Raw genomic sequence first — 144,179 nt, forward strand, 5'->3', positions numbered from 1 at the left:
GGAATTATAAGAATTGTTTGGTGGAAGAGACTTTTATTGGACTTTTTATTTTCACTTATGTTGATTAATCACCTATTTATGTATATTTATATTTATTTTCGCTACTGAATCAATTTAGGATCCTTTTGAATTGGTTTCATTGATTTTGTTTGAAGTGGCAGCATTGTTTTTTCGCAACTTGTATTTAATTTATTTTTATTGTTTGATTTTTATTGGGTATCACGCATCTAGCGCAAAAGTTTTTGTTTTCATATATGGTTGTCAATGTCATAGTGCACATCAGTGCTTGCAGTTCCAGTGCGTTCTGGTTGCAGAAAAAAAAGTAGAACAGGCTGCACATAACTGTACTGAAACATGGTAACATGCATAAAAAATGCACTGGAACGCACCAAAAATGTACTGGAACATACATGTCCCTATTTAAATTTAAGAAAAAGAGAGGGGAAAAAATGCACCAGAACGCACTGGAACGCACCAAAAATGCACTGGAACTCACATGTCCCTATTTAAATTAAGAAACAGAGAGAGGGGAAAAAATGCACCAAGACCGCACTGGAACGCACCAAAAATGCACTGGAACTCACATGTCCCTATTTAAATTAAGAAAAAGAGAGGGGAAACATGCACCGGAAAGCATCAAAAACGTACTGGAACGCGTCACAAATGCACCGAAACGCACATGCAGAATCGCATCTGGAACGCATCTGGACTGCGCTTCTATAGTGTGAACCGGCCCAAAACATTCACAGCATGGGACCCTTTAGATTAAAGTATCAAAGCAAGATTTAAAAACATTGACTCTCATTATGAGTATACGTTTAGAATTATGTGTTTTCAGAGATAAATGGATCATATATCAGGATTATCGCCTTGTCACATGAGCTAGTATGGAAATGGAGGAAGGAAAACCTTTAAGTAAAATGCATAAAAAATGCACTGGAATGCACCAAAAATGCGCTGGAACGCACATGTCCCTATTTAAATTTAAGAAAAAGAGAAGGGAAAAAATGCACTGGAACGCACCAAAAATGCACGAGAACTCACATGTCCCTATTTAAATTGAAAAAAAGAGAGTGGAAAAAATGAACTCTAATGCATAAAAAAAGGCACTGGAATGCATCAAAAACATACCGGAACACGCCAAAAACGCACTAGCAGAAACGCATCCAGAACGCATCTGGACCAGGGGCGGACTGACAACTCATGGGGCCCCCAGGCAATAGGGGATCATGAGGCCCCTGTCTCCTCTCCCAAACTCAAAAAAGCCTATGAAAAAGGTACCAGGGGCATCTCATGGGGCCCCCTACTAACACCGGGCCCCCGGGCAGTGCCAAGTTTCCAAATGGTCAGTCCGCCCCTGATCTGGACTGTGTTTCTATAGTGTGAACCAGCCCTAAAACATTTTGTACCATTCAGTAGCATGACTCAAGGAGGACGCAGCGACGGGAGGAAACAGCTTGGCCTAGACCTAGAAAAGGTCAGCAATTACAGTCATAATTAGTAATCCAAGTGGTTCCTCAATTATATAAACCTTTTTTATTAGTAGATCAAAAATTTTTCTTTAGATATCCAGCGATTCTGACAATCTGCCATAAATCATTAAGCTGAAAGGATGCCAAGTTGTGGTTTGTTACATTTAATAATTATAGAGGTTACTGGGAAGTTTCATTCAACTCTTGCGGTTGTGAAAGAGAATAGGATGGGATAGGGTGACCTAAGCATTGCACAGAGGAGTGGGTGCCGGTGAATGCCATGCTTGGACATAGTTGAGGTATGTTGTGTCCACAAACTGGCATCAGATACAATAGCTGGATAACGGCCAGATCAATGAATCAGGGAGATTATGTCATGTGTATCCGCTCACTTCAGTATTAAATTATTATGCAAGAACCCAAGTATTGAGCAAGATACAGAACATTACCAGATATGAAGGGTAAAGTCAATAAAGGCACTGTACATTTTTTTGGCAGGCATTTAGGCAAAACAAGAAGAATAAGGAAGTTTTAACAGAAAGTGATTAATCTGATAGAAAGTTAAACAGAAGGAATAGACCCATATTAAAATTCAACCCCCATCCTGAGCAATCGCTGCATATAAGGCTCCATACACAACGGGCGTTTTAATAACGATGGTAGTATTGGCTGTGTAAAGTCACGTTCACAGGGGCGGACTGACAACTCATGGGGCCCCCGGGCAATAGGGGATCATGGGGCCCCTGTGTCCTTGCCCAAACTCAAAAAAGCCTATGAAAAAGGTACCAGGGGCATCTCATGGGGCCCCCTACTGATCCTGGGCCCTCGGGCAGTGCCCGAGTTTTCAAATGGTCAGTCTGCCCCTGGTCACGTTAAAAACACAAGTTTTTATTCTTTTTGCATTAGCGTTTAGCCATGTTTTTCCACGTTTGCATTTTTTTAACTTTTTTTTTACCAAAAAAATATATTTTTCACCAAAAAAAGTCCAAAAAGGATAGTTTGCCACGTTTTACCCCACTTTGTTGAATTTTTCAGTTAGAGCATTTTTAGTCCTCATGCACACTTGACGTTTTTACAGCGGCTGTTTTTGGCTTTTGATATTTCTTTCTACAGCCAGTAAACCCCCCAGCATGTTATCCTATGTGTCCATACACACATAGACTGGAATCAACGTTTTTTGGCTGGGACGTTTTTTGACTGGAAAAAAAACCCAGGACTAGTGGGATTCTAGAGGAGTTTTTTAGCTGTAAAAAAGCTCTAATGCTGAAAAACGCAGCAAAACGAGGTAAAACAAAGATAACTGGCGTTTTTGGATTTTTTTGACCAAAAACACATTTTTGTTTTCTTAAAAAAATGCTAAAAAATACAAATGCGGCAAAAACCCCTAAATGCGGCAAAACGCTGCTAAACGCTAATGCAAAAATGCTAAAAAAAAAGCTGAAAAACTCACATTTTTAACATGACTTTGCACAGCTAACGTTACCAGTGTTATCAAACCGTCCCATGTGCATGAGGACTAACATCTAAAAAACTCCTCCAGAAACCCACTAGTTCTGGGTGGGTTTTTGCAGCCAAAAAATGATTACAGATCAGGGGTGGACTGATCATTCGAGCACTCGGGCACTGCCCGAGGGCCCAGGGTCAGTAGGGGGCCCCATGAAATGCTCCTGGTACATTTTTTATAGGCTTTTTTGAGTGTGGACAAGGACACAGGGGCCCCATGATCCCCTATTGCCCGGGGGCCCCATGGGTTGTCAGTCCGCCCCTGTTACAGTCTATGTGTGCAGGGACACATAGGATAACATGCTGGGGAGTTTACTGGCTGTAGAAAAAAATACCAAAAGCCAGAAACAGCCGCTGTGAAAACGTGGGCCCCTTAATGCACTAGTCCTCATGCACACGGGATGTTTTTACAGCGGCTGTTTTTGGTTTTTGGCGTTTTTTTTCTACAGCCAGTAAACTCCCCAGCATGTTATCCTATGTGTCCATGCACATCCAGGCTTTAATCAGCAGTTTTTGGCTGGAAAAAAACCCAGAATTAGTGGCTTTCTAGAGGAGTTTTTTAGCTATAAAAATGCTCTAATGCTGGTAAATGTGGGAAAACCCGGCAAACTGGCGTTTTTGGCTGTGCTATGTATACACTGTTTGTGTAAGTTTCTATTCCAGTCTTTGTGAGCCAATTGTTACTGAAGATAACCCAGTAATTGACCAACTTGTTGGTAATGGGTGATTCATAGTATACTCTGTACCAGCTACTGAAGAACATGCCAAATTCTCCATGTTGGGCCAGGGAGGACAATAGAACTAAAATGATGACTGATCAAGATGCTATTACAACATTTGATTTATTAAATAGGCAGAGGAAGTTTTGGATTAGTAAATGTGACACTTCAAAGGCTGTTGAGCAAAGTAGTGACATTGTTTTAATGCCTGAACAGTGTTGCAGGTTAATTATTCAGTGCAAGTGACTCACTTTGAATTCATAAAAGTGACTTTTCATTAAAAGAGACCTCCAGTTATACTGTGTTGGTAAATTTACATTTACAATATAAAGTGGTGTGCACATGGGGTTTTCTATTACTGACTATGAGCTACAGTATTCCTGCAGAATGAATATAGAACCAGCAACAGGTTCATTTTCCAAATAATGATAAATGGATCAGTGCACCTGGATGTAGATTCACACTGCCCATCAATAATGTGTCCAGAAGGTGAACTGACCCACACGCTTGAACTAGGACCTCTTTTTTTGTTCCTCTGCATATTAGGACACCGACATGCAGCTGAGCTGAGCTGCTAATCAGCTCTTCACTAGCCATCAGGGTCTAGCTACCCCTAGCTAAACTAGGAGGATGCTACACTAGTTTTACTCCAGTCCCAAGAAGTTCCCAGTTCTGCTTCAGCTCCAACATGATCCAATACTAAGCTTGAGGTCTGTTCCAACTCCAACACCAAGTCCTAGATTTGCTTCAGATCCAACCCTAAGCTCCAGTTCCAACATTAAGCTCTATATCTGCTCCAGCTCCAAAACAAAGTTCCAGCACTGCTTCAGCTCTAACACTTACACTTAGCTCCACTTAGCTCCAGTTATGCTAAAGTTCCAGCACTAAGTTCCATTTCTGCTCCAGCTCTAACACTAAGATCCAGCTATGCTGAAGTTTCCACTCCACCAGGACACCCTGTGAGAATTATCATACAAATGCACTAATTTGGACTGGTGTAAATTTAAAAGGGCATATTACATTCCAATTACACCATAATGCATAAGCAAAGTATGCTGTGAGATTGTTACAGTACTCGGGTCATCTAGGATTCCTAGGACATCCAGTAATCCAAGGATCCCTTTCAGGTCCTCCAAGGTTTCCAGGGTTCCTTCAGTACACACAGAATCTCTGCTGGATCTTTCAGGGTTTACCGGATTTTTATACCGTCCTGTGCACAAAGGAATTTTGGTTATTTGCGGATTTCCAGAATACCTAGGACCTCTGTTATCTCCAGAGTTCCCAGAAGTGATGCTGGGCATGACCTCTAACCAGAATGATATTTAGGCATCAACCTTTGATATGGATGAATAGTACACACTCTCGTTGCTCCAAGGAGGGTCGGCTGGAAATTGAATCATGTGAGATTCCAGCCCAGTCGTAGCTTAAAGCTTCAGCAGAGCTGGAACTAATTGTGAGAGCTAGAGCTGAGTTAGCGGAGCTATCTGTTAGAGGTAGCACACAGTTGGAGTTTAATGTGGGAGCTGATCTTGAGCTTAGTGTTGAAGCTGGAGCAGATCTTGAGCTAAGTGATGGAGCAGAAGCCCATCTGGAGATTTGTGTTGGAGCTGGTGCAGATCTGGTGATTAGTGTTGGAGCTGAAGTAGTTCTGGAGCTTATTGTTGGAGATGGAGCAGATCCAGAGCTTTGTATTGGAGCTGGAGTGGAGGTGGAGCTGAGTGTTGGAGATGGAGCAGAACTTAAGCTATGTGTTGAAACTTCAGCATAGTTGGAGCCAGGGGTGGACTGACAACTCATGGGGCCCCCAGGCAATAGGGGATCATGGGGCCCCCATGTCTTTGCCCAAACTCAAAAAAGCCTATGAAAAAGGTATCAGGGGCATCTCATGGGGCCCCCTACTGACCCCGGGCCCTCAGGCAGTGCCCGAGTTTCCAAATGGTCAGTCTACCCCTGGTTGGAGCTTAGTGTCAGAGCTGGAGCAGAAATGGAACTTTGTGCTGGAACTTTAGCATAGCTGGAGCTAAGTGGAGCTAAGTGTAAGTGTTGGGCTGAAGCAGTACTGGACCTTTATGTTTGAGTTGGAGCAGATATAGAGCTTAATGTTGGAACTGGAGCAGATGGGGAGCTTAGGGTTGTATTTGAAGCAAATCTAGGACTTGGTGTTGGAGCTGGAACAGACCTCAAGCTTAGTATTGAATCATGTTGGACCTGCAGCAGAATTGGGAACTTATTGGGACTGGAGCAAAGCTAGTATAGCATCCTCCTAGTTTAGCTAGGGGGAGCTAGACCCTGATGGCTAGTGAGGAGCTGTTTAGCAGCTCAGCTGAGATAGTCAGAGGGGTCAAATTCTGGTAACGACTAAGAGACTCTGCAGGCCAGCCCCTCTGGAATTTCCCCATACTCTGATGCTTGCGAAGGAGGGCTTTGGAGGCAGTGGGTGGATCTGAGGAGTGGTTGGCTGCACTTTTGTGGGACCTCAGCCAATCCCCAACAGGAGGCTTGGCAAGAGACTGGACTCCCTAAAAATGTGTCAGAGCCTGTTCAGTAGCAGGAGTGTGGTGGTGGGAGAGGAGTGAGAAGCAGGAAGATGTGAGGCTGGAGGAGGAAGGCTGTTAGTGGACTGGGGCCTGCCTGCAAGTCTGGAGCTGGAAAGGAGGAAAACTCAGGACTCACTGGCCCCCTGAGAGAGGACCACCTGTATGGCAGGGAAGGAGCAGCCCATCTGATAAGCCTGGTAGCAGCAGCCATTCCACAAGCCGTATAGGAGAGGATCTCAGTGAGTACTCCTACACCTCCTGAGCAGATAGGGGAAGGAGCACTCTGGTGGGAAACCAGTTTAGCTCCCTGCTAGTGACTGTGTACCTTACTTAAACAGACAGGACCCAGACCACTTGCTCAGGAAGAAAATCTTCAGATTCCTGGGTGGAGAGGAGTTCATCTAGGGTCTGAGGTAGTACAACTGGAGCTGCTAGCTAGCTCTCCAACAGAGATTGTGACAGAGGAGAGAAGCTATGAATAGTTCAGGAATCTGTCCTCAGATTTTGGTTCCTTTACCCCCCCCCCCCCCCACACCCTATCCAAGCTTAATCCCCTCAATAAAATAACAAAACCAACGCTCAAGGCCTGCTTTCTGTCCATGGTTGAGAGATTGTGTGGAAAATGCTGAAGGACTGGTTGTGCATGACTATAGGGGGATCCACATTCATCAGCAATCCCTAAGAGGGTAGTGCTACATGAGAGAAGATTTGAAACTGGAGCTAAATGAAAATATACCTGAGCTTAGAAACTTGGCATTGAAACCAACATTCTACAGCTGTATCTCTCAGGGCTATTTTACATGTCTCTTTGATACTCCTCTCTTTCAAAAACCTGAATGATCTGCAAAATCAGAATATCTGTAAATATAAAAAAAAATGTATGTAACACATCTGCTTTAAAAAATCATAATAATAAAAATGGAAGTAAAATAGTTTATAGCTTCAATTTAAAAACGTCACTTAGCTGTTGCAAGTAGCATTTTTGGAAGCTGATGTCCCTCTGTTCACTTCATGCTAAAGGAGGAAACGCCAAGCAGGAGAGCATGCTAACATTTTCTGTTAAAAGAAAACTGTGTAATGTCAAGTGGTTTTATTCAAAGAAAAGTTTAAGCAAAGACCACTTTGTAACCCACTAGCGATCATGTGCCAAAGAGGCTTAAAAACCAAAAGAAAAAATTCTGCATGTATAATATAGTCTGTGCATAGTCAAAGAAACAAATGCTAAGAGAAATCCATGATCCAAGCTACAGATATTTGTTCCAAACATGGCCCAGTATGGACCATGATCTGGGTGAAGTGAGAAATTCGAATATTACAAAGTCATCAGCACATCAAAGAAGTCTGATTAAAAAGCCACATTTATTTCAACTGGGATAAAAGCACCAGCACTGCCTATGCGTTTCAAGCCAGCAGGCATGTAATCATAGTAATGATTAAGAGGCCACTGGCTTGAAATGCGTTAGTGGTGGTGCTTTTATCCCAGTTGACAAAAAAGTTGGCCTTTCATCTGCGTTCTACGATATCCTGATCCTTTCTGATAACTGGACTGTGGGTTTCTAGAGAACGACAATCAATAAAGAGTAACTCCAGACTTTCATTAAAAAAATAATAAAGCATGTACAATTGCTACACAAGCCATTTTGTATTACAGTGTTAATAATAATTATCTTTACATTAAAAACTGCAGCTGTTGTAATTTTTTTAAAACTGTAAAAAAATAAATGTAATATGCAACCTGGAGAAATTCTGTGCACTGTTGATGTAATGAAAGACCTCAGAAAAGAGATGACCGTAGCGAAAAGAAGGAAAAGAAAATAGCGCAGAGCACACATGACGAGGCCAAGAGTGGTTAAAGAAAGACAAGAAAGGGTTAAAGATAGTACGAGGTGGGGTTGTAAGGGTGATGTATATTACCTGATTGGTAGCTGGGGGGTGTAGGTTGGGTCTTCTACACCTTGGGGTGGGGATGGGAGGGTCGTCATTCATTGAGGCTGGAGAAGTGAGAGAGAGAGAGAGCTTCCCTCCCGCCCTCCCTTGTTTTTCGTGTGGGTATTGTGTCACTCCCGGGGGGGTTATTCAGGTTCCTGTGCAGTTGTTGGTCTTTGGAGGCGGTACTTATTTTGGAAGGTAAAAATAATGGTTTGGGATCTATCGGTGGTATGGTGTGCCCAGGGGTATTCCAGTTAACCAAGGTTTAACTGGAAGGTGGTGCTTCTGCACTGCGGATGGTATGGTTGTCTCCGAGCCGATGTGTTGCGGCTGGAGGCCTGGTGTAATATGATTTCCTCAGGTTCGGTTTTGGTGCCTTCGAATACTAACAACTCTGACTGTGTTTCTGTTTTAAGGAATGTTTTTGTGTATTTGAAGTTGAAGTGTTAATAAAAGGCCGTGTTGGCCATTTTACTCCAATCGGTGTTATGTGTTCTTTAATGGTAGTTTATAAGGGGTGGTATGTGAAGAGTGAAATGGTGGTGTAGTGGGTCTTGATTAGCCTATCTCTTGTGCACTAGTCATGTAATTTCCTGTGTTTTGGCTGTTTTGTTATTGACTTACTGATTTTCTTAGACGTCTGCACAGAGAAACAAGTCAAATTTTTGTTATCCCTTGCAAAGGGAATCTCATTTTCTAATTTCCTTCAAAAGCCATGTTTCATCTAGCTCTGCTATTTCAGTGGTCTTCAAACTGTGGCCTGGGGATTGGATGCAGCCCTTTGCTTGTCCTTTATACAACACATTGTTCCTCCTACCTATACCAGAAATGGGGCATAATTCCTGCCACTGGCACCAACGATTGGGCACTGTTCCTCCTACTGTCACTAATCGACGCTAATGATAGAACACGCTTCCTCTCGTTAACACCAATAATGGGGCACTATTGCTTTCACTGATACCAATGATGGAGTACTATTCCTCCGAATGACACCAACAATTGTGTACTATTCCTCCCACTGACAATAAGAATGGGGTTCTATTCCTGCCACTGACACCAATGATTGGGCACTATTCCTCTCACTGACATTAATGATAGAACGCTATTCCTCCTGCTGACACCAACAGTGGAGCACTATTGATTTCACAGATACCAATGATGGAATACTATTCCTCCCATTGACACCAACGATGGGGTATAATTGCTCCCACTGACACCAACAATGGGTTACTATTCCTCCAACTGACATCAACAATTGGGTACTATTCCTCCCACTGACACCAACAATAGGGTACTATTCCTCCCACTGACACCAACAATGGGGTACTATGCCTCCCACTGACACCAATGATGGGGTACTGTTCCTCCCATTATCAATGATGGTACACTATTCCTCTCACTGACACTAACAATGCGGCACTATTCTTACCACTACCAATGATAGGGTACTATTTCTCCCACTGACACCAACAATGGGGTACTATTCCTCCCACTGACAACAACAATGGGGTACTATGCCTCCCACTGACACCAATGATTTGGCACTATTCCTCCCACTGACACCAATGATTTAGCACTATTCTTCCCACTGACACCAATGATGGGGTACTATTCCTCCCATTATCAACGATGGTACACTATTCCTCTCACTGACACCAACAATGGGGCACTATTCTTCCCACTACCAATGATAAAGTACTAGTTCTCCCACTGACACCAACAATGGGGCACTCTTCATCCTATTGATACCAACATTGGGGCACTATTCCTACCACTGACACCAATGTCCGGCCCTTCTAAAATCTGAATGACAGTTAACTTACACCAACAATGGAGTAACCTTCTTCCCACTAACACCAACAATGGGGTACTATGCTTCCCACTGACACCAATGAATGGGCACTATTCCTTCCACTGAAACCAATGATGGTGTCCTAATACTCCCACTACCAATGATGGTATACTATTCTTTCCACTGACACCAACAATGGGGCACTATTCTTGCCATTACCAATGATGACGTACTGTTCCTGCCAGTGACACCAACAATGGGACACTATTCCTACCACTGACACCAACGTCTGGCCCCTCTAACATCTGAAGGACAGTAATTTGGCCCTTTGTTTAGAAAGCTTGGAGACTCCTGTGCTATTTGAATGAAATCTGAGACCTATTAAATAGGTTTCACTACAATGCTGTACTGTATGTACTATTTTTCGAGAACAAAAATCACATTCACAGTTCCTTCAAATTTTCTGGTCACTGCAGGCAAAAGCAAATGTTGATTTGACCCCACTAAGCATTAGAAAATCAGAGGAAGGTTCTGAAAATGAACATCTTCAAACAAAATTCTTAAGCCAAAGAAATTCCACCACACTTGATTGCTAGTGCTGGTCTCCAGACATGATGGTTTACATGACCTACACAAATTTAACTATCGACAAGCCACTTTTTTATTTTATTTACAATGATTTCTGGTCATTGATTGTCCTCTCTTGACTGGCTTCCTATCACATGCATCCACAGTTCATTATTGAGAAAATATCGTGTCTGTGTTAGAACACTTAGGCCTTATGTACACGGGACACTTCTGAACGATGGAAACGGACTGCTGGAAAACGCAGGTTAAAAAACGTCTGTTTAGCCGCGTTTGCATACCGCGTTTATGCGCGTTTGCGTTTAGAAGCGTTTTTTAAAGATAACCTCAGGAGACCTTCCAAAATGCCCAGAATACACTGAAAAGTGGTAAACTGTTAACTATTTCAGACTGTTTCAGAGAAATACAGAGAGTAGAAGCAGAGACAGCAGTATGTGTTGAGTTAATTAGGTGTGAGTTGCTCATTAACATTTCTTTTGTTTCCTAGGGTGGGAAAGATGTCTGGTGGAGTGAGTCATTAAGGTCACCTGGCAGGGGGTCTGCATGAGGAATTTGAGGTGTGAATGGTCATTAACATGTCTTTTGTTTCCATGGGTGGGAGAGGTCTGTGGTGTGAATTGGTCATTACAATGTGTGACAAGCTTGGTAGGAACATCCTGTGTTCAGTGTTTTGTCCAATCTGAGTACCTTGAAAACTATTTGCATGCATTTTTCATGATGAAAAAAAGGCTCTGGACAGCATTTGGAACTGGAAGAGTAAAAAAAAATGTGCAAACGCTTATAAACGCAATTTGTTGCGTTTACAAGGGTTTTGTGTTTGAAACGCTGATAAAATCTGCGCTCATAAAATTGACTGTAAACTCAAATGCCTGTAAATGACTGTAAACGAAGATGTATACATGGACACATAGGAAAACATTTGGGAGTTCAGGGGCTGCTGAAAAAAAGGCTGAACAGCTTCTAAACGTGTGTTTATCATCTGCAGTGTACATGAGCCCTTATATCACGCAAAGTATGGGCACCTTATGGCAGCATGTTAACAACCAAAAACCTTAACGTACTCAAAAGTATGAGCTTGTTTATAAAGCAAAAAAAAGTGACTCACTTTGTAGTAAAAAAGATTACAGGTAATGTCACACAGTGTACATCTGTCCTCTCTAGAAATGGCAGTTGACTCAGAAGCTTTGAACTATGATATATTCATAATTCAAGAACCATCTTCTCGGTGTGTTGATTTTTCTCATGGCTTTCAGCCTCACATGCTTAAACATACAATGCTTGCCTTTAGATCCCAGTGACCTTTAAAAGGAAACTATAATGCATTGAATCAATATTGTTTTTTATTAGCTTTTAACCGCTTTCCTGCTGCCCTATAACAGATATACTGCTACACGGTGGCAGGGGTTCGCACAATCACGTATATATATGTGACTTTGCATTTCCAGGTGGGGGGCACGTGCGCCGCTATTCGCAGCCTCGGCTTTCAATCACCAGGTCTCGGTCGGTGATTACTCGCCGGCACCCGGGAATTACCGACAGGGGAGAGACCTGTGTATAAACAATACAGTTCTCTCCCCTGTCAGCTCCTGCACACTGCTTTGTATGGTTCTGCATATCAGTGCCATACAAAGCAGTGTGTTTACAGTTGAAAACACACACACAGCTTACTGTGAAACAGCGCACAGTTACTCCTGGTTCAAATATATGCGGCCGTGCGGGCCGCATTTTGCGCGGGCACGACAGCCCATTCATTGGAATGGACTCCCGTGCCCCGTGACAAGCAGGGAAGAAGTCCCTGCACTTCTGAAAACGCAGCCCGCACTGGAGCCTTGGTTCCCAGTTCGGTTGCATTTTCCAGTGCAGGCGGCCGCATTCCTCTGTGCGGTTGGTGCGGCTGCACGGATTTTCATGCGGATACGCAGCCGCACCACCCGCACATATGTGAACCTAGCATTAATTGTCACTGGGGATGTCAGTGACACCATGTCAGTTCCCCCCAGTGTCAGAATGCCCGCTGCAGTCCCACTATAAGCCTCTGATCGCTGTCATTACTAGTAAAAAAAAGAAAAAATTCCAGTATATATATCACCATTTGTAGACGCTATAACTTTCATGTACATCAATTAATTAACACGCATTGTGATTTTTTTTTTTTTTTTAGGAAAGACATGGAGCAGAATACATTTTGCCCAAAATTTATGACGAAATTAGATTTTTTACATTTTTTTACTGGACATGTTTAATAGCAAAAAGTCAAAAATATTGTTTTTTTTCTCAATTTTTTTTTATAGCGCAAAAAATAAAGAACGGACAGGCAATCAAATATCACCAAAAGAAAGCTCCATTCGTGGGGAAAAAAGGACGTAAATTTCATTTGGGTGCAGCATTTCATGACCGCGCAATTGTCAGTTAAAATAACTCAGCGCAAAAAATGGCCTGGTCAGGAGAGGGGGGGGGGGGGGGTAAATCCTCTGGAGGGCAGGTGGTTAAACTGGTCTTTAAACTACTTGCCAACTGCAGATAGCCGAATGACGGCAGCTTGGTGTGGCAGCAGTATAGCGCACACAGAGGGGGATTGAGGTAAGCTGAATATTTTGAAACATTCCAACATGGTACAACTAGGCCCGGCGGGTGCACACAGCCATCCAGAGTCATTTAAAAGACTCACAGCAACAATCCTGTGGCTTGAGCAGGGCTTTTTTTCTCAAAAAATAGGTACAGGAATTCCCCCCTTCTGAGTCAGTTCTTTTCTCCACCTCCTTCCCACCTCCAAGCACCGTCCCTTTGTTCCACCCCCTACCCACCTCCAAGCACTTTCACTTTGTTCCACCCCCTACCCACCTCCAAGCACTTTCACTTTGTTCCACCCCCTACCCACCTCCCTGTACCATTCCTTTTAGAAAAATAATTTTGTGGAGCTAAATAATTTGTATGGAAAAAGCAGAAAAATTGATCCCCCGCAGCCAGCAGCATTAGACCCCCACAGCAACAATAGATTCATCCAGCAACAATGGACCCACAAAACAAAATACCGCCCTAGCAACAATAGACCCCCAGCAGCTACTACAGATCTCCCAGCATGCAGCATCAATAGATTCTACAGCAGCCAGCAACAATAGACAATAGAACCCTCCCTCAATAGTAGATCCCTTCCAGCAACAATCGACCCACATCAACAATAGATCCTCCACCAGCAACAAAGGACCTCCTCAGCAACAATAGACCACCATACAAAAATATAGCCCCCTCAGTGACAATAGTTCCTCCAGCAGCCAGCAACAGCAAATTGTCCAGCACACCCCAGCACCCCTTGCCATTACATCATTTCAGTGCTAGAGATGCCGGAACTTCCCCTGCATCCCCCCTGAATAAAAACACCTTGGGCTTGAGTGATGCTGACAGCATCTGCAGAGAGGAGTGGAAGTGCAGCCTGGCTGGTCCAACCCAAGGGAGCTACTCCAAGAGGAAGACATAGTCCCTGCACTTTCCCTACTCCTCTGGAACCTTTCCCTAGCACTAAACACTCTCCCAGACAAACAGAGAACCTGTCCCCAGGGGCGGACTGACAACTCATGGGGCCCCCGGGCAATAGGGGATCATGGGGCCCCTGTGTCCTTGCCCACACTCAAAAAAGCCTATAAAAAAGGTACCAGGGGCCCCCTACTGACCCGTGCAGTGCTCGAGTGCTCGAATGGCCAGTCCGCCTGCCCCTACACTAGTTACTTTGCATATGAGTGCCAAATCAGGGGGGGCTGGAGGCTAAATAAGCTCTATTCTCCCCCATGATAGAGGGGGTCATAAGGGGGCCAACGTCCAATCAGAAAGCTGCTTGCAGGTGACCATACGAAATCATAGACGAATCGAGTTCTTTAAAGTGGAGTTTCACTGACCTGTCAAAAAATAAAAGTCAGCAGCTACAAAAACTGTAGCTGCTGATTTTTAAAAAACAGCCACTTACCTGCCCCTTGATCCCGCGGTGTATCCCCCGCAGCCCGTTTCACTGGCCGTCCTGTATTCCAGGAGGCCGGCATCTTCAGTGTGGGCACCCGGCTGTGATAGCTTGCGGCTTCACAGCCGGGCACCCACTGCACATGCCTGAGTAGCGCTGCGCTTCATGAATGGTCCTGTAGTCGTCTGGGACCTGTCACGTGTCCCCAAAGACCACAGGAAGGGAGGGAGGACACCTTCCGCTTCCGTTCGCCTAGGCGATCGGAGCGGAAGTGGGAGCGGGTACCTGTCAAATTCGGGTACCCGCTCCCCCCTGCCCCCCAAAGGCGCCAATCCTTAATAGGGAGCGGGGGAGCAGTCCTTAAAGCGGAATTTCCCCTTTTGGGTGGAGCTCCGCTTTAAGACTTCCTTACCCTTCTGTATTGCTGCTTTGGTCAAGTGCCACCTACAGTGGGGAGTATAGACTGCATCTGTCTACAAGCTGTTGGTGGGTTTTCACTGTCCAGTCACAGGCTGGGGGAGGAGCAAGACCTAACTGACCTGCAGAAAACAAAAATCAGGTCTGCTCCCATCAGATGGGTCTTCTGTATGGCATATCTGTGTAAATATCAGAACTGTATGCATAGAAGTACAAATCGTTTGGCAGATAAAACATCCATCATATACTGTCTATTGGTTGAAGCTCCTACTGCATCATGGGAGTTTACCATTTCTTTCAATTCAGGCCATCTCACCTATGACAAGCTGAGGAGGGAGGTGGTTTAATCAGAATTTTCTACATTTTTCCTGTAAAGGTTAAATTAAAAAATAACGCTTTGGGTTATGTTACATGGTCAGATTAGATTTGATTAGCTCAATGCTTTTAATAGAAAAAAGTATTTTAATAAACGTGCAGCACTCTGATAACCCCTTGGATCCTGAGTGACTTCTTGCTGCGAGCTCTCTAAATTCCTTGCATCAAATGAAGTGGATATACAATAAACCTTTCTGCTAATTCTTCACATTGCTTAGGCATCCATACAATACAAGGAAGGTTTCATGGTCAAAAAAAGGTCACAATGACATAGTGAGTTTATATACCGTATTCAGCATTCTATGTGCCATTTATAAGCAAAGAATAGATATCTGTGCCTGATCTTGAGGAAGAGTTGACTTTGTATGTAGTCCTTTTCAGCCTAAGCCTTCATTCACAGTAATAATGAGGTATGTGGTGCAATGAGAGTCACGTGAAGCTGAGAAAGAGGCTTGGGCGGCATTAAAATGCACAGCACTGCCTCTTTGATGTGTCGATGATATAACTTCTGGTCTGCTCAGTACCCCAAAAAAGCCCTCTGCAATTTTTTTGGTTTTCATTTCCCCATTAAGCTGTCACCCAGGACTTTCCAGGCTGCATGTTTTTGGAAGAGGTTCCCTATCCCGGATGCATGAGCCAACGGCTCATGGGTTACATCCACAAAGTGCCATTTCTTCTTTTAAAGTGAGTTGCCAATTTACTAGTGTTTCTCAGTACATTTAATGCTGCGCTTAGCTTGGGGCCCTCTGGTGTGTTCCCTTGGATAGGTGTATCTATCCATCGACCTAGTGTTCCTATCCTTGCCTGAGGTTCCCTGTTGTGAGACTGTCCACTGGAAGCCCTTACTATGTGATGAGCATGATTTTAAATGCCGTAATGTGAGTTGCCATGTCTCTTTTCATCACAATAAATATGTTAATATACTACACTCAGATTGCTCCCTGCTTCACACTTGAGCATTTCCCAAAGCGAGACAACACTCAACATGACGTTTCCTGTTATAGTCAATAGTGCCCATTCACTCCAAAGCTTGTTGCATGAAAAGGTACATGCAGTGTTTTATTGGGGCAGAATAATATTTGGCCCCATAGATTTCAATTGGAGCACTTGAAAACATGTGACGCAAAGATTTTAGCTCATTATGTGCACATAATAACTGGTCTCCTCCGCCTTGCAACATCAGAACTGTGAACAAGATAGAGAATTCAGGAGTGTCCATGCTGCAAGTGGAGACTTTCCTCTGCCTGGTGAGGCCCACATGAACCTCTTTGACCCCAGTGGTAGCCATTACATGAACCATCAAGCAGCAGACAGCTTGGGAAGACATTGGCATAGTGGGTATGGTTCAAGAGCTCCGATACCACAACAGCAAGAACAGTGACGACATATGATGGCAACCACTGGAGGCCACCATCAGTATAGCTTTCCTAGAGAACACACGAGGCCGCTGCATGCATAAGAAGTGCGAAGAGATCGTATTTGGGAGAAAGGCTGTGTGGCTCTGAATGGGGTGACGCAGCACTTCTTAGGGCGGGGGGAATGTTTTAACATTTCTTGTTCTTGCTCACCCCCTAGCGCCCAAGTGCACAAGCATTGTACTGTCTATTGGATGGTGCAGCTCACAAACAGAAGGTACAGAACCAGTGAAATTGGTGTGACCAGTGCATACAATGGTAGCCATTATTCACTTTCATCTTACACACCAATCAAAAGAAAGACTCTTGATCACAGCCAGCACCCAATGTAAACTATTACCAGTGTCATCCAGTACTGAAACAGTGTCATTCACCCATCTTCAGTATATAACAGCTCCATCCTGTCTCTGATCTGACCCTTCACCTCTCTTATCCTATACATCATCTCCATCCTCTCACTGTATGTGACTGGTACAATAACCCCTTCACCTCATTCTTCCTGTGTATGACCTGTACATTTCATCAATCTGATGCACTACTACCAAGCTCCATGTTTTAACTCCTCCAATGCCAGCCTGTTTTTTCATTTACAAAACAATTGTGGCAAAAATTAGATTACCTTGGGGTATCTACTTTCCAAAAAAGGGTCATTTGGGGGTTTTTTTTGTACGGTCACAACATATTTGCAGTCTTAAGAAAAAATGTTTTTTTAACTTTTTGTTATTTTTTTTAATATATAGTTACATAGTTAATCTGGCTAAAAAACCACAAAAGTCCATCCAGTACAACCAAAAAAAAAAGTTATAATTCTACACCCACAGTTGATCCAGAGGAAGGCAAAAAAACCCAGCAAAGTATGATCCAATTTGCTCCTGCAGGGCAAGAAATTCCTTCCTGATCCCCAGGCAGTCTGATCCCCCGAGAGGCAATCAGATATTCCCTGGATCAACTTTACTTATACATGTTAGTATCCAGTTATATTCTGTGTATCCAAGAAAGAATCCAGGACTTTTTAAAGCAATCCACTGAGCTGGCCAGAACCAACTCTTGAGGAAGTCTCTATATATAGTAATACATAAAAATTGTGGTTAAACCAAAGAAATCTCTATGTGTCTCTAAGGGCACATGTACACGGGACACTTCTGAATGATGGAAACTGACTGCTGGAAAACATAGGTTAAAAAACATCTGTTTAGCCACATTTGCATAACGCGTTTATGCGCGTTTGCATTTAGAAGCGTTTTTTAAAGATAAGCACAGGAGAACCTCCCAAATGCCCAGAATTCACTGAAAAGTGGTAAATTATTAACTATTTCAGACTGTTTCAGAGAGATACAGAGAGTAGAAGCAGAGAGAGTAGTATGTGTTGAGATAATTAGGTGTGAGTTGCTCATTAACATTTCTTTTGTTTCCAAGGGTGGGAAAGGTGTCTGCTGGAGTGAGTGATTAAGGTCAGCTGGCAGGGGATCCTCATGAGGAATTTAAGGTGTGAATGGTCATTAACATATCTTTTGTTTCCAAGGGTGGGGGAGGTCTCAGGTGTGAATTGGTCATTACAATGTGTGACAAGCTTGGTAGGCACATCCGGTGTTCAGTGTTTTGTCAATTTGAGTACCTTGAAAACACTTTGCATGCATTTTTCATGATGAAAAAAAGCTCTGGACAGCATCGGGAACTGGAAAAGTAAAAAAAAATTCAAACTTTACAAACGTGATTTGCAGCATTTAGCCACGTTTACAAGCGGTTTGCGTTTGAAACGCTGATTACATCGACTGCTGAACAGTATACTATTCCACTGACACCAACAATGGGGCACTATTCTTCCCATTACCAATGATGACGTACTGTTCCTCCCAGTGACACCAACAATGGGACACTATTCCTACCACTGACACCAACGTCTGGCCCCTCTAATGTCTGAAGGACAGTAATTTGGCCCTTTGTTTAGAAAGCTTGGAGACCCCTGTGCTATTTGAATGAAATCTGAGACCTATTAAATAGGTTTCACTACAATGCTGTACTGTATGTACTATTTTTCGAGAACAAAAATCACATTCACAGTTCCTTCAAATTTTCTGGTCACTGCAGGCAAAAGCGAATGTTGATTTGACCCCACTATGCATTAGAAAATCAAAGGAAGGTTCTGAAAATGAGCATCTTCAAACAAAAATTCTTAAGCCAAAGAAATTCCACCACACTTGATTGCTAGTGCTGGTCTCCAGACATGATGGTTTACATGACCTACACAAATTTAACTATCGACAAGCCACTTTTGTTTTTTATTTACAATGATTTCTGGTCATGTTTGATTGTCCTCTCTTGGCTTCCTATCACATGCATCCACAGTTCATTATTGAGAAAATATCTGTGTTAGAACACTTAGGCCTTATGTACACGGGACACTTCTGAAAGATGGAAATGGACTGCTGGAAAACGTACGTTAAAAAACATCTGTTTAGCCACATTTGCATAACGCGTTTATGCGCGTTTGCGTTTAGAAGCGTTTTTTAAAGATAACCTCAGGAGACCTTCCAAAATGCCCAAAATGCACTGAAAAGTGGTAAATTATTAACTATATCAGACTGTTTCAGAGAAATACAGAGAGTAGACACAGAGAGCAGTATGTGTTGAGATTAGCTTAGGTGTAAGTTGCTCATTAACATTTCTTTTGTTTCCAAGGGTGGGAAAGGTGTCTGGTGGAGGGAGTCATTAGGTCACCTGGCAGGGGATCATCATGAGGAATTTGATTTGTGAATGGTCATTAACATATCTTTTGTTTCCAAGGGTGGGAGAGGTCTGAGGTGTGAATTGGTCATTCCAATGTGTGACAAGCTTGGTAGGAACATCCTGTGTTCAGTGTTTTGTCCATCTGAGTACCTTGAAAACTATTTGCATGCATTTTTCATGATAAAAAAAGGCTCTGGACAGCATTGGGAACTGGAAGAGTTAAAAAAAAAAATTCAAACGCAAACACTTATAAATGCAATTTGCCGCATATACAAGCGTTTTGAGTTTGAAACGCTGATAAAATCGCCTGCGAATGCAAGTTTTCTGCGTTCAAAAAAACTACTGTAAACTCAACTGCCTGTAAACAACTGTAAATGAAGATGTGTACATGGACACATAGGAAAACATTAGGGTGAGTTCAGGGGCTGCTGAAAAAAAGGCTGAACAACTCCTAGATGTGCGTTTTTCATCTGCAGTGTACATGAGCCCTAAAACTCTCATTCATTTGGGTACAGTATTGCATTTCTGAGCAACGGTTATTTAAACTTTCACAACACTAAAGACTTTAAAATGGCCTGGACAGGAAGTGGGTGTAACATGCCAGTCCTCATATCCTGTGATTAGTTTTAGCTGGCCATAGATGGATCGAATCTTGGCCAGTTCAACATGGACTGGCAGAAATTCAATGTATCTATAGGCAGGCTGATTATACTCAAGTTCATCCATGGATTGACTTGGACACAACCAGCTTGTTGGATTTCTAGCATGCGATTACTGCCAGCGGTGATAGCTGCTAGCAGTAATCATTGTGTTCTGCAAGTGGAGAAGGCTTCCCACCAGCAGACCACAATAGCACTGCGGGAGGCATTTTTCCATCAACACTGACTGTGGTGGAAGGAAAGAAAATCAATTCTTAGTAAGTACCACAACTAGAATGCGCTCTTGGAGGCAATATAATGGGGTTTATTTACTAAAGGCAAATATACTTTGCACCGCAAGTGCAGTTGCTCCAGAGATTAGCAAATGAGGTGAAGCTTCACTTTGCAAAGAATACCCAATCACAGGCAAGAAAAAAAAAAAAACAGAATTTTTGCTTGTACATGATTAGATGATAGAAATCAGCAGAGCTCCCCCTCATTTCAGAGCTTCCCTTCGGATCTAGAACAACTGCAGTGCACAGGCTATTTGCATTTATTAAATCGACCCATTTGTTTACTTTAACCACTTTCTGACCGCAGATAGCCGAATGACGGCTACACTGCGGCCGGCCAGTTCTGGGTGGACGTCATATTACGTCCTCCCTGAACACGCTCTCCTGAGCACCCCCGGCGATCTCCGTAATCGCTGTGTCCTATGGTCAGTTGTCAGAGGAGGGATCGGCACCGATCATCAGTGCCCAGCAGTGCCACCCACCAGTGCCGCCCACAAGTGCCCAGAAGTACCACCCACCTATGCCCAGCAGTGCCCACCAGTGTCACCCACCAGTGCCCATCAGTGCAGCCCAGCAGTGCCATCCATCAGTGCTGCCCAGCAGTGCCACCCACCAGTGCTGCCCACAAGTGCCCAGAAGTACCACCCACCTATGCCCAGCAGTGCCCACCAGTGTCACCCACCAGTGCCCATCAGTGCAGCCCAGCAGTGCCATCCATCAGTGCTGCCCAGCAGTGCCACCCACCAGTGCTGCCCACAAGTGCCCAGAAGTACCACCCACCTATGCCCAGCAGTGCCCACCAGTGTCACCCACCAGTGCCCATCAGTGCAGCCCAGCAGTGCCATCCATCAGTGCTGCCCAGCAGTGCCACCAGTCAGTGCCCAGCAGTGCCACCAGTCAGTGCCCAACAGTGCCACCAGTCAGTCCCATCAGTCAGTAGTTAAAAGCAGAACTACTTTTCACAGAGCACCAAACTAGAGAAAATAGGGTTACTTTTCTGTTTACTAAACTACAGAGAACCTCCTGACTACACTTACTGCTCTGAGCGACCTTTAAACAATATATTTCTAATGATATATTTGTCCACAAATGTCCAGCATTGAGCAAGAGAGGCGAAAAAATATGGAAATGGGTATACCAATGTACACAGCCATGGTGCTGCTCTAGGCACTTGCCCACAAGTGCCCCTATAGAAGATACAGTCCTTTTTGATGTCTATATGAAAAGTAGAGGGATTGTTTGTTAACATGACAGGAAAGCACAGACGTCAATAAAAACATTCACAATCAAATGTTGTAATTGTTCTCCACACCACTAACAATGTGTTTGTGTCCCTATTGGAAATTTCTCCAGTTCCTTGTTTAGCCCTTTAATGTTCCATTAAAAAAAAAATGAAAAGCTTTGGCTGGAGTTATACTTTCATCCTTAATGAAAGTGGAGTTTTCCTCTAAGATTGAGATGGGTGGGCTTAACATTTCTTTAAGCTTGTGGGTTCTATTATTATTCCCGTCTCTATTTGACACATGTTAGTGTTAGGCTGTTATGCCTTCGGGGCCTCAGCTTACCATCTACTTTGCATGTTTGCCAGAAATATTTGTTGGAACTGGTCTGCTTGAGACCGTTGCTTATTTATGGAAATTCTAGATATGAGACATGATTAAATGTTTTCTCAAGAAAACACTGGAGCATTTCACAGTAACAGATATGTTAGCAGGTCACTTCCTTATAAAGATTATGTAATAAAAAGGAGAATATGGGCTATATCTAAGGCTAAATGTAAAATTATGAATTTAGGGCAAACAAATCCTCTCAGAATATAATATCGGGGGGTACATTGTTAGCAAGAACTTCTAAAAAAAACAAATGGGGGTCCTAATTTCAAGTGATCACACAATGTGGCTAGACAGCAGGGAAAGTAAACCGAATTCTGTTCCTAGAGGGATCACAAGCAGCAGGAAGGAGGTCCTGATTTGTCTCTATAGATCTTTCATTATCACTAGAGGGACAGGAGGAAGGAGGTCTGTTAGTTATCACTAGAGGGATCACCAGCAGTAGGATAAAGGTCCTGATTCCTCCATGTAGTTCTTTAGTTATTACAAAGGGATCACCTTCAGGAGGAAGGAGGTTCTGGTTCCTCTGTAGAGATCTTTAGTTATTCCTAGCGAAATCACCAGTAGAATGAAAGAGGTTCTAAGTCCCCTAAATATAGATCTTTAGTTATCACTAGAGGGATCCACTGCAGGAGGAAGGAGGTCCTGATTCCCCTATATAGATCTTTAGTTATCACAAGAGGGATAACCACTAGGACCAAGGATGTCCTGGTTACTTTATTGAGATATTTAGTTATTCCTAGCAAGATCATTAGCTTAAGGTAGGAGGTCCTTGTTTTCTATATATAGATCTTTATTTATCACCAGAGAGATCACCAAAAGGAGGAAGGAGATCTTGGTTCCCCTATATAGATCTTTAGTTATCACTAGAAGGATCACCAGCAGTGGAATAAAGGTATTGATTTCTCTATGTAGATCTTTAGGTATCACAAAGGGATCACCATCAGGAGGAAGGAGATCCTGGTTCCTTTATAGAGATCTATAGTTATTCCTAGCAAGATCACCAGTAGAAGTACATAGGTCCTAATTCCCCTAAATACAGATCTTTAGTTATCACTAGAGAGATCACTAGCTGGAAGAAGAAGGTCCAGATTCTCCTATATAGATCTTTAGTTATCACTAGAGGGATCACAAGCAGGAGGAAGAAAATCAACAACAAGAGAAAGGATGTCCTGATTTCCCTAAATAGATTTTTAGTTATCACTAGAGGGATAAGCAGCAGGAGGATGGAGGTCCTAATCCCTCTATATAGATCTTATATAGATCTTAAATAATCACTAGAAGAATTACTGGTAGATGCAAGGAGGTCCTGGTTCCTTTATAGAGATATTTAACCATTCCTAGTGAGATCATCAGCAGAAGGAAGGAGGTCCTAGTTCCCCTAAATATAGATCTTTAGTTATCACCAGAGAGATCACCAAAAGGAGGAAGGAGGCCATAGTTCCTCTATATAGATCCTTGATTATCACTAGAGGGATCATCAGCAAGAGGAAGGAGGTCCTGATCCCCCTCTTTAGCTCTTTAGTTAGACCTCACTTAGAATAACGTGTCAAGTTCTAGACATCTCACTAACAAAATGATATGGGTAAGATGAAACAAGTCCAGAGATGGACAACAAACATCATGCAAAGTCTGTGGGATAAAGCATATATGAAGAGACTGGAGGAACTTAAAATGTACATAATATGTACAGTGTTGAGGAAAGAAGGGAAAGGAGGTACATGACTGAATCCTTTAAATACACTACAGATATCCTGTCAGGTTAACAAAATGCATGTGGTTCCATTTTCTGTCTCCTACATCACTGGTGTGTCCCGTAGTGACATCCCGGAGGAACCCTCTGCACACTGCAAATTCTAGTGTTAACATGTGGCCACATCCCTTTAGCACCTGATAGATAAATGCATGTACTGTATAAGCTATTGGAAATTGAGCACAGGTATATCTTGTTTCTGTAGTGACAAAGGGGTTGAAGGATTGGAACCACAGTAGGATGGGGGACAAAGACCTACAACACTTCCAGATGTGTCGAACACTGAAAAGTGTTATTGAGGTTGAAGTGCTGGAGCAGAAGGAAGGTGGGAGACATAAGCCATCAGAGAGTAAAAAAAAGCTCTTCATATCTCCCCACTGCTCCTTCTTCAGTGACTGCTGCTGCAAAATACCTGGTGCTTTCTGTTAGGGGGAAGCATGTGACCTCGTCTTATGATCCCGTACTCGAACACTGAGGCCAGTCATCAACCCTAAGCATCGTCATGGTGGAGAGGGAGCAATCACTGTTCCCCGTAAGCTCTGATACATAATCAGGTCAGAAAAACTTCAACCAATAGAAAAAATTAAAGATCTGCAGCAACAAAATGCTAAATCCACAGCTGATTAAAACAAGACATCCACCTGGATGATGAGAGAAGTGACAAAGGAAGGAGAGGCAGGGGAACAAATAAGGTAGTCAAAGGCAGTTGGAGGCAGGGTGTGTAGTAGAGATGAGCAGACAGAGTTTGGTGAAATTTATTTTGCCTTAAAATTACAGATTTTACCATTGGCAACTTTTCAAATGGCAACTCTCTATTTTGCTCATTGGGCTACCTTTGCTGAAATTTGCGTGTAGAAAAACTCCTTTTTAGAGCACATGCTTTTTTAAGGCTAGTTTACTTTATTTCACTTTATGCTTTTTTGTATGGTTTTTTTTAAATTTATTTGTGTACTGTCTCTCTATTGTAAATGTTTTACTTTGCTTTTTTTGTTAATGTCTGTGCTTTTTTGTGAAAGTATAAAATAATCAGGATAATCATGAGCCATTTTGTGGCTAAAGAACAGTTCCAAGATGATTTAAAAGAGATATGTTTATCAGGAGCCATTTAAAGCTCAAAACACCTTAATTCACAATAACTTTCCCCATTAACTCCAGGGCATTTAGTAAATTAGAAAAAATTTGATCAAAATCTTCCATTTTAGAAAACATTAAAAAAACACCAAAAAACAAATGAATTCACAGTAGCTTTCCCACTGACTCCAAGGCGTTTAATTGAAATATCAAAATTTCACAAAATCTCTCAATTTTGGCTAAAATTTCAGACAAATTTTCATTTTCAAAAACTGATATAAAATGTGAGCTTAGAAACGTACAAAAAAAAACACTAACCCAAAACTATCATAGCTTCCTATTAAAGAAATATTGAAATATTATATGTAATTTATGTGTATTTAGCTGTTTGTCCAGAGTTTGGTTTTATGTGTATACATCTCTATTTTGAAATCAAGATTTTGAAAATTAAAAAAAAAAAAATCAATACCAATTATTTAAAATATTCATATCTGTGTAAAAAAGGTTGTGCTGATCATACTGTATTTATAAATTGCCATTGTGTTCTATTGAGCAGGACTCTGAACCCTTCTCTTTCCTGATCAGTGGGATCATTTGCTCCTCTAATTTGTCATGTTTTTATACGCTACATTGAGAAGTGTGAGATCTGTTTCCGTTTAAACCTGCTTGTTCCCACTTCATTCCAAGCTCATTCATAAGAAACACATGCCAGCCCCGGTGAAACATTACAGAACACGCAACTGTCAAATACCTGGGAAGAATGAGTTCAAATTGTAGGAAATGTTTTCATTTTTTCCTCCTACACACAGTTATCACATTCACTTGTTCCTTAGTCATACTCCACTTAAAAGCCATTTTCTGACCAGTCATCTCCCTGGAATTTATACATACTTTGCTCATCTTTCAAAATTCTAAATTTCCAGTTGTGCCACGGCTCCTGTACATAAAGAATGGAGACCTACATACCTCCTGATCTTCAGAGATGGGAAAGATAACAGAATAATTAGGCAGTAGACACAACCTTACCATCTACCCATCATATAGAGTGTAATGAATTTAGGTGAAAACAAAATAAGAATTTAAACCCAGTGGAGCTCTTTTCATTGCTGTTTTTCCTTTATATTAGCTTTATAAATTACTGATGTAATAAACAGCATTTTGAAGGGTATGGAAAGGGACTGATATTACGACTGTTCTAGGTATTTATGCTAGGTCCAATCTGAACATAGTATATATATATACAGTATATACATTACATTGCCAAAAGTACTGGGATGTCTGTCTTTACACGCACATGAACTTTAATGGTATCCCAGTCCGTAGGGTTCAATATTGAGTTGGCCTACTCTTTGCAGCCATAACAGCTTCAGCTCTTCTGGGAAGGCTGTCCACAAGGTTTAGGAGTGTGTCTATGGGAATGTTTGACCATTCTTCCAGAAGCACATTTTTTTTAAATTACATTTTTATTAATTTTATATTATAAATACAACAATTTTCCAAACATTAGAATCACACTATTTCCATAACAAATTTTACATAATCCCTTCCCCTTCCTCCTCCCACCCCCTCCCCCACCCCCAACTGGTCACCTCCAATATTTCCTCTTTCTTCATGTTCCTCTATTTTACTGCTAACATCTTTCTACATCACTCCACTCTCCATACCTACCAAAAACTAAAAGAACCATCATTCCTATCTTGTCTATACCCTTCCTTTACACTCTGATCAGTTCTAAATATCTCTTGGATGTTTTAAAGTCCATCCATCTATCCCAAATTTTCAAATTTTTAAATTTTATCCTCCATCCTGTATATACTGTAAACTCCACTTATTTTCTGGGTTTCCCGAATCTGCCAGAATTTAGGGATCAATCCTTTCACCACTTTTATTAAGTAAAATATCATCATGTTCTTATATTGTTTCACTGTGAAATTGGAATTATGAAATAAACAGACCCAAGGATCCTTGAATATACTAATCACCGTTATCTCCTGTATTTGTTGTATTATTCCCTGCCAAAATTTCTGTATTTTGGGAGAATCCCACCATATTTGTGCCATTGTTCCTTTCATTCCACACCTCCTCCAACAAAAAGGTGCACTCTGGTTGTTGATTGTGTGCCAAACTAGGTGTAATATACCATCTTACTAAACATTTATCATTCATTTCTACTGTATTCATATCCACCGCACCATGTGTTAAATTAAATATTTTCTTTTTTACTTGTTCATTTACTTTTGCTTCAAGCTCCTTTTCACACTTTTCAAAAATGGTGGAGAGGCAGATCCAGGTATGCCAGTAAGGATCTTATATATGCGGGAGGTAACATGTTTTCACATTGTATCCAGACTAAAAAGTTGTTCAAATGGATACATGTCTTTTCCGTCCTTAGTGGCTGTGAGAGCGCTGCAGCAAAATGTCTTAATTGATAATAACGCCACTCATCTAACATAAAAAATTTTTCCTTTTTATTTTTTAAATCTAAGAAAGTGCACAATTCCCCTTTATCAGTGATATCTTTTAAACGTGCATTTCTATCTTTTATCCATTTACCTGCAATATTCTCTTTCCACGGAGGGAAGAATTCTGTTCCTCCCAGCGGTATTAACAGTGAGTTGTACTCCCACCCCCTTTGTTTATGAATTCTATCCCATACCCTGAAAACATTTTGTGTTAAAGTGCTTATATTTTAGTTCTAAACTGTTGTGGAAGCCGGATAATCTTATCTAATTGTGACTCACTCAGCGTGCTTTCCATCATTACCCAACTTTTCCCCCCCTGAATTATATATCCAGTCTGCTATTCGTGAAATCAACACCACACAATAATATCTCTTAAAAGATAAACCCCCATTTAAACCCCCAACAATTCTATCTTTACACAATACCTTGTAGTTAACTCTTGGTTTTTTATTTACCCATATGTATTTAAGTATCTTTTTTATAGACTCAAAGAATGACCCCGGTAGATATATTGGGAGAATATGACATTTACAGTATATAGGATCTTTGGGACTATCACCATCTTTAACATATTTATACGGCCAATCGAAGGCAATGATCCTATTGATATTTTCCTCAATTCATCCTTTAACTCATTTATTAATGGAATGTATTTATTCAATATATATTCTTTAGGGAAGGGGTTAACTTTACACCTAAGTAACTCAATTCCTTTTCCTTCCATACAAAGGGAAAAGCTTTCTGTAATATCTGTTTATCTGTCTTCAGAACATTAATATTTAACATCTCTGACATCGAGGGGTTATTTTTCAAATTTGATAACTCTCCATAATATTTCTACATTTTCTTTAGGTTGGGTAAGGTTACTCTGGGGTTTACGATATAAAATAACATGTCATCTGCATATGCTGCTACCTTATGTTCCATGTCTCCTGTCGAAGTTCCCTTTACATCTATATTCCTTCGTACAGTTGCTAATAGCAATTCCAGGGATAAAACAAAACTGTGACAATGAGCCATTAACCTTGATTGCTGCTGATGGAAAACTATATAAGCTTTTTATCCATTGTACCATTTTAGGTCCAATTCCTAATGCTTCCAATGTATCATTCATAAATCCCCAATCTACTCTATGAAAGACCCCTTCGGCATCGTTCGACTGAACTAACACTGAGTGATTCTCTTTCTTACTTTTCTGCAGAAGAAGCAATGATCTTAATCCATTATCCCTTCCCTCCCTCCCTAGGATAAAACCCACCTGATCTAAATGTATCAACTCTTTCAATCTATTTGCTAAAACCTTTGCATATAATTTTGTATCTATATTTAATAGCGATATGGGTCTATAACTGGCACACTGGGACAGGTCTTTCCCCTCTTTCAGTATGATTGTAACATATGCCTGCAGTGACTCCTCTCTCATTTCCATTCCCTCTCCTAATGCATTCATGTATATACACATCTTAAGCACAAGTTGTTCTTTAAATTTCCTATAATATCTCAGCGTGTATCCATCTGGCCCAGGGCTCCTTCCTGCAGCTGTACTTTTTAATGCTGCATAAATTTCCTCCTGCGATACAGATTTATCTAAGGCTACTAGTCTAGATTGTCTGGCATCCTTTAAATATACTGCTGTTTTTCCCTTCTTTCTCCCTCTGATTCTTTCGGGTTCTTAGATTTTATTTCATATCATTTACTAAAGTATTTTTTAAATGTTTTAGCAATATCAGTGGTCGAATATACCATTTCTCCATTCTCACCTTTAATTTTCTCTATATAATTTCTCGATTTCCTTTCCCTTAACTTTCTCATTAAATATTTTCCTGGTCTGTTCCCGCACTGATATCTCTCTTTTGCTACCATTTTAAAGACTCTTCTGGTTTCCTTTTCCATTAAATCTTTTAACTCTTGTCTTTTTTGAGTTACCTTCTGTTGTATCTCTATTTCTATTTACTCCTTATGAAGTTGTTCTAGGTCATATAGTTCCTCAGTTAATAGTCTTATTTTCTTTCCCCATACTTTCTTTTTTTCAACCCCTATTGAAATCAGGATTCCCCTAATATATGTCTTATGCGGTTCCCAGATTGTAGCAACAGATACCTCTTCTCTTTGAGTATAAAATATTGCTTACCTAAATTACTAAAATCCCCTTGGCCTATATATTGCCTGGAATCTGACATGGGATTCCCCCACTGATGATTCCTAAATTGTGGTAAAACTCTGAACATGTCACACTGTCACGTGGACGCTCTCAGCGTCCACCGCTCAATACACCAACCGCTGCCCCCACTCGACCAAGAGAGCCAGACACCTCCACGGCACCACACATATGGCCCAGACTGGAGGGAAGGTAAGGGGGGTTTCAGTGGACTCTAGCTCTTACAATATGACAAGCATCAGGAGGTCCTAACCTTAGCGTCCTGCCGGAGCAATGTTCTGGCCTATCACCCTCGCACCAGGAGAGAGTATTACACATTCCAGAAGCGCATTTGTGAGGTCAGGCATTGATGTCAGACAAGAAAGCCTGGCTTGCAGTCGCCGCTCTAATTCATCCCAAAGGTGTTCTATCGGGTTGAGGTCAGGACTCTGTGCAGGCCAGTCAAGTTCCTCCACCCCAAACTCCCTCATCTATGTCTTTACGGACCTTGCTTTGTGCACTGGTACGCAGTCATGTTGGAACAGAATGGGGCCATCCCCAAACTGTTCCTGCAACGTTGGGCAGGAAATTGTCCAAAAGGTCTTGGTATGCTGACACCTTAAGAGTTCCCTTCACAAGGGGGACAAGCCCAACCCCTGAAAAACAACTCCACACCATAATCACCCCCCCTCCACCAAACTTTACACTTGGCACAATGCAGTCAGGCAAGTACCATTCTCCAGGCAACCACCAAACCCAGACACGTCCATTGGATTGCCAGAGAAGCATGATTAGTCACTCTATAGAACACTTCTCCACTGCTCTAGAGTCCAGTGGCGGCGTGTTTTATACCCTGCATCCGATGCTTTGCATTGAACTTGATATAAGGCTTGGATGCAGTTGCTTGGCCATGGAAACCCATTCCATGAAGCACGCTATGCATTTTTTTTTTTCCAACAAACCATTTAAGCTGTCTTTTAACACACAGACAATTAGAGTAAAGTTCAATACATGGTATGTGAGACTGTACATGTTAGCTATATAAAAAACAAATATTTGGTGGCACAGATGTCTGCATCTTATACTTTAAAACCAAGTAATATAGTGTAAACAAACCATATTTTCAGACATTCAGACAGGATAAGTGTGTAGGTCCGGCAGTGTTGTGTCTGGGTTCCTTTAACATCCATCAACAGTCCATCCATCTTATAAGCACCCGTGTTGATGTTAAAACACTTTGCCACGCCTGTACATTTCCTTTATCTGTTTCTCATATTTTCCTGTAACTAAAAGTCCATCATCTTCATTCATCTGAAATAACATTCACTTATTTTCGCTGCTGTCTCTTTTCTGAACAACATCGCTTTCCTTCCTTCCTCCTCCACTTCAGTTGTTTTGTATGATGGACACAACATAATCACTTGATTAGTGATTTTTAGGAAACAAAGCTTCATACTAAATCAGGAATTTTTAGCCTAATTACAATGACAGACATCCAATGGATTGCCCAATATATCTTCCATACTCCTTTCACCAGACTTTCACCATTGAAATCATTATCATCACCAGTACTATTAGGTACCATTAGGCTGTACCGTTTAGCTATAAGGTACTATTTTAGTACATTTGCCTCAAAGCAAACCTGTGTTATTGCCTAGTAGACAGAATATTTGCAGGCACCTTTAGGGGGCCAAAATTTACAAGATGTCCTTCAGAACACTCTGGGAGCCTTAAAACCTTTAGACCTCTATTATGCAAAATGGTGACTTCATTGTACCCTGCATTCCTAGAATCATTATTGGCCACTGGCCTGCAACTATGATGGGCTGGCAAGTGACAAATAGTGAGTTGTGGTAGGCATTGGGGTGGTTGCTGTAGCTGGGGACTTTGCTTTCATAGTAGACCACTCCTGGTTTCAAAGATCCCGGAGTGCCCATGAAGACAACCAAAAATATGTGCACAGTTTACAGCTCTTATAAATGCCCCCTAAGAGCCAAAAAATCCCTCATACTTCCAGGTACCGGGGAACATGTGACTCCCATCACTGGTGATTGGCCAATCAGTTTTCAGCCCTATGTAAGCTCCAAGTCATAAGTTGGAGCTTTCATATGGCTTCCTTCCTTTGTTGTCCTAGCAGAATGGAGACAGCATGAAACTTAGACAGGTCTACTTGTCTTCACTTCTGGTGGAGCAGCAGGTAAGTGAAAGTAAGGTAAGTATTAGAAATATTTGGAGCTACTGTTAAAGAAACCTTTGCATTTGGTAATAGGCTGATCAAGCACCAAGTGAGGTCTCACTGAGGGGAGGGGGGGAGGTTGTTGCAACTTAAAGCATCTGTAAAGGTTCAGATTTTTTAAAAATACAAAATAAACATGTCATACTTACCTGCCCTGTGCAATGGTTTACACAGAGCAGCCCCGGTTCTTGTGTACCTCGCTGGTGCTTCTGGCCCCTCCCCTCTGCTGAGTGCCCCAAGAACAAGATGCTTACTCTGGAGGCACTTATGCATGCTCACTCCCGAGCCACCCCTGTGTGCTCTGTGTGTCACACAGAACGTGGCTAAGCCTCAACCCCGCTCCCTTCTCACTGGCTGTGATTGACAGCAGCTGGAGCCAATGGCTCCCACTGCTGTGTCTCAGCCAGTTAGGAGGGAGCGACCTGTGAGAGCTTCGGCTCTCATGTATATTGCTGCACCAGGATCAGGCTCAGATGAGAATTAGAGGGAGCTGAGGGTGGAGCTTCACGCTGAAGGTTTTCCATCTTCATGCATACAATGCATGAAGGTAGAAAACCTTCAGCCTTTAGAACCACTTTAACGCCCACAACGGTGATCACGAGGCTTTTGAATTTCTGTGGGGATTAGCAAGGTGTCCTACATCATTTCCTATTGGCGTACACATTCTCCCCAGACCTAAATCTCCCAAGAGCCCTTTCCCTACACACAGTGTGTCAGCAGGCTCTTGGGAGTCAATGAAAGAAATGAAAGCATGTGGAGGAGGACAGAGAGCTTAGGGGTTGGGCTGAGTTCTGTAGTCCAGCAGCCAGAGCTGAATACACTGCTTGGCATTTTAGTGCCACAGAGGCACCAAGCGAGGTCTTGTCCAGCAACAAGAATCTAGGAATTCAGCAGATAATTTCAGGTTCACCCAACATTTTTCAATTGTTTTTAAAGGGATAAAACATGATGGAAATGTACATGTACTGCAGAGATGTACTGCATATGTTTTTATTTTTATTTTTCATAGACATAAACTTTACAGTGATTTTTTTTCCATGCATGGGAAAGGCAGAAGTTTACGTTACATTCAATTTCTCAGACTCATTTTGCTTTCTTTTTTTCTTTTAATGTGCCCCACGTTCAGATTGAATGATAACAAAAGACACACACTGACACTGCAAAGCTTATATTATCATTGACTGATAAAGCAACATCTCCACATCCTCCTCCATTAATACAAGCATCCATACAGCTATCTAAGAATGTTCTGCTGGGTACCCCCATGCTCTCATATTGTACTGAGAAATCTAAAATCAATAAACAAGGCATTCCATTTTGATGTACAAAACGCTATGTGACTCGGGGATTAAATTGATTCGTCAGCCTATAATGCTCTGCATGGACAGACAGATGTGAATGTGCACAGAATATTAAATCACTGACATTGTGAAAACATCATATATTATTAAAAAACACAGCATGACTTGTCGGGTCAGGTCTATCAATTATTCACTGTTTCTCTTGTCTAATTGCACATAAATCTTCCTAACCTTACTCATCAAATTCACTCAAAGCAGGAAAAATGAAAGTAGAAAAAAAGATGGTTCCTGTATAATATTGAGGAAACATTAGTAGTTTACTGGGTACTTTTTTTCTTTTTTCCATAATGTAAATTATGTTATTATGCAGTGTGAATGTGGCTAAATGGTTGATAGGAATTGCAGCAACAGGGTCATGTATTCAATAACCACCAAATTTCCATGATTTGATTCTGTAGGCACACAAGATTTGGCACCCAAAGCAAACTCCATTTGGGTTCATATTTTTTACACATAACTGCTTTATTTGTAACTAGAGTGGGTGGCTGGAGAGCCCATAAATAGTCCGAGGCTTGGAGCATAGTGTGTGAGTCTAGGGTCCAGTCCTGCATGCGGAGTCCCCTGCCTAAGGGTGGCCACACACTATACAATTTTCTTGAGATTTTTGGTTTAGATTTACCAAAACCCATATAAAACCCATATAATATGAGGTCAAACCTAAACAACATTTTTAATTGTATCCAATTAGGCAGGCTCTTGCACTACAATTTTTTTACAAATTTCTGTCCAATTTCTGCTCAATCTCCTTTAGATTTACCTTCAACTATGTGGTGCAAAGGCCTGCCCAATTGGATACAACTGACAGTGTTGTTTAGGTTTGACCTCATATTATGTGGTTTTTGGTAAATCTAAAGCAAAATTCTCAAGAAAATTGTATAGTGTATGGCTAGCCTAAGGCTGGCCATACATTATACAATTTTCTTGAGATTTTTGGTTTAGATTTACCAAAAACCATATAATATGAGGTCAAACCTAAACAAAATTTTTAATTGTATCCAATTAGGCAGGCTCTTGTACTACATAGTTGAAGGTAAATCTAAAGGAAATTGGCCAGAAATTGAACAGAAAATGTTATAATGTATGGCCACATAACTACTTTACTTGTCGTAACTAGAGTGGGTGGCTGGAGAGCCCATAAATAGTCCGAGGCTTGGAGCATAGTGTGTGAGTCTAGGGTCCAGTTCTGCATGCGGAGTCCCCTGCCTAAGGGTGGCCACACACTATACAATTTTCTTACAAATTTCTGTCCAATTTCTGCTCAATCTCCTTTAGATTTACCTTCAACTATGTAGTGCAAGGGCCTGCCCAATTGGATACAACTGACAGTGTTGTTTAGGTTTGACCTCATATTATATGGTTTTCGGTAAATCTAAAGCAAAATTCTCAAGAATATTGTATAGTGTATGGCTAGCTTAAGGCTGGCCATACATTATACAATTTTCTTGAGATTTTTGGTTTAGATTTACCAAAAACCATATAATATGAGGTCAAACCTAAACAACATTTTTAATTGTATCCAATTAGGCAGGCCCTTGCACTACATAGTTGAAGGTAAATCTAAAGGGAATTGGCCAGAAATTGAACAGAAAATTGTATAATGTATGGCCAGCTTAAGGGCTTTTCCTCCAAGGGCTGTCTATTGGAACCATTGCTTGGGAGTCATCAAGATCCCAGCTGTAGCTTAAGATGGAGGAACTATTTTCAAGGCCTGGTTTGGGATTTTTGGGGGTCAGGAGAAACTCACTGAATAGTACCTGGTGGAAGTTGGGAAAAGAATGTCCAGCTGAGCTGTCCTGTGGTAACGTGAGTCTGTGTCTCCCTCATTAAAGAGTTCCCAGTTGATATCGGAAGGAGGCAACTGATGATCCTGTGGCATTGTAAGTACCGACCACAGACTGCGCTCTAGTGTCTGTGTGCCATTTTCATTTATTCAATTCACCCCCTTGTGACATCATCATGTGCTGTGATTGGCCAAAGCATTCCACCTGACCTGTGGTGAAGTGCATTGTGGGGCGTTCTTGCCTTTGCCGTTCGTGTGTTCACCAAACACACGAATGGCTGATGTTCGAGTCGAACTAACGTTCGACTCGAACATACAGCCCATCCCTAACTGGCACCACTTCCTTCACAGCACACACCAATGGCCATTTGCATCTATGTGTTGTAGTGTGTTTCCCTATGCCTGACTATGCTCAACATTCAGAATCCCGCTGATTATAATTGTGCCTATACACACTTCAACTCTCAGTCAATTGTATGCCCAGATAAGTACACAAGCAGTTTTTGAAAAAAATTAAGTTTTTTAGTCCCCATAGACTTCCATTTTTAGTCCCCATAGACTTCCAGGCTAGACTTCCAATCACCAGGAACAGGCTGTGCTCAGGGGTGAATTCAGGCTAACCTGGCCGCTGGTATGAAGCCCTAAATATAAAGTTTACACAGATAATAACTAATAGAATTCTACTCTAAAGGCAAGTCAATTTTCCAAATATTCTGAATAACAAAATTTTGGAAGAAAAAGTGAGCAGGGACTGATGGAGAGTTGGATCCACACTCCCTATATTTACATGAGGCCACCTATGACTATAGACCTTTGGTCAGTTCTGTTGCCATTGACTGGAAATGGTATGATTCATCCAAGGCAGAGAAGACTTTATGTAACTGCACTTCCATGATTTCATCTGGAATAAATCGACTAATGTACAACATCTGCGGCCACTCACTGAAACACACAGAGGCCACCGACTAAACCCCCGGAGATCGTACATTGCTGTAACCACTGAACTGGGTCTGTAATTAAACAACAAGACGAATGAATCACAGTATCCATCATCCTTTCTCCTCTTAATCCAACCGTTTAGAGGAACATAACAGCTGATATGACACACCAGTGATGATAGAATCATTTGTTATAGAAGCCGACACAAATTATACAAGAACAAAAAGCTGCAGCGTATTATGACACAATGTAGAACTCACTTTACAACACTCTTCTCATATAGTTACATTGTATACAGATAATACTGATATATTTTATGGCTATGCTGGAAGTCAGTCCAAACTCTAGGCCAGAGGTCTCCAAACTGTGGCCCGGGGGCCGGATGCAGCCCTTTGCCAGCCTTTAACCGACCCTTAGGGTACTATTCCTCTAAATGATACAAGGCACTATTCCTCCCACTGACACCAACAATGGTGCACTATTCCTCCCACTGATACCAATGATGGGGCACTATTCCTCCCACTGACACCAACATTGGTGCACTATTCCTCCCACTGATACCAATGATGGGGCACTATTCCTCCCACTGACACCAACATTGGTGCACTATTCCTCCCACTGATACCAATGATGGGGCACTATTCCTCCCACTGACACCAACAATGGTGCACTTTTCCTCCCACTGATACCAATGATGGGGCACTATTCCTCCCACTGACACCAACAATGGTGCACTTTTCCTCCCACTGATACCAATGATGGGGCACTATTCCTCCCACTGATACCAATGATGGGGCACTATTCCTCCCACTGATACCAATGATGGGAAACTATTCCTCCCATTGATACCAATGATGGGGCACTATTCCTTCCACTGATACCAATGATGGGGCACTATTCCTCCCACTGATACCAATGATGGGGCACTATTCCTCCCACTGATACCAATGAAGGGGCACTATTCCTCCCACTGATACCAACATTGGTGCACTATTCCTCCCACTGATACCAATGATGGGGCACTATTCCTCCCACTGACACCAACAATGGTGCACTATTCCTCCCACTGATACCAATGATGGTGCACTATTCCTCCCACTGATACCAATGATGGGGCACTATTCCTCCCACTGATACCAATGATGGGGCACTATTCCTCCCACTGACACCAACAATGGTGCACTATTCCTCCCACTGATACCAATGATGGGGCACTATTCCTCCCACTGACACCAACAATGGTGCACTATTCCTCCCACTGATACCAATGATGGGGCACTATTCCTCCCACTGACACCAACAATGGTGCACTATTCCTCCCACTGATACCAATGATGGGGCACTATTCCTCCCACTGATACCAATGATGGGGCACTATTCCTCCCACTGATACCAATGATGGGGCACTATTCCTCCCACTGACACCAACAATGGTGCACTATTTCTTCCACTGATACCAAAGATGGGGCAATACTCTTCCTTTTACTGACCCCCAACCTTAAGGCCATGTTTATTCCTACGGATCCTGGTTCCGGGACACTTTCTACCCCCACTGACCACAATCTGGCCCCCCTAAAGACTGAAGTAAAGTAAAATGGCCCTTTGAATGAAAAGTTTTGAGACCCCTGCTCTAGGCTGTGTTCTCAATGTTTAAAGTGTTACTAAACCCTAGACCCTGCACTCTCTATATTTGGTCTCCCACAGAAAATAGAAATGCAATTTTTGTAAATATAAACTGCTAAATACCTTTTCTCATCAGCAGTTAGAGCAGTGTTGCTACTTCTATCAGTTTCCAGCAGAGCACTTGTTAAAGCTTGTAGGAGGAGTTTTCATTCTCCTCTGAGTGTCCTATGAGGCTGCATAACCCCTGATCCTCTGTCTGGACAGCGCTGATTGGCCCTGTGCTGATCACATGCACCCTCCCAAAGAAAGAAAATAACTGTCTATTAATACACACTAAACTGAACATGTGCAGAGTGCTTCCTAGAGCTCTGTACTATCAGCAGATAGATTGGGGAAGGGGAGAATCAGAGAAGACAGTATCAAACAGCCTTATTACACAATGCGGAGGATTAACCTCTTAGGTTCCACAGTATAACAAGCATGCCTTACTGCATATACAGACTGATTTTACTGTTGTGGGTTTGGTAACACTTTAAGGCAACATTCACACCAGCAGTTGTGGCTGGTGCGAATTGTAGTGGCAGTTCCTGCTGTGGCTCTCAGCGGGTAAGTGTTGCCGCCAGCCCCATTCACTATAATGACAGGTTGCCGGCAGCCGCAGTTATACGTGGCTCTCTTCACAGCCAGCGATTACCTGCAGTGACCATGTTGGGCTCACACAAAGTGCTTCCAGCAGCCATCACTGCAGGCAATCGCTGGCTGTGAAGAGAGCCACGAATAGCTGCGGTCACCAGCAACCTGTCACTATAGGGAATGGGGCCAGTGGCTGCACCTAGCCAATGAGAGCCACAGCAGGAACCTCTGATTCCTGCCACTAGTATTTGTGAATGTAGCCTAACGCAAGCATGAGGCACTCTGTTTTAGGCATTTGACTGTAATTTTCCAATCACATTGGATTCAACTGAAAATAATGGTCACTTTTTGAAAAATAAGTGTCCTTAGCGCTGCTTCACACCATAATGGGTGGGTTTGGGTATGTGCATATTTCCGCATTCCAAATACCACATTTTTGATTACTCATTAATTTAATTGGGCTGCCAAACATGTGAAAATGCACAAAAAAGTACAGCAGGCATGGCAAAAAATTGCACCAAACCGCATAGTACTGCGGTACAATGCGTTTGATGGCCCATGAATGAACCCAAGTTCATCTGTGGGGGGTGCCATTGAAGTGACTCTAAAGGTTGTAATTAATAAAAAAAAAACATGTTCAACTGACCTGCTCTGTGCAATGTGTTTGCACAGAGCATCTCCGATCTTCTTTGTGGGTCCCCCCCTGGTGGTCATGACTCCTCCCCCCTGCCAGGTGCCCCCAATAGCAAGCTTCTTGCTCACTCCTGAGCCGTGCTCTTATGAATGTACATTGTCCATTCACACACAGAGTGTGGCTTGGTCCCTTGCCCTCTCCTCATTGGCTCACTGGCTGTGATTGACAGCAGCAGAAACCAATAGCTCCCACTGCTGTGTGAGCCAAAGAGGAGAGAGATGCCGCAGCTTTCATGCACATCACTGGATCGAGATGGGACTCAGGTAAGTATATGGGGGGGTTGAGGGGTGATCTGCACCCAGAAGGTTTTAAATGCATTAGGGTTAAAAACCTTCTGCCTTTAGGATCACTTTGAGAATTAATGGTCCCTGTGCAGACAGCAGCGCCCACACAGCAGACAGCAGTGCGGGAAAAAATGCACTTCTGTGAACCAGCCCTTACCCTGGTGTGTCAGCTCTGTGAATTGAGCCTTATGTCATTAATACATAGATTAAGGATAACATTTCCAATTGTTCTGGGACACATCATTTATCCATCACCTTTACACTGCATTTATCTATTTCAGGTACTTATATAGCACTGTCAATTTATGCAGCACTTTACATATATATTGTACATTCACATCAGTCCCTAACCCTCAAGGGGTGTTCAATCTAAGGTCCCCAACTCACATTCATACATACACATACTAGGGACAATTTAGACAGGAGCCAATTCACCTACCAGCATGTCTTTGGAGTGTGGGAGGAAACTGGAGTACCTGGAGGAAACCCACGCAGGCAGAGGGAGAACATGCAAACTCCAGGCAGGTGGTGCCATGGTTGGGATTTGAACCAACAACGCTAGTGCTGCCAGGTGGAAGTGCTAACCATTTAGCCACTGTGCTGCCCCATTCATGTAATGTACAAAAATCACTGCTGACATCTAGTGTCAATCCAGTGCAGCTACAATTTGTTTTTACTGTATTTCTGAAGTGGTACAATCCAGTTTGCCTGCATGTTTGGGTTAGTTGGGCACTTATTCAGCAGGTGACCATACTGGCCGGATGGACCAAGATCTAAAGGAGATATGTTAATGTATAAAGCTGTTGAAACAGAATACCAAATCTCTCAGATACTGAAAGCTGTGCGGTTTTATTCTGTTCTGTGTCTCTTGTTCTCTTCTTTCTAGGTAACCACAAAAAAAAAAATTATGTTGTTCTCAAATAAAAAAGTACAACTTCGGCCCAATCTCCTTTTCTTTTGCTTTGCATAGAATTGGGGGAATATGAAAGTCTTTCTCTGGTTTTTATTTTGGTCGCTGGCAAGGAAATTTACCCTCACTTCCTGTTCTTGTGACACAACAGGAAGTGCATGTAAATCTCCACACCAGGGACACTGGCGAAAATGACACATTTTATATGAGACCACTGCTAAAGCGTTAGTAGAAATATGTTAGAAATTTTTCATTTACGGAATTTGGTTTCCTAATGGTTAGAGGGGGTCACACCAATGGTCATTTTCAAAAAATTAAAGGACCAAAGTAGAAAATGGACCATTTTTTAGTATTCCATTGGATCATTTAAAGGAAATTCTACCTGTGTATGTCTAGCCTAATGGTGGCCAAACACATTTCAATGTTATTATCTGGATGATGTGTGATTTGATCAAAACAATTGAACTGAAAACTGATTCGATAATAGCCATAACTTACTTCTGATTGATGTAGACTCGGTTTAGATTGGATTCGTTCAAACAGGGTCAATTGGCTAAGAAGAGAAATTATTATAAATATTGTATCAAACTTTTATTTCTTACTAAATTTGATTGTATTTTGATTTATTGGATTATGAGGTCACCTGGTGGAAACAGGGATACGAAGAATAACATCCGATTACATCTTTCAAGTATTGATTGATCCACTTACTCATGTTTGGCATATTGATTGCGTTATCGACTATTGTTCGAGATCAGAAAATATATCAATTGGTTGTCAAAGTATGTATGGCCACCATAAGTCTCCCAGACATGGTCTGTCTAATTCAAAGCAACTGCGGTCTCTAATGTCCTGAAAAGTCCACAAAGCCCTTGGTAACCAGAAGCCATGTGATCCAACTTGAGGTCACACAAGGGAGCAACTTTTAATTCATGGCAAGAAGTTTTTTTGCTCAAAATACAAACATGCTCTGGTAATGTTGACCTGTGCCCCGATCATTAAAGTGTTACTAAACCCAGGACCCTGCATTCACTATATCTGGTCTCCCCGGACCCTGCATTCACTATATCTGGTCTCCCAGGACCCTGCATTCACTATATCTGGTCTCCCCGGACCCTGCATTCACTATATCTGGTCTCCCCGGACCCTGCATTCACCATATCTGGTCTCCCCGGACCCTGCATTCACTATATCTGCTCTCCCCGGACCCTGCATTCACTATATCTGGTCTCCTCCCCGGACCCTGCATTCACTATATCTGGTCTCCCAGGACCCTGCATTCACTATATCTGCTCTCCCTGGACCCTGCATTCCCTATATCCGTTCTCCCCGGACCCTGCATTCACTATATCTGGTCTCCCCGGACCCTGCATTCACTATATCTGGTCTCCCCAAACCCTGCGTTCACTATATCTGGTCTCCCCGGACCCTGCATTCACTATATCCGGTCTCCCCAGACCCTGCATTCACTATATCTGGTCTCATCGGACCCTACATTCACTATATCTGGTCTCCCCGGACCCTGCATTCACTATATCCGCTCTCCCCGGACCCTGCATTCACTATATCAGGTCTCCCCGGACCCTGCATTTACTATATCAGGTCTCCCCGGACCCTGCATTCACTATATCTGGTCTCCCCAAACCCTGCGTTCACTATATCTGGTCTCCCCGGACCCTGCATTCACTATATCCGGTCTCCCCGGACCCTGCATTCACTATATCTGGTCTCCCCAGACCCTGCATTCACTATATCCGGTCTAACCGGACCCTGCATTCACTATATCCGGTCTCCCAGGACCCTGCATTCACTATATCTGGTCTCCCCGGACCCTGCATTCACTATATCTGGTCTCCCCGGACCCTGCATTCATTATATCTGGTCTCCCCGGACCCTGCATTCACTATATCTGGTCTCCCCGGACCCTGCATTCACTATATCTGGTCTCCCCAGACCCTGCATTCACTATATCTGGTCTCCCCGGACCCTGCATTCACTATATCTGGTCTCCCCGGACCCTGCATTCACTCTATCTGGTCTCCCACAGTACACATAACATGGAAATGCAATTATTTCAGCAAATATAAACTGCTAAATACCTTTTCTCATCAGCAGTTAGAGCAGTCTTGTGACTTCTATCAGTGTCTAGCAAAGCACTGGTTAAAGCTTGTAGGGGTAGTTTTCTTTTTGCTCTAGGAGGATGCAAAACCCCTGACCTCTGTCTGAACAGTGCTGATTGGCCTTAGGCTGATCGCATGCATGCTCCCAAGAAAAAAAAAAACTTTCTAGCAATACACATCAAACTGAGCATGTGCAGAGTGTCTCTACACAGTATGTCTTATCAGGAGATAAGAGGGGGCACAGGAAGAAGGGGAGGATCAGAGAAGACAGGATCAAACAGCATTTTTACACAATGCAGAGGATTAACTCCTTAGGTTCCACAGTGAGTAAAAAAAAGGCTTTACTGCATCTACAGACTGATTTTACTGTTGTGGGTTTAGTAACACTTTAAGGGTGAAGTGTGAATTTTGAGGACACTTCCTCTTTAATGATCATAGACATGAATAAAATGTTCTCATTCTCAAGCATTTTCTGCTAGAGCCTTTAATATTGAGTTGAGCTGTTTTACCGGCATGACTGACTTAAAATGTAAAATCCTTGAAATGTTTCAACTTGAATAGCCCCAAGCGGATTTGCAGTGCTATCATTGGAAAACACAAATACATTTGTTGCTGCTGCCACCTTCAGGACTCGGATCTGAATGACAGATTTACAATCAATACTTGTCATTTAAAGGGAAAGTACAAGGGGAATATTTCTTAAAAATAAAGTGCAGCTCAAATTTCCTTTTTCTTTATTTCCTTTTTGTGTTCAGGTTTATTCCTGCAAAACAGTTATTCTGATATGTCATTTTGCAAAGTTGTGATTCTGGATGTGCTTCATTTTGCTTCTCAAAATACACATCATGATATTTATCGAGAAAGTGTATTTCTGACCATTTAAAAAAAAACAAAAACTGAATCTGACAATTTAGAGCAATGAAGAGTGACTTTTTCAAGCGAAACTTTTTTTATTCCACATCCTACTAACAGTGTTCCATACCATACTTTAGTGAACACTATAACATATACATAATGGTCAGGGGCAGGGGTGGACTGACAACTCATGGGGCCCCTGGGCAATAGGAAATCATGGGGCCCCCATGTCCTTGCCCACACTCAAACCACACCCAAAAAAGCCTATGAAAGGTACCAGGGGCATCTCATGGGGCCCCCTACTGACCCCGGGACCTTGGGCAGTGCCTGAGTGGCTAATTGGTCAGTCCACCCCTGGTCAGGGGTCTCCAAACTCTCTAAACAATGGGCCAGTTTACTGTCCTTCAGACTTGAAGACTAACGGGGCCGTACTGTGACCAGTGGGAGTATAATATGTCCCAGTACCAGTGCGAGTAAACAATGCCTTTTGGCTTGGTGGTCAATGGAATTAAAACAATTACTTAGAGCTTTTGGTTAGTAAGAGGAGGAATAGTGCCCCATCATTGGTGTCAGTGGATGGATTAGTGCTCCATCACTGGCATTACTGGGAGGAATAGTACCCCATCATTGGTGTCAGTGAGAGGAATAGCGCCCCATCACTTATATTACTGGGAGGAACAGTGCCCCAACATTGGTATCAGTGGAAAAATTAGTGCCTTATCATTGGTATTACTGAGAGCAACAATTCCCCATCATTGGTGTCAGTGGGAGGAATAGTGTCCCATCAATGGTGTCAGTGGGAGGAATAGTGCCCCATCATTTGTGTCAGTGGGAGGATTAGTGCCCCATCATTGGTATCAGTGGGAGGAATAGTGCCCCATCATTTGTGTCAGTGGGAGGATTAGTGCCCCATCATTGGTGTCAGTGGGAGGATTAGTGCCCCATCATTGGTGTCAGTGGGAGGATTAGTGCCCCATCATTGGTGTCAGTGGGAGGAATAGTTTCCCATCATTGGTGTCAGTGGGAGGAATAGTGCCCCATCATCGGTATGGGTGGCAGGAATAGTGTCTCTTCATTGGTATTACTGGGAGGTATAGTACTCCATCACTGATGTCAGTGAGAGGATTAGTGTCCCATCATTGGTGTCATTGGGAGGAACAGTGCCCCATCTTTGGTGTTAGTTTGAGGAATAGTGCTCCATCATTGATATTACAGGGAACAACAGTGGCTGATCATTGGTGTCATTGGGAGGAATAGCACCCCATCATTGGTGTCAGTAAAAGGAATAGTGCCCTGTCATTGGCACTACTGGGAGGAATAGTGCCCCATCATTGGTGTCAGTGAGAGGAATAATGCTACATCATTGTTGCCAGTTGGAGGAATAGTGCTCCATTATTGGTGTCAGTGGGAGAAATAGTACCCTATTATTGGTGTCAGTGGGAGGAATAGTGCCCCATCATTAGTGTCAGTGGGAGGAATAGTGCCCCATCATTGGTATTACTGGGAGCAACAAGGCCTTATCATTGGTATTAGCAGGAGGAATAATGCCCCATTGTTTGTGTCAGTGAGAGGAATATTGCTTCATTGTTGGTATTAGTGGAGGGAATAGAACCCCATCACTGGTGTCAGTGGGAGGAGTAGTGCCCCAAGGGCCAGATAAAGGCACGCAAAGGACCACAGTTTGGAGACCACAGGTCTAATTCATAGTTACCACAATTTAATTTTGAAAAATAAACCCCTAATTGGCAAACAACTTCTTCCCGAAATACATAAAATGAAAGCTCAGGTCAATACATGTCCTAAAAACAAAACAAGAAAAAAACTTAGATCTTATGTGTGCAAAATTCAGCTAAATGTGTGTATTATTGGATATCCAAATGTGCGGAACTGTATGGACTGGACCACCCAATTAAAGGCTAACTTCACATGCTTGAATGTGCATTGATTCCTGTTTTTATGTGCATTACTGTGTGTTGGGAATAGCGAAATTGAGTTTTTGCTTTGTCATAATTTCAGCAAAAAAAGAAAATCAGGACATTTAGAGGAAAATCACTATTTTGGCAAAAAGTATCAGTGAGGAATATAAAATGAGAGACGTTTTATCAGTAATAAATTCTGTTAAAGAAATTTGAAACTCTGAATATCTCTGTATGTATTTCATTGTCTATGCCAGGGTTTCTCAAGCAGGGTTCCATGGAATCCTAAGGTTCCTCCAGAAGTTGCTAGGAGTTCCTTGAGCAATGAGCAATTTCTGCCTCTCAGATAAGTTCCCGCTGACACAATTAATCGTTTTAGCTATCTGTAAGGTGGTAATTCTTCCCAATCACTACAAGTGTAAGGAGCATTCTTCCCACCAACCATCACACTAATGTATCATGAGTAGTAGAGTTATTTTTAGGAGGGGTTTCCTGATACCAGAAAGTTATTTCAAGGGTTCCTCTGTGTTGAAAAGGTTTGGTGCTCTATGCTTTGTCTACTGCAGTCACTGTCCTTGGCATCATTCAAGCTCTTCTACCACATAGAAACCATCCTGCCTATGTACTGCTTACAATTGTAATGTTTTTTGTGATATCTACATAAGCATGATTATAGAAAAAACAAAACCTCAAGTGCACTGAATAAATAGATATTTGGAAAGATGCCAGGTATATCTTTTTGAGTCTGTTTCCTACTGCAGTAGTTATTAATTTGGAACTATTGATCAATATTAGGACAGGAGTTCCTTATCTCACTAATGATCTACTAACTGCTAAAACAAATGGTCACTAGTCCGTACTCTTACTACTTGACCTCTCTGCCGCTTTTGATACTGTTGACTAGAGATGAGCGAATTATTCAAAAATTCGGTTCGGCTGATTCGCCAAATTCGCTGAATAAATTTGCTTCGAGCCGAATATATTCGCTGCGAATTTAACTTATAAAAAGGGTGTTTCTAGGCTTCAGAGAGCCTTTATATTAGTGCAGAACACTGTACCTTTAATTTAAATGCCCTTGGAGTCTGCTGGGGAAGAGAAATAATACTGTCAGTCAGTATGACATGCAGATGAGTGCCGTCGATCTTAGAATCACCGCACACTTCACTCATTTGGGCAGTCACGGGGCCAAAACCAGAGTGTGGAGCCACAGTGTGGCGGTGGAGGCAGCAGCAATGGGAGGCCATACACCACCCTATGACAAAATGGGACCCACCAGCAGTGTGAGGAGACCTGAAAGTGGCACATGGCAGAGTGTGGCGATGGAGACAGCAGCAATGGGAGGCCGTACAGGGACCCATGACACACTCTGGACCTGGCAGCAGCATGAGGAGGTGGTACAGGGGCCCATGACAGATTACGGGCCTGGCAGCAGCATGAGGAGTCGGTGCGGGGGCCCATGGCAGATTACGGGCCTGGCAGCAGCATGAGGAGGCGGTACAGGGGCCCATGGCAGAGTGGCGGAGCGTAAGCAGCTAAAATTGAAGGCCATACAGAGGCCTATGTTAAAAAGTCCCCCCAGCAGCAGCGTGGGGAGACGACTATCAAGAGTCCAATGGCAGAGTGGCGGAGCAGAAGCAGCTTCAATTGAAGGCCATACACAGGCCTAGGTTTAAAAGTCCCTCACAGTTAATTCCAATAACGAACTCTACTCCTCCGTGCAATCTACTTACGAGACCCTGGGCAGGTCTGGGTCCAATTTGTGGTAGAGACTGGTTTTGTTCAGCCATGCTTGAGCGAGTAATAACAGGTCTGTGCTGCCCTTTGGTGTCTGGCTTAATGCGCACAACACTGAACGTCCCAGCGTTTGTCAACGATTTGCCGTTAAGTGATGCAAACCCGCTGAACCACGTTCATGAGGAGCCGGTACAGGGGGCCATGACACACTCTGGACCTGGCAGCAGCAAGAGGAGGCGGTACAGGGGCCCATGGCAGAGTGGCGAAGCGTAAGCAGCTTAAATTGAAGGCCATACAGAGGCCTATGTTAAAAAGTCCCCCCAGCAGCAGTGTGGGGAGACGACTATCAAGAGTCCAATGGCAGAGTGGCGGAGCAGAAGCAGCTTCAAGTGAAGGCCATACACAGGCCTAGGTTAAAAAGTCCCCCCAGCAGCAGCGTGGGGAGACGACTATCAAGAGTCCAATGGCAGAGTGGCGGAGCGGAAGCAGCTTCAATTGAAGGCCATACACAGGCCTAGGTTAAAAAGTCTCCCCAGCAGCAGCGTGGGGAGACGACTATCAAGAGTCCAATGGCAGAGTGGCGGAGCGGAAGCAGCTTCAATTGAAGGCCATACACAGGCCTAGGTTAAAAAGTCCCCCCAGCAGCAGTGTGGGGAGACGACTATCAAGAGTCCAATGGCTGAGTGGCGATCCGGGAAGTCAGCGTTGTGATTGCAGATGCAATGCAGAAATTCTACGAAGTAATGCCGTGGGTGCGAAGAAGATCATATACCATCGTACTTCCATCCATAAGACGGAACAACCTGCGAACCGGGAGCTTTATTGCCCTGACCCGCTGAGCAGCTTCTGGGATACCCAAGAGGCCCATGGCAGAGTGGCGGAGCGTAAGCAGCTTCAATTAAAGGCCATACAGAGGCCTATGTTAAAAAGTCCCCCCAGCAGCAGCGTGGGGAGACGACTATCAAGAGTCCAATGGCAGAGTGGCGGAGCGGAAGCAGCTTCAATTGAAGGCCATACACAGGCCTAGGTTAAAAAGTCCCCCCAGCAGCAGTGTGGGGAGATGACTATCAAGAGTCCAATGGCTGAGTGGCGATCCGGGAAGTCAGCGTTGTGATTGCAGATGCAATGCAGAGATTCTATGAGGTGATGCCATGGGTGCGAAGAAGATCATATACCGTCGTACTTCCATCCATAACACGGAACAACCTGCGAACCGGGAGATTTATTGCCCTGACCCGCTGAGCAGGGTCACACACAGGTCTGTCTCTCTTGAATGACCGGAGGCTAATGGAGAATTCTAAGATGGCCGCGATTTATAGCTCCACCATTACACAGTGCTGGCTGGCTGCTGATTGGCTAATGCGATCACATGTCATGAATGCATTATGGGTCAGCGCGCCTTGTCTGCGCGCCTTCCCAGAGATCCCCGCCCCATCTTCTCTGTCCATTTTCTCCGTCGCCACACATGTCGCCGCCATTTTTGGGAAAATTCGATTCGTGCATCCGAAGTTTGCTAATCTTCGGATTCGTCGCGAATAGAATTTTTCCAAATCTTCGGAACGAATTCCACTTCGTCATGTTCGATTCGCTCATCTCTACTGTTGACCATCCCCTCCTCCTCAAAAAACTCCACTCTCTTGGCCTCCGAGACTCTGCTCTCTCCTGGTTCTCCTCCTATTTATCGCAGCGCTCCTTCATTGTTACCTATAACTATGTCTGCTCCTCTCCCTCTTTCAGTAGGCGTCCCTCAAGGTTCTGTCCTTGGACCCCTTCTCTTCTCCATCTACACCTCCTCCCTTGGTCACTTGATAAACTCCCATGGCTTTAACTACCATCTCTATGCTGATGACACACAAATCTATCTTTCTACTCCTCACCTCACCCCTTCAGTCTCCTCTTGCATTACTAACCTACTAAGTGACAAATTGGCATGGATGTCACTCCACTTCCTCAAACTCAATCTTTCCAAAACTGAGCTCTTAGTATTCCCCCCAGCCCGTGCCCCCTCCCCTGGCCTCTCCATCAATAATACAACCATCAGTCCCTCCCCTCATGCTAGGGTGCTCGGTGTAATACTGGACTCCCATCTTTCCTTTCAGCCCCAAATCCAAACGCTGTACAAATCTTGTAGACTTCACCTCCGCAACATCTCCAAGATTAACCTTGGAAACTACTAAACAACTTATTCACTCCCTTGTTATCTCTCACCTTGACTATTGTAACTCCCTCCTCAATGGCCTACCTCATCACAGGCTATCCCCTCTTCAGTCTATCATGAATGCTGCTGCCAGACTCATCTACCTTACTAACCGTTCTGTATCTGCCACCCCTCTCTGCCAATCCCTCCACTGGCTTCCCATTGCCCAAAAAATAAAATTCAAAACATTAACAAAAACGTATAAACCAATTAATAATTGTGCCCCAAATTACATCACCGATCTTGTCTCTAAATCTGTCCTCTCCACTCCTATCACAACCTCCTGCTCTCTAGCTCCCTTGTCTCCTCCTCCTCCGATGCTCGTCTCCAGGACTTCTCCAGAGCCTCCCCCATCCTCTGGAACTTTCTACCCCAATCTATCAGACTAAAGCCAACTCTACTCACTTTTAGGCGATCTCTGAAAACCTATCTCTTCAGGGAAGCCTATCCTGCCTTCAGCTAATAATGGAATCTTCTATTTCTACCAGTCCACCCCCCACAGTTATTAGCTTTTGTACCACTAGCCCCTCCCTCTTAGATTGTAAGCTCCAAGGAGCAGGGCCCTCCTAACCCTCTTGTATTGAACTGTATCATTGCTGTATTGTCTCCTGTTATATTGTAAAGCGCTGAGCAAACTGTTGACGCCATATAAATCCTGTATAATAATAATCTATACATTTTTTTCATGTTTAGCCCTCCCTGCCGCTTCGTACAGTATATGTGGAGGTGGGCTGTAACGCCATGCTGCCACATACAGGTATATGCGTACAGCCAGCATCCCTGTTCTGTGCCATAAGAGCGCCCAGGTGTTGCACTTTGACTGTGCTGTCATTGGCAGCTTTACGACCTGAAGGTGGTACTATCGTGAGGGCGCCTTGGACAGTCCTATCTGTTTACAGTAACAGTCAAACTATCTTATACCCTCTACTATCAAACCTGCCCCGCAGGCCAGAGTACTTGGTGTCATTCTGGACTCCAACCTATCCTTCCAGCCCCAAGTCCAATCTTTAACAAACTCGTGCAGACTCCACCTCCGCAACATCGCCAAAATCCGCACGTTCCTAACCCCAGAAACCACTAAACAGCTCATCCACTCCCTCATCATATCACGACTCGACTACTGCAACTCCCTCCTCACTGGCCTGCCTCGCCGCTGGCTATCCCCGCTGCAGTCGATCCTGAATACGGCTGCCAGACTCATTCACCTTTCCAACCGCTCCATCTCCGCCACCCCCCTCTGCCAATCCCTCCACTGGCTTCCGATTGCGCAACGGATCAAATTCAAAATCCTAACGCTGACCTACAACACTCTCCACCATACTGCCCCGAACTACATCACTGACCTAATATCCAAGTACCGCCCAGCACACACACTCCGCTCCTCACAAGACCTCCTTCTCTCTAGTTACCTGGTCTCCTCTTCCCATGCCCGCCTCCAGGACTTCTCCAGGGTGTCACCCATCCTCTGGAACTCCCTGCCCCAACCCATCAGATTATCACCTACTCTCCTCTCCTTTAGGCGCACCCTGAAAACCCACCTCTTCAGGGAAGCCTACCCCACCCCCTGCTAACTTGCCAACCTCCTCCACTCTTCCAACCACTCCATCCCCCACAGCTATCTCCTCCTGTACCACTATCCCCTCCCTCCTAGATTGTAAGCTTGAAAGAGCAGGGCCCTCAATCCTCTCATGTTTTGCATTGTATTGGTATTGTTCTGTCACATGTTCTGTCCCCCTTTGTAATGTACAGCACTGAGCGAACTATTGGCACTTTGTAAATACTGTATAATAATAATAATAATAATAATACCCTACAACAGTGTACAGTGAAAAATAACTTGTCACATATTGTTGAAAAATTGTAATATGTGAAAACTCCTGTCTCAGACTGAAACTGAAAGTAGGTGAAACGCATCAGTAGAGATCAAAAGTATGAATATTATAAGCTGCACTCCAGAACCTATCTCTACTTTCTGAATTTTTATTTTGCTAAAAATGACTGCATACACTGATGTCTCCAATTGAAACCAAACCCCTTTGTCGCGTTTCACCACTGTGAACCCGACAGCCAACTGAAGAAGCGTCCATATGGCAGGCTTAGCGTTGCCAGCCTACAAAAGGAAACAATGGTTCTGGCAGGATCTCTACATAAGAAACTTTGCAGTAGATTCACAAAAATGTGATATTAACCGCTTCACATCCGCCCTATAGCAGAAATACCTCTACAGGGTGGCACGGGTGCGAGTCATCACAGGTCACATCACGGTGATTACTCGCCGGCGCAACAGCAAAAAGGGTCAGCCGCACACCGAAGGATAGATGATAGTGTATATTTATTGATCCATAGGACACACAAAACACCAGGACATGAATACAGGGGCTGTTAACGCGTTTCACATGATCTTGTACTTAATCATAGGATTACTTGCCGGAGCCCAGTGATTTCCGATGATTTCCAATGGGGAGGAGAACTGTTTTGTTTACTAACAGTTCTCCTCCCTGTCAGCTCAGGCACACTGCTTTGGATGGCCATAATGTGGTATTTTCCTGATTGAGGTATTTCTGGAAAAATACCATATTATGGCCACTAGATGGACCTGACGATCATAGGATGTCAACGTATTAGGCAAAATATGGTCAGATTTTTTTTATAAACTGACACTTTTAAATTGTGTTTCTTGAGTTCAACTTTAACCCCTTGCCTACTGGACACGTTCACCTCCTTCCTGCCCAGGCCAATTTTCAGCTTTCAGTGCTGTCGCACTTTGAATGATAATTGCGCGGTCATGCAACACTGTACTCAAATGAAATTGTATAATTTTTTTGAGACAGATAGAGCTTTCTTTTGGTGGTATTTAATCAACACTGGGTTTTTTTATTTTTTGCTAAACAAACTAAAAATTACTGAAAATTTGGGGGGAAAAAAGTTTTTTCTTAGTTTCTGTTACAAAATTTGTAAATAAGTAATTTTTCTCCTTCACTGATGTGCGCTAATGAGGCTTCAGTGATGGGCACTGATAGGCAGCACTGTTGAGGAGGCACTGATAGGTGGTACTGATGGGCATTGACAGGCATCACTGATGGACACTGAAAGGCAGCACTCATATATGGCACTGATTGGAACTGTTATGTGGCACTGACGGGCACTAATAGGCAGTACTGATGGGCACTGGTAGGCGGCACTGATGGGCACTGATAGGCTGCACTGACGGGCACTAATAGGCGGCACTGATTGGTGACTCTGATGGGCACTGATATGTGGCTTTGATGTGCACTAATGGGCGCTGATATGTGGCATTGATGGGCACTTAAAGGTGACACTGATGGGCACTGACAGGTGGCACTGATGGGGCTACACTGATCATTAATGCCCTGATGATTAGTGTAGATGTCCCTTCTGAGGAATGCCGATTACCGGGCTCTCCTTTCCTCACGCGCTGTCAGCATGAAGAGAGTACTGCCGATAACCGGCATTTCCTGTTTACATGTGATCAGCTGTGATTGGACACAGCTGATCACATGACAGAGTCAACGTCATCAGCTCTTTACTGTGATCGGTGATCCGCTGTGTCTCAGGAACACAGCACACCACAGCGCCCCCGGGGACATGCATGGAGTGGGAGGATGCCATTTGATGTCCTCCCAGAATGAGAGAGCTGCCCCTGCCCATCATTTCCTTATATGGCGGGCGGGAGGCGGTTAAAAATGGCTGCCCTCAATTTGTGAGACCACACATCAAGGTTACCCCCTTTATCTTGTACCTTTAACAACTAAGTCCAGCTTAGCTCCATCTAGTGGCCATAATGTGTTTTTTTCCTGATAGAGGTATTTCAGGAAAAATACGGTACTATGACCACTAGATGGAGCTGATGATCATAGGAAATCAACATATTAAGCAAAATATGGTCAGAATTTTTTATAAACTGATCCTTTTATTTGTGTCTCTTGAGTTCATCGTTAAAAATGGCCGTGCTCAATTTGTGAGAACACACATCAGGGTTACGCCCTCTATCTTGTACCTTTAACAACTAAGTCCAGCTCAGCTCCAACTAGTGACCATGATGTGGTATTTTCCTGACTGAGGTATTTCTGAAAAAAATTCATATTATGGCCAGTAGATGGCACTGACGATCATAGGAAGTTATCGTATTAGGCAAAATAGGTCAGATTTTTTGATAAACTGACACTTGTAATTTGCATCTCTTGAGTTCAATGTTAACAATAGCTGCCTTCAATTTGTGAGAGCACACATCAGGATTACCTTCTTTATCCTGTACCTTTAACAACTAAGTCCAGCTCAGCTCCATCTACTGGCCATAATGTGTTTTTTTCCTGATAGAATTATTTCAGGAAAAATACCGTACTATGACCACTAGATGGAGCTGATGATCATAGAAAATCAACATATTAGGCAAAATATGGTCAGAATTTTTTATAAACTGATCCTTTTATTTGTGTTTCTTGAGTTCATCTTTAAAAATGGCCGCCCTCAATTTGTGAGAACACACATCAGGGTTACGCCCTCTATCTTGTACCTTTAACAACTAAGTCCAGCTGAGCTCCAACTAGTGACCATGATGTGGTATTTTCCTGATTGAGGTATTTCTGAAAAAAATCCATATTATGGCCACTAGATGGCACTGACGATCATAGGAAGTTACTGTATTAGGCAAAATACGGTCAGATTTTTTGATAAACTGACACTTGTAATTTGCGTCTCTTGAGTTCAATGTTAACAATAGCTGCCTTCAATTTGTGAGAGCACACATCAGGATTACCTTCTTTATCTTGTACCTTTAACAACTAAGTCCAGCTCAGCTCCATCTACTGGCCATAATGTGGTATTTTCCTGGTTGAGGTATTTCTGGAAAAATTCCATATTATGGCCAGTAGATGGCGCTGATGATCATAGGAAGTCAACCTATTAGGCAAAATACAGTCAGAATTTTTTATAAACTGACCCTTTTAATTTGTGTCTCTTTAGTTCAGCTTTAAAAATGGCTGCCTTTAATTTGTGAGAACACACATCAGGGTTACCCCCTTTATCTTGTACCTCTAACAACTGGGGCCAGCACAAGACGACCACCCAAACCACTCAGAACGAACTATGAAATAGCTCTTCACCAGGACGAGCTGTATGAATTCCCGGCGTTAGAAAATCTCTGAGATCGGCGACTTGCATGGCTCTCCTGAGAAGAATCCCATTATACAATGAATCTATTTTCCCCGCCACCGACCCGTCTCCGAGAACATAAGCGTACAGCTCCGATGAAACAAATAAATTCCATTCAATGAGCCTATTAAAGTAACACTTGAGCGGTGTGACGGCGGGGAGGTCACGGCCCCTGGTAAATACAATATAAACACTAGCTCTCCGGTGAATTAGCCGAGTGAACAATATTAAGCTGGCGCGGCAGAAGGCATTAAAATAAAATAAAAAAAAAATACGGACAGGAGAGTGGCGGCTCTGTTCTGCCGAATCGCCCAGAAAATTCGACCTGTTTATTTAAACTCGGCTCGATGAAGGTACGTAAACAATGAAAACTCTTCGAGGATATTTTCCTAAAGATCCCCCTTTTTTTATCATCGGTCTCCTAATACTGTGCGTATCATTGAATGAACGCTCTATGCTTCCTTCTAGCTGTCATTCTGATGAAGTGGAGGCTGTGGACTACAGTGGCGGATTGTTCCTGCTTCTTCCTATGATATTACTCTTGTCCCGGGGTCAGGATGTAGGATGCAGATTCTGATACAAACACATGGCACAAGGCTTCATTCACACCGCACTCTTTTATTTCATACAAGGGGGAAATGTGAAACACGGAGGAAGAGTATGGAAGGGCTTACTGACAACGCCAATGAACCTTTTTATTGCAAATGACACAAAGTAACATTTGGCTGTACTGTATAAGAATGAATAATGAATGCGATTTAAAGGGTAGCTCCACTATTGTTGAGAAAAAAAAACATTCCCTTCTGGGTGATCTATGTACTTTTCAAGGATTTTAACAAACTTTTGTTGCAGATTCCTACCTTTTGTTATTCTGAGTAGCTGTTTGTTTGTCTGTGTCCATTGCAGAGTGAATCTGTATGGGATTGACTTTAACCACTTGCACTCCAGAGGATTCACCCCCCTTCCTGACCAGGCCGCAGTTTGCGATACGGCGCTGCATTATTTAATTGACAATTGCGCCATCATGCAACGCTGCACCCAAATGAAATTTACGTCCTTTTTTTTCCCACAAATAGAGCTTTCTTTCGGTGGTGTTTGTTCGCCTGTGCGTTTTTAATTTTCTGCGCTATAAACAAAAAAAGACCAACTATTATTGAGAAAAAAAAACATTCCCCTCTGGGTGATCTATGTATGTTTCAAGGATTTTAACCGCCTCCCGCCTGCCATATAAGGTAATGATGGGCGCAAGGCTGGTTCTCTTGTTCTGGGAGGACGTCATATGACGTCCTCCCACCCTAACCGCGCGTGCGCGGATCCAGGGGCGCGTAGCACAGCAGATCACCAATCCACGGAAAGAGCCAAAGATGTCAGCTCCGTCATGTGATCAGCTGTGTCCAATCACAGCTGATCACATGTAAATAGGAAAATGCCGGTTATCGGCATTTCTCACCTCACAAGCTGTCACGCTGACAGCTCATGAGAAGAGGAGAGCCGATAATCGGCATTCCTCAGAGGGGACATCTACACTGATCATCAGGGCACTGATGATCAGTGTGCCCTGATGATCAGTGTAGCCCCAGCAGTGCCACCTGTCAGTGTCCATCAATGCCAGCTGTCAGTGCTCATCAATGCCACCTGCCAGTGCCCATCAATGCCACATATCAGTGCCTACCAGTGCACATAAATGCTACATATCAGTGCCCATCTGAGCTGCCTTTCAGTGTCACCTATCAGTGCCAGTCAGTGCCACCTATCAATGCCAGTCAGTGCCACCTATCAGTGCTGTCAATCAGTGCCACCTAACAGTGCCAGTCAGTGTCACCTATCAGTGCGCATCAGTGCTGCCTATCAGTGCATCCTAACAGTGCCAGTCAGTGCCACCTAACAGTGCCAGTCAGTGCTGCCTATCAGTGCCGCCTATCAGTGCCATATATGAGTGCTGCCTTTCAGTGCCCATCAGTGATGCCTGTCAATGTCCATCAGTGCCACCTACCAGTGCCTCATCAGTGCAGCCTATCAGTGCCCATCACTGAAGCCTCCTTAGCGCACATCAGTGAAGGAGAAAAATCACTTATTTACAAACTTTTATAACAAAAACTAAGAAAAAACGTTTTTTCTTTCAAAATTTTCAGTTGCTTTTGGTTTGTTTAGCAAAAAATAAAAAATCCAGAGGTGATTAAATACCACCAAAAGAAAGCTCTATGTGTCTCAAAAAAAATTATAAAAATTTCATATGGGTACAGTGTTGCATGACCGCGCAATTGTCATTCAAATTGTGACAGTGCTGAAAGTTGAAAATTGGCCTGGGCAGGAAGGGGGTATAAGTGCCCTGTAGGCTTGTGGTAAACAAACTTTTGTTGCAGATTCCTTCCTTTTGTTATTCTGAGTAGCTGTTTGTTTGTCTGTGTCCATGTGCAAAGTGAATCTGTATGGGAGTGACTTTAATCACGTGCCCTCCAGAGGATTCACCCCCCTTCCTGACCAGGCCCTTTTTTGCGATACGGCATTGCATTATTTTAATTGACAATTGCGTGGTCATGCAACGCTGCGCCCAAATGAAATTTACATCCTTTTTTTTCCACAAACAGACCTTTCTTTTGGTGGTATTTGTTCACCTGTGCGGTTTTTATTTTTTGCGCTATAAACAAAAAAAGACCGACAATTTTGAGAAAAAAACTACATTTTTGACTTTTGCAATTAAACATGTCCAATAAAAAAATCAAATTTCGTCATAAATTTAGGCCAAAATGTATTCTGCGCCATGTCTTTGCTTAAAAAAATCCCAATACGTGTAAATTAATTGGTTTACGTTAAAGTTATAGCGTTTACAAATGGCGGTATAGATAATGGGATTTTTTTTTAAACTAGTAATGGCAGCGAATAGCGGCTTATAGCAGGACTGTGAAACTGCAGCGGGCATTCTGACTTTGTTTTAGTGACATCCCCAGTGACACCAATACAGTGATCAGTGCTAATAAAAAGCACTGACACTGTACTAATGGCGCTGGGCAGGAAGGGTTGAACATCTGGGACGATCAAAGGGTTAACTGTGTGTTGTTTTACTGTAAGGCTGTGCGTGTGTTTCACTGTAAGGAGGAGGAGCTGACAGGGGAGAGATCTGTATTGTTTATACACAGGTCTATCCCCCGTCGGAGATACTTGGCAATCACCGGGTGCCGGTGAGAAATCACTGGCTGGGATCCAGTGATTGACAGCCGAGGCAGCAAATAGTGGTGTGGGTAGGGTGTGTGTGCAGTGCGCGCGCCCCCTACCCTGAGCTGTAAAATCACGTATATATATACGTGATTTTGCGCACCCGTGCCGCCCTGAACCAGTATTTCTTCTATAGGGTGGCGTGGAAGCGGTTAAAATGATCAATCAGCTGCTGCACCTGCGGGGTTCTAATGAGGAAAGTGGCTGCATCCCTTTAGCTCTGATTAACCCTTTGGGAGTATCTCCCCAAAACTGAAATGTTTGTTGCAGAGGATGTGAGGATACCCAAAATCTGATTTGTATCTTAGTGTAGACTTCTGGGAAAATCAGTGAGCCAATGACAGAAGCAGAAAATGACATTTCTGGGGTCTTCTGTACACCACCTGGGTATAGAACACCTCCAATTTGCCATATTGTGCTGAATTTTACAGAAAATTACAGAGCTCAAAAGGAAAGCGAATTTTTAATAACATTATGTTACAATATGGCTTCTGTATATTCTATACTTTTTTTTTTATTTGCAATATTTTTTCACAGAAAAGTGGAGTTACCCTTTAGGACGAAAAATAATGAATAGTGTATGTACTGTAGACCCTAATACGAAAAGTGACACTAAACTCTGGAAAAAAGTGGCTATTCAAATAAGTACTCTAAAGGCTGTTTCAGCCTTGGGAGGGGGACCATACAAACAGTGTGGCTGAACAACTGTTTTACCATCGCTCCAGCCACCCACTGGAATTCTAACGGGGCTCTGCACATGTCATTGCCGTGATGCTTTGTGACTGTGGCAATTTTAACTCAGGCTGCCTTTTTCCTCTTTACTCTGTGCTATCAGTCACCAGAGAGGGAGAAACAACACAAAACTGTAAAACTTCTTTTGGCCTTCTACAAGGGGCCACTAACCTAGCAGGAGCTACAAATTTTTTCAAACAATGTGGTGTTTCCCTTTAAATATGTGGGTTACATCTACACTCTCTGGACACTTTATTAGGTCCACCTTGCTAATACCGGGTTGGACACCCTTTTGCTTTCAGAACTCCCTTAATTCTTCGTGGCATAGATTCAACAAGGTGTTGGAAACTTTCGTCAGAGATTTTGGTCCATATTGACATGATAGCATTACGCAGTTGCTGCAGATTTGTTGGCTGCACATCCATGATGCGAATCTCCTGGTCCACCACATCCCAAAGGTGCTCTATTAAATGGAGATCTGGTGACTGTGGAGGCCATTGGAGTACAGGGAACTCATTGTCATGTTCAAGAAACCAGCTTGAGATGATTTGAGCTTTGTGACATGGTGCATTATCCTGTAGGAAGTAGTCATTAGAAGATGGGTATACTGGCACCCGGTGTGGTCTTCTGATGCTGTAGCCCATCTGTTTCAAGGTTTGACGTGTTGAGCGTTCAGAGAAGAAAGAAAATAGCCCCCACACCACCAGCCTGAACCACTGATACAAGGTAGGATGGATCCATGCTTTCATGCTGTTTAGCCCGATTTTGACCCTACCATTTGAATGTCACAGCTGAAATCAAGACTCACCAGATCAGGCAACGTTTTTTCCAATTTTCTATTATTTAATTTTGGTGAGCCTGTTAGAACTGTGGCCTCTGTTTCCTGTTCTTAGCTGACAGGAGGGGCACCCAGTGTGGTCTTCTGCTGCTGTAGCCCATCTGCTAAAAGGTTCAACGTGTTGTGCATTTAGAGATGGTATTCTGCATACCTTGGTTGTAACGAGTGGTTATTTGAGTTACTGTTGCCTTTCTATCATCTCAAACCAAACCGCCTATTCTTCTCTGACCTCTGACATCAACAAAGCATTTTCGTCCACACAACTGCTGCTCACTGGATATTTTCTCTTTTTTGGACCATTCTCTGTAAACTCTAGAGATGGTTGTGCGTGAAAATCCCAGTAGATCAGCAGTTTTTGAAATATTCAGAACAGCCCGTCTGGCACCAACAACCATGCCACGTTCAAAGTCATTTAAATCACCATTCTTCCCATTCTGTTGCTCAGTTTGAACTCGTCGTCTTCACCACGCCTAGATGCCTAAATGCATTGAGTTGCTGCCATGTGTTTGGCTGATTAGCAATTTGTGTCACCAGGCAATTTAACAGATGTACCTAAGAAAGTGTCCGGTGAGTGTATCTTCTAATAAGGAAGGCTCTACCCCACCAGGACAACTGTGGGAAGGGGCCCTGAATAGGATGGTTAAGCTTTGTCACGTGTGTATAGATGATGCACCCTGTGAAAGGGCAAGAAGATAGAACGATAGAAGATAGATAAAGGGTGTAGTGTTGCAAGAGTCATTATGTAACCTAAAAATGAAAAATATGTGCCTGAATATTTTACATCAAAAAGTGTCCCTCTTTCCCATCTCAAAATATTGGGTAGAGAGGAAGGTTGGGCTAGAGGCAAGATGGTATCTGCACCCGATGCCAGTACTAATAGAATAGAAAGTTGAACTGGCACTTTGTGATACTTCAACCATTGTTTTGAGCAGGACCTGCAATCAGTGACACATGCTTTTGACATTATTTAGCTTTTTTCTCCCCATTCAGACATTCAGTCACAATTTTTTAATAAAAGGAAGACATCCAGCAATGACTTTCTTTGTGGTTCTGAGATGTCATCTAACCAAATGCCAGGATACTGATGCTGGAAGACGTGAATTTGGCCATTTTGGCCATGAAATGGCCATTGAATCATATTTACTCCCTGGGTCAAATGGTTTCCAGTCCTTCCCTGGGTGGTATGATTTTCATCACTGCAAATTGACAGACTCTGAAGGTGTTCCAGACCCTGTAGGCCTCTATCGTATTATCCATGCCCTTGTTATCTGAACTATATTACTTAATATTTAACTTCCTTCTCCATTGTTGCCGTCGACTCCAGTGTTCCCTCAGGTAAATTTAGCCTTGTAATTGAAATCACATTTCCCTTGGATTATCTCATATTATCAGTAAATAAAGTAACGGCGGGTTATGAAAGGAGTATATTCATATGTTTGACTACAAGCTTATCGTCTTCTCCAATCTGCATTCTTTATGTACAGTCTGCATTCAAAATTCTGTTTGCGCCATTACATAGTCCGCTAATGTGTTACATCTCGCCCTCCAATATGGGATATTTGATTCTTTTCCACAGTACATTTTTTGTTTAACGTCTTTTCTATAATCTCCCGGGATACAAGCCAAAAGGTTCCTTTGATAATTTTTTTTTTTTTTTAGTATTTTGTTCAAAGTACAGTAGATCTACATTCTGTTTGCAAACACACAGAGAGGATATTGTGACAGAGCGGTTCAGGTAAAACATATAATGACAGGAAAAGGGGAATTTGGCAGAGCAGAAGAGTTCTTTCACCTAGGTTTCTTGGCCTCAGTTGCCCTGTGCTTGTGCTCCTGAAAGTCTAATCCGCCATTTTTACATACATTTTGATATCTCTGTGGCAGCCATTTTGTCTCTCATATAGCATGAGAATGTCCTTTCCTTGAATTCAGAAAACAAATGGAAGCAATTAAAGCAATTTTCTTCTTCAAAAGAGCCTTAACACCTAGGTTGATTGGTGATAAGTCCCCACAGAATTCTATTGAAGAGCTAAGGCTCTTCAATAACCTTCAGATCTGACAGATTATGCCACAAATTTTAATAGATTAGCCAACAATCAGAATGAGGGCTAAGGGAGTAACACCTATGTTGGAGATGTGCAAAGCAGATTCTTTACTGCATACATTCCAGATCATGGTAGGAAACTTAGTTCCCTCCTGTGGACCTAAAGCTGGCCATAGGCGGTTTTAATTTTGGATGATGCCATTGATGGCCTTGTCAACATCATCCACCTCAACGTTATATGGAGAAATCAAATGTCAGGACCGGGACCTGAACCCAGGACATCTGTTGCGTCTGGCAGTAGATCTTCTTGATGAGCCTACTGAGATGCTTGACAGCTCCTTGCCTGATTACGTGGGCAAACTTATTTTCTGTCTTGTTTCTAGTGAACCTTGAACTCCTTACTCCTCCAATGAACTTCCAAATTAAGCCAGGCTTTTGCACTTCCGGTTTGCCAGATCATCGTATTCTCCATCCAGTATCTTGCTCCTTTTGCTCCTGCTGCTCTCCATATGTTCACTACCACTCGTTACTGACTTTGGTTTTTCTTGACTACGCTTCCGTTTGATACCAACCTGCAACCATTTGTTAACAACGTTGGATTGATTACGCTTCCGCTGGATTCTAAACATCAACTTAGCAGTTTGCATAGAAGTTTAGACTTTCCACCTGACAGCCTGTCACTGCAGCCAGCAGAGATGACTGGATGAAGACTGGATAGTGACAGTCCTGATGCAGAGAAACCAATGAGATCCCGGTGTGGTAATCAGCGTCACCGCTTTGCTGAACTGGTATGTAAAGCCTTGCAGTAGTAGCGAGCAATCTATCTCTGGAGGAGAACGGCAGTCCCCCTATTCTCAGCTCTGAATCCTGCACTGAGAGAGCTAGTCAGTCCCTTGCTTTAGAATATCTAAGATCTCCCAGCTTCCCTCTGTATTCAGCTCTCTCTGGTAGTTGTAGTCCAATCAGCACTCAGAAACACAGCATGTACTGGCTATAGGACTCCAGATCCCAGTATCCTCAGCTGTACAAAAGCTGTATCCACTCTGCTAACAGGAAGTAATATAGTAGTCCCAGTACTGGGCACCATGGGGAAAAAAGATTAAGTGTAGTCCCATTTGTAAGTGTCCTTAGAGGGCATAATGATATAGCCGGCACCTGGCTACACATGGAAGGAGTAATCTATGGATTTCTCTCAATCTTCTTAGATTTCTTTACTTGTATTGCAAGCTTCAGAACCCACAATGGGAGTAGGAAAGCAAAGACACTGGTTTGACGTATTACCTCCATCACCAGAAACATGTATGAATGTTTCTGTTAGGCTACATTTGCCACCAGGAACAACTCAGCATTCAAGTAAATTAATGTAAATATTACTTTATTTGTTACATTTTAAATTTTAGCAATGTGCTTAGATGCTAAGGGGCATTGGATGACATTGCTACAATGTTATAAGGCTCCTGGCTGCAGGTATCATCACATAAGGTTGTCAATGTTCTGTGATTCTAGGAAGGATATATAAAGGACTTCAGCTGGTCCAACTTTCACTTTATGTGTCTTAACACCCGGGAGGATGTCTTCTTTATTAATCCCACCCAGGAGGATGTCTTCTTTCTTAATCCCACCCAGGAGGATGTCTTGTGTTTTAATCCCAACCAGAAGAAAGTCTTGTGTTTTAATCCCAACCAGAAGAAAGTCATCTGTCTTAATCCTACCCAGAAGGAAGTCCTCTCCTAATGCCACCAAGGAGGAAGTCCTCCATCCTGATTCTATCCAGGATTTCCTCTCTCTTTTTTTTCCAGAAAAGAACCAGTGTACCACTATATCATCACAACTGCAAATACATATTAGACAGACAATTCCATGGGGCGCCATATCCACTGTGTTTTATGTAGCAATGCTAGGATTTATCCCAGGCCATTTCTATAAAACTAAAGCAGACCTTACATCAAAATGAAAAATGTTTTCATCCTCTCTCTTCCCACCCTCTATTTGAATTGCAGCTCCTCAGAGTGTGTGTGTGTGTGTGTGTGTGTGTGTGTGTGTGTGTGTGTGTGTGGGGGGGGGGGGGGCTCCGGCAGTACCTTTTTTGTCAGTACCTTCTCTCACTTCCTCGGTAAGGATGATGTCAGCTTAGTCAACCCAAGGGGCGGACTGACAACTCATGGGGCCCCCAGGCAATAGGGGATCACGGGGCCCCTGTGTCCTTGCCCAAACTAAAAAAAGCCTATGAAAAAGGTACCAGGGGCATCTCATGGGGCCCCCTACTGACCCTGGGCCCTTGCGCAGTGCCCAAGTTTCCAAATGGTCAGTCCACCCTTGGTCAAGCCCTGTCTGCAGCCTCCTGGGATAATGTCAAACATCCTAGCAGGCTGCAGGACAAGCCTTTGGACTCTATAGACTGGTAAGTATCTGTTTATTAAAAGTCATCAGCTACAGTATACGCAGCTGCTGATTTAATTTTTCCATAGAATATTGAAATTCCTCTTAAAACTAACTAGCTATGTTGCAGGAACCCCAAAGTCCTTGCTCTTACTCCCAGCATTTTCAGTCATACTTTCACTTCTTGGAAGAATTAACCTGCATAGTAATGTAGCACCCTCCTAGATAGGTGATAGGTTAGGTAAACTTAGTTACTGGCTCACTATATTCAGTTGAGCTGCATGTGATTATTTTAGTCTGTTATGTGTTTCACTGGTTGCTTCTCTTGTCTCTCTGGAGGATTCTGGAAGATAGTGAGCTGGGAGAGTCAAAAAAGAAGCAAAATATTTATGCAGCCCTAGCCAATGCCTGAGGAGTGGTGCCCAGGTGGTGGTTGGGAATGAGCATAAGTAACCCGGGGCCTGGAACAGGGGGGTTCTTGGCCAAGAAGAGATTCTAGCCTTGAGGGCTGCTGCCCTTCTGGACTGGTCTGCCATGCTTCTACTGCTCATCAAGGTCCCAACTAAATGCAGTACCCTCCTAGTTAACTGCTAGGTTTAGGTAAATTTAGTTTTGGCTAAATAGTATAGGCAATGGAGCCTGAGACAAACAGCGGAACCAATCAGGGGTCTGAGCTACATAGGCTAGCTGGGGGGGCCTAATATGCTGAAGTTTGCTGGAGCAGACTGAGGGGCTTCTGTTTGGGGATCTGGTCTGAGTAATTTGCAGGACAGGTGTCTGGAAGATATTGGAAGGAGAAATCCAATTATCCAATGACATTAGTGAATACAGACCGGTGTGAAAGATCCCAGTGACTCTGTGCTGTCACTATCCCTCTTGCATTAGAGTCAGTATTACATAAAGGGCACATTGTTCATGCTGTCCCAGTGTAGCTCAGCCCATTATTTGCTGCTGTAAGGACTGTGATCAGTTTCTTCGGGAGGAAGATTAGTGTCCTCAAGTTACTTCTTAACGTTGCTGGAGTATCCCAAGGTTACTCTACTCCCTTCCAAATTCAAGTACTGAAATAGAGCATAACAAAAGCATACCCATAGACCAGGGGTCTCCAAACTAGGCCCTCCAGGTGTTGAGGTACTGCAAGTTCCATGAGGCCTTGCAAGACTCTGACAGCCACAGGCAAGACTCCCAGAGGCATGATGGGACTTGTAGTACTTCAACAGCTAGATGGCCATAGTTTGGAGACCCCTGCCCTAGACTGATAAGCCCAAAGGAGTGTGCCTGGTTGCTGCTGCACTAACTAGGGAAGGAACCTGAGACATTCAGGGGAAGAGGTACAAAGTCATGAAACCTACCTGCTACCAATTTTTTAAAATGCACTTTAGGTTTGCTTTCACCAATTCAGCCCCAGAGGGTTTTCCCCCCTTCCTGACCAGGCCATTGGCACTGTGCTATTTCAACTTGTAATTGCCTGATCATGCAACGCTATGCCCAAACAAAATGTTTGTCCTTTTTTCACACAAATAGAACTTTCTTTTGGTGGTATTTGATCACCACTGAATTTTTGTTTTTTGTGATATAAACAAAAAAAACACCAAAAAGTTTGAAAAAAATACGATGTTTTCTACTTTCTGTTATAAAAAATATCCAATAAACTCAAATTTAGTCATAAATTTAGGCCAAACTGTATTCTGCCACATGTCTTTGGTAAAACAAAATCCCAATACGTGTAAATTAATTGGCTTGTGTGAAAGTTATAGCGGTTACAAACTATGGTGTATATATATATATATACAGTGGGGCAAAAAAGTATTTAGTCAGCCACCAATTGTGCAAGTTCTCCCACTTAAAAAGATGAGAGAGGCCTGTAATTGGCATCATAGGTAGACCTCAACTATGAGAGACAAAATGAGAAAAAAAATCCAGGCAATCACATTGGCTGATTTGGAAATAATTTATTTGCAAATTATGGTGGAAAATAAGTATTTGGTCAATATCAAAAGTTCATCTCAGTACTTTGTTATATATCCTTTGTTGGCAATGACAGAGGTCAAATGTTTCCTGTAAGTCTTCACAAGGTTGGCACACACTGTTGCTGGTATGTTGGTCCATTCCTCCATGCAGATCTCCTCTAGAGCAGTGATGTTTTGGGGCTGTCGCTGGCAACATGGACTTTCAACTCCCTCCAAAGGTTTTCTATGGGATTGAGATCTGGAGACTGGCTAGGCCACTCCAGGACCTTGAAATGCTTCTTACGAAGCCACTCCTTCATTGCCCGGGTGGTATGTTTGGGATCATTGTCATGTTGGAAGACCCAGCCACGTTTCATCTTCAATGCCCTTGCTGATGGAAGGAGGTTTGCACTCAAAATCTCATGATACATGGCCCCATTTATTCTGTACTGTACATGGATCAGTTGTCCTGGTCCCTTTGCGGAGAAACAGCCCCAAAGCATGATGTTGCCACCCCCATGCTTCACAGTAGGTATGGTGTTCTTTGGATGCAACTCAGCATTCTCTCTCCTCCAAACACGACGAGTTGTGTTTCTACCAAACAGTTCTATTTTGGTTTCATCTGACCATATGACATTCTCCCAATCCTTTTCTGGATCATCCAAATGCTCTCTAGCAAACTTCAGACGGGCCCGGACATGTCCTGGCTTAAGCAGGGGGACACGTCTGGCACTGCAGGATCTGAGTCCCTGGTGGCGTAGTGTGTTACTGATGGTAGCCTTTGTTATGTTGGTCCCAGCTCTCTGCAGTTCATTCACTAGGTCCCCCTGTGTGGTCCTGGGATTTTTGCTCACCGTTCTTGTGATCATTTTGACCCCACGAGGTGAGATCTTGCGTGGAGCCCCAGATTGAGGGAGATTATCAGTGGTCTTGTATGTCTTCCATTTTCTAATTATTGCTCCCACAGTTGATTTGTTCACACCAAGCTGCTTGCCTATTGCAGATTCAGTCTTCCCAGCCTGGTGCAGGTCTACAATTTTGTTTCTGGTGTCCTTCGACAGCTCTTTGGTCTTCACCATAGTGGAGTTTGGAGTGTGACTGTTTGAGGTTGTGGACAGGTGTCTTTTATACTGATAACAAGTTCAAACAGGTGCCATTGATACAGGTAATAAGTGCAGGACAGAGGAGCCTCTTAAAGAAGAAGGTACAGGTCTGTGAGAGCCAGACATCGTGCTTGTTTGTAGGTGACCAAATACTTATTTTCCACCATAATTGGCAAATAAATTCTTTCCAAATCAGCCAATGTGATTTTCTGAATTTTTTTTCTCATTTTATCTCTCATAGTTGAGGTCTACCTATGATGCCAATTACAGGCCTCTCTCATTTTTTTTAAGTGGGAAAGCTTGCACAATTGGTGGCTGACTAAATACTTTTTTGCCCCACTGTATATATATATATATATATATATATATATATATATATATTGGAATTTACACAGCTTTTACTTTCTGACTGCCTATCACATTTTGTGAGGAGCTAAAATGCCAAAGCAGTACAAAAAAACACCCAAATTACCCTTTTTTGGAAAGTAGACACCACAAGAAATTTGCTGAGAGGCATGTTGAGTCCATGGAAGATATTTTTTTTTGCCACCAATTTTTGAAAAATGACAAATTTTTACGCAAAGTTGTCACTTAAATAATATATTGCTCATACATGCCATGGGAATATGTGGAATAACACCCCAAAACACATTCTGCTACTTCTCCCCAGTATGGGGATACCGCATGTGAGAGACTTTTTGGCAGAACAGCCACATATAGGCCCCCATAATCAATTACTGCTTTTAGGGGGTCAAAGGGCATATTTCCTCATGCCACTTCCTCACTACCTATCACAGTTTCGGAGGCCCTGAAATGCCAGGATAGCAAAAACACCCCCCAAAATGACCCCTTTTTTGGAAAATAGACACCGCAAGGAATTTTATAAGATGCATGGTGAGTATTTTGCAGATCTAATTTTTTGTCACAGGGTTTTGAAAAAGAAAAAATAAGTTTTCGCTTTCTTTCTTCATTTTTTAAACACTTGTGGCAATAAATGAGATCTGCAAAATACTCACAATGCCTCTTAACAAATATAGTACCTTGGAGTGTCTACTTTTCAAAAAGGGATCATTTGGAAGGGGTGGGGGGAATTGCTGCTAATATCCTGACATTTAAATGCCAACATTAGAGGCTTATGCCACACATCACTCACTCTTCTAACCACTTAAAGACCAAGCCTTTTCAGATACTTTTTATTTACCTGAAAAAAAATCAATATTTTTTGCTAGAAAATTACTTTGAACCCCCTAATATTATATATATTTTTAAAGCAGAGTCCCTAGAGAATAGAAAGGTAGGTGTTTCAATTTTTTATGTCACAGTATTTGCACAGCAATTTTTCAAATGCAAATTTTTGGTAAACATACACTTTTTTATTTTAATCCACAAAAACACAATATATTGCCCAATTGTCTGATAACATATAAAAGATGATGGTACTCTGGGTAAATAGATACCAAACATGACATGCTTTAAAATTGCAAGAAATTTGCTGAGAGGCATGTTGAGTCCATGGAAGATATTTTTTTTGCCACCAATTTTTGAAAAATGCCAAAAACATTTTTTACGCAAAGTTGTCACTTAAATAATATATTGCTCATACATGCCATGGGAATATGTGGAATAACACCCCAAAACACATTCTGCTACTTCTCCCCAGTATGGGGATACCGCATGTGAGAGACTTTTTGGCAGAACAGCCAATCAATGACTGCTTTAGGGGGTCAAAGGGCATATTTACTCATGCCACTTCCTCACTACCTATCACAGTTTCGGAGGCTCTGAAATGCCAGGATAGCAAAAACACCCCCCAAAATGACCCCTTTTTTGGAAAATAGACATCGCAAGGAATTTTATAAGATGCATGCTATATATATTTTTAAAGCATTGTCCCTAGAGAATAGAAAGGTGGGTGTTTCAATTTTTTATGTCACAGTATTTGCACAGTGATTTTTTAAATGCAAATTTTTGGTAAACATACACTTTTTTATTTTAATCCACAAAAACACAATATATTGCCCAATTGTCTGATAACATATAAAAGATGATGGTACTCTGGGTAAATAGATACCAAACATGACATGCTTTAAAATTGCGCAGATCCGTGCAACAGCGACAAACAACGCAAATTTTTTATATCCATAGGCAACGCTTTAAAAGCCTTTTGCAGGTTACCACTTTAGGTTTACACAGCAGGTCTAGTGCTAGAATTACTGCCCTCATTCTGACATTCATGGTGATACCTCACATGCATGGTGCAATCTCTGTTCACATACCAACACGGGAGCAACGCTTGTGTTCGCCTTTGTGTGTGTGTGTGTGTGTGTGTGTGTGTGTGTGGGGGGATTTTTTTTTTTACACTGTCCCTTTTATTGTTTTTTTTTATCACTTTTAATATTATCACAGGGAATGTAAATATCCCCTGTGATAGCAATAGGCAATTACAGGTACTCTTTCCAGAGAAATCTGAGTTCTATTAGATTCTAGATCTCTTGTCGGCCCTAAAAGTATCTGATCACACCAAAATTGTTGTGATCAGATGCTTTCCCAATTTAGAAATGGCGCTGTTTATATCTGGCAAAACCAAAATAATGAAATACTCATTGCTTCCGGTTTCTTAGACCATAGAGATTATTGGAGCCATTCAGGTCACCAATTTGCTCTATGGTCAGCCAGTGGAACCACCAGTTGCATTCTCAGGTTCCCTAATGGTATGGGAGAGCCTGAGAAAGCTGTGGAAGGTGAAAGGGGGGGATGTCCCTTTCCACTGCTTTTAAAAGCGATCCAGTGGCTAATTAGCTGCTAGGATTGCTTTTAGATGAAAGTCGACTGCCAGCTAAAAAAAGCGATACCAGGATGATGCCTTGTAACAGACAGGGACAGGGGCTTTTGGAGGGGACCAGGGACTAGCCTTCTACCCACTGATTATGGCCCATGGAGAGAGAGCAAATCATTCTCTAATGATGGACAACAATGTGATGAATGCTGAGAGTGAGGCTTGGATTAATTCAAACTTCGCTTTCAGCGTTCCTCACATTGTTGTCCATTATTAGAGAACGGGCTGCTCCCTCCATGGGACATAATAAGTGAGTAGAAGGCTAGTCCCTAATCCCCTCCTAAAGCCCCTGCCCCAGTTGGGTCTGTCACATGCCTGTAGCTGCAGGCATCATCCTGGTATAACCACTCAAAGTCTAGCGATGTACCAGTATGTTGCTGGTCCATGTTGGGCATATATGTAACAAGAGAACATGGGCACATGATGAATCGGGTCTGTGGACCAATATGACCATCATTCATTCTTTTTTGTAATGTCCATGTTGAGGGTTAGGCCCAAAAAAGTTTTAAATGTGGAAACTGCGATATTCCATGCGATGTATTGTTGTGCGTATAAATTGTTTTGGCCAACAATCAATTGATACAAATCTTCTGTGAAAAACAGCGGAGGGGATAAACGCTAGTGCTGGCAGTGAACAGGGCTGATCCTGCTAACACTGCATTTTTGGGGACACTAAACTAAGGAGGCACTAGTATAGTTTGTATGGATCAATATATTGATCACGAACAGAACACTATACTAGTAACAGCAGTGATCAGCAACCTATAGCATGAATGTGATATTGTGTGGCAATCTAATGCTATATGAAAAATTATATATAATGACACTGCACTAATGGCACTGGCTGGGTGACAGGGGTGATCAAAGGGTTAATGGGGGCGATCAAAGGGTTAAATGTGCTAATCTAACATGTGTGTAAAATGTAGTGCTTTTACTGCTCTCTCATCTCTCCCTGGACCCACGGGGGGGGCAGAAGGGGTTGCACACATGTACGCTCACACCTAGTAATAGAAAGCATCGTAAGGGTGCCCAGATCCGTCGCTCACCCGCTCATTGAAGTGTAATTAAAAAAAGTTAAGTGTAGTTAAAAAAAAAAAACCTTAAATCATTTTTTTTATTTTCTCAATATTTTAATTTAAATATTTTTTAAACATTATCATATTTTTTAAGGGATTTTTTTACACTTTGCATTGCAAGAGCATGACTAGAGCACCAGAGATAGGTCATCCAAATCCCCCCCCCCCCCCCCCTTACTGTACTTAAATAAAAACCATGACACCAATTTTGGAGTAAATGGCCAACATGGCCTTTTATTAACAAACATTTAACACCAACCATTCCTTATAACAGAAACATGCAGAGTTGTTGTTGTTGGTCTTCGAAGGCACCCCACACAAATGATCTGAAATGCACCTGCGGACAACCATATTACACAAAGGCCTCCGCAACCAACCAGCTCGGAGACAACCATACCGTCCGCAGTGCAGCACCACCACCTTCCAGTTAAACCTTGGTTAACTGGAATGTCCCCGGGCACACCATACCACCGATGGGTCCCACACCATTATCTGTACCTCCAAGATAAGAACCGCCTCCAAGACCAACAACCGCCACAGCACGCTGGGTAAGCCCTTACCCATGCGTGCCCCACCACAAACGAACAGCTCGCTGAACTCCGTCCTGCAAACCCAGAGACCATAAATCTGTGCCAACCGCATTGAGATGAACCCCATCACTCCGCAGATACCCCCAAGTATCTACCTCCAACTCGAAGTGCCGGACCACCAACCCCCCATTCCGAACAAAGAAGCGCCCCACCTCCTTGTTGACCTTGATCCGAGCCTTATTGATCCGCTCCACCGACCGCGCCAAACGCCAAGAGGTGCGGGCTACCATGTCCGACCACACCAACACCATCTCTGGATAATCCCGACGTAATTGAAGAAAATCCAGCTTAACATCCCGCACCAGCTCCCGCATGGACCTAACCCCTAGATCGTTGCCACCCGCATGAAGCACCAAAACATCCGGCAGCCTATCCAGGCATGCAAAACGCTGCACTTCAGGTACCACACGACCCCACAACATCCCCGGCACACCTATCCATCAGAGACAAGCCTCTTGCCTAGCCAATCCCAGCTGCCGGCCATTAGGCCTCACATCGGCCCGCCGAGCCCCCCAAAAAACGTAGGAGTGCCCCAGGATCCATACCAGGCAAACCGCTCCATCTGAAATAAAAGAACAAAAACTACCACAAGAACAAACAACATCACAGAGACAGTACAAACTCCCCCAACCCCAACAACCAAAAGAACCCGGAATCCACCCTTAGTCCCCCAGCAGATGCGGGCGAATGTACAGGCGAAATCTCTGCGAATCCCACCTACCAATCCGTTTCACCGCCTCATCCGACAAACCCCACCGGGCGGCCTCAGTAGCAGCCCCAATCCGAAACGAGTGTGAAGCATACAAAGACGCATCCAAACCAACATCCCGTAAACATTTCCGAAAAACCGACACAAATTGAAAACGAGTTAACGGAGACCCATCTGCATGCATCAAAAAGGACCCCTGCCCCACCGGACGCCGAGACAAAAATTCTCAAACCGCATGCACCGGGCACACTAATGATCCTGGAAGGGCAAGAAACCGAACCCGCGCACCACGCCCCAAGCGGTCCGTCTTAGACCGACGGATGAACACCTCCACCCATTCGCCCGAGCACACAACATCATCCACCAACAACCCCCCAAGCACCGATTTGGAAGGACTAACAAGCTCCCCAATACGCAACGCCTTAAAGAAGGCCACCGCAAAAGCCGCCCGAAACAAGCCCACTTCAAAGTCCGAAGAACAAACAAACCGCAAATGCGTAAATAAAGATCCTAACAACTCGAAGGACACCGGGCGACGGGAATCCCTACAGCGATGAGCCCTACGGTAACCCCGAATAGCCTGACGCGCCCAAAAATCTTTTGTAAAATCCCGACACCCTTGTAACTTAAAAAAGAAGGCCAAACCAGCCAACCGACGATCCACCGCCGCAGCAGACACCCCCCGCTCCAAATTCCTCGCCAAACAGTACAGCAACACCACGCGCACCTCCGGCCCCCAGGGATCAATATCGACCTGTTGTAACAGGTCCAGCCACTCCCGCCAAACCGTTGAGTATGCAGACCATGTCGCCTCACTCACCGACCGCCGGATCCAGCCGGATACGACCCCAAGGCAATCTCCCACAGCCAGTCGGGACAAGGAACCCCACGGTGCTCCGCTGCCGGCGCCAACGCTCGGAATTTGTCCCACTGAAAACGAGACAAAGCGTCAGCCAAAGTGTTGTCAACCCCAGGGAGATGCACCGCATGGATAAAAACGTTCAGCTGCAGGCAACGCAACACTAAATGGCGAAGCAGGCCAACCACCGACCGCGAGGCAGCCGACACCCGGTTGATGACCTGAACCACCCCCAAATTGTCGCAATGAAAACGAACCTTCTGATTCCGAAAATTTTCACCCCAAACCTCGACCGCCAAAACCACTGGAAAAAGTTCCAACAGAACCAGGTTACGAAGGAAACCCGCTGCCACCCAGGAAGGAGGCCACGGAGCCGCACTCCACCGCCCCTGAAAAAAGGCCCCATAACCCCGGAAGCCGCCGCATCCGTGAACAAGTCCAAGTCAAAATTGCTGACCGGGCCAGACATCCACAAAGCCCGTCCGTTAAACAACTCCAAAAATTCGTGCCAAATCCGCAAATCCTCCCGATGCTCCCTAGTCAAACGAATAAAATGTAAAGGGGAAGTAATCCCTGCCGTCGCCGCCGCCAACCGACCCATTGGCAGGATGCAACAGGCGAAGTTCAGTTTACCCAACAACGACTGTAAGGCCCGCAGCTGAATTTTTCACTTGCCGAGCACCCCACCAATTTCCCCTTGTAGGGCCAAAAGCTTGTCCCCAGGCAGCCGGCACTCCATTGCATCCGAGTCCAAAACGATACCCAGGAAAGTCATGACCGAAGCCGGGCCCTCTGTCTTGTCCAAAGCCAGCAGAATCCCAAAACGTTCAGCAACGTGTTGCAAAGTGGCCAGCAAAACTGCGCACACTCTGGAAGCTGGCGGACCCACACAAAGAAAATCATCCAAATAGTGGATGACAGAATTGACCCCGGAAACATCCCGCACCACCCACTCCACGAACGAACTGAACTGCTCAAACAAAGCGCAAGATATGGAACACCCCATGGGAAGGCACTTATCAACGTAAAACGAGCCCTCCCAATGACAACCCAAGAAACGAAAACTGTCCGGATGTACCGGCAACAATCGAAACACGGACTCAACATCCGATTTCGCCATAAGCGAACCGCGCCCATAACGACGAACCCAGAAAACCGCCGCGTCAAACGACGTGTAAGACACCGAACATGACTGTGGATCGATAGCGTCATTCACCGACCCCCCTTTTGGGAAAGACAGGTGATGAATCAACCGAAACGAATTCGGCTCCTTCTTGGGCACCACCCCCAAGGGGGAAACTACGAGATCCGAAAACGGGGCGCAAGAAAACGGGCCGCCCATACGTCCTAACCCCACTTCTTTGTGCAACTTAACCGAAACAACCTCCGCATGCCGCAAGGCTGACCGCAAGTTCCGAGCTAAGGGGGGAACCAAAGTCAAAGTGCACGGGATGCGGAAACCCTCCGAAAACCCCGCCTCCAGCAGCACAGTGGCTGCCCGATCAGGATATCTATTTAGGAAAGGCTGCATCCTTTCCACCCTCACCGGTGTCGTCCCTCTTACCCGCATGCTCGCCGGAAGGGCCTCTGCCCCGCTTGAAACAGCGCGACAACGAATGGGAGCCGCCGCAACCGGAACACTCATGCTTAAAACGGCAGGACCCTCCGAAACGACAAGTGCCTTCCTGGAACTGCCAACAGAAGCCCCTATGCTTTGAGGCCGATTGTCCGGGGGAGAATGAACCACCGGCCCCCCCTTGAAAAAACGGACCAGGAGGCCTCACTGGAGTCATGAGGCGCATCCAAAGGCCAATGTCCTTATGGTCCCAACGCAATGAAGGGCGAACAGCCCACCGCTGCCGAAACTGCTCATCATATCGAAGCTACGCAGTCCCACCGTAAACCCTGTGAGCCTCGCTAATGGCGTCAAGGTAACAAAAAAGCGCCGAGCAAAGCTCAGGAGCCTTCTCCCCAATAACACTGGCCATGATCGCAAACGCCTGCATCCAATTCGCAAAAGTACGCGGGATAAAGCGAAAACGCCGCTTCTCCGCTTCCTCCCGCCTGCCCTCGTCAACACGCAACCCCTCTAAAGGAAAACGCTCCAACGGCAAGAGCATGAAGATCTCCACATACTCCCCTCTCCAAATCCTTTCCCGAACCTCCATCCGCCAAGCCGACCGCTCCGGACACCCCCGCACCCCCATCCAAAGCCGTGGAACCCAGAGCATCGGTTTCAGCCGCAACCACCCCTGGCCCAGAACCGGAGGGAGGAGAAACCCCCGAGCTCCGCACATCCCCCCCCTTCCCGCACTCGGACCTGTAACCCGTCCTCACCAGCCGGCGGGAGCCACGCCGCAGCAGGCCCAGGGCCCCCACTACCGCCCCGCTCAAGTCGCTGCAACAAGGTCAACAGACCGGAAATCAAATCGCAGAGCCCCCCCCGGAGACCCGACTCGGGAACGCCTACCTCCCACACCGCCGAGGCCCCGCCCCCCAACAGGTCCCGTAGCGCAGAAGAAAAGGAAAAAGGTAACTCACCAGGCTGCCCAGGAGACGTCCCATCAGCCTCGCGACCCACGTCCAGCGATGCCGAGCGGCCAGCTGTCGCCCCCGCATCGGGTTCCGACAGCTCGCCCTCCGATTCCACGACCTCCCCTCAACGGCTGCATGGCCTCCCAGTCCCAGGAGCCACGGGTCCTTGAGAGCTGTGCCGCTGCCGACTCCGCCTCCCGGCACCAGCCACGCCCATCGACGTCCCCGAGCTCTGTCCAGACTGGCTCTCTGCAGCACTCCCCTCCTGCCTGTGTCTCTTCGGAGCCGCCGCTCCATGCTTCCCAGGGGGCCTGCCGGCTGCAGCAGGGGACAGCCCGGCAGCCGCAGCGCTGCTTCTCCCTCGGTGGGCTCCCTCCCTGACAGGCACCTTGTCAGTGGAGGAGCCGGTGACATCCCGTCTCTTCAGCCGCGCGGGCGGGGTCTCGCGGGGATTCCTCCCGGCCTCCCCGCGAGCAGAGGCAATGGAGCGCCCTGCCAGCGGGGCCGGAGGGTCCCGAACAGGGCTCCCAGTGTGGCGCTGAGCTCTGGGGGAGGGGGAGCCCGGACTAAAGCGCTCCGGAGGCCGAGATCTCCGAGCACGTGGGCGCTCCCGCCCCTCTCCCTCTGGTGATAAGCCCTGGCCCTGCGATAAGCCCAGGTCCTGTGACAAGCCCGGGTCCTGCAGGAAGGCAGAGACCTGGCTCTGCAGCCAGTCCATCCCATGTGAGGCTGCCGCCTCACGCAGCCGGGCCACCAATCCGTCCATGACAGCCCCACTGACCGCACCGAGACCCCCAGGGAAAAAAGGCCCTAACAATATGCTGGCGTAGGGAGGGTGGGAGGGAATCTCCAATCTCACTCACCAACGTCCAGCTCCGAATGATGCCCCCCCCCCGGGACACCCCACCCTAAGGTGCGGCAGAGCCCACCCACGCTCTCTCTCCACCAACCAGCACCCCCAGCTATACTTTTTCACACCCCCTGGCACATCATTAACCCTTTCTATTCTCCTTCCCACTCTAGGCCTAGTCATGCCTGCCCTGCGCTAATTTTCCTTTCCTTTTTTCGCTACGGGCATTACTATAAAGATTATTGCTCTTGTAACGCAATGCTTGCTTTGAACTGTCATGAATGGGTTAAGTTCATGACAGCGCAAAATACTAGTGATCTGTGATTGGCTACAGCTAATCACATGGTACGGGTTGATGTGATTGGCCCATGCACCATGTGAGAGCTGTGGGCCAATCACAGCTCACCAGGAAGAGAAGCAAAGCTGTTATGAATCAGATTGATTCATAACAGCTTTGCTCACATTGTATCACATTTATTTATTACAGGTACTTATGTATATAGTGCTTTACATATATTGTACATTCACATCAGTCCCTAACCCTCAAGGGGTGTACAATCTAAGGTCCCTAACTCACATTCATACATACACATACTAGGGACAATTTAGACAGGAGCCAATTAACCTACCAGCATGGAGTGTGGGAGGAAACTGAAGTACCCGGAGGAAACCCACGCAAGCACAGGGAGAACATGAAAACTCCAGGCAGGTGGTGCCATGGTTGGGATTTGAACCAACGACCCTAGTACTGCCAGGGGGAAGTGCTAACCATTTAGCCACTGTGCTGCCCACATAGCACTAACATGATCACCAGGATCTGCCGACACATCAGTAGCAGGGAGGGCGCTGCCAGTACATCGCTCTGCCTGTAGCTACCGCCTGTCCGCGGTACAAGTACTGTGAGGAGGGTGGGCATGCTACCAGTATGTTGCTCTGCCTGTAGCTGCTGCCCATCCACTTCTACTGTGTGCGGCAAGCAGTTAAACCTAAACTCCCGGGCAGCAGCTAAATGCAGATTAAATATATACAGTATATAAGAGCTCTTTTTCCTGTCAAAGCTTTTGCATTTCTGTTGATTCAATTCCGACTGTAATCCGCTTTGCCATACAATACAGCTCTGTCTAGCAAGTCAGGGAACTTCATTTTTCCCTGCTGCCATGAAATTCATATTAAACCCTCAGTTTGTAGGCATTCTAGCAGCTGATGAAATCACTTACTGAGTATACAGCATCTTTACCTTGTCTATGTTCCAGTTTAAGCTGGTGCCATGACCACTGCCCCAGGTTTTCTGTTTCAGGGTGGCTCCTTTTCTCTTGCAGCATCCACTGGTGACACCCCTGCATGCACGGACTAGTGTTGTGTCTCTCTACACTGTGTGCACCAATTGAAACACACAGCCCCATAGCCTAGGATGCCACGGCACTCCCTTCCCTTTGCCAAGCTAACAGACTGACCAAAGACTGTACTGTCCAGGGGCGGACTGACCATTTGGAAACTCGGGCACTGCCCAAGGGCCCGGGGTCAGTAGGGAGCCCCATGAGATGCCCCTGCTACCTTTTTCATAGGCTTTTTTGAGTTTGGGCAAAGACACAGGGGCCCCATGATCCCCTACTGCCTGGGGGCCCCATGAGTTGTCAGTCTGCCCCTGCATCCAATGCCCCTTAGCATCTAAGCACATTGCTAAGATTTAAAATTTAACAAATAAAGTAATATTTACATTAATTTACTTGAATGCTGAGTTGTTCCTGGTGGCAAATATAGCCCCCATGAGTTGTCAGTCCGCCCCTGGTACAGTCCATTGGTAACTCTTTCCTCTGAAAACTGGAAGTTCAGGGAAGCAGCACTGAAAGAGTAGGGGCAAGCAGCCCTAAAAACTGTAAACTCCAAGTGCTGGGGTAAGAATACCCCAGAATGCTAAGGGCCTAATACTACTTTAAAACCTAAACCCAGGACCCTGCATTCACTATATCTGATCTCCCTGGACCCTGCATTCACTATATCTGGTCTCCCCGGACCCTGCATTCACTATATCCGCTCTCTCCGGACCCTGCATTCACTATATCTGATCTCCCCTGACCCTGCATTCACTATATCTGGTCTCCCCTGACCCTGCATTCACTATATCTGGTCTCCCCAGACCCTGCATTCACTATATCTGGTCTCCCCAGACCCTGCATTCACTATATCTGGTCTCCCCAGACCCTGCATTCACTATATCTGGTCTCCCCAGACCCTGCATTCACTATATCTGGTCTCCCCGGACCCTGCATTCACTATATCTGGTCTCCCCGGACCCTAAATTCACTATATCTGGTCTCCCCGGACCCTAAATTCACTATATCTGGTCTCCCCGGACCCTGCATTCACTATATCTGGTATCCCCTGACCCTGCATTCACTATATCTGGTCTCCCCGGACCCTGCATTCACTATATCTGGTATCCCCTGACCCTGCATTCACTATATCTGGTATCCCACAGTACACACAACATGGCCATGCAATTATTGTAGTAAATATAAACTGATAAATACCTTTTCTCTTCAGCAGTATATAGCAGTCTTGTGACTCCTATCATTGTCCAGCTGAGCACTGGTTAAAGCTTGTAGGAGGAGTTTTCATTCTGCTCTAACTGTCCTATGAAGCTACAGGACCCTTGACCCTCTGTCTGGACAGTACTGATTGGCCCTGTGCTGATCACATGCACCCTTAAAGAACACAAAACTCAAGCAATACATGCTAAACTGAGTGTGTGCAAAGTGACTCTTAGAGCTCTAGATTATCAGCAGATGGACTGGGAACAGTAGAATAAGGGGAGGATCAGAGAAGATGGGATCAAACAGCCTTTTTACACAATGCAGAGGATTAACCCCTTAGGTTCCACAGTGAGTATAACAAGCATGCTTTACTGCATCTACAGACTGATTTTACTGTTGTGGGTTTAACACTTTAAGCAGCACTTACAAGTCTTCACCCCCCACCCCACCCCCACCCTGTGAGTGGACAGTGAACAGAGAAGCAGCAGACTGATAAGGTCATCTTTCTGTCACTCTGCTATACATACAGGGACTGCAGGAGGCTGATACTAAGTCAAATGTAGCTACCTGTACTGCTTGCATTAAAGAAATACTTTTATTGATGTATTAAGGAATACAGAGCTGCATTAATGTGTCTTATATCTGGCTGGAGTTCAGCTTTAAGTAATGTTCCTGGCTGTGCACAATAGTAGCCACACAGGAGAAGAATTCACAAAGCTCTCTTTAGATGAATGACCTTATTAATGAAAGAAAAGCAAACGGCCGCAGGAATGTAGAGTATACATTCTCCACGCAGGGCCAGGAATACAAAATCAAGGTGGATAGATTGGAATCATTACCAGAGCCATTACCTGATGCCCGCGAGGTGGTGTCTAGCGTTTAGTCCACCGTAATACATCACAGCAGGACGCAGAACGGATTAATACACAAATGGTTTCATTTGCCCAGAATTACACATGCAGTATTAATAATAAATAATTCTGTATAACTGTGCCACTACGTCTTCTGGGTTTAATAGAAACTCCTACATATACATACCAGTGAACTTTTCATCTAGAAAACACGGTTTAATGTATGCGACGGAACCTTTAGGTTAGAACTTCCATCCGTGCTTAAAGAGACCTTGTCATGAACCTAAAATGTAGCTAAAACCACAGAAAAATCAATTATTTTAAATTCTTATTTGCAGTGTATTTTCTTTGCAAAAATTATATTTTATTCACTTGGTATGTGTCTCTGAACGTGCCAGAAAATATGCCTACTCCAGGAAGAGTCGATTCCTTATCACAATCCCCTCCGTCCTTGCATGTCATGGTCCTCTCCTACTCTGGGAGTGTCTAAATCAGCCATCAGCCAAAGGTTTCATAGAACCCTAGGGTTCCTCCAGAAGTTACTAGGGGTTCCTTGAGCTGTGGATGATTGACCCCCCATACAATGGTACCTGCATCATTCTGGGTTCAATGATATTTAACAGAGCATGATATCTTTTTAGATGACTTTAACAGTGGCATCCTGACCACAAATGTAAGGAACATTCTTCCCACTAACTACCATTGTAAGGAACATTCTTCCTACTCACTATCAATGTAAGGAGCATTCTTCCCATTAACCACCAACGTAAGGAGCATTCTTCCCACTGACCACCAATATAAGGAACATTCTTCCCACTGACCACCAATATAAGGAACATTCTTCCCACTGACTACCATTGTAAGGAGCATTCTACTCACTGACCACCAATGTAAGGAACATTCTTCCCACTGACCACCAATGTAAGGAGCATTTTTCCCACAGACCACCAATGTATGGAACATAATTCCCACTGACTACCATTGTAAGGAACATTCTTCCCACTGACCACCAATGTAAGGAACATTCTTCCCACTGACTACTATTGCAAGAAGCATTCTTCCTACTCATCATCAATGTAAGGAGCATTATTCCCATTAACCACCAACATAAGAAGCATTCTTCCCACTGACTACCATTGTAAGGAGCATTCTTCCTATTCACCATCAATGTAAGGAGCATTCTTCCCATTAACCACCAATGTAAGAAGCATTCTTTCCACTGACTACCAATGCAAGGTACATTCTCCCTACTAACCACCAATGTAAGGAACGTTCTTCCCACTGACTACCATTGTAAGGAGCATTCTACTCACTGACCAGCAATGTAAGGAACATTCTTCCTACTGACCACCAATGTAAACATAGAAACATAGAAATATGACGGCAGAAAAAGACTTAGCAGTCCATTGAGTCTGCCCATTTTTTGTTGTTGTTGTGGTTTTTTTGTGGGTTTTTTTTTAGGGGGGGGTTTTCAAAATTACAGATACCAAATATGTCTCCCGGGCAATAGGGGATCATGGGGCCCCTGTGTCCTTGCCCAAGCTCATAAAAGCATATGGATAAGGTATCAGTGGTATCTCATGGGGGCCACCTACTGATCCCGGGCCCTCGGGCAGTGCCTGAGTTTCCAAATGGTCAGTCCGCCCCTGCCACCAGTCCTATTGGGTACCTGTATGAATTCAAAAGATTTTACTAGCTTGGTTTTATTTTACGTATTATTTTACGTATAGCTAGGAACAGAACAGCTTAAATTAAAATATAACAGTTTTATCAAACTATATAGAAATGGTAACTCACAAAGACACAAACCAGCTACAGCTAATGAGAATAAATCAAAACTTGAAATGGAAGTAGAGTTACTTATTACTCGTTACAGTTTTATTCATATGTCGTCTGACACATCAAGTGGATACTCCACGTTGATTTCAGGTTCAAAATGTTGGGTGATCTGAATATTGATAGGTTAGAGTCGTTGCCACCTAAATCTGTACTGGTAACAGTTATTCAAAGATACGATTTCCAGATAGATTCTAATCTAACAATAATGTGTCTTAATTAAATTAGGGTTAAACCCTCATTGTAGTAAGCATTACTCTCCTTAGTTTCATGTTGCCAGGCTATTCAGCAGTGTTTTGCTCCAAAAGACTTTTGCCACTCAAGTGCAGCCAGTCCCATTCTTGAGGCACTCCCCCAAACTCCTGGATGGGGGTGCGTTTATTGTTGCGTCAGATGACATTCTGTTGCTGGATTACATGTCCTATGATTCCACATGCTCAGCACATAAGACACGTGTGCCCGCTGTACTACTACCAGGTGGTCTTCTGCATTCAAGCACCCAGTCTATAGTGCACATGCCCACTTTATTATTATTAGGTGGTCGCCTGTATTTTTGAGCCCAACCCATAATGCATATGTGTCCCTGTGGCCTCCTGCATTCAGTTGACCAGCCCATAATGTACACGCATACCCATTGTACTATTATCTGATGGCCTCTCATAATAAGTGCCCAACTCATAATGAGCCCGCGTGCCCACTGCTATCAGGTGGCCTCCTGTGTCCAAGCACCGAGCCCAAAATGAGCATGTCTAACCACTGTATTATCAGGTTGTCTCTTGCATCCTCACGCACAGCCCATATTGCGCACCCATGCCTACCGTACTACTCTCAGGTGGACTTCTGTGTTTTTGGCCTCCTGCATCCAAGTGTTAAGCCCATAATGCACACCCATGCCCAGTGTGCTACTATCAGATGGCCTCCTGCATCCAAGTGCTCAGCCCATAATGTGCACTCTTACCTTACTATTTTCTGGTGGCCTATTGCGTCCAAGAGCCCAGCTCATAATGCACATGTCTAAACACTGTATCACTATCTGCTGGCCTGTTGCATCCTTACGCCCAGCCCATATTGCACACCCGCACCTATCGAACTCCTATCAGGTGGCCTCCTGCGTCCAAGTCCCCAGCCCATAATGTGCACCCTTACTTTACTATTATCTGGTGGCCTATTGTGTCCAAGTGCCCAGCTCATAATGTGCATGTATAACCACTGTATTACTATCAGCTGACCTGTTGCATCCTCATGCCCAGCCCATATTGCACACCTGTGTCTATTGTACTACTATCAGGTAGCCTCCTGCGTCCAAGCACCAAGCCCATAATGCGAACATGTGCTAACTTTACTACCATCAGGTAACCATCTGCGTTCAAATGTCTGGCCCATAATGTGCATGCCTACCCACTGTATTACTAATAGGTGGCCTTCTGTGTCCTCAAGCTCAGCCCTTAATGCACACATGGGCTCACTGTACTAGTATCAGATGGCCTTCTGTGTTCAAATGCCCAGCTCATAATGCGCACACTTGCCCACTGTACTACTATCAGGTGGCCTCCGTGTCCAAGCACTCAACCCATAATGCACATAGTTGCCCACTCTAATAGAGCTTCAACTGGTTCCTCCCACCAAACCTTTGTAGTCTCTGCCAGGAGCATGCACGTCAAAGTGGCTCCAGGAAGACCCTACATGGAGCATAGCCATCCTATAAGTGGAAAATAGCAGGGATGCAGCTTTTGTGTTGCAAACACCGGTTGGGGAGACAAAAGTGGTCAGCAACCATAGAAATACATGAAACATGGTGGAGCCCCATACAACCATCATTTGGTCCCATACCCTCAAGGGGTATGACTGCTTTCAGTTACAAAACCTTGATCTAGAGCAGTGGTTCTCAACCTTCCTAATGCCGCGACCCATTAATACAGTTACTCATGTTGTGGTGACCCCCAACCATAAAATTATTTTCGTTGCTACTTCATAACTGTAATTTTGCTACTATTATGAATCGTGATGTAAATATCTGATATGCAGGATGTATTTTCATTGTTACAAATTGTACATAATTAAAGCATAGTGATTAATCACAAAAAGAATATGTAATTATATATTGTGAAATATTTATTTCTAATTACAAATAAATGAAATTTTGTCTTGAAGCATGGTGTAGCATGGGTCTTAGGCGACCCCAAAGGGGTCGCGACCCACAGGTTGAGAACCGCTGATCTAGAGGGATTCCAATGTAATGGAATGAAAAAAAAATTAAAAAAAGATGTACTTTTGATAATGACCAAACATTCCTCTTCAATAGATTTTGACATTTTTGTAAACAGAGAAACCTGCAAAGTCTTCTATGAGGAGGTCTATCTGTTTAATGCAAATCAAATCAGTCTGGTGAATCTTCGCCCTTACAGCCACACAGGGAGAGATTACGTTTCTTTGGTCGCTGTTTAGTTCTGAAGTTAATAGCAGTGAGCATGGCTCGCCCTCTCCTCATTCAGGACCTCGCTGAATACATCTGCACGCACAGAACACTGGCAGGGCTTGAATTGTTACCTTGGCGAGCCGCCGTTTACATCGTCTCCGTGATCTGAGGCGAAGTGGAAGTACTAATATGCCCCGGGCGCCCTCACTGTTGTGGGTATGTTATGAATAAGACATGGTTGCCATGGCGCTCGGCCTTGCATCCTGATTATATGCAGCGCAGACTTAGCATTTTGATCGCTGCCGGGCTAAACGTGAAATATTCCCCCGTTGCACGATGAATAACTACAAAAAGTTGGCCGAACTCTGGCCTTGGAAAACTTTACGACTTTATGTTCACATTTATGAATTTGGATGTCTGCTGTACGGATGTGGTACAGTGTAATGCACTGTCACGTACAGTAGCTGTATGTGCGGCCTGAAATGACAATGACTCTTGCACAGTTCCCATCCAAGCACCCCTGGATGTTGAGACAGGGACTGAAGGGGCAAAGGAAAGGCACAAGTGCCAAGGTGTAGATCAGGGTGTCAAATTTAATTTCATTACGGGCCGCATCAGCATTATGGTTGCCCTCAAAGGGCCAGCTGTATCTGTAAGACTATATGTCCAGAGCACCCCACCCTGCCTCACATCAGATGCCAAGAGCCCCCCCACCATCAGAAGTCAAGAGTCCCCCACTTTCCCTTACATTACAGTGCTCCCTTCTTACCTAGTGCTGCTGCTGGAAAGAAGCTGAGGGTGGAGCTGGGAAACTGAGAGTGCAGGGTCTGGAGGAGGACCAGAGGAGGGCTGGAGTCAGCTGGCAGAATCTGCTTAATGCTGAGACCAGGAGAGGCGGAGATAAGGGGTTGCTGCAGCTGCACAGAGAGGCACAGGATCTGTAGGAGGAGCTCTGTCCTCCTCACTGCTGCTGACCGCTGAGATGGAGGGGGGCAAAAATTATCGGCTGCACAAAGCACAGGATGTAGTGGAGGAGTTCTGTCCTCCTCTTTGCTGCTGACTTCTGAGACAAGGTGGGGACGGAGATAAAGGGGGCTTCCACAGCTGCAGGAGAGCTGTGAGGGCCACTTTCTGCCCATGGGCCTTGTGTTTTGCACATGTGGTGTAGGCACTATGAGCAGGAACTTGGAAGTGCTATCTGACAATCACAGGTACAGCTGGAAACACCAAGTACAGTTGATGGTGGAGGTAGGTTCCAGACCTGGTTATGTGACAGCCGAATACAGGGGCGGACTGACAACTCATAGGGCCCCCGGGCAATAGGGGATCATGGGGCCCCTATGTCCTCACCCACACTCAAAAAAAGCCTATAAAAAGGTACCAGGAGCATTTCATGGGGCTCCCTACTGACCCCGGGCCCTCGGGCAGTGCCTGAGTGATCGAATGGTCAGTCCGCCCCTGGCCGAATAGAAAGACACCAGGACATAAGCGGAATCAGAGTCAGGAACAGGCACAAATCGGGAAGCCTACCCCGCCCTCAGCTAATAACGGAATCTTCTATTCCTTCTACCAGTCCATCCCCTACAGTTATTACCTTTTGTACCACCAGCCCCTTCCTCTTAGATTGTAAGCTCCAAGGATCAGGGCCCTCCTAATACTCTTGTATTGAATTGTATTGTTGCTGTGTTGTCTCCCTTTATTTTGTAAAGCGCTGAGTAAACTGTTGGCGCCATATAAATCCTGTATAATAATAATAATATAATAACCTCTTCCCCATCCTATCCTACCCTATTTAGTGTTATACAGGTAATTAATAAAAAACAATATGAAATATCAGTATATATAAAATACATAAATATTTTTGGCAGCCTCTACAGTGTACCTTTGTTTCTGCAGTAATTGAAATAGCAGAAACTTATGGAAACCATGCGAGATAGAAGAGGATGGTAATAATTGAAACAATTCTTTTGGGAGGACTTATATCCATACATTCATAGCTCTGTTTTTTTTAATAGCTTTGCCTGATGTAATTTTTTTTCAAATTTTGGAAACTTGAAACAATCTGGATTTCCAAGAACACTTGGTATTATGAGGACATTTCCTCTCCCGGACTCTCTGCACTTGTGAAAATGATGAAAGACAACTGAAGTATTTGCAGTGAAGTCACTGGCACTCCAGAGAACAACAGCTGGACACGATGGGGGTCATTTAATCTGGTGTCCTCTCACGGGGTCATTACCCAGAGAAGGTAGAGGAGAAATTGACATGATCACACGGATTAGAGCAGCTGTTGCTTTTTTAAAGAAAATGATCAATGAATTTACAAGAACAAGTCTGAAGGATTTACAAAAGAAATATTTTTTTTGGTTGATAATGATATCGTAATTTATATTATGGGTACAGATGTGTCTTTCTGCAATAGATCTTTACCATTTTCTATACCGCACCTCCTTTCCTTTTTGAAACAGAAGACCTTCATTTATTGCCTTTTTCATCACAAATCCATTAAACAAAAGTCTTTTAAGATATAGAGAAAAGCCATGCAGATCATTCCTCACTTCCCTGTAGCCAACATGCCTTCAGCAGACCAGTCACATTTCACTAACTTGTACATAAACTACATGGTCAAAAGCTTGAGGATACCTGACCATCACTCTTGAGTGATTTATTTACTACAGATTATGACAAAAGGACTGCTTATATTGTTAGTCATTGGTTGACCAATGGGAAAACTGCGCCACATACATACAGCTAAAAAGATAATTGTTATTGATGGTTACTAGGAGTCAGAAGCTCTTCATTGCTCCCTAACAACCTCTAGAGCAGTGGTTCTCAAGCTTCCTAATGCCGTGACCCTTTATTACAGTTCCTCATGTTGTGGTGACCCCCAACCATAAAATTATTTACCCAGTAATTATAATTCATGAAGTGTTTTTTTATCTCCAATACTGCTGCTTTCAGCACAGTAGCTGCTTTCAGCACATAGCTGCTTTCAACAGAGTAGCTGCTTTCAACACAGTAGCTGCTTTTTACACATCAGAAATATGTGTTTTCTGATGATCTTAGGTGACCCCTGTGAAAGGGTCATTCGACCCCCAAAGGGGTCACGACCCACAGGTTAAGAACCACTGCTCTAGAGGAACCCCATAGTTCCATAGAACCCTGGTTGAGAAACCCAGCTATAGATAGTTGAGATAGGACATTTAAATTTAGATCTTACAGATTTTTTATAAATTCAGTGATATTATGTATATTTTATGTTCTAAAATTAGAATTTGAAAGGACATAGCAGGCCTGGAGATTAGTGCCTAGCTCCAATAGGTTTTTTAAGCTCATTGGATAACAGTGGCAGATAATGGTGGACCACCGTCACCTAACCTGACCTTATGGCTGTAGAGTTAGGCTTCATGTACATGAGCCTACCCTGACCGCCGGCCGCGGGAAAACACAAAACATGGCAACCGCGGCACCGTGGTTTTGTATTTTCCCACATTCGGCAGTCAAAATGTTCCTATCCTTCCACGTTCAGGAGAGGGAGGTTTAACATCACCTAAACACGTCAGCTCCTAAACTCTGCTAAAAGCTTATATGTACATGGACACATAGGATTTTATGGAGTTGAGTTTAGAAGCTTTGCCAAAAAAATGCCAAAATCTCCTAAACTCGAGTTTAGATGCTGCTCGTGTACATGAAGCCTTAGCAGGGAGTTCGAGTTATCCCAAATTGGAGGCACCATACTGTCTACATCAACACTCCTTTCCTTAGAGATCAGACAGGGAAGTCAAAAATATTAGTGGTAGGAAGATTCACGTTATTCCTTCTGGTACTATGTATTTTGAGTGGCGTGAACATATATGAAATGGTTTATCCTGGTTGTACAAGATCACCTAGAGACCGACAAAACGGTAATATGAGGCCTGCTATCAACAGCCATGTGGAGAGTGGACTTAATGTGATCAGACTGACATGCTGGTTTTGAAAATCCTATGGCTGACGCAGCCATCAGAACTGACTGGACCACTTCAGAAGGCCAGACCCTCTAGTTCCAGCATGAGAGATGAGGCCCCCCGTAATTGATTGGCTAAAGGGTTAGTCTGGCCATAAATGGATAGAGATTCGGGGACTGGATGAATTTCGATCTATGTATGGGCAGGCTAGTTGTACATCTGTCGATCTATCGATCAGCTTGTGTACAACCAGCCTGTTGGAAAAATTTCTCTTGATCAGCGCTGTAGGCTATAGCCGGCAGTGCAGATAATTGTATTAAGCTGGCAAGAAAGTCTCCCCACTGTCAGAATACAATAACTATGTGGCCAGGATTCCTCCATCTACATCGAACATGTGGATGGGTCATTCGAGTCATCTTCTTTCATTCAACCTTATGGTTGAACAAAAAAAATTTACTCATGTATGGTCATCCATAGTTTAGTCCATTTCCATATCTGAATAAATAGGGCAGCTTGAGAAATCAACTTAAGTAGTGACTTTATCTTCTGTTTATCGTCTGCAAATGCTAGATTGGTCAGGAGGAGTCCACTGCTATCCTCCTAAACACCTCCACCAATGAGCGATGGGGTCACAGGGTACTTCTATTTCTCTTTTTATGCTTCACTGGCCAATGGTGCCAATAGAACCAAAGTTAAATACTTTCTACTTTAACAAAGACCTGCTGTACCATTTTGCAGTGAAGGCCTATTTAGTTCTCTTTCACACACCTCTCCAAAACCTGTAGAGTTATATTAGATATGATTAGAAAGATAAGATGATTTATTTGTCATTGCATTGCAGACCCAAGGAAACACAACAGCATAACAGTCATACCAGTATTAATAAAAATAAATAGGTAAAACCAAAAAGTACTCCAAAATCTAATGATAATTGTACTTATACAGTTACATCTGCAATAAACCATTCAATTAAAATCAACTTAATTCAAAACTATATCCTTGGGAAATAAAAACATTTTGGAAGCAATTAGACTGAGTACAGATAATTCTAAGCCTACTAGAGGGTGAGGTGGTGAGCAACGATGTCCAGGATGTGTAGGATCATTCATAATGTTCGAGGGCAGCTCAAGTGGACATCTTCCAGTAATATTACATTTTAAGCTGTAATAGGAAGCTTCACAAAATATTTTAGGCCACAAAAACATTTTATTTGTAATCTAGTTCATGTAGGACCTCATACTCAGTGGTCAATACGGGGGGTGTGGGGGGTGCAGGCCGCACCGGGTGACACCATCACAGGGGGTGACACCAAAATTAAAAGAAGAGATGTCAGTGGCTGTCATCTATCCGAGCGGAGTGTCCCCCATCCTCATCCCTCCTGCAGCCCCAGGAACAGCGTGCAGGGGCGGACTGACCATTAGGGAACTTGGGCACTGCCCGAGGGCCCGGGGTCAGTAGGGGGCCCCATGAGATGTTCCTGGTTAATAGGGTTTTTTGGGTGTAGTTTGAGTGTGGGCAAGGACACAGGGGCCCCATGATCCCCTATTGCCCGGGGGCCCCATGAGTTGTCAGTCCGCCCCTGACAGCGTGCAATGCGGGGGTTGAGATGTTGGGTCCTGGGGGGGTGGGAGTATCTGATCCCTGGGATCACAGTGGCTGCTACAGGCCAATTCACACCCAGCCTGTCCCCCGTGCACCGGAGCAGAGCCCGCCCCCCGCGTCTGATTGGACGGCTCCTACTCTACATGTCAGGGCATGAATGGTAATGACCCCGTCCAGAGCCCGCCCCTCTGCATCACACATCACTGGCCGGTCCCTGCACAAGACATCCTTCTGTCTCCCAACACAGAGCCCGGGACTGGGGTGACACCACGTGTTACCGCAGTGGGTGACACCAACCCTAGGGACACCTCTGTTTGTACTATATGACTATCTGTCAATCTAGGGAAGATTGTACTGTTGGGTTGTAATGTGTGCAACCAGCTCAAAGCTCTTCAAGCCCCATTGTTCCTATACCTATGTAGTGCTACCCACTTGAGAGACGCTGGCTTTGGGTCCCCCTTTACTTCCTGCACAGCCAGCCAACATTTTCCACTTGTATCCAGACACATGAAACATGGGCTTGGTTTGTAGGTTTTATTAGGGAATTTAACTTGGATAGGGTACAGGGCTTATGGGATGTCCAACTTGATTGCAGAATAATACATTGAGGACAATTCCTTACCCAAAAATACTTTTAAAAAAAGGCAGATGAATGACTGTGTTCCAGCCAGAACCCTAACAGTCTTTAGCAAAGTGAGCAACTTGCAGGAGCTCGGAGTCCTCTTGAATGAGTTTTAGCAAAGTCCCACCTGGTAGGAGCTGTTAGTCCCCTAAGTGAACAAAATACCAGCCCACCTGGCTACAATATCTGATCCCAGGACAAGGGATTGGGTAAGCTATGAACTGTCTTCTGAGGACTTGCCAAGTACTTGCATCCAGTAGACTTCTCCCTTACAGGCCCTGGAGGTGTAGAGGTAATCACACTGTCCTTGCCCTGCAGCTATGGATAGAACTGCTTTCAGGCCTTTGTAGCTGGGTTGGTTCCTCTCAGAGCTTTGCAGGCTGTTCTCCCTCGGTAGACTGCAGGGCAGTGGAGCTCCCTCCTTCTGCTCTCCTCTTTCCACCTTTAGCTTCCAGCCTGGAGGCAGCGCCCTCTTTCTCCGGGGCCCACTCCCTGGCTACCTCTCAGCACTCCATCTTCCACCTGACTCCCTTGCTAGCTAGGCTCTGTCATATTTATGGGCTGGTCTGCCACACTTCCAGGTCCCCTGCTTGGGATTGGTCAGACTCCCATAAATATGCAGATCAGCCCCTCCTCACCTCCGCCTACTGGCTTCTAGAAACTTCTCCAAGTATCTAGAGCGAGGGGAGGTACCAGAGAACTGACCTGTAAAGCCCTCCAGCTTGCACTGAAATAACCCCTCTGACTAAACTCAGGCTTCTAGTAATCCTCTAACTACTCTGACCAACTATGTACACCAGAGTGCACCACACATAATTTTTCAAAATGTCTTCAGGCCAGTTATATTTTGTACAGGGTCCTCTTCCTCTTTCGCTCTTCTTCAGGCAATGGTTGGCCCTTGTGGAGCATTATTCTACCTGGAAGACTGAGGCCATCTAGAGGCAAAAAAGAGGATTACTGGAAGGGTTACTGCAGGCAAGTAGGTGAGCATTGCAACCAGAGCCTACCTTGTTTTAAAAAACAAGTTAGGCTGTTAGCTAGCTTGCATTCTAAGCATGTTCCCATATTTGCTGGCTATATTTTACTGCTATTACCTGTTATAATGATTCCAGCCCTGCAAGTATTGGAGCGAAGGATGGAAACACATAGGAACATTTTTTTTTTTACAGGAAGGCATTTAGATTTTCTACGGTTATAACAAAATTGTTTTATGTGACCATAATAAATAGAAAAAAATCTGGCCTACAATCGTCCTTAATCACTGCATATACCAACATGTTTCACCACCTATATTACCAGGCCATTTTCAGTACTGTTATAGTTTGACTGACAACTACTCTGTCATCCAATACAGTACACAAATGAGATTTCTATACTTTTTTGAGACAGAACTTTCTTTTGGTGGTATTTTTTCTTGCATTTGTTAAAACAAAGATAAGTATTTAAGAGCATGTTAAATTAGAGGTGTGATTTTGTGGGTGTAGCTACAATGGGGGATGCAATTTTTTGGGTGTGGTTAAAAATGGGCATGGTCAGAACAGTGTCCCCATATTTCATTTTGAAAGTAGGGTAACTTAATTGTACAGATTACAAACAAATACTTATCAATAGGCTTACCAATGTGAATATTGTTTACATGTGATTGTTTACATTGGTCATCACTGTAATCACATGGTACAGAGCCACTCAGGTTGGCTCTGTACACCATGGGGTTGGTTTACTAAAGACAAATAGACTGTGAACTTTGCAAGTGCAGTTGTTTCAGAACTTAGTAAATAAAATGAAGCTTTACTTTGTAAAAAATACCCAATCACGTGCAATGAAAATAAAATTTTAAAAAATGCATTTTTCTTGCACATGATTGGATGATGGAAGTCAACATATTTTCACCACAAAGTTTCTCATTTGCTAAGCTCTAGAGCAACTGCACTTGCAAAATGCAGAGTCTACTTGCCTTTAGTAAATCAACCCCAGTGTCTGTGAACCAAGCTTGATTCACAGCCATTAACCACTTGCCATCAGCTCTATAGCAGAAGTACTGCTACAGGGTGGCACTGCTGTGCAAAATCATAAATATATACGTGATTTGCATTTCCAGGTAGGGGTCACTCGCACGCCGCCTTACCTGTGCCGCTGTTGACGGCTAGAGATCACCTAGAGATCCCGGCCGGCGATTCCCAGACTCGGTGATCATCAGCAAGGCTGACAGGGGAGAGTCCTGTGTGTAAACAACACAGGTCTCTCTTCTGCCAGCAAGGGCATGCTGCTTTGTAACAAAGCGGTATGTCTCCCTAGTAAAACACACAGAGCACACAATGTAAAACACACACAGCACACAGTTAACCCTTTGATCGCCCCACATGTTAAACCCTTCCTGCCCAGTGGCAGTGCTTTTTATTAGCACTGATCACTGTATTAGTGTCACTGGTTAGTCAGTTCCCACCTAGTGTCAGAATGTCCGCCACAGTCCCACTATAAGTCGCTGATCGCTGCCAGTATAAAAAGAAACCTCCAGTGTATATATACCGCCATGTGTAAATGTTATAACTTTCATGCAAACCAATAATATACAATTATTGGGATTTTTTTTTTAGCAGTGACAAGTAGCAGGATACATTTTGCCCTAAATTTGTGAAGAAATTTGATTTTTAAAATTTTTTATTGGAAATGTTTTATATAAAAAAAATAAAAAATATAGGTTTTTTTTCAAAATTGTCAGTCTTTTTTTGTTTATAGTGCAAAAAATAAAAACCTCATAGATGATCAAATACCACCGAAAGAAAGCTCTATTTGTGGGGAAAAAATTACATACATTTAAGTTATGTACAGCTTCGCATGACCACGCAATTGTCAGTTAAAGTAACGTATCGCAAAAAATGGCCTGGTCAGGAAGGGGGGGGGGGGTAAATCCTCTGGAGGGCAAGTGGTTAAAGGGCCACCCGAGGACCATTTCTGGAATGGTGCTAATAAGCGGCACTCCAGAAATGATCAGTCACTGTGCAGTCCGGCGCCCTTGTTTTTTTTCTCTTTCTGTGAATGGAGAAGAGAGGTACATCGTATCTCTCTAACTCCTGGCATAGCAAGAAAAAAAAATGTTTGTAAAAAAAAAAAAAAGATAAATAAATATTAAAAAATAAAATAACACTACCTAGATCAAGGTTTGATCTAGTTCAGTGCCAGGGTTAGTGTTTAGGTCAAGATCAGGGTCAAAGGTCAGAGTCAAAGGTCAGGATTTAAAAAAAATTGGTATCAGTGTCAGTTAATGTTAATGTCAGTGTCAGTATGTTTTAGGTAAAAAAAAAAAAAAGACAAAAACAAATTGCACACTATTGTTTCTGGGCTGTACTACGGGTACAAACAACAAATAACATACACATATATGGTATCACTGCAATCGTTAAGAGCTGGAGAATTTATTTTGGGGTGTTCTTTGGTGGTAGGTTATGATCGTAATTCGTAACATGAAACACACAGCTAAATAAAAAAATATATTTTTTTTTTACTATTTTGGGACAGTTTTCCTTTAATAATAATAATAAAAAAAATCAGGAGATATCCATTACCATTTGCCACCAAATGAAAGCCCAATTTGTCCTGAAAAAATCAAGGTATAATCCACCTGGATGTACAAAGTAGTTGTGATGATATGTACGGTTTTACTAACACATGTCAACGTTGCAGAATTGTGCTTAGGCATTTAGATTTGTTTTACCCTTAGGCATGAAGGGGTTAAAGATCATTGTAAAAAATGCTGAACTAGTTTCTATTGCCTTTCTTGATCTCTGTACACAGTCTGTTCCAAATCTAATAACCTGAAGAAGAAACTTCAGATGGAAGCTCAACAGAGAAATTAAACATATACAGTTGCAAGAAAAAGTATGTGAACCCCTTGGGATTATGTGGAGTTTTGCATGAATTGGGCATAAAATGTGCTCTGAACTTCATCTAAGTCACAACAATAGAAGAACACAGTCTGCTGAACATAATACTACACAAACATTAGATGTTGCCATGGTTTAATTGCACATAACATGTAAACATTCACAGTGCAGGGAGGAAAAAGTATGTGAGGCCCTAGCTTAATGACTTCTCCCAGAGCTAATTGGAGCCAGGAGTGAGCCAACTTTGATTCCAATCAGTGTGATGATATTGGATGTGTTGCTGACAGCTGTCCTGCCCTTAAAAACACACACACCTGTTTTGGGTTTACTGGTTTCAAGAAGCACTGTCTGATGTGAACCATGCCTCGCAGAAAAGAGCTCTCAGAAGACCTATGGTCAAGAAATGTTGACTTGCATGAAGCTGGAAAGGGTTACAAAAGTATCTCCAAAAGCCTTGATGTTCATGTGTCCACGGTAAGACAGACTGTCTACAAATGGAGAAAGTTTTGCACTGTTGCTACTCTCCCTAGGCGTCGTCATCCTGTAAAAATGACTGCAAGAGCACAGAATGCTGCATGAGGTAAAGAAGAATCCCAGAGTGTCAGCTAAAGACCTACAGAAATCTCTGGCACATGCTAACATTTTTGTTGACACATCTACAATAAGGAAAACATTAAACAAGAATGGAGTACATGGGAGGACACCACGGAGGAAGCCATTGCTGTCCAAAAAGAATATTGCAGCACGTTTGAAGTTTGCAAAAGAGCACCTGGATGTTCCACAGCACTACTGGCAAAATATACTGTGGACAGATGACACCAAGATTGAGTTGTTTGGGAAGAACACACAACACTATGTGTGGAGAAAAAAAGGCACAGCACACCAACATCAAAACCTCATCCCCACTGTGAAACATGGCGGAGGGAGCATCATGGTTTGGGGCTGATTTGCTGCCTCAGGGCCTGGACGGATTGTTGTCATTGATGGGAAAATGAATTCCAGAGTTTATCAAGACATTTTGCAGGAAAACGTACGACCATCTGTCCGCCAACTGAAGCTCCGCAGAGGAAGGGGGATGCAACAGGACAATGACCCAAAGCATACAAGTCATTCAACAAAACAATGGCTGCAACAGCACAGAATACGCCTTCTGGAGTGGCCCAGTCAGAGTCCTGACCTCAACCCCATTGAAATGCTGTGGCATGACCTTAAGAGAGCGATTCACACCAGACATCCCAAGAATATTGCTACACTGAAACAGTTTTGTGAAGAGGAGTGGTCCAAAATGACTCCAGATCGTTGTGCAGGTCTGATCTGCAACTACAGGAAACGTTTGATTGAGGTTATTGCTGCCAAAGGAGGGTCAACCAGTTATTAAGTCCAAAGGTTCACATACTTTTTCCTCCCTGCACTGTGAATGTTTACATGTTATGTGCAACATCTAATGTTTGTGTAGAATTATGTTCAGCAGACTGTGTTCTTCTATTGTTGTGACTTAGATGACGTTCACATTTTATGCCCAATTCATGCAAAACTCCACGTAATCCCAAGGGGTTCACATACTTTTTCTTGCAACTGTACATATACGCATAAATGTAGCTGCTATAAGAGCATTTTTAATTTTTTTTAATGGGCCCCCAGGAGGTTTATGCCATGATGGGCTTGTATGTACCACATATTAGCACCTAACGGCAGACTTACCTGTCAAACAAAGCCCTGGTCTTCCTCCTTGGTTCACTCTGTTCAGCTGCTTTACCACTTTACTAACGCGCTATAGCCGAATTATGGCTACAGCGCGGTAGTCCTGTTCTCGGAGGGAGTCATACGACGTCCTCCCGGAACACGCCCCCAGCGGGGGATTATCAGTGCAGATGTCTGCTTTGACAGTTGCTGGTTACCGGCAGTACTTTCCTCACGCTATGACAGCCGCAAAAGTGCCCAACAGTGCTGCCCCTCAGTGCCCAGCAGTGTTGTCCCTCAGTGCCCAGCAGTGCTGCCCAGCAGTGCCCAACAGTGCTGCCCAGCAGTGCTGCCAATCTGTGCCTGTTAATGCCGCCAGTCAGTGCCGCCCTTCAGTATCACCTATTAGTATCCTTCAGTGCTGCCTATCAGTGCCCATCATTGCTGCCTATCAGTGTCCATCAGTGCCACATATAAGTGCAGCACAGGGTCAGTAGGGGGCCCCATGAGATGTCCCTAGTACCTTTCATAGGCTTTCTTGGGTGTGATTTGAGTGTGGGCGAGGACACAGGGGCCCTATGATCCCCTATTGCCCGGGGGCCCCATAAATTGTCAGTCCGCCCCTGGTGCAGCATCATCAGTACCTCCTCATCATTGCCCACCAGTGCCACAGGGGGGTGTATTTACCACAAGGCAAACAAGGCATTTTCCTAGGGCGGCATTTTTCAGGGGGCAGCAGAATTTTTCAGAGGGGCAGCTCTGTCCACCAAATGAAGGAAAGGAAGAAGGGACACACACAGCACGGGGACCAGGTGGGATCTGAGAGAGGTTGTGGGCTGCTTGATGGTGTATGGAGAGCCTGACTCTTGTTCCCGGGGATGTCCGGAGCTGTAAAGGTGAGTGTCTTATCTCTTGTCGGGGTGGAGGGGGGTTGATAGTGTATGGGGGGGCGATGGTAGTGGAAGGCTCTCTCGGGTAGGGGTGGGGGGTGCTGGGGTGTTGGTCAATGGGGGGAGCTAATTTTTGTGTTGCCTAGGGCAGCACGAATCCTAAATACTCCACTGGTGCCACCTCATCAGTGCAGCCTATCAGTGCCCATCAGTGCCACCTCATCAGTGCCCATCAGTGCTGCCTATCAGTGCAACATCATCAGTGCCTCCTCATCAATGCCCACCAGTGCCACCTTATCAGTGCAGCCTATCAGTGCCGCCTCATCAGTGCCCATCATTGCTGCCTATCAGTGCCCATCATTGCTGCCTATCAGTGCTGCCTATTAGTGCCACCTCATCAGTGCCCATCAGTGCGGCCTATCAATGCAGCCTCAGCAACGCACATCAGTGAAGGAGAAAAATTACTTTTTTTGGTAAATTTTATAATAGACAAAGAAAACTTTTTTTTTCAAACTTCTTACTGTTTTTTCATTTATAGTGCAAAAAATTAAAACCCCAGTGGTGATTAAATACCACCAAAAGAAATCTCTATTTGTGGGAAAAAAAGATAAAAATTTCATATGGGTACAGTGTTGCGTGACCACACAATTATCATTCAAAGTGTGACAGTGCTGAAAGCTGAAAATTGGCCTGGACAGGAAGGGGGTATAAGTGCCCGGTAGGCAAGTGGTTAAATGGTCAAACCGTGTTGACATCAGTCCTACGCATGCGCACAGGAGTCATGTCATCAAGGACCACAGCAGTGCCGTAAATGTACTCCGAGTTGCGCATGCGTGGCTCAGTGTACATTCCCGCTGACAGGCAGGAAGAAGCATTTATGACAGAGGACCACTAGGATCTCTTATGTTATATAAACCCTGCTTGTCAGTGTTTGTTTTTCAGAATTGTGAGTTTAATTTTGTTTAAATGCAGTTCATTGCAATAAGTTCATGGCATCAGCGATTGTCAGCAGCAATGATTGCATCAGAAAAAAGCCGAGCCTCTCCGGAACATAACATTTCTGTGCACGCAGAACAATCGCCAGCGGAATCAATGTTAAACGCTTCATGCAGATAGAATCAGATGATTTTCTGGGAGAGGAATCAGGAGAGGAGAAAAGGATGTTACATTGTTTGAATTACAGACAAGAAATTCCTGGGCTGCAGGCCACCAGCGCCCTCCAGTGGTTATGTTGCAGAATGAACGAATACAGGAATATAATAAAAAGGACTGCAGCGAAAGAGCCGACAAACTTTGTTGTAAAGAGAAATATTATTATTATTATTATTATTATACAGGCTTTATATAGCACCAACAGTTTGCTCAGAGCTTTACAATATAACGGGAGACAAAACAGCAACAATACAGTTCAATACAAGAGGGATAGGAGAGCCTGATCCTTGGAGCTTACAGTCTAAGAGGTACGGAGGGTTCTATGGCCAAGATCCTTCTGAAAATGGTAAAAGTACCTAGCTGTTCCTGGATTAAATACATTGAGTCTTTGAACAAGAATACTATCCATCTGCCTACTTGGTCCAGGTCAGCCAAGTCATATTGGAGGAGAATTGCTTATTTGTTACTAGGATTGAGGTTCAGGTTCAAGTCCAACAGGAGTTCGACCCAAACCCAGCCTGTTCGCAGTATTGCAAATCAGTGAACAAACCAACAGGTTTGCCCAGGGTGTCTGTCTGCCCAAACCTCTAGTCGGAAGTCAGGGCTGGGACAAGGGGTGGGCAGGGGGGCAGCCGCCTTGGGAGCAAGCGGGCAAAGAATAGACACAGTATGGTACACCCATTCTACAGCATGTATTACCAGTGTGTGTGTGTGTGTGGGGGGGGGGGGGCGCAATTCTGGATCCTTGCCTTCGGCATTGGACAACAACCTTGTCCTGGTACTGCTGGAAATCACCCATTTTTAGCAGTGGTATCACTAGCGGATTCTCATCAGTTTGTTTTAAATTTTTAACAAGTCAGTGGGGATCCTAGGTGACGTCACTGACCAAATATGACCATATTTGGTCAGTGACGTCACCTAGGTCCCCAGCCCCATTGTTGGGGAACTGTCATTTGTGACAGCGTGACAAATGGTCGCATTGCTGGGCCGTTGGTCATTGCTTATCGCGATTGACACTAGGTCAACTTTGATGGACAACGTGATTGATGTTGGATTTACATTAGGGGATACTATTTTTATTTGGGGGGGGGGTAGGTGTTTTAATCAAGGTCTTTTTTTTTCTGCAATGTGATTGTATTTTTATTTCTTTTTTCAACTTTTTTTGTGAATGAGTAACAAGGGGCATTAGGTACAACAAACTCATTCATGAAGGGGGGTGCGACAGATATCTAGGGGGTGCTGTATTGTAAAATGGGCTTCCAAATTCCCATAAGTCTCTCTAGCAGACCACCAATGGGCCATGTGAGGATGAGGCCCTCGTCTGCATCAACACAGGAACAGGGTGCCTTGCCAGGGGATTGATTATGACCGTATTTGGTCAATGGTGTCACTCGTGATCTCCAAGCCAGAACTCTGTGAGGAACTGTCATAGAAAAAAAACAATAGAATAAAATTCAAAAGAATGAAATAGAACAGAATGAAATAGAAAGAATATAACCATCTTCTGAAAAATTTTAATTTCGAAGAGAATAAATTTGAACAGATTAGAATAGAATAAAAAATATGAGAATAGCACAGAATAGAAAATAATAGAATAGAAAAAAAAAACAATAAAATAGAATAGAATAAAATAGAAAGACTATAACCATCTTCCGAAATTTGAATTTCGAATAGTATAAATTCGAATCCCAATTCGAATTAGAATGCCGATTCAAATTTTCCAAATTCAGTTGACCTGAATTAGAATCGAGTTTGAAAAGAAACTAAATTAATTCCGAAAATGAATTAAACAAATGTAACTAAACAAAATTATTTAAATAATGAACACACAGTAGTCCATTTAACATGATTTCCTATGGGACGGGTTCACATCTCTGCGTTTTCACCCGATGCGTGTTCTGGAAAGGGTCAGGGACTTTTTTAACCACTTGCCCTCCTGAGGATTTACCCCCCTTCCTGACCAGGCCATTTTTTGCAATGCGGCACTGTGTTACTTTAACTGACAATTGCGCCGTCATGCAGCTGCACCCAAATGAAATTTATGTCCTTTTTTCCCACAAATAGAGCTTTCTTTCGGTGGTATTTGATCGCCTGTGCATTTTTTTTTGTGCTATTAAAAAAAAACCCAACAATTCTGAGAAAAAAATAATATTTTTTGACTTTTTCCAGTGAAAAAATTAGAAAAATCTAATTTCAGGCGTAAATTTCGGCCAAAATGTATTCTGCTCCATGTCTTTGCTAAAAAAATCCCAATATGTGTAAATTAATTGGTTTTATGTGAAAATTATAGTGTCTACAAATATATACTGTATATACTGGGATTTATTTTTCCATTTTTACTAGTAATGGCGGCGATCAGCGACTTATAGCGGGACTGCGGCAGACATTCTAACCTTGGGGGGAACTGACTTGGTCTCGCTGACTTCCCCCAGTGACTGAGGGAGGGAGGAGGGGGCCGAACTTCTGGCTCACTTCGCTGCTGTGAACTGAGCCGGAAGTGGGAGCGTGTACCTGTCAAAAACAGGAATCTCCCCCCCAAAAGGTGATAAATATGGCAGTGGAGGGGGGAGGCAAATAAGTGGAGCTTCTGCTTTTGAGTGGAAATCCACTTTAAAGTGTTACTAAACCCACAACAGTAAAATCAGTCTGTATATGCAGTAAAGCATGCTTGTTATACTCACTGTGGAACCTAAGGGGTTAATCCTCTGCATTGTGGAAAAGGGCTGTTTGATCCAGTCTTCTCTGATCCTTCCCCTCTTCCAGTGTCCCCCTCTTATCTCCTGATAAGGCATATTTTGTGGAGACACTCTGCACATGCTCAGTTTGGTGTGCATTGCTAGAGAGTTTTTTTTTCTTTGGAGGGTGCATGTGATCAGCATAGGGCCAATCAGCACTATCCACACAGAGGTCAGGGGGTTCTGCATCCTCCTAGAGCAGAAAGGAAACTCCTCCTACAAGCTTTATGTTTGAAATGTATTGCTAGAGAGTTTTGCATGTGATCAGCAGAGGGCCAATCAGCGCTGTCCAGACAGAGGGTCAGGGGTTATGCAGCCTCATAGGACAGCCAGAGGGGAATACAAACTCCTTCTACAAACTTTCACCAGTGCTTTGCTGGACTTTTCTTTTTTGGAAGGCACATGTGATCGGCATAGGGCCAATCAGCACTGTCCAGACAGAGGGTCAGGGGTTATGCAGCCTCATAGGACAGTCTGAGGAATGAAAACTCTTTCTACAAGCTTTAACCAGTGCTCTGCTGAAGTCACAAGACTGCTCTAACTACTGATGAGAAGGTATTTAGCAGTTTATATTGACTAAAATAATTGCACTTCCATGTTCTGTGTACTGTGGGGGACCAGATATAGTGAATGCAGGGTCTGGGGAGAGCGGATATAGTGAGTGCAAGATCCTGGGTTTAGCAACACTTTAAACCTGGGTTCACATATGTGCGGTGTGGTATATCGCATGTGATTCGCACAGGAACTGCACTGCATTCCTCTGCAGGGTTAGGGGTCCTGCATCCTCCTAGAGCAGAAAGAAAATTCCTCCTACAAGCTGTAACCGGTGCTTGGCTGGACACTGATAGAAGTCACAAGACTGCTCTAACTGCTGATGCGTAAAGGCTTTTAGCAGTTTATATTTACTACAATAATTGCATTTCCATGTTGTGTGTAGTGTGGGAGACCAGATATAGTGAAAGCAGGGTCCAGGGAGACCAGATATAGTGAATGCAGGACCTGAGGAGAACAGATATAATGAATGCAGGGTCCGGGGAGACCAGATATAGTGAATGCAGGATCCGGGGAGACCAGATATAGTGAATGCAGGGTCCGGGGAGACCAGATATAGTGAATGCAGGGTCCGGGGAGACCAGATATAGGGAATGCAGGGTCATAGGAGACCAGATATAGTGAATGCAGGACCCGAGGAGACCAGATATAGTGAATGCAGGGTCCGGGGAGAGCGGATATAGGTAATGCAGGGTCCGGGGAGAGCGGATATAGTGAATGCAGGGTCCGGGGAGACCAGATATAGTGAATGCAGGGTCCTGGGAGACCAGATATAGTGAATGCAGGGTCCGGGGAGACCGGATATAGTGAATGCAGGGTCCGGGGAGACCAGATATAGTGAATGCAAGGTCCTGGGAGAGCAGATATAGTGAATGCAGGGTCCGGGGAGACCGGATATAGCAAATGCAGGGTCCTGGGAGACCAGATATAATGAATGCAGGGTCCGGGGAGACCGGATATAGTGAATGCAGGGTCTGGGGAGACCAGATATAGTGAATGCAGGGTCCTGGGAGAGCAGATATAGTGAATGCAGGGTCTGGGGAGACCAGATATAGTAAATGCAGGGTCCGGGGAGACCGGATATAGTGAATGCAGGGTCCGGGGAGACCAGATATAGTGAATGCAGGGTCCTGGAAGACCAGATATAGGGAACGCAGGGTCCGGGGAGACCGGATATAGTGAATGCAGGGTCCTGGGAGAGCAGATATAGTGAATGCAGGATCTGGGGAGACCGGATATAGCGAATGCAGGGTCCTGGGAGACCAGATATAATGAATGCAGGGTCCGGGGAGACCGGATATAGTGAATGCAGGGTCCAAGGAGACCAGATATAGTGAATGCAGGGTCCGGGGAGAGCGGATATAGTGAATGCAGGGTCCTGGGAGACCAGATATAGTGAATGCAGGGTCCGGGGAGACCAGATATAGTGAATGCAGGGTCCGGGGAGACCAGATATAGGGAATGCAGGGTCCTATAACAAATAAAAAGTAGGTGTTATTCCAATTTGGCTGTAAGTCCTCATGCACACGGAACATTTTGATAACGCTGGTAACGTTAGCTGTGTAAAGTCACGTTAAAAACGTGAGTTTTTCAGTTTTTTTAGCGTTTAACAGCGTTTTCCCACGTTTTTACACGTTTTTTTTTTTTACCAACAAAAAAATTTTTCTTTTGGTCAAAAAAGTCCAAAAACGTTGGTTTGTAGCAACGTACCGAGTTCTGCCACGTTTTTCAGCGTTAGAGCGTTTTTCAGCTAAAAAACCCCTCTAGAAGCCCACTAGTTCTGGGGGTTTTTTTCAGCCATGGACACATGGGATAACATGCTGGGGGGTTTACTGTCTGTAGGAAAAAAAAAACATCAAAAGACAAAAATAGCCGCTGTAAAACGTCCCGTGTGCAGGAGGACTAAATGTGGGAACGGGTGGACTGACCATTTGGAAACTCGGGCTATGTCAGTAGGGGGCCCCATGAGATGCCCCTGGTACCTTTTTCATAGGCTTTTTTGAGTTTGGGCAAGGACACAGGGGCCCCATGATCCCCTATTGCCCGGGGGCCCCATGAGTTGTCAGTCTGCCCCTGTGTGGAAATGCACTTTAAAATGTATACAAAGCAATACAAGATGTGTCCACCGTGTGGCACCCATGATCCCTAAAACTCTTGAAGAATGAGGCCATATGCTTGTGCAGGAAGCACACAAATAATTATTTATCCATTGCATCATTTCAAGCTGTTTACAAGCAACAATAGTCTTCTGTAACGTGTCGGGGGACATATGGTGATGTAAGTTAGATCAAAGAACACTTCATCATTGTAATCTGCTCCACTTAGCACTATAGAGGCAGAACAGCAGTGTGTTTATACAGCTAACAAGACCCGGGCTGAGCGCAGGCAACATTTGTCACAATTTAGCAGCCGCCGGATCCTGATTCAGCACTTCACGCACCCTGTTAACGATTCCACCACAATGGCGCAACGTGATTTATATTTTTAAAAAAAACTGCTTCCCTCGTCGTTTTCTAGAAGTAGACTCTTTGGAAAGAGGACGCCACCTGTGAGACAAGTCACAAAGTTACCATGTGACCTTAACCGCTTCCACGCCGCCCTATAGCAGAAATACTGCTACAGGACGGCACGGGTGTGCAAAATCACATATATATATATGATTTTGCAGTTCCGGGTAGGGGCCTCGGCTGTGATTCCTCGCCGGCACTTGCCAAGCATCTGCGATGGGGGAGAGGTCTGTGTATAAACACAGATCTCTCCCCTGTCAGCTCCTGGGTGGGCCTGCAGGTGAGACAGTGGAGCCCAGAAAGCAAGGGGGGGCTGTTTAGCAGCCACGGGTGTGTGTAAAACCCCCCAATACCACCGGTAAATGTCTGAAGTCAATAGCAGAAGGGTTAAAGAGGGCCATGATCAACTGACAATAGCAGAAATACTGCTATAGGACAGCACGCTTGCGCACAATCACGTATATATACGTGATTTTGCAGTTTGCGACCTCAGCTGTCAATCACTGGATCCCGCCTGGTGATTACTTGCCGCCACCCGGCGATCGCCGAGTATCTCTGATGGGGGAGAGACCTGTGTATAAACAACACAGATCTATCCCCTGTCAGCTTCTGCACATTGCTCTGTATGGCTCTGCAAAGCACAGCCATACAAAGCAGTGTGCTTACAGTGAAACAGCACACAGTTAACCCTTTCATCGCCCCAGATGTTAGCCTCGTCCTACCCAGTGCCATTAGTACAGTGTCAGTGCTTTTTATTGGCTCTGATCACTGTATTGGTGTCACTGGGGATGTCAGTGACACCAAGTCAATTCCCCCCAATGTAATAAATCCCACCACAGTCCCGCTACAAGTCGCTGATCGCCGCCATTACTAGTGAAAAAAAAAACAAATTCCGGTATATATACTGCCATTTGTAAACGCTAAAACTTTCACGTTCACCAATTAATTTACACGTATTGGGATTTTTTTTTAGCAAAGACATGGACCAGAATACATTTTGGCCTAAATTTATGATGAAATTTGATTTATTTTTATTTTTTTACTGGACATGTTTAATAGCAAAAAGTCAAAAGTATTGTTTTTTCTCAAAATTGTCAGTCTTTTTTTGTTTATAGCGCAAAAAATTTAAAATGCACAGGCGATCAAATATCACTGAAATAAAGCTTTATTTGTGGGAAAAAAAGGGCATAAATGTTATTTGGGGGCAGTGTTGCATGACTGCGAAATTGTCAGTTAAAAGAATGCAGCGCCGTAACGCAAAAAAATGGCCTGGTCAGGAAGGGGGGATCTTCAGGAGGGCAAGTGGTTAAAGGATAAGTTCACCTTTTGGACAAAAATAATAGACACATATTTTTTTCCAGGTAAAAAATTGTGCATTTATTAGTGTTGTCTGCAGGAGCCTGGAAAACATTGCACCAGAGATCAGTAGATCGCTGATGCCATGCAGGTCTCCTGCAGACCTGTCAGAATATCTGCTTGCTGTACGGAAGGTAAGGTTGTCATGGAAATTTTGTATTGTTGGTCGAACTTTAAATGTGTCATATATTCGTGTTATTCATATGTCTCTCGTGTGGCTTAATTAAAGCTCTGAAGGCTGCAATTGGGCCATGCGCATGTGCAATGTATGTATTACAGTACTCAGCTTGGTAATGGATGAGATGGCAGATCTGTGCTTATAGACCGGCGTGTATACCACCACGGCATTCGATGCGAATGTCGCTGGCAGTAGACCGCGGGCCTGTATCCACATATCAGCAGCATAGTACCACGTGGGCTTCATAATGCAAGACGCCAAGCGCTACGAACTCCGCGTGTAGGCTTATGCATATCTTACAACCCATTACCAATCTGAACTGTATCTTGGATGGATGTGTTTTAATAAAGATCGTATCGGGCCCATCCAGGTACAGACTGATATTTTTAGGGAGTGCTTGTACAGAGAATGGACATACCAATAGAAGCTAGTAGGACAGGAAATATGACCTCAGATGGCTCATGGGGGGGAAGGGGAGGAAGTCTGCTGACCTCAGAAGACTCATGGGGGAGGACCAGTGATAGATAATAGGAAAGGCTATGCTCCAATTGGAATATACATCCTGTGTATAGGCACTCCCCATTGCATTGTTCGGTGGGAGGGGATTGACTTTATTCATGTGGGGGGCATGTGTGTGTTTTTAATAAAACAGAGAGCTGGGTCTAAAACCAGCCCTTATGTGAGTTGCAACACCATCCTGAGAGTGTCGTTTGATCATTCTAGGGTAACAGAGCTCTAATTCCCCCACATCTCAACAGAGCCAAAGTATTTGGATGGGCAGGAATCGTGTAGTTTAGCTGCAGTTGTGGTAAGCAAGATTCGCACAGCTTTATGGGGGATTTCTGCGCATCCAACTGCGAGTACTCACGGTAAGGAGAAATTCGTTAAAGCGAATTTCCAAGACAAGGTCAAGCAAATATACTGACAGGAAGCTTCAATGAACTACAACGGTGCTGTGGAGTAATTGAAAACTACAAGCTGACAGCCGCTAAGGCTGTCAGGATAACAAAATGATAAGAAAAAAGCTACTCTAAGTGCAGTAGTGCAGAACTGACATTTATTGGCATACAGATAAAAAGCCACTCACATTGTGGACATAGTAAAAGGGCTTGTCTAGCAGAACAAGGTCGTGGGAGCAGTGTCTGAATCCCCGCTGCAGAGGCTGCACTGGGCACTGGAGGAGACTAGAGATGGTGGAGCCGGACAGCTTGGAAGGACGGTGGAGCGCACCGTGGTGAGCAATGTTGGCGTGATGACGTATACATGACCGACATGCAGTGCGACGCCTTTCGGAATGTGCGTGAAGCCACTGGAGGGCAAGCACGCTCCCATCTCAAGCACAATACAATACAGTAATTGGGACATCATATATATATATATACACTAAGGCAGTGTTTCTCAACTCCAGTCCTCATGGACCCCCAACAGGTCATGTTTTCAGGATTTCCCTCAGATGAAACAGCTGTGGTAATTACTAAGGCAGTGAAACTGATCAAATCACCTGTGCAAAATAATGGAAATCCTGAAAACATGACCTGTTGGGGGTCCATGAGGACTGGAGTTGAGAAACACTGCACTAAGGGGACTAATAAACGGTGAGGAAAATTAAATTTAAGGTCTAAAAGCTACCAGAATACTACAGCAGAATGCAGATAAATATATTACACATTAATACACAATGGAAGCAAAAAAAAAAAAAGATACAAATTATAGGTACAAATTTATCTGTCCACATGTACACGTATGTACACATGGGGACAGGGAACTAAAAAAGAGACAACAGGCTAAAAATATGAAAAATATTATTATTTTTTTTTCAATTATAATGGTTAATGATAAAATTATTGAAAGTTTAATTATGAAATTGTGGTCCAGGTATTTATTTTGTATATATACATTTATTCTAATAATAGATGATTATTGAATGATGGGATCACCTCATGTGTATGTTAAAGAGGAGTAAAGACTGACCTAAGAAATACAGACCTAGAAGATACACGAACCTATGGCTGGATTGTTCTTTTAGTACTAAACCTTGTTATTTAAGATTATTATTATTATACAGGATTTATATATTATTATTATTATTATACAGGATTTATATAGCGCCAACAGTTTGCGCAGCACTTTACAATATAATGGAGGCAGTACAATTACAATAATTACAATACATGTCAGTACAGAAGAAATAGGAGGGCCCTGATCGCGGAGCTTACAATCTAAAGGAAGAGGGAGGTGGTACAAAAGGTGATAGCTGCGGGGGATGAACTGATGGAGGTGGCTCAAGTACAGTCCTTATGTGGAGGTGGGACATTCTTCCCTGAAGAAGTGAGTTTTCAAAGATTGCCTAAAGGCAGACAGGGTGGGGGCTGACCGGACATACAGTAGTAGGGAGTTCCAGAGGATGGGAGAGGCTCTGGAGAAGTCCTGGAGGTGAGCGTGGGAGGAGGTGACAAGGGAGCTAGAGAGCAGGAGGACTTGGGAGGAGTAGAGCAGGTGATTTGGAGGATATCTGCAGATGTGGTTGGTGATGTAGCTAGGGGAAGTGTTGTGGGTGGCATTGTATGTTGTGTTTAGTATTTTGCATTTTATACGTTGGGTTAGTGGAAGCCAATGAAGGGATTGGCAGAGAGGGGCAGCAGTCGCTAATCGGTTGGTAAGGTGTATGAGTCTAGCAGCAGCATTCATAATAGACCACAATATAATAGTACTGTACTAACATCTAGTTCCTTTTAGTCCACTAGGAGATAATATGTCCAAGATAAAAATCCAATATGTTCCTTGGGCACATCATTTATATACAAAATGCATAGGCTTGATGGTCAATGGGAGTAACAAAATAAAATCATTGGTGAAAGGAATAATGCTCCATTATTGGTAAAGTTGGAGGAATAGTTTCTTATTGACACCAGTTGGAGGAATAGTGCCCCATCATTGGTATCAGTGAGAGGAATAGTGCCCCATCATTGGTATCAGTGGGAGGAATAGTGCCCCATCATTGGTATCAGTGGGAGGAATAGTGCCCCATCATTGGTATCAGTGGGAGGAATAGTGCCCCATCATTGGTATCAGTGGGAGGAATAGTGCCCCATCATTGGTATCAGTGGGAGGAATAGGGCCCCATCATTGGTATCAGTGGGAGGAATAGTGCCCCATCATTGGTATCAGTGGGAGGAATAGTGCCCCATCATTGGTATCAGTGGGAGGAATAGTGCCCCATCATTGGTGTCAGTGGGAGGAATAGTGCCCCATCATTGGTATCAGTGGGAGGAATAGTGCCCCATCATTGGTGTCAGTGGGAGGAATAGTGCCCCGTCATTGGTGTCATTTGAAGGAATAGTGCCCCATCATTGGTGAAAATGGGAAGAATGATGCCTCATATTGGTGGAAGGAATAGTGCCCCAAGGGCCTGATAAAGACAAAGGGCCACATCCGGCCTGCGGGATGCAGTTTGGAGACCCCTTGTCTAACCTATATAGGTGAGGTCTATGTGTCCCTCCATGGATATGCCTCCCCAGACCATCACTGACCCACCACCAAACGGTCCTGCTGAACGATGTTACAGGCAGCATAACATTCTCCATGCCTTCTCCAGACCCTTTCATGTCTGTCACATGTGCTCAGGGTGAACCTGCTCTCATCTGTGAAAAGCACAGGGCACCATTGGTTGACCTGCCAATTCTGGTGTTCAATGACAAATGCCAATCAAGCTCTATGGTGCCGGGCAGTGAGCACAGAGCCCACTAGAGGACGTCGGGCCCTCAGGCCTCATGAAGTCTGTTTCTGATTGTTTGGTCAGAGAAATTCACACCAGTGGCCTGCTGGAGGTCATTTTGTAGGGCTCTGGCAGTGCTCATCCTCTTCCTCCTTGCACAAAGGAGCAGATACTGGACCTGCTGATGAGTTAAGGACCTTCTACAGCCCTGTCCAGCTCTTCTACAGTAACTGCCTGTCTCCTGGAATCTCCTCCATGCTTTTGAGACTGTGCTGGGAGCCACAGCAAACCTTCTGGCAATGGTACGTATTGATGTGCCATCCTGGAGGAGTTGGAATACCTGTGCAACCTCTGTAGGGTCCAGGTATCACCTCATGCTACCAGTAGTGACACTGACCATAGCCAAATGCAAAACTAGTGAAAAACAGTCAGAAAAGATGAGTAGGGAAAAAATGTCAGTGGCTTCCACCTGTAAAACCATTCCTGTTTTGGGGGTCATCTCATTGTTGCCCATCTAGTGCACCTGTTGTTAATTTCATTAACACCAAAGCAGCTGAAACTGATTAACAACCCCCTCTACTACCTAACTGACCCGATCAATATCCCAGGAGCTTAATTGACTTGATGCTATACTCTGATTAAAAAGTATTCCTTTAATTCTCTGGAGTAGTATATATTGTACATTTATGTCAATCCCTAACCCTGAAGTGGTGTACAACCTAAGGTCCCTGACTCACATTCATACATACACATACTAGGGCCAATTTAGACGGAAGCCAATTAACCTTCCAGCATGTCTTTGGAGTGTGGGAGGAAACCCACACAAACACAGGGAGAACATGAAAACTCCAGGCAGGTGGTGCCGTGGCTGGGATTCGAACCAACGGCCCTAGTGCTATCAGGCGGAAGTGCTAACCATTTAGCCACTGTGCTGCCACTCTGAATAAAATAGTAGCAGTTCTAATTTTTTATGTTGCACATCCAGGAGACATTTAAAATCGAAGCTCCCGTCAAAATGTAACAAAAACTGTAGCTGCTGACTTTAAGAAAAAAGCAGCCACTCACTTGTAATTCAATCTAGCAGTGTCCTCACCTCAGCCAGTTTCATCGGCTGTCCTCCCTCCCCGGCGCCGGCAACTTAATTGTGGGTACCTGGTATGACAGCTTGTGGCTTCACAGCCAGGTGCCCACTGCGCATGTGCGAATAGCTCTTCGCCTTGTGAATGGTTCCGTACTCTAATGGAACCTGTCACGTGTCCCAGAAGACTATGGGGGTGGCAGGGGTTGGGTCGGACATCTTCCACTTCCAATCGCCTAGGCAATCGCAGCAAAAGTATGAGCAGGTACATGTCAAAATCAGGTACCCCCTCCCCTTCTCCCCCACTCTCCAAAGGTGCCGATCTTTAACGGGGCGCCAGGGATGAGGTGATAAAGTGTAACTTCCCCTTTTGGGTGGAGCTCCACTTTAGGTGAAAACTATATTAAGTTAATTTTAGGGCACACAGTGGAACATTTTACCAAATTTGTTGATAAATTGTGCCAAGTAAATAGATACCCAACATATCAAGTTTTGAGATTGCACGTGCCCGCAAAACGATGATGAACTTCGGTACCCTACATTTTCTATAAGCGACACTTTAACTCTTATGTTTCCAGAGCCATTTTTGGGACCGAAAACATTATATATTTATTGAAAACGGACACCCTAGAGAATAAAAATACTGTAGTGGCAGTTCCAAGAAAACCCAAAGTTTCCATAAAAAATACATCAAAGTGAATTTTAGGACACACAAACATAATAAATTACCCAACTGTTTGGTAAAATATAAAAGATTTGCACTGAGTAAATAGATACCAACATGTACAATTTTAAATTTTCGAATGCCCATGAACTGGAGACAAACTTCAGTACCCTATATTTTATATGGGCAAAGATTTGAAAGCCCCATACAGGTCGTAAGTTTAGTGTAAAAAAAAGAGGTCCGATGCTAGAACTGTTGCTCTCACTCCGGTGTATGTGGTGATGTGTAACATGTGTATTGCAATCAACATTTTCATGCATAGGTGCCCCAACATCTGCATTTATGTTCGTATGTGCATATATGTGGGCGTGGGGAAGCCTCAAACCTTTTTTTTTTTGGGGGGGGGGGGATTTATATGCTTAGGTCTAACTTAAATTTCTTACAATTAAGAAAAAATGTTTTAATTAACCTTTTTTTTATTACATGAGACAAAAAGTCCTCTATGTGATCATTTTTTGGGTGACAGGTTCTCTTTATTGAAACACCCGGGGTCTAAAAGACCTTGGATGTCTCCTCTGTGCTCCACTGAATGTAATGTAGTGCAGATCGCACATTCCCGGGGGAGTGTGAAAGTAATCGGGGCTGCCGATGGTGGCGGACATGCTTTCATCTGATAGGCGGCAGTCTCCTTGTCAAATATACACACACTTCTGGTGGCTGCAGACATAGGGAGTGTGTGTAGAACCCTTTGCTGTCAGGTCAGTGCGATGTATGGATGTGGCAGCGAAAGGGTTAAAGGACCGTACAGGTCATCACTGTAGAGTTGACCATGAATGGTGGCCCAGGAATTACTGCTTTCACTACAATGACTCCAGCGGCAATATGTATCGTATGTGACACAAACAATGTAGACACATGAACAATGCATTTACTTTTGTATGTGTGGGCGGGGTGGGTTCAAAAATTTTTTGGGGGTGGATTTTAATGTGCTTAGGTGTAACTTTATTTTTTGCCAGTTTTGACACCCCCCCCCCCATGTCTCATTTGCATACCACTGAAGTTAAGGCAAATTGCACTCCATTAGCTTCTTCCCCAGCCACAGCTGCTACAGGGAAAGTGGCTCCCGAATCCAAAAGTGAAGTTGTTAGAAATTCTGTATATAGCCCTACAGAACAGACACTGCACAATCCACATGTGCTTTTCTGCTTCACAGCAACCAGGAAACAGGAAACCTTTTTTTTTTCAGACAAAAGACATAGGGTATACCATAGATGCAGCTACAAACGTATAAACACTGCCATCTACTGGTTGAAGAATATATCTCTACTGCATACTGCTGTAGGTTTTGTACAAAATACACTGCACACTGTACTACAACAGAAGTAATACATGTCATTCCCGGATTCTTTGCAGATAGGAGAAATCAGCAAATGGATGCTTGCTGGTCTTTCCCCCCTCCACCTGGCAATACCTACTAGGTGGGCCTGCAGGTGAGACAGTGGAGCCCAGAAAGTAAGGGGGGGCTGTTTAGCAGCCACGGGTGTGTGTAAAACCCCCCAATACCACCGGTGTATGTCTGAAGTCAATAGCAGAAGGGTTAAAGAGGGCCATGATCAAATGACAATAACAGAAATACTGCTATAGGGCAGCACGCTTGCGCACAATCACATATATATACGTGATTTTTCAGTTTGCAACCTCAGCTGTCAATCACTGGATCCCGCCTGGTGATTACTTGCCGCCACCCGGCGATCGCCGAGTATCTCTGATGGGGGAGAGACCTGTGTATAAACAACACAGATCTCTCCCCTATCAGCTCCTGCACATTGCTCTGTATGGCTCTGCAAAGCACAGCCATACAAAGCAGTGTGCTTACAGTAAAACAGCACACAGTTAACCCTTTGATCACCCCAAATGTTAACCCCTTCCTGCCCAGTGTCATTAGAACAATGTCAGTGTTTTTTATTAGCACTGATCGCTGTATTGGTGTCATTGGGGATGTCAGTGACACCAAGTCAGTTCCCCTCCAGTGTCAGAATGCCCACTGCAGTCCCGCTGTAAGTCACTAATCGCCGCCATTACTAGTTTACTAGTGAAAAAAAAAAAAAAAATCCAGTATATGTAGACGCTATAACTTTCACATAAACCAATTAATTTACATGTATTGGGATTTTTTTTTAGCAAAGACATGGAGCAGAATACATTTGCCCTCAATTTATGACGAAGTTTGATTTTTTTAAATTTTACTGCATATGTTTTATAGCAAAAAGTAAAAAATATAGTTATTTTCTCAAAATTGTCAAACTTTTTTGTTTATAGTGCAAAAAATAAAAATTGCACAGGCGATCAAATACCATCGAACGAAAGCTCTATTTGTGGGAAAAGACATACATTTCATTTGGGTGCAGCGCTGCATGACCGCGCAATTGTCAGTTAAAGTAACGCAGTGCAGTATTGCAAAAAATGACCTGGTCAGGAAGGGGTGGGGGAATCCTCTGGAGGGCGAGGGGTTAAAGAGAAATTTTAGAGTATTTTCAGTAGTATTTTTGAGTTAGAAACATAGAAAATTGATGGCAGAAAAATACAGAGTGGTCCAGTCTGCCTGCTTTTTTTTTTTCGGGGGGGGGGGGGTGCTGTTTTTGTTTTGCTTGTTTTTTTTGTTACCTTTTCTGTATAGTATCTTATAGAATATAGATCTATGCTTGTCCCTCGAATGTTTGAAGCTATTTACTATTGATTGGCTCACTACCTCTGCTGGAAGTTTATTCCAAGCATCAACTACTCTTTCAGTAAAATAATACTTTCTGAGATTAGTTTGAACTTTCCTCCAGTTAGTTAGTCCAGTGTTCTTGATTTTGGTTTCATGTTGAAAGTCCTGCCCTCCTGAACTCTATTCACCCCCTTCGTATATTTAAAGGTTTCAGTCATGTCTCCCCCTTCCCTTCTCTCCTCCAGACTGTACATGTTATGTTCCTGAAGTCTCTCCTGATAAGTTTATCCCCCAGACCTTTCAACATTTTTGTTACCCGTCTTTGGAGTCGTTCTATCCTATCAATATCTTTTTGTAAGTGAGGTCTCCAGAACTGGACCCAGTATTCTAAGTGAAGTTTAACTAAAGATCTATATAGAGGAATCAGGACCTCCTTCCTCCTGCCGGTGACCCCTCTAGTGATATAAAGATCTATATAGAGGAATCAGGACCTTCTTCCTCCTGCCGGTGACCCCTCTAGTGATATAAAGATCTATATAGAGGAATCAGGACCTTCTTCCTCCTGCTGGTGATCCCTCTAGTGATAGCTAAAGATCTATATAGAGGAATCAGGACCTCCTTCCTCCGGCTGGTGAACCCTCTAGAGATATAAAGATCTATGTAGGGGAATCAGGACCTCCTTCCTCCTGCTGGTGACCCCTCTAGAGATATAAAGATCTATATAGGGGAATCAGGACCTCCTTCCTCCAGCTGGTGACCCCTCTAGAGATATAAAGATCTATATAGGGGACTCAGGACCTCCTTCCTCCAGCTGGTGACCCCTCTAGAGATATAAAGATCTATATAGGGGACTCAGGACCTCCTTCCTCCTGCTGGTGAACCCTCTAGTGATAACTAAAGATCTATATAGAGGAATCTGGACCTCCTTTCTCCTGATGGTGATCCCTCTAGTGATAGCTAAAGATCTCTATAGGGGAATCAGGAACTCCTTCCTCCTGATGGTGACCCCTCTAGTGATGTAAAGATCTATATAGGGGAATCAGGACCTCCTTCCTCCTTCTGGTGACTGTCTAGTGATATCTAAAGATCTATATAGAGGAATCAGGACCTCCTTCCTCCTGCCGGTGAACCCTCTAGTGATATAAAGATCTAAATAGAGGAATCAGGACCTCCTTCCTCCTGATGGTGACCCCTCTAGTGATGTAAAGATCTATATAGGGAAATCAGGGCCTCCTTCCTCCTGATGGTGACCCCTCTAGTGATGTAAAGATCTATAAAGAGGAATCAGGACCTCCTTCCTCCCTCCTGCTGGTGGCCCCTCTAGTGATATAAAGATCTATATACAGGAATCAGGACCTCCTTCCTCCTTCCTTCCTCCTGCTGGTGACCCCTATAGTGATAACTAAAGATCTATATACGGGAATCAGGACCTCCTTCTTTCTGCTGCCGATCCCTCTAGTGATATAAAGATCTACATAGGGGAATCAGGACCTCCTTCCTCCTGCTGGTGACCCCTCTAGTGATATAAAGATCTACATAGGGGAATCGGGACCTCCTTCCTCCTGCTGGTGACCCCTCTAGTGATATAAAGATCTATATAGAGGAATCGGGACCTCCTTCCTCCTGCTGGTGATCCCTCTAGTGATATAAAGATCTACATAGGGGAATCGGGACCTCCTTCCTCCTGCTGGTGACCCCTCTAGTGATATAAAGATCTATATAGAGGAATCAGGACCTCCTTCCTCCTGCTGGTGACCCCTCTAGTGATATATAGATCTATATAGAGGAATCGGGACCTCCTTCCTCCTGCTGGTGAACCCTCTAGTGATATAAAGATCTATATAGAGGAATCAGGACCTCCTTTCTCCTGCTGGTGACCCCTCTAGTGATATAAATATCTATATAGAGGAATCAGGACCTCCTTCCTCCTGCTGGTGACCTCTCTAGTGATGCATCCTAGAATTCTATTCACTTTCCCCACTGCCTGGTCACACCGTTTGCTCATTTTGCAGTCATCTGAAATAAGTACCCCCAAGTCCCTTTCCTCTGTAGTGCTTTGGATATTATTGCTTTGTTACCTAAAACTCATTTTTTTGTGACTTTCACATTTTTGCTATTCCCTGTTATTGTATAAAATGTAGAGATTGTTAGATTGGCCACTAGAGGGAAGACTAGCCATGCCAATGATACAGTCCAAATATTTTGGTCACTGTACAAGTCTGCATGAATACATTCTTGATATTGTTACAATATACAGGAATAGTATCATTTTCAAAAACATTCCACCTTTTAGAGCTAAAAAGCTCTATTCCTAGGCTGTGATAATGTAATCAGTCTGCCGCAGGCAGGATAAGCATTTCCAGTCTCCTCTCCCCATGTGATAACACTGCAACATTGTAACTTTATAACAAGTCACATGGCTGCAGTAGGGGCTGATTTGTGTCAGACATCTGTGAATACAGCCAAGACCAGCATAGAGACAATCTCTGAGCTGACACCTCAGTCTAGAAACTGACCCTGGAGAATTCCTAAGCAAAAATCACACTGTGCTTCTGGAGATGAAAGTGTTTTCTTGCATGGTATCACAATATTTGATTGTTGTTAAAAGTTAATGCACTATATTTAGTTTATTTCTTTTGAGGTTTCTTGGATTTGAAGTGATGAATGCGACATTTTTCAACGCTTGAAGACCTAATAATAGTGTGGACTTGTGGTGGACTATTTTGAATCTATTTAGGTTATTTTGTACTTAAGGAAGTGGATTAAGTGGTTTGAAGAAAAGGTTTTCTATATATTACTAGAAACAAAGTTGTTGTTTTTTTTTCTTTATAAATGATAACTTCATTAAAGCGGAAGTAAACTCCTTTTGTGTACTTTTACCTGCAGGTAAGCTTGTAATAAAGCTTAGACGTGGTAAAAGAAATTGTGTGCTACCAAATAATAATTAGAGAAACAATAATAAATGCAAGCTGCTGCAAACACATAAAATGTGTGTTCATCACATGTGAAATAATAAACCAATGTGTAGTGCTGTGTAACATATCATACATAAAAGTCTAAAGCACAAAAGGAAAAACTCAACAGTGAAAGTCCTAAAAGAAAAAAAAGAAGAAGGAAATGACTCTTCAGCAATGTGGATGGGAAAACTGCATTCCTACTGGAGAGGGAGCCTGCAAACCCGGTGCTGTAAATCTTTAAAATGTGTGCAACACCACAGGGACCATATGGAATAGGTGGACCCTCACCTTCATGTGTGGTTCCTTTTGACAGCCGGCGCATGTACTCTGAAGGAATGGCATAGCTGTACTGTTCCTTCAGAGCATTGTGTCATGGCCTGGGAACCAGGGAGGAAGACTGGGGAATGATGGAAGCCTCTGCAGTGGGGATAGCGCTTCACTGGAGGGCTTCGTTTTGCAGGGGAAAACGTTTTTTTTTTAAGTGTGGTTTACTACCGCTTTAACACCATAGGGTAGAATATGTGTGGCTTGGGAAATATTGTGACAGCTCAGGTGAAAATCAATTTTAAAGTGTTACTAAACCCACAACAGTAAAATCAGTCTGTGTATGCAGTAAAGCATGCTTGTTATACTCATTGTGGAACCTAAGGGGGTAATCCTCTTTATCGTGTAAAAACACTATTTGATCCTGTCTTCTCTGATCGTCCCCTTCTTCTATTGTCCCCCTTTTGTCTCCTAATAAGACATATCTTGTGGAGTATTGCTAGAGAGGGTTTATTTTTTCTTCGGAGAGTGCATGTGATCAGTACAGGGCCATACAGTACTGTCCAGATAGAGGTCAGGGGTTCTGCCTCCCCCTAGAGCAGAATGAAAACTCCTTCTACGAGTTTTACCATGTGCTCTGCTAGACACTGATAGAAGTCACAAGACTGCTCTAACTGCTGATGAGAACAGATATTTAGCAGTTTATATTTACTAAAATAACTACATTTCCATGTTCTGTGTACTGTGGGGGATCAGATATAGTGAATGCAGGGTCCGGGAAGACCAGATATAGTGAATGTAGGGTCCGGGGAGACCAGATATAGTGAATGCAGGGTCTGGGGAGACCGGATATAGTGAATGCAGGGTCCAGGGAGAGCGGATATAGTGAATGCAGGGTCTGGGGAGACCGGATATAGTGAATGCAGGGTCCGGGGAGACCAAATATAGTGAATGCGGGGTCCAGGGAGAGCGGATATAGTGAATGCAAGGTCCAGGGAGAGCGGATATAGTGAATGCAGGATACGGGGAGACCGGATATAGTTAATGCAGGGTCCAGGGAGAGCGGTTATAGTAAATGCAGGATCCAGGGAGTCCAGATATAGTGAATTCAGGGTCCGGGGAGACCAGATATAGTGAATGCAGGGTCCAGGGAGAGTGGATATAGTGGATGCAGGGTCCGGGGAGACCAGATATAGTGAATACAGGGTCCGGGGAAACCGGATATAGTGAATGCAGGCTCCAGGGAGAGCGGATATAGTAAATGCAGGGTCTGGGGAGACCAGATATAGTGAATGCAGTGTCTATGGGAGAGCAGATATAGTGGATGCAGAGTCCGGGGAGACCAGATATAGTGAACGCAGGGTCCTTGGAGACCAGATATAGTGAATGCAGGGTCCAGGGAGACCAGATATAGTGAATGCAGGGTCCGGGGAGACCGGATATAGTGAATGCAGGGTCCGGGGAGACCAGATATAGTGAATGCAGGGTCCGGGGAGACCAGATATAGTGAATGCAGGGTCCGGGGAGACCAGATATAGTGAATGCAGGGTCCGAGGAGACTGGATATAGTGAATACAGGGTCCATGGAGACCAGATATAGTGAATGCAGGGTCCTGGGAGACCGCATATAGTGAATGCAGGGTCTTGGGAGAGTGGATATAGTGAATGCAGGGTCCGGGGAGACCAGATATAGTGAATGCAGGGTCCTGGGTTTAGTAGCACTGTAAAAAAGCCTGAAAAATGAAAACTGATGCAAACTTCACAAATAAGGACTCTGGATTTTCTTCCAGGGTTTACATACACTATTTATAAAACTTTTGTTGGCCGAATGTCAGAAGGATTCCTGCAAATTGGCCTAAATTTCCCTGCATTTTTTCTAATACATGAATTTTTATATTGTCATTGTCACCAAGTGACCAAAATGTATATTTCCGATAGATGCATTTCAGAAAACTATACCACATTTTGGCCACTAGATGGGGCTAAAGATAAAGGAATTAATCAGATACATACAGTATGGGGGCTTTTCCTATCAACTTACATGAATAGATATTTGTCCAACAAATGTTTTATAAATAGATAACTTTAGGAAAAATATTTTTTTCGCTATTATGGATATAGCAGGGGAAGGGTGAAAAACAGTTTTTATAACCACTTACCCTCCAGAAGATTTACCCCCCTTCCTGACCAGGCCATTTTTTTGCGTTACGGCGCTGCATTACTTTAACTGACAATTGTGCAGTCATGGAATGCTGTACATAAATAAAATGATGTCCTTTTTTCCCACAAATTTAGCTTTCTTTCAGTGGCATTTGATCACTTGTCCTTTTTTTATTTTTTGTGCTATAAACAAAAAAAGACCGACAATTCTGAAAAAAAAAAACAACAATATTTTTGACTTTTTGCTATTAAACATGTCCAGTATAAAAATGTTAAAAATCTAATTTCCTCATAAATTTAGGTCAAAATGTATTCTGCTCCATGTTTTTGCTAAAAAAAATCCCAACACGTGTAAATTAATTATATCATTTACAAATGGCGGTATAGATACGGGAATTTTTTTTTCCTTACTAGTAATGGCGGCCATCAGCGACTTATAGCAGGACTGCGGTGGGCATTCTCACACTGGGTGGGAACTGATTAACTGCCACTGATGTCTTCAGTGACACTAGGTTCACACCTATGCAGGTTGCATTTTGTGCATTCTGCATTGCGTTTTGCATTTTTGCACTTGTGTTTTTGCTGCATTTTGGTGGGATTTTTACAAATTTTTCTTGTTGCTAGGCAGATTCTAAACGCAAAACGCATCAAAAACACAGCAAAAACACATTCCCATTGAAGTCTATAGAACCAAAAATGCAAGGTTTTGCATTCAAAAAAGTCCCTAACGCTTTACAAAAACCGCACCGGGTGAAAACACGAAAATGTGAACTTGTCCCATAGGAAATCATGTTACATGTGCTGTACTGCGTTTCTACAAAATGCAAAATGCTTCAGAAAATGCTTAGGTGTAAACCGAGGATAATACAGGAATCCGTGCTAATAAAAAGACACTGTACTAATGACACTGGGCAGGAAGACTCATTAGGAAGATTTCCCTTCACATCCTGTCCTTTAGACTCAACAGGATGTGAGAAGATGTATTTCCAATGTGGGAGAAATCCCCTAGCTGTTGCAGGAACAAGTGTCCCCATTGGAAGATGCTCCCTCTATTCTTGTGGCAGCTCAAAATGTTGAATTTATCCCTGACTTTCATTGCCAGTGACATTGGTGATTAGGACAGGGACACAGACAGCAACAACAAAACTGACAGAGGTTCTAATCCTTCTCTGCTCTATCCAAAACTAAAAAAAAGAAAAAGATTAAAAAAAAGTTTTGCACTCATAGTTTAAGAGATGTCATTCCCAAATGGACACAGATGATGGCAGCAGAGAGTCACTTAAAGGTTTTCCTTCCTCAATTTCCATACTAGCTTAATGTGACAAGGAGATAATCCTGATATATGATCCATTTATCTCTGTAAACACATGAATGTAAACGTGTACTCATAATGAGAGTCAATGTTTTTAAATCTTGCTTTGATCTAAGGCTCCCATGCTGTGAATATTTTGGGCCGGTTCACACTATAGAAGTGCAGTCCAGATGCGTTCCAGATGGGATTCTGCATGTGCGTTTTGGTGCGTTTTTGATGTGTTCCAGTACATTTTTCTCCTCTTTTTTTCTTCAATTTAAATAAGGACATGTGCATTCCAGTGCGTCTTTGATGCGTTTTACCACATTCCAGTACAATTCTGTGCAAGAAAAATGCAGCCTGTTCTATTTTTTTTTCTGCATCCGTAACGCACTGGAACTGCAAGCACTGATGTGCACTATGACATTGACAACCATATAACCTACTTTCTCTGCATTTTGGATGCAGAAAAAAAGCACATGTAGTGTGAACTGGCCCTTAAGGGGTACTCCGGGCTAACAGCTACAGACACAGATTAAAAAAGCATGTGTTCACTGTTTTACCTGCCAAAGTGTTTTAGTTTTTCTTTAGCCAATCCTGTAAATGACAAACCACTACCATGTATAGTTCCTAATTAAAACTGGACTCCAGGCAGATATAAAATACACACGATAATGTACAATTGTATCCAATAATATTTCATGAAAGTGTTACTAAACCCTGGATCCTGCATTCACTGTATCTGGTCTCCGCAAACCCTGCATCCACTATATCCGGTCTCCCCGGACCCTGCACTCACTATATCTGGTCTCCCTGGACCCTGCATTCACTATATCCGGTCTCCCCGGACCCTGCATTCACTATATCCGGTCTCCCCGGACCCTGCACTCACTATATCTGGTCTCCCTGGACCCTGCATTCACTATATCTGGTCTCCCTGGACCCTGCATTCACTATATCTGGTCTCCCAGGATCCTGCATTCACTATATCTGCTCTCCCCGGACCCTGCATTCACTATATCTGGTCTCCCCAGACCCTGCATTCACTATATCTGGTCTCCCTGGACAATGCATTCACTATATCTGGTCTCCCCGGACCCTGCATTCACTATATCCGGTCTCCCCGGACCCTGCATTCACTATATCCGGTCTCCCCGGACCCTGCATTCACTATATCCGGTCTCCCCGGACCCTGCATTCACTATATCCGGTCTCCCCGGACCCTGCATTCACTGTATCTGGTCTCCCCGGATCCTGCATTCACTATATCTGGTCTCCCTGGACCCTGCATTCACTATATCCGGTCTCCCTGGCTCCCTGCATTCACTATATCTGGTCTCCTCAGACCCTGCATTCACTATATCTGGTCTCCCCAGACCCTGCATTCACTATATCTGGTCTCCCCGGACCCTGCATTCACTATATCTGGTCTCTCCGGATCCTGCAATCACTATATCTGGCCTCCCCGGACCCTGCATTCACTATATCTGGTCTCCCCGGACCCTGCATTCACTGTATCTGGTCTCCCTGGACCCTGCATTCACTATATCTGGTCTCCTTGGACCCTGCATTCACTATATCCGCTCTCCTACAGTACACACAACATGGAAATGCAATTATTTTAGTAAACATAAACTGCTAAATACCTTTTCTCATCAGCAGTTAGAGCAGTCTTGTGACTTCAGCAGAGCACTAGTTAAAGCTTGTAGGAAGAGTTTTCATTCCTCAGACTGTCCTATGAGGCTGCATAACCCCTGACCCTCTGTCTGGACAGTGCTGATTGGCCCTGTGCCGATCACATGTGCCTTCCAAAAAAGAAAAAAAACTCTCCAGCAATACACACCAAACTTGGCATGTGCAGAGTGACTCCTAGGGCTCTGTACTATCAGCAGCTGGATTGGGCACTGTGAAAGAAAGGGAGGAACAGAGAAGACAGGAACAAACATCCTTTTTTACACAGTGTGGAGGATTAAGTAAACCTGAACCCAAACCATGCACACAAATGTATTTACTTTTTTTTGAACAAGCAGAAGAATAACTTTTAAAACAAGCCCTTGTTCACCTGTAACTATAGGTGTTGTGGAGAAATGTATCTTTAAAGTTTACAGCAGAGGCACTAAAATCTTAGCTCTAGACATGTGCAGAGCGAAAAATTTGTTTTGTTTCATTTTCATTCATTATTTAAATAATTTAATTTAGTAAAATTTGTTTAATTAGTTTAATTTGTTTTCGGAATTCGTTTTGTTTCGTTTCATTTATTTGTTTTTGAATTTAATTCAAATTTTGTGACTTTGGTCAAATTGAATAAACAATTCTATTTATTCTATTTGAAATTTGTATTTAGGAAAATGGTTATATTCTTTCTTGTTTATTCTATTCAATAGTTTTTTTCCATTTATTGTCTATTGCATTATTTTCTATTCTATTGTATTATTTTCTATTCCTTTATTTTCTATTCTTTTCTATTTTATTCTATTATTTTATTTTCTATACTATTCTGTTCTCTTTTACTCTATTCTTTTATTTTATTTTCTATTCTATTCCGTTCTGTTTTACTCTATTCTTTTTCTATTCTATTCTTTTATTTTCTACTCTATTCTATTCTTTTTCATTCAATTCTTTTTCATTCTGTTCTAGTCTAATCTTTTCTATTCTAATCCTTTATTTTCAATTCTATTGCATTCTGCTCTTTCATTTTCTATTCTATTCTATTATTACCTAGTCTATTCTTTTCTCTTCTATGCCTTTATTTTCTATTCTATTTTATTCTATTCTTGTTTTTTAATTCAATTTTGTTTTTAAAATTTGTTACTATTGTAATTCAGAAATTTGGATACATCTGAATCTCCGAATAATGAAAAATATGTCCGAATTTCGTTTCAGAACGAAACGAACTGTACATGTCTACTTAGCTCTTTTATTACTTTATTACAGAATATTAGCAGCTGTTGGAAATGGTCTGAAATCCCATATCAGAGTCTTTGAGGATCTTTGAGAATGAATCACTTTACAATACAAGTAGCTAGAGAGGTCAGGCTTGTTTTAAAGTGTGATGCCCGGCACAAGTGTGGTTTAGTTGCAGAAGAAAAAAATCAGGCCTCCTCCCCTGCCAGACAGGGCTTTGCTGTGTGGCAGAGCTTTGTAAGGTCTGGGATGGTCAGAATCCCAAACCCTTTAGAAGATGGAACAGCACCCATATATGTCTGCCATATGTGTGTTTGGCTGTTACTATTAAAAGTCATGCCCTGCATTCACAACTCCAGGGACAGACATACCATTTGTGCAAAGAGGCTGCTTCCATCAGTTGCTAATGAATGTGTTTGGCTTCTTGCACCACAATTTTACGATCTTTCTGAGGCTACCGAGCTGTGTTTCTACAAACAACATTGTCAAGAGAACCAGAGAGCACACGGAGATGGATTGCACAGAACCCGACGTTTATTGGGGAGGTTTTCAGGGCACAGACAACAGTTCCTTTAGTCCACAGATCCACACTAGACACAGCAACACAGTACAGTTTTCTGGAAGGCAATATGGAACAACAGTTGTATGGTAATCCACAGGGTTCGGTAAGGCAAGGGCGGGGTGCTTTTGTGGTTCTTCGGGTTTCTGGGGAGAATTGGGCTCAGTCTATCGGGCAGCACGGGGTTAGTCCACTTACTGGAAGCGGGGAGCCGGACACAGAGGGCTACAGTACACACTGGCAGCACAGGGTCAATCCATACAGGCAGCTCCAGGCAGGGAAGGGTTAAGTCCATTCGGCTCACGGGCAACAAAGAGTTAAATCCAGGCAGGGAAGGTGTCCAACCCGTAGGCTCACAGGGAACAAGACGTAAGTCCAGGCAGGGAAGGGATTCCAGGCAGCAGAGAGTTCACCCCACACAGGAGAGGGATCCAGCAGCTGACAGGCAGTCAGATCAGCCAGGGAGAGGAGAAGGGGGACGGGGAATGGTCGTCTGAGAGACACTGGCACACAGCTCAGCCTTCTCTCACACACGCAGCTAAGGGAACACAAGGGGGGGGGTTGCCCTGCTCTCTCTTAAGTACAGATCTGCTCACCTGGCTGCTGCAGTGGTAAGCCGAGACTTCCTTCGGGTTACCATGGCAACGGGCCCTGTCTCCCAGGTCTCCGGACCCACCCAGGGAACAAGGCCTTTGTCCCTGTCTGGCATGGAGCCAGGGAAGATGTGCAGAAGGGGCAGGGAGGGGGTGGGGGCCTGTTTGTGGATTCACTCAGCAGGGGGCCAGACTGCAGGCGACAGGGGGGTGAAGGGCTGCTGAGGGCTGCCTGTGTCAGGGACACGGAGGGCTAGAAGTCCCAGCATGGACGGGACAGAAGAGTGAGCTGCTGAAGGGTGGGGGGGGCAGGCAACAAGCCTAGAGGATGGGGGGGAAAGGCAAGCTCCGTGACAAACACTAACCCTGAAGATGAGGATAAGTCTGAGCTCCCAAAATGCACCTACAGATACTGCTGAAATGACTTTAGTTCACTAAAAACATTTTTGGTCTGTAACTTCTTGGGGTTGCACTCCTGTCCTTTGCTCTGCCTCCAATGCCATTTGTGTAGCCCGTATGGCCACATAAGGGCCTTCTGGGACCTAAAGGCCAAATTAAACTAGAAGTAGGTTAGATGGGTGCTGGAACCCTTTTCAAGGTCTTATAGATCTGGGCACAAAACACTTCTATATAGCTGCCAATCAATACAGCACAAAGTGAATAAGTGTCTTAGATAGAAGCTCCTTGGCCACTGAGCAGATCAGTGCAGCAACAAGTACAATAGTTAATGTGGACAGGGACCACAGATTCAATGTGTGCCAGAACTTCAATCCACTTGTTAGAACACCAAATGCTGGAACCCTGAAAAATCAGATATTTTGGCACTACAAAGAAAAAAATGGACTTAAACAAGTGAAATATAATTTAGTAAGAAAACACGGGTGACGTAAACAGCAAAATGCAGCAACCAATACAAGACTCATAGAGCATAGGGCAGCACAGTGGCTAAATGGTTAGCACTTCCACTTGACAGTACTAGGGTTGTTGTTTCGAATCCCAGCCACAGCACCTCCTGCCTGGAGTTTGCATGTTCTCCCTGTGCCTGTGTGGGTTTCCTCCGGGTATTCCGGTTTCCTCCCACACTCCAAAGACATGCTGGTAGGTTAATTGGATCCTGTCTAAATTGGCCCTTGTATATGAATGTGAGTTAGTGAGCTTTGATTGTACGCTCCTTGAGGGCTAGGGACTGATGTGAATGTACAATATATATTGAAAGCGCTGCGTAAATTGACAGCGCTATATAAGTACCTGAAATCAATAAAATAAATAGAGCAAAGGTGAAAAGTGAACCAAACTAGTGACTAACTAAAAATATCAGAGTATGGTCAGGTGGAGGAACAGGGTAACAGCTGGATCAGGAATGGGGCCAGAACAGGTAGCAGGGCAATATCATGTTCAAGGGGTATGGATGCAGGTTTAAGAGGAATATCATCCTCGAGGGGTATGGATACAGGTAGCAGATTCAATGGGAATATCATGCTCAAGTGGTAAATATACAGGTAGCAGGTTCAACAGGAATATCATGCTCAAGGGGTATGGATATGGGTAACAGGTTAAGGACTCAGCAGAAGTCAGGTCAAAGCAGCTGTTTCTCAAGAATAGCACACAGGTCACACAGTGAAGCAACGAGAGACTCCTGAGGAGATGCCTAATACCCTCCCAGCAACCACTTGGAGACTAATTTCTGGAACCTGCAGGTTGCAGGGGACACCCACTGGTGAAATTTCACCAAGGAACCAAGCCCCTGGTGCAAAAACCAGAAAGCAAGTGTGAAAAGTGAACTAAGCTAGTGACTAACTAAAGTTATCAGAGTATGGACTGGTGGAGAAACTGGGTAACAGGGAACAAGATGGGCCAGGGATGGGGCAAAAACAGGTAGCAGGTTCAAGTGCAACATCATGTTCAAGGGGTACAGATATGGGTAGCAGGTTCAAGGGGAATATCATCCTCAAGGATTACACATACAGGTAGCAGGTTCAATAGGAATATCATGCTCAAGGGGTATGGATATGGGTAGCAGGTTAAGGACCCAGCATATGTCAGGTCAAAGCAGATGTTTCTGAAGAATGGTACACAGGTCTAAACACCAAAGCAACATGAGGCTCCTGAGGAAAAGCCTCCCAGCAGCCAGCATCAGTTGGAGACTAGTTTCTGTAACCTGCAGATTGCAGGAGACACCTGCTGGTGGAATTTCAAGACCCTGGTACAAAAGATCAGAATATTGTCAGGTGGAGAAATAGGGTAACAGGGAACAAGGTGGGTCAGGAATGGGACCAAAACAGGTCTGCAGGTTCAAGGGCAATATCATGTTCATGGGGTACAGATTTGGGTAGAAGGTTCAAGAGGAATATCATCCTCAAGGGTTATGGATACAGGTAGCAGGTTCAAGGAGAATATGACCCTCAAGGGGCACAGATATCGGTAGCATGCTCAACAAGAATGCCATGCTCAAGAAGTAAGGATACAGGTAGCAGGTTTAAGGGCAATATCATGCTTAAGGGGTATCGATATGGGTAGCAGGTTAAGAACCCAGCAGAAGCCAGGTTAAAGTAGCAGTTTCTCAAGAAAGGCACACAGGTCAACACACTGAAGCAACATGAGACTCCTGGGGAAAACCTAATACTCTCCCACCAGCTGGCATCAATAGGAGACTAATTTCTGGAACCTGAAGGCTGCAGGAGACACCCATTGGTGGAATTCCACCAAGAAACCAAGCTCCTAGTAGAACGAACAACAGTGCCAGAATGGAGCACCATACCACCTGGTGTTCCCTTAGAACTGTAATGATTCCAAGTTTTCCAAAGCCCCGTCCCCCCAAGGCTGCCATGACAAGAAAAACACACCTCTTGATGGTGATGATTGAAGAAGAGCAGACAGGTAGAACAACATCACTCTCCAGCTGACCTTTCTAGAATGACTTCTTAGCGGCCCTCTGCTCCTACCTACCATTTAACCAGCAACCTCCAATCAGGTAGGACTTACACTACCACCTTATATGTTGACCTTTTCAATGGGCTATTCCCCCTCTTAATCATGTAGACTCTATTTTATCCTTCTGTATAACGAGTGAACACTGTAACCCTATGACAGGAAGTATATTACTGATGGGATTGTTAGGTTAGAAAGGGAACAAAAGGCCCGAAAAAAGGAAACCAATGCAGCCACCACTTCCAAGAACTGGTAAGCGTCAATATTATTATTTTTTTTTTATAGATGCTTGAAGGAACCATGTGTAAATGCACAAAAAATGGGCATTAACATGCAAGTAATTGCACGCAGGTCTGAATGGGCCTGTAAAACGAATTTTTTTTTAAAAAGTTCCACTATATCCATAAATCTCTGTGACATGAATCAAATGGATGTAGGACAAATCTCAAACCAGGCAGACCAATTCATTCCTCTGTACTCTCAACACATGCAGTTGCCACTGTTCCAGTCGGTGCCCATTCATCTCTAGATCGCCTTGACCACAAGCCTTTGCCAACTTTGGAATATCTCAAATGTCTTGTCTAGTTTGAAGATCAAACCCAGCGGCTAAATATTATATTTTCCATACTATGGTTTAATAGTAAAAGCTTTTCTTTCTTTCTACATTAAACTTTATCAGTGTACCGAAATTCTGCATGGTAGCAGGCAGGTTGCCTGGCAACAATGGCATTCTTTGTAGGGCCGAAGCAGTGCGGCCGTTTGAGGGCTGAGCGGTAAGGATGAATTAATAGAAAGTAAGGTATTGTCAGAACAAGAGGTTGCAAAATGCAATAAAGAGAGAATAAAACTATTAAAGGCAATAATAAAAAAAAAGGACATCACCTAGAAATTGGAGTCAGGTTCAGGTGAATGTAATTACAAGGAAAGGCCATAGAAGCATGGGGAAATGCCAAAGAGGAGAATAAAATTGCACAGAAAAAGGAAAAGAACACACTGTCCAGGCAGGGATGGCCATAAAGAATGTAAAAAAAAGCTTTACAGCAAGAAGAGTTTGTAACTGAAAAAAAAAAATTCTTAAAGGGCCAGAGGTGCACCATATATGAACAACTCTGTAGACCAGGGTTTCTCCAGAGGCTGAAAAGGGTTCTTGAGCAATGAGCAATTTCTGCCTCTCAGATAACTTTCCATTGACACTATTGATCTTTTTAGCTATCTGTAAGGGGGTAATTCATCCCAATGGCCACAAGTGTAGTGAGCATGTTGCCCAGTGACGATCACACTAATGTTTTATGGGTTGTAGATATAGTAATATTTAGCAGGGTCTTCCCTGAGACGGTAAAGCTATCTTAAGGGTTCCTCTGTGTTAAAAAGGTTGAGAAAGTCTACTGTAGACCATAGGCCTTATACTTTATGAGTAGGACTGGGAGTTCTCTCTGGCATTAGCTTGGAGAATCTATCTAATCATTATGATTACCTGGTATTCAGGCTGTCAGGAGCCCACCTGCTTGTGGGTCAACATTACGGGGGAACAGAAAGCTTAGGGACAGTACTCTTAGTTACGTCTTTAGGCCACTAAAAGCATGTGTGTGTCCAAAGGAGTTGGATGATTACTGCTTGGAGTAGAGGTAATGGAGTTCATGACTGTACATTTGCTTTAATGCCCATGTATTGCCATACTTCCCCATTTGCTGCCCACATAGTACTAACATATTGCTATGGTTCCCATTTTGTTACACATGTCTTATCACAATGGCCCAATTTTACCACGATGCTTTCACAGTTACCCTTTACGTTGATCATTTATTGCCACCATTGTTTGTTTGTTGCTCATGTATTGTCACAAAAGTCAATTTGCTGTTCATATATTATCACAATTCCCTGTTTATTGCCCTATTACCATCACAATTGCTTATTTTTGCCCATGCATTATTACAATTACCCATTTGTCACCCTCGTGCTGTCACATTCACCCATTAGTTGCCCCTGCAATTACCCATGTGTCACCCACTATTGTTTGTTGCACAAAAGTCAATTTGTTGTTCACGTATTGCTTGTTTTTTGTGCTATTATTGTCACAATTGCCTATTTGGTGCCCCTGCATTATCACAGTTACCCATTTGTCACCATCGTGCTGCCACATTTACCCATTGGTTGCCAGCGTATTGTCACAATTGCCCATTAGTTGCCCACATATTGTCACAATTACTGATTTGTTGCCTTTTTATTGCCTTGATTGTGATTTTGTTCCCCACCTATTGTTACAGTTACTCATTTGCTGCCCATTTTCTGCCCTTGTATTGGCATGATTGGCCATTTGTTGTTTACACATTTTCTACATTTTTATTTTGCTGCCCACATTTCTTGCCCATCTACTGCCATTGTGTTGCCTATGTCTATTTCCCTCATACCATCTTTGATGGATTATCTATTATCTAGATAGATTATCTATTATGTTGTTTGCATATTGCCATGTGTGTTCACAAATTACTAGGACATTACATTATTAGTTTAGTGATCTGGTGCTCTCTGTGGGAGAGTGCCATCAAGACAGAGCTGTGTGTTTAGGTGTCATATTAAGATAATTAAACCCTCTGTAAAAGAATATAACTATTAAGCCACGCCCCCAACATCTTTCGTATGTTGATGAAATCCCTAATTCAACAAGGCATTTACATGAAATAAAGGCAATGATGGAGACATGCACTAGATTGCCAAAAGTATTGGTCGGCCTGCCTTTACACAAACATGAACTTTAATGGCATCCCAATCTTAGTCCGTAGGGTTCAATATTGAGTTGGCCCCGCCCTTTGCTGTTATAACAGCTTCAACTATTTTTGGAAGACTGTGGACAAGGTTTAGGAGTGTGTCTATGGGAATGTTCGACCATTCTTCCAGAAGCGTATATGTGAGGTCAGGCACTAATGTCGGACGAGAAGGCCTGGCTTGCAGTCTCTGCTCTAATTCATCCCAAAGGTGTTCTATTGTGTTGAGGTCAGTCAAGTTCCTCCACCCCAGACTTGCTCATCCATGTCTTTATGGACCTTGCTTTGTGCACTGGTGCGCAGTCACGTTGGAACAGGAAGGGGCCATCCCCAAACTGTTCCCACAAAGTTGGGAGCATGAAATAATCCAAGATGTCCTGGTATGCTGACTCCTTAAGAGTTCCCTTCACTCAAAACTAAGGGGCCAAGCCCAACCCCTGAAAAACAACCCCACACCATAATCCCCCTTTCACCAAACTTTACACTTGGCACAATGCAGTCAGGCAAGTACTGTTCTCCTGGCAACCGCCAAACCCAGACACGTCCATCAGATTCCCAGACAGAGAAGCATGATTTGTCACTCCAGAGAACACATCTACATTGCTCTAGACCAGGGGTGGGCAACTGTGTCCCTCCAGCTGTTGTAGAACTACAAGTCCCATGAGGCATTGCAAAACTGACAGTTACAAGCATGACTCCCAAAGGCAGAGGCATGATGGGACTTGTAGTTCACCAACAGCTGGAGGGCCACAGTTGCCCACCCCTGCTCTAGAGTCCAGTGGTGACGTGCTTTACACCACTGCATCTGACGCTTTGCATTGCACTTGGTGATGTAAGGCTTGGATGCAGCTGCTTGGCCATGGAAACCCATTTCATGAAGCTCTCTATGCACTGTTGTGCTGACCTGAAGGCCACATGAAGTTTGGAGGTCTTTAGCTATTGACTCTGCAGACAGTTGGCAACTTCTGCGCACTGTGCGCTTCAGCATGCACTGACCCCGCTCTGTCATTTTACGTGGCCCTCCACTTGGTGGCTGAGTTGCTGTTGTTCCCAGTTGCTTCCACTTTGTTATAATCCCACTAACAGCTGACCGTGGAATATTTAGTAACAAGGAAATGTCACGGATGGACTTATTGCACAGGTGACAACCTATCACGGGACCACGCTTGGAGTCACTGAGCTCCTGAGAGCGACCCATTCTTTCACAAATGTTTGTAGAAGCAGTCTGCATGCCTAGGTGATGATTTTATACACCTGTGGCCATGGAGGTGATTGGAACACCTGAATCCAATGATTTGGTGGGCTTTTAGAAATATTGTGTAAGTCAATAACCCCAATCTGGTTGCAATATTACCACCACCTTATGAGAAATGATGCCTATAGTATAGCAAGGTTCAAACAAGGTGTCATTTGCTAAACTGTTTAGTATCACAGCTAGACCAGTGCTTTCCATGCAACTTTGCAGTTTTCTTATCCATAGAGGTAATTTCGCAATGTGTTGTCTCTTACAGTAAATGCAACCTAAAGTTTCATTACAATGTTTTTTTCTTGATGTTTTTTTTTTTTTAATTAGCAGTGCATATAGTGGGCAGGAAAGCGTAAGAACCTTTGTCATTTTCTTGCTCTCTTGGTTCACGAACAAATACACAGGCTACAATAAAACCTAATAGAGGTTCTAACCTCTCCCTGATGTAGCTAAAAGCAGTCACTTTTACCTGGATGTGTTCGGCAATGTTGAGTTCATTCTGTAGCTTCTCCAAACCACTTCTTGCCTTCTTTCCTTGATGTACTGTTAAGTGCTTTTATTTCTATGCCTCCTTTGGAGAGGTTTCCACACAATTGCTGGGACACCGACAACAACAAAAACCTGACAGGGGTTCTAACCCCTCCTATACATCGGTGGATGATGTCAGCTCTCCCTGGAAGGAACAGTGAGGAATGGTCAGCTGGGATATCCAAATCTTTCCCTAAGAATAGTATAAGTGAATAGTCCAATCAAGACACTCGTTCTGGTGACACCTGTCAATGGTCATACTCACATGGAAGAAAAATATATTTGAAATATATTTTTATAATATTATTCCCAAATATATTGACATATATTAGAAATACTATAATTTTGGCCATATTCAATATATTTCAATACATACAGTATATATTTACATATACTCAGTGGTGTCCCGAGGCAAGTGCGGGGGGTGCGCACCGCACCAAGTGACACCGGACCTGCGCCACGAAAAGGTAAGTTGTAAAGCAAGCAGACGTTCCCCGCAGAATGGATTGGATCTGCGGATTGAGCATAATGGATCGGACTCCGATCCATTATGCTCCCCAATCCGCAGATCCGATCATCCTACGGAGATCGTCGGCTTTCTTTACAACTTACCTTTTTGTGGAGCGGATCCGGTGTCACCCCGTATAGGTTATATGCCGACGATCCCCGCAGGATAAATCGGATCGGCGGATTGGGGAGCATAATGGATCGAAGTCCGATCCATTATGCTCAATCCGTAGATCCAATCCATTCTGCGGAGATCGCCAGAGGGGGTGTCACCAAGTGTTATCTTGACACCAACCCTAGGGACGCCCCTGTATATACTACATGTTGAAATGCATTTTTTTTTAAATTACAAAATATATGAAAAATATTTCTAAAAATATATTCTTTTAACACATATTCTTCAGATTTTTTTTTTATTAACATATAAAAAAGTCATTTTAACATATATTTTTACATATATTTGTAAATGCATTCCAAAAATGTAGATTAAATGTATTTTTAAAGACATACAGTATATTTAAAAATGTATTTTTTTAAATATTTTTCATATATTTTTGTAATAAAAACGCATTTCAACATACAGTGTATATATATATATAAATATATATATATATATATATATACATATGGTTAGCACTTTCGCCTGGCAGTACTGGGGTCGTTGGTTCGAATCCCAGCCACGGCACCACCTGCCTGGAGTTTGCATGATCTCCCTGTGCCTGTGTGGGTTTCCTCCCACACTCCAAAGATGTGCTGGTAGGTTAACTAGCTCCTGTCTAAAATTGGCCCTAGTATGCATATGTATGAATGTGAGTTAGGGACCTTAGATTGTACACCCCATGAGGGTTAGGGACTGATGTGAATGTACAATATATATATGTGTAAAGCACTTCGTAAATGGACGGCGCTATATAAGTACCTGAAATAAATATATATATATATATATATATATACTTATTTATTTATTTATTGAAATATATTGAATATGGCCAAAATTGTAGTGTTTCAAATATACTGTATGTCAATATATTTGGGAAGGATATTTTTAAAATGTATCTTCCATGTGGGTATGTACCTTACTGGAGGAAAGTGGGGGGGGGGGTCCGTTGTATCTATTAGAAAGGAACAGGGAAAATCTTCCCAGAGGGACATAGGCTGTAATAAAAAAACGGAGAGAAGTTCTATCCCACTCCCGTACTGCTGTTACCTTGCAATTGCCAAATGTGTTGGCCTGTTGAGGCATTCTGAGAAGAGAAGATTGTCCTGACACTAGACCTACTAAGCAAAGTCTTTGAGCAATAAGGCAGATTGATAAGGTTAGGGTCCCTTAATCTTTATATATACAGGTATTATGTTTTTAGAGGAATGCTCCAAAGTTTGCAAGGGTGTGCAGAGTTGAGTTAGCAGAAGCAGATAAGGCTGTTCCAGCTCATGGGCTAGAATATCGAAGTTATCAGAGTGGAGTTTGTGCAGCCTGTACACCATAGGATTGAAAATAGCAGATACCAGACCTTATTCTAAGCCCATTTCCAGGCTTTTTTTTTCCACTCTGTCCCTTTGCCAGTTTAACCACTTCAGCTCCAGCGGCGTACCGGCATATCGCCGGGGCGGACTGACGACTCATGGGGCCACCGGGCAATAGGGGATCATGGGGCCCCTGTGTCCTTGCCCAAACTCAAAAAAGCCTATGAAAAAGGTACCAGGGGCATCTCATGGGGCCCCCTACTGACCCTGAGTTTCCAAATGGTCAGTCCGCCCCTGTATACCTCATGATGCCTGCAGCCACAGGCATCATCCTGGTACCGTTTTTTAGAACCGGTGGTCGGGTCTCCTGTAATAGTGATCGGAAGTGGCTAACTAACCGCTCGATCGCCATTACAAGCAGCATGATGGGACGCCCCCTCCCACCGCTCGTTCGAGCTCTCCCGTCCCACCCAGGAGACCTGAGCTACCAGCCGGTATGTCTGCTGCCTGGCTGGACACCTGAACAAAGCAGGAATTGGCTTTGATTAAGTCTCCCTATGGTAACCCAGAAGCGATGACCTGATATCACTTCACCTGGATGGCAACGGCGCCATTTTAAAAAAAATAAAAGCATTCAAAAACACAGATCTTAGTGTGATTGAATGCTTTTAAGTGCAGAGGAGGGATTTGGGGGTCTTTTTGACTCCAGATCCCTCCGTAAAAATACCTGTCATGTGCCTATTGCTGGCACAAGGATGCTTACATTTGAAAGTGATTGCCCTCCAGAGGATTTACCCCCCTTCCTGACCAGGCCATTTTTTGCCATACGGCGCGGCGTTACTTTAACTGACAATTACACGGTAATTCAACGCTGCACCCAAATGAAATTTACATCCTTATTTTCCCACATATAGAGCTTTCTTTCGGTGGTATTTGATTGCCTGTGCATTTTTTATTTTTTGCGCTGTAAACAAAAAGAGACCGACAATTTTGAGAAAAAAAACAATATTTTTTACTTTTTGCTTTTAAACATGTCCAGTAAATTTTAAAAATCAAATTTCATCATAAATTTAGGCCCAAAATGTATTCTGCTCCATGTCTTTCCTAAAAAAAAATCCCAACAAGTGTAAATGAATTGGTTTACGTGAAAGTTATAGCATCTACAAATGGCGGTATATATACTGGAAATTTTTTTTTTTGCTAGTAATGGCGGTGATCAGTGACTTATAACGGTACTGCGGGACTGCAGTGGGCATTCTGACACTGGGGGGGGGGAACTGATTTGGTGTCACTGACATCCTCAGTGTCACCAATACAGTGTTAATAAAAAGCACTGACACTGTACTAATGGCACTGGGCAGGAAGGGGTTAACATCTGGGGCGATCAAAGGGTTAACTGGGTGCTTTTTCACATTATGTGCTGTGTGTGTGCTTCACTGTAAGCACACTGCTTTGTATGGCTCTGCTATGCAGAACCATACAAAGCAGTGTGCAGTAGCTGACAGAGGAGAGAACTGTATTGTTTACATACAGTTCTCTCCCCGTCGGTATGACTCGGCGATCACCGGGTGCAAGCGAGTAATCACTGGCCGGGACTTGGTGATTGACAGGCGAGGCCGTGAATGGCGGCATAGATAGTGCTCATGTGCGCCCTCTACCCGGAACTGGAAAATCACATATATATACACATACATGATTTTGTGCACTCATGCCACCCTGTAGCAGTATTTCTGCTATAGGGTGGTCGGGAAGCAGTTAAAAAAAAATGAAAGCTACAGTGTAAAAAAAAATGTAAATTAATAGCTGAAAAGAAATTAAAGTGCCCTGTCCCCCCATGCTCGTGCGCAAAGGGGAATGCGTGAGTCGGTCCAAACAGCGATCGTCCCACAGATGTGAGGTATCATCGCAAATGTCAACTCACGGGCAGTAATTTTTAGCACTAGAACTCCTCTATAAATCTAAAGTGGAAACCAGTAAAAGCTTTTAAAGCGTTGCCTATGGATAGTAAAATATACGCCTTTTGTCGCCGTTGCATGGACATGCACAATTTTAAACCATGACATGTTTGGTATCTATTTACTCGCCATAACATCATCTTTTATATTTTATAAAAAAATTGGGTTATGTATTTTATTTTTTTGCACTAAAATTCAAAATAGTGTATTTTTTCCCAACAAATTGCTTTTGAAAAACGTAAATGCCATGTGACATAAAAAATGCATTGTTGGTGTCAGTGGGAGGAATAGTACTCCATCATTGGTGTCAGTGGAAGTGTAGTGCTACCCTTGTGAGGGCCACTGTATTGTGGGTATCCCTAAGCCTCTCCCCGCACAACCAGACAACAGGTATCTCTCGCACCAACTTGCATCCAAAGACAATGACCAATCCATGGCTTGGTTTTGTTATTTTATTAGGGGAAATCAACTTGGATGAGGAATAGAATATGGGATAGAGAGAAAACAGGTGGCGCACACACCTAGTGCATTATCCCAGGTTTATTGTAGGAGTGAAAGAATAATAAAAACATACTCACAGACGAAGCATGTATCTAAAAAGCATAGAAAAATGACAATGGCCACAACGGCAGGCAAGGTGTTCTCACTGTCAGTGCGATCAATTGCTGACGCGTTTCGGGAACGAATCCCTTTCCTCAGAGCTGATGACCAACCTCTGATGCTGATGTATGATGAATGGAAAGTAAGAGCCATGCTTCGTCTGTGAGTATGTTTTTATTATTCTTTCACTCCTACAATAAACCTTGGATAATGCACTAGGTGTGTGCGCCACCTGTTTTCTCTCTATCCAGTGGCTGATTTCCCCGTCTGAGGAGGGCTGCACCCCTGAAGCATTTCCTTTGGTTGTCGCTGTCCTGGTACCCTTGGCTTCCATTTTGGCTGTGCATATCCTGAGGCGCTGGAGAGTACATACGATAATAGAATATGGGATGCCCAGCTTGGCTTGAAACAATGGAAGGGAGACACTTCCTTCCTATGTACAAAGGCAGATCCTGGACTGTTCTTTTCCTGAAGTCAGTCAGTCATTGCGGATCAGTAGCAGCTGCCCTTTACAGGCAAGGAACTAGCAGCTCCTCAAAAATTACTTTATTTCTTGTAGTTACATGCAGGGATGTCTTCTCTCCCCCTATAAAGCTGCTCCTAGAGCCACATCCTGCAGGCACTACCAGCCCTCCTAGCGTCTTGGAAGGTCTCCCGGGACAAGGATTAAGGATTGAGCTCAGCGCTGTCCTTAAAAAGCTTCTTACGTGTGGCAGTCTTTCCCCTTGTAGATCCAATGTGTGCTGCTGTACTCACACTCTCTTCTTTGTTCCCTGCTGCTCCAGACCTTGATACCTTCCATACCTCTCCACAGAATGTATCCTCCTGAGCCAGCCTGAGCCCAGCTTAGAGGCCAGTCCCCCCCAGACCTAGGGGACCCCTCCTAGGCACCAACAGTCTGCACATCACTGCATCTTCCACCTGATTCCTCTGTCAGCCTGACTCTCTTATATTTATAGGCCAGTCCACCACTCTACCAGGGCCTCCAAACCTGAGATTGACCAGACCCCCCATGAATATGCAGATTAGGCCACCACTCCTTCCTTCTTACTGGCTTCCAGAAGGTTCTATGGTCCTCCAGAGTCAGGAGGAGGTGATAGAGCCACAACCTGTGGAGCCATCCAGCTGACCTGCAATAACCCAACCTTAATCACATGACTCACGCAACTACCATGAGCCACACACAATAATTTTGCCTATAATACTCTACACTAATCCAGTAGCACACTAGAGGGTGCTACAGAAGGAATAATGCCTCGCTGTTGTTGTGAGTGGGAGAGATAGTGCCCCAATGGGCACATTTTTGAGACCACTGGCATAGAGAAAGGTCACAAGTGGATATTGTTCTTGGAAATTCAACATTCTTTGGATTGTTTACGGTACAAGTTGCAATAATTGGCTTTACGATGCGTGTGGACGGATAGTTTCACTGAACAAGGGATATATTTAATACTGTGCGGTTTTGTAATGAACTATTTGTATTGAATACAAACATATTTGCCAAGACAAGGGCAAAGATCATCTCATGTTGGTGAGTTCCTATACTAAAGTTTTAATGAGGGATTTCTAGATGACGTTTGGTTTATCTCTTAATTGTTGTATATCAGAGCATGTAAGGAGGTTATTTCAGTTCATGAGCAGAATGGATCCTTGCACAATAGAGGAATTACATTGTGACAATTGCGAGGCTCCCTGTTCCTAGCTGCAGGCTTCTTTGTACAACATTGCACTGTGCGGCCATTGTTCATTCCCACTCCATCTCGTTCATTGGAAGGTAATATAGCCTACTTCTCAATGTACTTTATTTAAAAAGTGAGTGCATCGAGGCCAAGGATGAAAGTTGGGCAAGTAAGCCAAGGGAAGGACATGAAATGTGTTGAACTGATCAGTCTTAGAACACATCCTATAAAGTTTTTTTTAAGCTAACACCTAAATAGATATTTTATTTTATTGTGTTGAATTTAACCCACCAATGTTACAGCAACCTTTTCTCTTGGCTTTCTTTTGTCGGAGGACTCTGGTCCTTCTGTTCTTTGTCATTCTGTATAATAATGCTTATCTTTGCTGCCATCTTGACATGGTATGTCCTGTGACTAATCAATTCAGCTCTGGCAAATAGGAATCTTTTGATTCACATGAATATTCAGATCTTTTCAGTTAGCAAAGAATCATACAATCTACGAGAAACAGGTGCCTGGATTTCTGGGTTGAGTGACCCTCTACAGAAAAGTTGGATCTACACAAAAACATTCAAGCTGAATTAAGTGAACAATACTTTTTTTTCTCCTCAACTTCCCTCTCTGCCTCTGCAGTCCAAAAAATATTTTCAATAACTGTTCATGGAGAACTTTTTTAGTGTTCATTGCCAGAAACTATCGTCCTACATTACTATTATTGTGATTGAATTAGGCAAGTAGATCACTTAGCCTGAGTAAGCTAACTCAGCACACAGTGAAGTTTAGCTTTGGGGCAAATCAAATATAATTTCTAGATATATAAATTCTCCTTATTCAGTCAATAAATATTACTGTAGTGCAGACTCCAAGCCAGTCCCTTGTCTCAGGTCCTAATGGGTGCACAGCAGCCAGGCACACAGCAGTTTCTCAGGCACTCTCTACTCTCTACAGGCAAACGTTTATTTTTTTGGGTTTATTGGTTGAAGAACTGGGATGGGGAATGGGGTGAGCCTTGGGATACTCTAGAATCAGTACAACTTGAACTGAGGACACTCTTTAGCAGTACTAACTTCTTCAAAGTTGGCCTCTAGTATTAGAGTATGAGGACATACAGCTTCAGGGGCATCCCACATTGGAAACAGCCCTGAGCCAGCAAACTGTGGAACAGTCTCTCACAAAAGAGGTCAACACAGCAAAATTCAATCCAGGATCTCTCTCACTGTGTCACTGTATACATGGATGTCTCCTTCCATTATCAGCCAGACCCTGTACAGTGACCATCCTGGCCAGATCCTCTGCAGACTTTACTCCAGACTGTCCTTCAGGGCTTAGGAATCGGTCACCCAGCTCTCCCTTAGCTGGGACTGTGTTGAACCACCTGTAGCTTCACTGGATGGTTCAGAAGGCTAGACAGCCCCTCCAGGCTGGGTCTCTCTCCACCAGGCAAAGGACCCTGCTGTTCTAGGCCCCAGACTATTTATTCACACCTCAGCCCCCTCCTGGTCAATCTCCCAACCAGGGATTGGCTACGACTGCATAAATATTAATGCTGCCTACTTGACTACCCCATTCCTATGTTCCAGAACAACCCAGAGGGTTCTGGAAAGCAGGGAGGAGCAATCAAACTTGCAGCCTGTGAAACCCAGAACAGCCAAAAACAATCAACCCACTCCTCTGGCTAAAGAGGAGGCAAATTAAATTTGCCTAACATAGCAACAACATAGTCAAGTCAGCATATTTGATGCTACCACCGGGTGGTGTGGAGACCATGCGCAGAACATGGCACTGAGAGTGCATTTATTTGTGAGTGTTTTAGATTTTATTAAATTGTTTTTGAAATGTACGTAGAGCACTATTGTTTTTATTCCTTTTGCATGTGTACATGTTACACAGAGAGGGGGCGGTCGAGCAGAAGCTCCAGTCCATGTGTCAATGCCTGTGATTGTGTCAGAGGATGAACCGCAGAAGAAAGGGCACATCTGCCAACATTCAGCAAGGCCATGCTAATTCGCACAGAAATGTGCGCAGGCGTTGTGTGCGGGTACTCGGCGCACACCTGTGCGAATGCGCATGTGCATGCAATTGTGCGCACTGGTGCACCATGGCGCATGCAGAGAGTGGCAGTTGTTGGTGCTCAGTGGCTTATTTAAAGTCAGCACTGTGGTGTACAAGTTGCTGGATGATCGTCAGCCCCCCGTTCCCCTGTGCGTCTGTGTTGCTATACTCTTGCTGACTCCCGTTGCTGACTCAGCTTTTCCCTGGACCTGTCTTGACTTTGCTCCTGGCTCTGACCCCAGCTTGTTATACGGACTTCACTTGCTGCATGCTCCCTGTTCATGACCTTGGCTAGATCTTGACCACACTTCTGTTCCTGACTGACCTACTGTGCATGGTCCTGGCTCTGTTTCCTGAGTCAGCCTCCTGTTCTGCCCTTCTGTCAAGATCCGCCTGTGCAACAGGAGTTCCACCTGTCCTGCTGGTATCCTGGCAAAACCAAGAATTTGCCTGCTCATCTGGAGTGACTACTGCCCTGCTGACACCACTACAAGGTCAAGTCCCTTCCGAGTGCCTCATCCACTCTGCTCATCAGGTTATTCTATAGCAGGCAACGTGTGCATCTTTGGGCACAGTACTCCCTGTTGCCACCTTCAGGGGTGCTCTGCACTCAGCCGCAAGAGAAGCCCTCCCCTCACTTCGGCCTCCAACCAGGTATGTGACCAGGGGCGGGCTGACAACTCATGGGGCCCCCGGGCAATAGGGGATCATGGGGCCCCTGTGTCCTTGCCTAAACTCAAAAAAGCCTATGAAAAAGGTAGCAGGGGCATCTCATGGGGCCCCCTACTGACTCCGGGCCCTCGGGCAGTGCCCGAGTTTCCAAATGGTCAGTCCGCCCCTGTGTGTGACAAATTGTTACTAGGAGCCTGATAGAGTATAGCCCTAATGGGGCAAAAGTGCGTTTTTTTTAATCAAAGAGAGTTTTATTGAGTAACTGACATAACAAGTATACAGCAATTCCAGAATTTCCTCTTACATATACAGAAAATATCAGCAGGTACAGGAAGTAAACCAAGTAGACATCCACGATATTGTATTAGTGTACAGATGTCAAGCTATAACATGAACACAACAGACTAGATGCAATGCAAATAATACAACAGCAGCTGAGAGTGGGCGGGCTGAGCCATGGTAGATAGACATCTCACTGGGATACACCATCAACTGATAAGAAGCCTGTCTAGGACCAAATCCATCGGACTCAGGCCCGGAATACCCAGCCAGGGGCCCCATAGATCATCAAGTTTATGGAAGCAGCCTCTATGCTGGTATACGTATTTCTGAAGCTGGAGAGTTTCACCCATGCACTGTATCCACTCTTTATGAGAGGGATATCTTGGCGACTTCCAATGCCGAAATACAACTCTCCAAGCTTGGAAGAGAGCTCTAGGAACTGCCTCCCTAGTAAGAATTGGTAATTGAAAGTCACCTAAAATACCCAACAAACAGGGTTTGGGGTCAGGTTTGATAGAAACTGGAAACACGGTGTTTATGATGTGTATCACACCTGTCCAATAAATCTGTAATTTTGGCAGCGCCACAATAAGTGAATTAAATCCCCATGTCTCTAGAGCATCTACCACAGGTAGGGGAGTCCAAAATACCCATTCAGAACAGCCGGGTCAGAGTAAAATGTGCCCTTAATACTATATACAATTGTATAAGTCGTTGCATGACATTAACCTCCCTGGCGGTATGATTACGTCTGGAATTTTGTACCAAAAGCGGTACCATTTTTTTGCATGGAAATATGTATTTTTTTTATTGTAGGCCTGTAAATTAGGAATATCTCCCTGAAATCTGTCCGAACAAGAGTCTAGTAAACATCCCGGATATGATAAAACTTGAAACACGAAATCATAAATTATAATTTAATAAATACTCATAAAAAATAATAATATAATAATAAATTTAATTCAATAATATAATCAAACCAAAAACACTGAAATTTGAAATATAGCGCCAAGTTCGCACATCACTGAGCAAAGTCGCAAAATCATTTTCAGTGGACGCCGTGGACTTTTCTAAGTTTCCAGGCAGAAAGAACAGTCAAAATGCAGGCAGGGCGCAGGACAAAGCAGTAGGGACAAAATGTATGTGAAATGCTTTGATACAGGAATGTTTTGCGATGAAATAATCTTTTTAAAAAAAATGTCATTTTTCAAATTTGCCGCCGGTTCCGGTGCCCATACGTCCCGACGTCACAGGGACCTGAACACGGAAGCCAGATGCCGGCATCGGCCGGAGGAGATGGCCGGGGACGCTGCAGGGGACACATCGCGGGAGCGAAGGACAAGGTAAGTGCTGCAGGGAATCCCTGAGCAACGCCGCATGGTAAGTCCGAGTGTAGCTCGGGGTTACCGCTTTTGGTACTAAAACTTTACCCCGAGCTACACTCGGGAATACCGCCAGGTTGGTTAAGGGAGCACTGGGGCACTGCTTGTAGTGTCTTGTCCCATTGGTCTTCCACAAAATAACCAACATCTGCTTGCCATCTGTCCCTAACTGTCAGAGGAATAGACTGCAAAAACATTCCCTGCAACATTGCGTAGCACCCAGAGATAAAGCCTTTGGTAGATGTTGTGTTAACCATCATATTGAAAATTGGGGTTGGGGAAGAACTCCACACCACTGAGGGGCCCTGCATCAGTACTGCATGTTTCAGTTGGAAGTAATAAAATAACTTTGTTTTTGGCAGGGAGAACTTAACATGTAATTTTTCTAAAGTACAAAGAGAACCATCCTTGAAGATATTGTGTGTAACTCCATATTTTCACCATTGGGGAGCGTATTGTAGCTTAGCTAGTTCAAGGTAATTGGTATTGAGACATATGGGACTATATTGAGTAAAACCAGAGACCTGTTATAGCGGCTTAGTCTTGTTCCAGACTTTTTGAATTAGGGTGTACGTAGGCAAAAGCCTATAAGATTTGGCAAAGACTCCGGCCTCCAATCCTGTTGGCAGATCTACCACCTCTTCTGTGTGAAGCAGAATAGTGGTGGAGGAATCGGGGGGGAGGGGGAGGGAAAGGTGACTGCTGGGTCGGGGTGGAGGTACCCTTACAGAGGAATAATCTGCATATTTATGGGAGGTCCGGCCAATCCCAGGTCCGGAGGCCCTGGTAGGGTGGTAGACTGGGAGAGAGTCAGGCTGACAGAGGAGTCGGGTGGAAGAGTGCTGAAGAGATTGTTGGTGTCTAAGAGGTGCCCCCTAGGTCTGGGGGAGGGCAGCTTCTAGGCTGGGCTCGGCCTGGCTCAGGAGGATAAATTCTGCAGAGAGGCATGGATGGGGTTAAGGCCTAGAGCAGTAGGGAGCAAGGAGGACAGAGTGAGTACAGCAGTACACTTTGGGATCTCCAAGGGGAATGACTGCCAAATGTAGCAAGCTTTCTAAGGACAGCATTGAGCTCAATCCTTTATCCTGGAGATCTTCTGAGAAGCCAAGATGGCTGGTAGTGCTTGCAGGCTGTTGAGCTACTGACCCACAACCAGGGGCGGACTGACAACTCATGGGGCCCCCGGGCAATAGGGGATCATAGGGCCCCTGTGTCCTTGCCCAAACTCAAAAAAGCCTATGAAAAAGGTACCAGGGGCATCTCATGGGGCCCCCTACTGACCCCGGGCCCTCGGGCAGTGCCCTAGTTTCCAAATGGTCAGTCCGCCCCTGCCCACAACGACTTGCGGCTTTCAGGGAAAGAACAGTCCAGTATCTGCTTTGTACATAGGAGGGAAGTGTCCCCCTTCCATTGTTTCAAGCCAAATTGGGCATCCTATAATCCCTATTTCCCTATCCAAGCTGAATTCCCCTAATAAAACAACAAAACCAAGTTCATGGCCTGGTCACTGTCTTTGGATGCAAGTCTGTGTGAAAAATACCTGTTGCTTGGCTGTGCGGAGGGAAGCTTAGGGATACCCACAACACAGCATCCCTCACAAGGGTAGTGCTACACTTTATATATCTACTCCAGCAGGTAGCTTAAGTCCTTGGGTCTCTGGATCTAAGTGGAGAGGCACTTTAAACATGCACACTCTCCAAGCAATAACCCAGGAGGAAAAACACTTCGTAAAGGTGACCCAAAAATGTATCATCTCCCAAATCTAAACAAGAACCCTGGGTATTGGTTGGGTCAGATGCATATTCATAATTTGGTATTTGTCCTTCTCACTCTAATTACTGAAACCTCCTTCACAGTAACAGACAGAAACAATCAATCCATTGATCTCAGGGAGGACATGAGGAGCCTAGAAAAAGTATAGAAATGATCCAGTTAGATACAGTCAAGCAAGAAATACACTAAATTTATTTTGGGACGAAACATCAGGGTCCTTACACTTCAATACTAAAATATAGAGTTTGGACTGTTTTATTCTCATGTGGAGAGCGTCCTTGCCACTGTAACGCTACACATTAACCACTTGCCCTCCAGAGGATTTCCCCCCTTCCTGACCAGGCCAATTTTTGCGATACGGCGCTGCATTATTTTAACTGACAACTGCGCGATCAAGCAACGTTGTACATAAATGAAAATTACGCCCTTTTTTTCCCACAAATAGAGTTTTCTTTTGGTGGTATTTGATCACCTGTGCGTTTTTTATTTTTTGCACTATAAACAAAAAAAGACCAATAATTTTGAAAAAAAAAACAAGTTTTTTACTTTTTGCTATAAAACACATCCAGTAAAAAAATATAAAAAAACAAATTTCGTCATAAATGTAGGCCAAAATGTATTCTGCAACATGTCTTTGCTAAAAAATATCCCAATACATGAAAATTAATTGGCTTACGTGAAAGTTATAGCATCTACAAATGGCGGTATATATACTGGAATTTAATTTTTTTTATACTAGTAATGGCAGCGATTAGTGACTTATAGCGGGACTGCAGCGGGCATTATGACACTGGGTGAAACTTACTAACTGCCACTGACATCCCCAGTGACACCAATACAGTGATCAGTGCTAATAAAAAGCACTGACACTGTACTAATGGCACTGGGCAGGAAGGAGTTAACATCTGGGGCGATCAAAGGGTTAACTGTGTGCTGTGTGTGTTTTACTAGTGAAACATGCTGCTGTGTATTTCTGTGCTGTGCAGAGAAATACACAGCAGCATGTTACTGCTTGCAGGAGAGAGATCTGTGTTGTTTACACACAGGTCTCTCCGCTGTCAGTGATACTCGGCGATCGCCGGGTGCCAGCGGGAAATTTCCAGCCGGGACCCGGTGATCAACATCTGTAGCTGCCAATGGTGGTGCGGGTAGGGTGGTGCACACACT

Source organism: Staurois parvus, unplaced genomic scaffold (genome assembly GCF_062004578.1).
Source record: "Staurois parvus isolate SC_StPar_1 unplaced genomic scaffold, SC_StPar_1.0 ptg000187l, whole genome shotgun sequence".
In the NCBI taxonomy this organism is placed as follows: domain Eukaryota; kingdom Metazoa; phylum Chordata; class Amphibia; order Anura; family Ranidae; genus Staurois; species Staurois parvus.